The sequence below is a fragment of the Haemaphysalis longicornis genome, unplaced genomic scaffold (assembly GCF_048455015.1).
Source record: "Haemaphysalis longicornis isolate Haplotype H1 unplaced genomic scaffold, Haemaphysalis longicornis Haplotype H1 scaffold_6, whole genome shotgun sequence".
Classification (NCBI taxonomy): Eukaryota; Metazoa; Arthropoda; class Arachnida; order Ixodida; family Ixodidae; genus Haemaphysalis; species Haemaphysalis longicornis.
In genome coordinates this window covers 5,730,857-5,875,035 of record NW_027526407.1, presented here as the reverse complement: position 1 = coordinate 5,875,035, position 144,179 = coordinate 5,730,857, and the positions used below count along the sequence as shown (strand labels likewise).

The 144,179-nt window shown below is 44.5% G+C and overlaps 2 protein-coding genes across 5 annotated transcripts in view; both read right to left on the bottom strand.

Moving 5' to 3' along the window:
- Positions 1 to 50,394, bottom strand: part of LOC144142215 (arylsulfatase B-like) — a 52,672-nt gene extending 2,278 nt beyond the window's left edge. Inside the window, exons 1-9 of one of the 2 annotated variants that reach the window (XM_077673573.1) lie at positions 50,222 to 50,394; positions 35,929 to 36,033; positions 34,626 to 34,785; positions 22,829 to 22,941; positions 9,275 to 9,385; positions 6,926 to 7,051; positions 6,504 to 6,627; positions 2,075 to 2,368; positions 565 to 835 (exon numbers count right to left, since the gene is read on the bottom strand). In XM_077673573.1, coding sequence (XP_077529699.1) covers positions 565 to 835; positions 2,075 to 2,368; positions 6,504 to 6,627; positions 6,926 to 7,051; positions 9,275 to 9,385; positions 22,829 to 22,941; positions 34,626 to 34,785; positions 35,929 to 36,033 — 1,304 coding nt within the window. In that variant the 5' untranslated portion in view covers positions 50,222 to 50,394. Of the gene's footprint in view, positions 1 to 564; positions 836 to 2,074; positions 2,369 to 6,503; positions 6,628 to 6,925; positions 7,052 to 9,274; positions 9,386 to 22,828; positions 22,942 to 34,625; positions 34,786 to 35,928; positions 36,034 to 42,998; positions 43,078 to 50,221 lie in introns of those variants that run through there. The other variant, XM_077673574.1, reaches the window with a different exon arrangement.
- A 19,718-nt stretch (positions 50,395 to 70,112) lies between these two features.
- Positions 70,113 to 117,963, bottom strand: LOC144141370 (arylsulfatase B-like). Of its 3 annotated transcripts, none has more exons than XM_077672959.1 (11): positions 117,857 to 117,963; positions 97,457 to 97,561; positions 93,099 to 93,258; positions 92,219 to 92,331; positions 89,176 to 89,286; positions 84,975 to 85,100; positions 84,315 to 84,438; positions 82,972 to 83,265; positions 81,391 to 81,661; positions 80,684 to 80,861; positions 70,113 to 70,314 (listed from the first exon to the last, which is right to left on the bottom strand). In XM_077672959.1, the coding sequence occupies exons 2-11, from the start codon at positions 97,559 to 97,561 to the stop codon at positions 70,189 to 70,191; spliced, it is 1,608 nt and encodes a 535-aa protein (XP_077529085.1). In that variant the 5' UTR covers positions 117,857 to 117,963; the 3' UTR covers positions 70,113 to 70,188. The 3 variants fall into 3 exon arrangements, with proteins under 3 accessions (XP_077529085.1, XP_077529086.1, XP_077529084.1); XM_077672960.1 differs by lacking the exon at positions 117,857 to 117,963 and adding an exon at positions 106,349 to 106,587; XM_077672958.1 differs by lacking the exon at positions 117,857 to 117,963 and adding an exon at positions 106,375 to 106,587.
- Positions 117,964 to 144,179: the final 26,216 nt, after the last annotated feature.

The window sequence follows — 144,179 nt, the reverse complement described above, 5'->3', positions numbered from 1 at the left end:
CGCTATGTTGTCTCTTTTTTTTCGAGTTTCGTCCCTGTTGTGCGAGCTCTTCCACCTCCAAGATGAACAGCTACCAACTAGCCAAATTGTCCATTGTACTGCAGCACAGTAAACTTGTTCCCTAAACAAACTATTCTCGCAACTGCAACAAAGCCCTCCCATAATAAAACAATGTTGATATTATCACGGCCGACAACGGTTTTGGGTATTTTATATATAAAGTGTCTAAAAAATAAAATGCCTGAGGTAAAATCCTGGCTGCGGAAAGATCTATAACAGAGAATACAAAAGTAAAAAAAATTGTGGTCCTGATATAAAAAGGTGACGCCTTCCCGCACCTTCTATAATGGTCTAAGATTTCTTCGAATGTAAAGATCTTAAACGGGTTTCTCTCATATACAGTGCAAACCACCGTAGGGCGTTGAAAAAAATTTTGGAACCTACCCTCACAGCTCCAAACCATGGCCTTAAAGACTTTTAGTGCTTTTTAATTGAAATACAACATCTTAAACACGTAAAATACTTGGGCACAAGGACGTTATTAGAGGCCCCTTTTTCACATACCTCAGTACCCGCGTCACATTTGACTTGGCCATGAGGTGGTCAAGAGCATATTGGGACCGCGAGCCCCCCGGCGTCTGATAGCGATCGTCGTACTCGCCAGCATAGTGAACACCAAGCACCAGTTTGTAGTTGTGGTGGCGGAGAGCAGCAATCTCATCTTGTGGCTCGATGTTGTAGAGAAACTCCACACGAGGAGACGGCAAATTCAGCGATAGCTCACGCCACATATCTTTACCATCCATCTGGTCCTTGAGGCGCTTTGAATCTCCGCCTGTAGACAATAGAAGCTAGTTTTTACAGCGAAGACAAACATTTTGTAGGGATAGACTGCGAAAGCTTGATTGCGTAGCCAGCTTAACTCAAGGCAGGCTACATGAATCTTTCTCTCTGGTTTTTGCAAAGCTGCTGTAGATTGTTTTTGGAGGTAGGGAAGTGAGGAAAGAGAAAAAAAATTCTTTACTTGACAGGTTTAGTCCGATCACATCAGACGGTTCATTTTGTGTTTCAAATTCTTAAAAAGCAGAATTCTGGTAATGGACTCAGTTTTTTCATTCAAACTAGTTGAGATTGACCAAACTTCCCAAACGGTTCCTGAACAATTATTGGTGTATTGGTGAACAAATATGATTATCCAACTTTGATGTGTTTGCCGCCGAATTATATGTTAGGTACATTCTAATACTGTGTGTCGTTATAGTGTGGGCAAACGTTTTTTCAGCTGAAGTAGCTTCGTTTCAGACAGTACTTTTGCCATAAGTAGTAATGGTTTTCTACCCCTTACTTTTTTTCAGTGGTTTTAGGTTTTCAGCAACGGGAGCTGTGGTCACACACGTACGACATTTAGCAATGCGGTGTTAAGAGCGGGGGGTGTATGATCTACACTGAGGGTCTTCACTCTTTATATGGCGCACATTTTGGCAGAGCTCAAGAACTATCTTAATGAGGAGCAGAAGGCCATTCACGTAGTTAGTTACATACAGGCCCATTTTTTTTCATGGTACAAAGTTGCACACATATACCCAGAGCACCACTACCCGGAAAGTTCGTATTTGAACGTCGTAAAAAGAGTGACTTTTGAAAGACATTTTAGATTTTACATTCTTGATTAAAGAAGTCAAGCTCTCTGTTGTGCTTGCACTTTTTATGAAGTGAAAAGAGATATTCGTCCAGTGAAAGGTTTCCAAAAAATACACATTTCGAACAGTACAATGCGGATGCATCTCGGTATCAATCATAAGCAAGTGCTAAGAAGTTTTTCGATGAAGTTCAGTAAAGCTTGATGTCGGGCTAGTTGGTGTAGCATTCTTTAGAAGGTAAGTTTCGCTTGCTATGAACACTGAGACGCACACGGGAAAAACGTAGACTTTCACGAAAAAGCGGCGCGTTTCGTGAAAGTCTACATGTTTTTTCCATGTCCGCCTCAGTGTTCATAAGAAGCGCAACTTACCCTCAAAAGAATTTCCGATGAACCTTCGGTGTAAAAAGTTGGCGCCAGCGACAAACTGCTTACCAGCTGCGTGATAAAGTGTGGGTAGCCAGTCAACAATGTGCATCATCTGCTGAGACACCCTTCGCGTCCTCTTGAGCAAGGGCGACCACAAGAAAGCTGGCACTCGACAGGCACCTTCCCAGACGCTGCCTTTAAAGCCACGAAGGGGCCAATTAAAGCCGCGGTTGGAGTGTGGACCAAAAGGCTGGCCCCCGTTGTCGGACAGAAATACTACAATCGAGTTTTCCAGCATTCTCTCCGCATTGAGGGCTTCCACTACAAGGCCTACGGACTGGTCGAGCGCGTCCATCATGCCTGTATAGGTAACGGTAAAAGTTAGACGAGTAGTAAAACGTTTCGTCACACAAAAGAGCTAGACCCTTCAGACACGATAAAAGTCATGTTTTAAAAACGCATTACCAATATTGCTTGGGGTAGGAACAAAGAATCAAAGAATGGCGGCTGTAGATTCCGCTGATTCTCAATTTATGTCCTTACGTGTACAATATCTGTTTCTAACAATCCATGTACCCATTAGGTGACACAAAAATGCATTCTTACAACCTTTTGAAGTTCACATGGACATCAGTTCATTTTGTATATCTAACTTACTACTACCTTCTTAAGTAAAAATGTAGCAATATCATTCACCACGCAGCCAGTAAGAAACTGCAAGTAAGACGTCTGTCTGTGTTCGAATCTCTAGTGAAACCCGGCGGCGAGGATGACCATTCCTTGCGAATAATTTATTCATAGTTCGAGGCACGCTTGAACGTGAACGTCTGTTTGCCTTAGCTGTTGACCTCCAAGAAGTATATTTTAAAGACCAGTGTCGTCATCAGCCTGCTGCAAACAAACATTTCTTTACCGATTCACTAAGCCAATGCGGACGGCACAAGAAGTGCTAGAGAACCAACTTGAGGCGATAACAATATTTCTCTTTTTTAGACACAGTCCTCGTTTCTAAACCGCAATTTGCCTAATTGGAATGATGGCTTTTTTTCACAAGGCTCATTCATTCCCCTGTAGAGTAGTTGGTCATCCAAAAAGCTCTGATAAGATTGCTGAACACACGGGGCGTGCGCAAAAGCTGGTTCCGATTGTGTAAAAACGGCTATTGGAAAATTGTGATAAAGGAACGGCACTGGGATCGACAACACATGCATCGAATTTGACGAAGCAGTACACTAGAATACCTTTATCTTAACAACCACGTGCCAGTTTACCTTTATATCGTTCGTACATGCGTTTGCAAAAAAAGCATCTCATTGGTTCATCGTTCGTTTGTGAATGGGGTCTCTGAAATTTTGTGCGAAATCGGACTCACTTTAGGGGAAGGTTTGACGCAATTTAGGAGAACTTTTTATGGTAGAAAACTTTTTATGCCAAATCATTTAGGAAGGGTTGATACTTTTTCGGTGTATAGGTTGCTTTAAATACTTGAGCGGTTGTATCCAGCAAACGTATGTAAAGCCCGTGGTTGCCAAAGGAACAGCCCGAAAGTGTAACGCGTGCGATATGCTAATAAAATGATTCCTATTATTGAGCAATACTTGACCATGGCAATACTACATAAGGGATAACGGCAATACTGGATAACGGCAATACTATACAAGAGCAAACGCTTTGGAACTTAAGGAGCTGGCGATGAGTATACATTACCCAATTCTGTGACTATCGTACCATTTCTTATACTGGGAGTATTTTTGTTTCACGCATCGGAAACTTGTAAGAGTGAAATGTTTTTCGGGGGCCACACAGGCCAATTCGTAAAATTTATTCTTAGCCGTTTTTTATCGGGTCGCCGTATGTGGTGGATGTCATATTATTTGGTTAACGCCTAAATCACTGCGCAAATCTGAAGTGACCTTTGCACAGTTGAATTCAAATATCAAATTACTGCAGCCGAAATATTCGCCACCCTAAAGTATGCATGCTAGGGTCCTAATAATATATACCTTAAATTACAGTGTGTGAGGATTCCAAGGAGATTTTGTAGGTTAACATTCCATACATTTGTTTACTATAAAGTTCAATGTTTTGCCCAGCCTCTTTAGTAAATAATTTTCCTAATAGCGGCGATAGAAATAATTTTATGTGATATATAAAATAGCAAGAAATAGTGTCCTCCCTCCGGTTTTTATACCCTTATTGTTATATCTGTTTTACATGGAAGGACTCGAAAAAACTTGCCCTTGTAAATTAAGATTCTTTTCTGTATGCAAAACTACGTTACAGCACTTATTAGCTTAATCGCCTATGCCTATATATTGCTTCTTCGTTCAAAATAAGAACGCTAATATACAAACAATATATTTTCTCCGCAACAAACCTGCTAAGTATTTGTCTACTCTGAAGCTATGATACTGCTCCTGCCATTTTCCTAGGCGACTGTGGTATTTTACGCACTGCTCAAAATTTTCTTATTGCCTGTGAAGAAAAGATGCTTCAGGGCGGATAAAATTATTTTTTAAATTTAAGCCTGCGTATGTCCTTTGAAGGCGAAACCCTAGCAATACTGAAGGGAAATGTCTTCTCTCATAGCCTGAATTTTCACCTTATCGTTGTCGTTTTGTTTTTAAAAGAAACAACTTAGACAGGCTTCCTTGCGCCTACATAGTGCGTTGGTTTTGTTGCATTCGCTTGGTTTGTTGGCTAGAAATATTTAAAAACGTACTGTAAAAACGCGGCACTTTGTCTCTAGAAATAGTTTTCTTTCCGGCTAGAGCACCTGTCCTACTTACGTCTTGACGCAACACCTGTCACGCGGCCCGCACTATTCGAACCTAATTTTTAATATTGCCATTTGGCGGGGCAGGGCGTAGGGTAACTGAAACCCGAGTCTCATACTCTTATGAACTGAATGGATTGTTTACCTGTATTCTATGACTTAACTTTTTTTGAAGACCAACTACATCAAGCTTTTGTTTGCACATCAGTCACATCAATTTCACATCATTTTTCACATCAATTTCACAACACATTTTCCCATCAGTCGGTCCCTAGAGCGACAGAAGCGAGTGAAAGACTCCATGGCTGAGGTGGCACTGACGAAGCTAAGATGGCGACATTGCTACTAAAACGTGGATTCGAAGAAGCGCCTGCCACTTGCGTCTTCGAGTCAGCTGTCCAAGCACATCTCGCCTCATTTTGTGACTACGAAGTCTATAAAGTTTGCGGCTAGCGGAGGCCAAAAGAAACACAAATTAAAAATAGCGCAGTTCGAATGCTGCTTGTGTGGTAAAAAGTATAAACATGCATACAATGATGTTACTCTAGCAAGATTGTCTCTACAACCACAGCTTGCAAGCGAAGCACGGGTGGCACAGTGCCCGACGCGCATGCAAAAAAATGTCCTCTTGTGGGCTTTAAACGCCATGGGAAGGCGTGCGCAAGGGTTCGAGCTCTACATTGCTCCGGCATGGCGAAAGATTGACTGAAACGTTGGAATATTTTTTTACAGTTTAAACTTCCATAGGGATATATCGCTTGGAATTTTAACCTCGGAATCAAAAAAGCGCAACAAGTATTTGTAAACAATGCTAAGTTTTCGGATGTTCATCAAACTCTTTACTATCCTATGTGAAGTTTACTCCGTACTGGTAACCTCCTCCGCACGGCGTAAAAGGTCTAGACTTTCCCTTTCAAGAACGACTTTACCATTTATTCCTGCCGAGCAAGTCGTTTCTGTTTGTTTAAATGCTCAGTAAAGTCCTAGTTTTTTTCATGCGCCGCTGGTTGACATGCTCAAAAATCATTACCTTCACTGAGTGAATCTTTGTGCAAGATTACAAAAAATCAAAATTCTGTGCCCACACGTGTAATCTACATATCAGTTAGTGCTCCGAGAGCTTTAGGTAATAGATCTTGAAGCTATTATTTTGTTTAGCCGGTTGGCTCGCGTTGTTTTTAGGGAAAAAAAAGTTACAAATGAGGTCTTTTTTAATGCGGCACAGTTCGCGTAATTGTTCTGATTTTTATCATTCCTCTTAACTGGCTAGCGATTGCACCTCCAAATAAAGGCATATTATTTATGTGTACATAAGCATCATCGCCTCTGTTTATATTTAAACCGCCTTACTGTGGACAATACTGAACAGGTGAGAAATTATGCAAGGGCACGGGCTCTTTGCAATAACTTTTGCGGTATATTCTGGGTTTAAATATGCAGTTTAACACAACTAACCGGTATTCTTCAAATGTAAACGACGGTAGGCGGTAACGCAGCATTCGAAACTTCAAAAGGACGGTTTTATATTGAATTGCTACTCTGCCTTCTTTTTTGTTACTCGTTCTAACCATTCTTAAAATAAAGGGCAAAAAACATCTCCGAGCACTCATATTATTTGACACCATTACGTGTTCATTGTTTTCAAAATGTTTGAGAGAATTTATGCCCGGAAGGTTATTCCGTACGGCTTATCCTGTGCTCAGAGGTTTTAGGCTTTACCTGCGTATATTGTACGGTTCCTTTCTGTGATGTAAGAAAACTTTGCAATGTTCTCAGCAGGAGCGTCGAGGGGAATGTCGCATCCTGAGTGGGGCGCATGCTGACTGAAGAAAAGGAACAAGGGCTGCAAGGCAAAAACTATCAGTCAACCACCAAAAGTAGCACATGATAGATATCAAACGTGTGGCAAGAAACAACACTAGAAGGAAGTAATTTGTACTGCGAATTGACTTACCTATTACAAAGCTTTTATGCAACGATCAACGACTGCGTTATAAAGTTCTGCCGAGGTTCATTGTTAGGAATATGGCATATTCACTACGCGCTGAATTGGAAACATTATTTGTTTTATAGAGCCCTCTCCCCATATACAGCTCTCATCTTTATTGTTCGTAGTAGTAAAAAAAGAAGAGGGGACTCACCTTTGTTTTGTTACGTGTTTTGATCACATTCAGTGCTCGCTCAGTTAGTAGTGTTGTAGAATAACGTCCGCTTTCGTTCCGAAGGGGCTCTGTGTCGACCCACAAGTCAAGTCCTGTTTTATTGTACTGGCGAGCCAAAGGCGCCATGAAACAAAAAAATTATTAAGAAGATGATAATTGGTATTACGTGGGTTTTCATAGGCTTAAACTCTACTCTTGTAATACGCATCGAGTCCCAATATCGTCACTACATTTCGTCCAGAAAAGGTTTCTTTAACCCACATATTTCCTCCCACTAGACGGAACACGTTGCTGAAACCTCCCATCACGCTTGTTGAGCTTTTTCTTGTGGTGAACGATCATCGCCAACCACTGTATCGCTTTTCAAGATGCAAATAGAAAAATAAAAACCTGGTGGTCTTTTTATCGAAGAATTTTATAGCCATCTGGCTGCGTGCTTGCTTTGCCATTTCCAAGACGTAAAACAAATATTTTCAGCGTTATTTCGAGTAAAGTACCTCAACATAAACGAATATTGACCGGCCTCCCAGGCGGACCATAGTTAAAAGCTGTAAAAACCTGGATAATAAGAATATTACCGCTGTCATAACCCGACGTTATACTTCTTATCAGGTATGCGTGCTTGGTAGCACAGTTTTATTTTTTTTTGCATTAACATCATGTCTTTCATCGAAAACTTTGTCGCTAACTAGCAAAAACGTTACCGAAAGGGCTCTTAGAAAGTTATGTGCCATTGCTGTTTTGAGGTTTCAAAACAATTTTACTGTGCTTGTTTTCTCGGTTAGATTCGCACAGAAAATTGTTTTTAAAGTCGAAAGCCTTTTGAAGCACTCTTTTGGGAAGAAGTATTATCTGATAAAAATATAAAACATGTATTTTTATATTGATTAGGAGAGTGCTTTTTATTAGGTTTCGTAAAAAACATTGCTAGGGGTAAAACAAACATTTTGATATAGCACAAAACAGAAAGAATAAACAACTCAAAATCTATTCGCATACGCGTGCAAATTAATTTAAACCAAGATGATTTTGAATATATTCTGCGTCTGTATATTCACGTGGCCTAATACTTAATAAAGCAATCGTGTTTGAAATGTTCATGGCAATTGTCAAAATACGAGAACGTCACCTTGCTACGTAACCTGAACTCTGACTGAAGTAAATGTTTCAATTTGAACTCATCATCTACTCTTGAACTCGTCTAGAGTTCGTGAAAATAATGAATTGCCAGGGCATCTCAACGATATATATTTAGGTAGAACCTCGTGAACACTCGTACTCTCATATTACAATAACACAAGTTTTCAAGGAAAAGTATTGCTGGTCATCGTCATCGTCGTCGTCGTCGTAAGCCTATCCAGGTCCTATGCAGTATCAACGTCTCTCTCATGAACCTGCAACTGCTCCGGTCCAGGGCTGCCCGAGACAACAGTTTATCGCCGACTGTCTTTAGTTCACCCCCTAGAAGTTCATCTTGTTTTCTTTATTGGCACGATGAAATCTTACCCTCTTGTTTGCTTTCTGAACTAGGTAGCATGTTTTCTCTTCCCGAGTGCTATTCCTAACAGTATTCGTTCGATGGCCCGTTGAGTCGCCCTTAATTTTCTTTCTCGTTGTTTAGTATCGTGCCAAGTTTGAGCTCCGTTTCCCATTCCCGGCCGCACACACTGGTTGCCGATTTTTTTCTTGTAGTGGCGCAGGCACTGCTCATTATTTGGGAGTTCTTTACGAGTGCCCCCCAATCCATACCTATTCTGCGCCGGATTTTTCTCTCGTGGTTTCGTTAGGCACTATCCATCTGTTCGAGGTAGTTATATCTTTGTACTTCTTCGATCATTTCTTTTCGTAAGCTTAAGAGGAGGTTTTAGCATGCTTAAACCTGGAACTTTAATTTATTCATATTTATTTTTATCCCATGGACGTGTTTACTGATTGTAGTTACTTAAGCACTATTTTCATGTTTTCTGCACTCCCTCTCTGATTAGATTACTGACCATCATTTATAAGTATAGAGGATAAAATTCGTGCACGTTTTGTTCTCTTGCGGTAATTAGGACGTATATATAAAATTCTGCTGCTTCCACAAATCGTGAAAAACGATCCCTGAGTCTGCTGTGGCTGACAGAAACATTTCTCCTTTTTAAATTCACATTGATTCAGTAGCACAACAAGCATACACGTAGAAATATACATGATGAGGGGAGTTTTATTTTTACCTTTATTTCAAGGTATTTACGAATTCTTTCACAAGTTGGTGTCCGTACCACAATAATAATATTCGAGTCAATACCACGAAAAGACATCGTAAATAATTCCGAAGTATTTTACCATTGTAGCAGTGTAAGAGCGGTGGTCCACCTCCGCACCGTAAAAGCCATAGAAAGTATCAAATCCACGGTGCACTGGTGTATACTGAACCGCAAAATTTCCAAGGTGCCACTGAAAATACAACGACCGAAACGTTTTTGCCAGTGCACAAGGAACTCCTAAGCAAGTAAGATCTTTGATTCAGATGGCTTGAAATACTTTGTTGTAGGTGCCCTGCATAGAGTACAGTTTTGTTTACTGCAAAAAAAATGCGCCTGCTAATAAACTGCTTCAACATTTAGGATTCTGTAGTATACTTGGAATACGTTTTATTTGACATTTTTTGTGGTAATTATATAAGAACATTACCGGCATGGTAACGTGCCGGCACCACTACATTACTGATCATTAAAAAGTAAAGCTGATCAGTAATCCTGGCGCGGGACGCGCAGATTTTAAAGGGACCCTGCAACACTCTTTGAGCAGTGCAAGTAAACCTGCGCGACGTTTAGATTACACTGCCAGGAATACCTGAGCCAAATATTACACGTGCACGTGAAGCGGTGAGCGCGCAAATCGATGTGAAAGACGCGGAAAAACCAACCGCTCTCTCTTCAGTTGTCCTTATTGTGCATGGCCTAAGGGACGTCACATAGGCCATGGCTGCCCGATCGGCTGTCACTGGTCAACTTCGCGGCTAGATTCTCCCATTACCGTCGTCGTCATCGCTGTGTACGAACCTCTTCTATGCCTGAACCTGTAGGCACAGTTTAGTCGTTTCTTTTGTGTTTTGAGTGCGCACGGACTTTGAGTGATGAGCTCAATACTTCCTTTTCAACGGGACCACTCGACTACAAACGTTTATTGCTTCAAAAACGCCCTACCAGCCCGAGCGCGCACTTGCGAGCAGGCACCGATGCCTGCTTTTTTGTGGCACCAGACCGGAAATAGGCCCCTCCGCGTTGCGGAGACAAGGAGAAAACTACCCGGCATGTGATATATCGAAGGCCGCCGAAGAGAACGCCGCGAGCCGCCCCCCTCTCTGGGAGAGAGCGCGCAGCTTTCGTCGCGTTCCGCGGTCGAGTTGAGAGGGAACGATTATGCGCGATTTCTCATCGCGCGTAGTTTCGTTAATTGTGAACGGATTTTCATATTTCTTGCGGGAGGAGATTTCTAGGAGAATAGACTTTATCCCAAAATACATTACTAGTAGTCGATGGCAAGTGTTGCAGGGTCCCTTTAAGCGAGCTTTTTAAAACCCCGTGGACGTCATTTATGCCCTCAGTGGTGTATCAGTAACAAAGAGTTTGTGGTCACTGGCTACATTTTGGTGGGTCTGTGACAATGCCGCCTTACTCGTGCTTCCAGATGAATGGGCTTGAACGAGCTAAGCAGTTTGAAGAGAAAACACTGATTCCAATGCCGTTGTATTACAAATGTGTTTTGATGTACCCGTCATTTTGAAGCCAGAAAAACGCAGCTATTTACAAGTCCTAAAATATTTCTCTATAGCGTACAGAAACCCGAAGACACATCACCATTTTTGGTTCTACTTCATCTTGCCAAAGACAGCACAAAATCCACCGTATCCCCACGAAGCTCTGTTTTTTTCCACCGTTTGCCTCCTTTATATGGCAAATTGATGATGTAACAAATATGTGAACCACGTCGTTAATACGTTTGCGTTGCCCCACAGAGCCACATCGATATCAAGTGCACTTTCCTTGGTCGAGGCACTCTACTTATCTGTTTGCAAAACATTCACCAATTGCACAGCAAACACAGCATCGTCCTTCACTTCTTACCTTCACAGACTGCTCGCACAAAATCACAAAAACGCTCCTGCAAATGCATTGTATTTGATGAGGCAACATAGCCCTGAATATAATCCCTATGGTCATTATATTATGTCTCCTTGTACACTGTTACATCTTACGATTGTGTTTCGAAAATATATAGACCAACCCTGGGGCGGTTTTGTCGGCATAGTGCCACGATTACATCTGAAGCTGAATTTGTGATTGATTTGTCCTCTTCTTGTACGTGTCTTATTGGCGGTCACGTCAAGTCTGTATTTCGCATCGGAACTGCAGAGCGATTACTTGATATCTATCTTCTTCCTCAACTTACATACAACCCGTTTCTCTTTGAGAGCATTTTCGTATTGATGACCAACTTCTGTTTTGTCACTCACTCGCCTATCATCGAGGCCCCGCTCAATCCTAGGTTTTATCAGTGAAGCTTCTTGTTTGGTTGGTTTGTGTTGAACATTGTGTTATTGTTGAGCGTTTTGTGTTGCCCTAGCTAGCCGGTAACTTTTAGACCAGGCTGGCTCTACGTGAAGGCACTCGCCCGTCGCTGCTGTGGCAACAAAAGGGCACGTAGGCGTCGTGACAGGAAGGATGGGATGGCTTAGCGGTCTGCACCCTCCCGCTGATGTTATCGCACCGTCGATGTCCGTTGAGCGTCACCCTTGGTTTCCCTCTCCGGACCTTTGTTGTCCCCTTGCGTCGTTCTTGCCTTCATCTCTTTTCCGTCTGCCGGTAGTCTTAAGCTCATTGCTTTATTTTCTTAGACGTCATTGAGGCATTGCCTGATTGGGCGCTGTGACTTCATTGACACGCGCTCGTCTTCATATGGTGGTGTTGCCCATTTTTATTTGTGGGACGCCCATTCGGGCGTTTTGAGGCACAAAGTCACATTCGAACATGAAATCTTCTTGTTAAGTTGTCTCTTTGTGGCACAATCTTCGGCGATTGACCTTGGCTTGTGACATCTGCTTGCTTGTGTGAAGACTGGTACGGTCAGTGTGCATTTGTTTCTATGCATAGTATTTCAGGCTCCGTGTGCGCTTCTGTAGCTGCATTATACCCACTTTTATAACTACCGCCCTTCACTGCCCAACTGCAAAGTACTGAGTTACGTCACTGTAGGGTGCCTAAAAGTTTATTACCCTTTTCAAAACCGTTCCTCAGTCTTTTGATGTCAGTTTATGGAACGAAGAGCTTCAGTAGGCCACATTTAGAAGGAACAGAATAAGCACTTCTTGTGACTCTTTGGTTGTGCAAAGTGGAGTTCGTGGTACCTGCAAATGCTTTTCGGACACTTGTTTCGGTCGAAAGAGAGGTTTGAGAGCTTCAATTACCTGGGCCAGTAATCACCGCGCTTCCTCCTCTAAATTCGAGTGTTACAAAAAGGCAACCCAAAAGAGTTTGCAAATACTTGTAAGGACTATCTGTATCTGGCTTAGCGGAGGCTAGCCAGTCACAAGCTTCTATTAACTTGACATGTTTATTGTAGCTTACACTGCTAGCGTTTGCACAAGGAAAAAACACATGATGCGTGAAGATCTTATTTACCTTTTCTGAAGAAGATGACGACGTTGTTCGAAGTAGCAATGCTTCGCAAAATTGTTATGCGGAAATGATTTTTTGTCAGAGCGCGCAAATGATTACCTGTTGAGTACGAAGTTTTTAACCATGATCACACTACTTGCACAGGCGCTCCTGACAGAGCAAACATCTCAATATATTTTGTCGTGCCTTGCGGATAGCCTTCAACAATGGGAACAGTGAACTACCTGGTTATGGTTAAGATAACAATGACTGTTGTACCATGTGAGGACTGTGCTTGCTACGGACACAAGCTAGGCGTATAGCAATGTTGGTCACGCTGCCATCTTAGAGCTCTAGAGTTGTCTCCGCCTCCCAGACGAAGTCTGAGTCTTTGTCCAGCACTTCCTACAACACCGCTATTTTGCCGTATGCCTCAACAAAGGAAGTTTTGGCCCTTTAAACCAGTGCGCGGCATGCCACAATGGTCTGTTCTGTGTCCGCTACTTTTTAACATCGTCTTGTTGCCACTAGATCTGTACCTGGCCACTATTTAAGACATATTTCCTCATGTACGGAGATGGCATTATTATATGGACAGTCCATCCAGACCTGCCAAGACAAGCCGAGGGCATCCACCTAGCGTTAACACACTGCAATAAGTGGTCTGAGTATGTGTGCCTCACCCTCTCCCAAGAGAAGGCTGCTGCGCTTCCAGTCACCAACACTTGGGGCCGTCGCTGCCTTGCAGTATCACCGATCGTACTGCAGCTGAGTGGTACCGCCATTCCCATTGTCGGACACCTTCGGGTTCTGGGCTTAGAGATATCGGTCTCACGGTGGGCAGCGCACTTGCTGCGATTTGCTCGAATGAAAGCCGGAAAACTACTGCACCTCGTTTGCCGCATCTCTCAGAATTCTGGTGGGGCCTGCTTGGCGATTGCCCGACCCCTAGTACGATCCGTACTACAGCAAAGGTTCGTGTACCAGGAACATTTTCATCACATGACGCAAGTGTACTGGGATCGGCTTGAGGATGTAATAGGGGCGCCACGCGCATTATCACTGGCCTTCCCACTTAACGGTAATTCCGTAGCGGTAAGCAGAAGCTCAAATAAACATGCTCGGTGAAATCATTCATAACCGTCGTCCAACCTGCGTGCTAAAACGTCGACTATTTCCAGAGGCGGCACCTTTCGCCGCGCGAATGGTCCAGCCGCCCAAGATAAAGCCAGCCTTTCCGGCCGCTAGGCCGCCTTGGTTCTACCATCAGGTTACGGACAACAAGCCTCTAACAAGGTTCTATGTCCGTACCTCTGGCTTACATCAGCCTCCGGACACCGTCATTCGTGTTCCTGAGAGGGTACCTGCGACGCAACGGGTTGTCTCGGCTTTTGTGGACGGCGGGCCACACGACAGCATCGTAACCACGGCCTCGACCTGCCCGTCCTGCACTGCCTTGAAACAAAGCTGCGCGTACGAGCCCCTCCGTGCTTTACCTAGCCTGCTAGCAGAACTTACTGCCATTCGTGGTGGTCTACATGCACTTGCATCGACAGTGACTACGGCGGTGATGCTGGAAATTTTACAGACTCAACGGCAGCGATTCGCGATTTACGACGCATTGCCCGGTGTACTAGCCTGGCTTCATGCATTCAGGTGATTATGGACACATACCCATGCCCTGTCCATGTGTTGTGGATTCACCGGGACATGCTTCCTGCCCCCACTGCGGCAGATCGCGCCTGCCAGCGAAGAGACCTCCCACAGCCACTACCACTTTTTCGAGTATCTACCATAGAAGAACCGTAGGTAGAAAAAGGCAACCTCCGCCGCGCCACGCGTGCTTTTCTTCCACCGCGTGGAACGTACCTCCCCAGTAGGCTCCCAGAGGTCTTGCTGGGAAGGCTTCGAGATGGGGTGCCGTATTCTACAGCAGTTACGCACACTTGGCCTTCCCGATATCACGCCCCGCTTGCGGACACCTGCCTCGTCTGTGACTCTTGCGCCTGATGCTGACGTTAAACACCTGCTGTGGACTTCCTCGTGTCTCAGAAATGCCCGAATTCAACACCTCAGAGACCCCAGACTTTAAGCGTTGGATATGGGGACCCCAGTACTGGTCTCTTTTTGGATTTTTAAGGGAAACTGTTGCCAAGTTGGGCCTTTAAATCTTCCAGATATGCCGTAGGGCAAGCTCTTGCAATTCAAAAAAAATTACTTGTATTGTGTGTATGCGTGTTTTCGTTGGAAACCAAAGTATTTGAATTACCCACTGTCTTCATTTTGTGTTCAACGTTTTGATCGCCACCATCTGAAAATGCGCGACGTGACATCAATACAGGTAGGAATAGCTGGAGTGGAATTGCAAGTAAATTGCAGAATCTCATCCTGTTTGTAATTTCGGAGATTTTTACGCAGGTATAGGTTGTATTCACAGCCGTGGCACGCATGCGGGCAACCTTGGGTGCCCGCCACCAAGCGTCTGTAATTTTTGGGTGAAGCCGCCAAATCTTGTTTGCCTGGTTACGCCGCGCTCCACGACTTTGCAGTACTTTTCACAACAGCCGCCTGATACCGCACAGCACATGACAACAGCACCACTGTTTTGACGTTGCAAGTGTGCCCCACAAAACGCGAAGTAATATTTGGATGCGAATTACTGTTCCCTACAGCATCCTAGCATCTGCATATCGGAGGAAAAGTGAAATTGCCGCATGACTAGGTCTAGCGAAAAAATGTTTAGGAACCTACGTATGCCGTAAACAGCGCCGGGATGAACCCAGTCCCGCGCTCAGGCTACTGAATACCGACTGCCCCTTCAAAGTCTGTCACCTGTTCAGGAGCAGCAACAGAAACATTGTTGCCAACAATTTGCCGGGCGTAATCCAAACAAAACTTATTTGTTCAAAGGCAACCCACGACTCTCCATCACCTGTGCCGACTGGAGAGTAAATGGATGCTACGTTTCGGGAGACGGCCTCTCATACAGTAGCTGCTACGCAAACGATTGATCAAAATCTTATCAAAACAGCGCCAATTCTAGTGTTGTCAAGCAAAAAAATGCTTGCTAAACGCTTCAGTGAATACCAACTATATAATTTTATAGCCAGTCGCGTGTCCAAAGTTTAAAATTTCCTCTGCGCGGGTTACATTTCACACCGCTTTTTTCCATAAATATTTCCCCGGAGTATACCGTTTATTTATGTATATATACTCCAAAAAATTTTGCAAGTTGTGTAGCGAGTTCTAACAAAAACAGTTTGCGCATCCAATCTATCCCGTTCGATTTGTGCAAGGATAGAATGTAACACCCATATATGACACATTAAACCAACATTATGCCGCTTTTTGCTAGTAGGAACATATTACCGTGAACCATGTATAAGTATATTGTTTGTTTTTGCTGCCCGACCATGCCCGGCTGTGTTATCTGCGCCCCATGCGAAGCGAGTGTTCTATTCTTTATTTTTATGCTGCACGGGCTCTAACATTCAGATAAGCAGACTGTCTCGCCATAGCTTCACTAACCCAGAATGATCGTCTTTGATCTACAATTCTGGATGTAAATCGACGGTTCCAGAAACACTCGCGGCAAGAGATAAAAGACTGCAGAGCAGACGCCACGGCATTCGAATCGCCCACACCAGTTTACGCACGTCACTTTGTTGATTGCTGTATCGCCGCCTTGTATTCTTTTAGTGGCTAGGGGAGCACAAGTTCGCTCCAATAAACTTGTTTTTCTTGCAGAGAACTGTGTCGTCTTTGGCAACGTCACATCTGGTGAGGTGCAGGGTACACGCACCATCAACCCTCTTCAAGTCGTCAAGCAAGCCCAACTCGTGCCAGCCGCCGAGAGCAAGTCCCATAGCCGTAGTCTGGACTACTGCCAGATAAATTGAAGGCGGAAGACGTCACGGGCGTTGCCTTGAACAACGCATCCACGATGACCACGAGCCATCCTGTAGTTCTGCAGCAACCCCGGGAACCACCATCATTCCATGGATCACCCACGGAAGATCGTGAGGACACTTTGGAGAAAGTGGAGCGTGTTCGGATCTTTAGCAGGTGGCATGACGCATGACGAAGAAACGTGTCGGCATGTCTTCTTCTATTTGGAGGATGCAGCTTGAACTTGGTTTGAGAACAGTGAAAGCTCTTTGGCTGACTAGACTCTCTTCAAGAGCGAGTTTCTTAAAACGTTCGCCACCGTAGTGCAAAAGGAACGAGCCGCCCTTTTGCTAGCAACGTGCCCGCAACACCCCAACGAAGAGGTAGTGATCTTTGTTGAGATGAAGAGGGCATTTAGACTTGCGGATCCGGAGATGAAAGAAGAAAAGAAACTAAGGTGTCTTATGCGAGGGGTAAAGCAGGAGCTTTTTGCTTGCCTTGTCCGCAACTCTGCTAAGAAGGTGACCGAATTCGCGTCTGAGGTGGCCGTGATGGAGAAGACGCTGGAAGTTCGAACAAGGCAGTACGATCACCGGGCCAATGCGCTGGTTTCAGAGACGATCGGTGTAGCCGAGACGATCGGCTACAAGCTCCGACACACTGCGCGAGACCATCCGAGCAGTGGCCAGGGAGGAGCTTTGGAAGCGTTTTCCGACCCCGCCGCAACCTCAAGTGGCTTCCCTGACTAACGTCATCCGCGAAGAGGTTCAATACGCATTGGGCACTTCTATGCCACCCGAGGCACCCCACAAGCCACAAGCGATGACCTACTCCACGGCTGTTCGTCGCCAACGCCCTGCTCAAGCACGTCTACAAAAAGCTCCGCCGTACCCCCGTCCACTCTCGTCGCCGTCCCCACTGTCACCGCCATCCACCGTACCACCGTCCACAGCCCAAAACCAGATATCGAGAAAGACCGACGTTTGGCGAACCGCCGATAATCGTCCACTGGGCTACCACTGCGGAGAGGACGATCACATCTACAGTCATTGCCCATACAAGAGACTCGGACTGCGTGGTTTCTCCGTCGACGCACCTTGCCTTCTACCTGAGCAAGGACCACGTGAGATAAACGACTACCTATGGCAAACCAGCCGTGGCACAGCCCGTTCCAACTGTTCGTGGTCGCCCTACCAATACCAATCGCCCAGCCGCAGTATCAATGCTGATTTCTCACGTGAAAGGTCCCCCATCCTACGCAGGGAAACTAAAAGCATCAACTTCGGGAGGTAAAGTTGCACAACGGTGGAAAAATGAAAACCCTCCAACGACGCAGCTACTCGCGGAAGACAGTGATTCACGACATGCCCCCAGGCCGATGACCCGACGTAACCCTGACGAGACTCCCAAACACGACGAAAGCCACACGGTGCGAAGCCTATCAGACATGACCGAATCTGCCGCTGAGAAGACCACGATAACGACGACGCACAGTGCGTGACCGTCAGCAAGTACAAGCCGAGATGCGACGCCCCGACGCACACGGAACTCGAGGAAGGCGGCATCTCACGTCAAGGTGTCCATCGACGGCTTTGATGTAGTCGCCCTCATAGACACGGGAGCCGACTACTCAGTAATGAGTGGACCATTTGCGTCTACGTCGAGGAACGTTATGACCAGATGGGACAGTCCACACATTCGCACAGCAGGAGGCCACCTCGTGACTCCAAGTGGAACGTGCACATCGCGTGTCACCATAGACGGCACAACGTACCCTACGACGTTCGTCATTTTGCTTTACTGCTCCGGCGATGTCATCCTTAAATGGTCTTTTTGACGAACAACGGTGCAATACTGATCTACATTCCAAGTTTATAACTTTATCCTCCGATCACTCCTTGATGCCGGAACCGAACCTAGGGACCCAAGTTTCGTCCCTAATTTCAGCGAGGAATACCAGCATTTAAACAGGGGCTCTGCTATTGCGTTCCTCGAAGAAACGCAAGAAACAAGTGAAGTGATCGCGGTCGCCGACTTCGAACGCTTACCCGAAGATACCTTCAAGCTTCCGAATCCCTTCGGCGTGAATCCGGCGTTGCCGCAAGAAGAACGGAAGAAATTATTGGATTTACTGTGTCGCTACAGCGAGTGTTTTTTGTCAAACTCAAAATTACGTCAGACATCTCTGGCGAAGCACCGGATAATAACCAAAGATGGAGCCCGACCTACCCGACAGTCACCGTACCGCGTCTCTTCACAAGAGCGTGAAGCAATCTGGACTGAAGTCGACAACATGCTCACCGACGACATTATACAGCCATCAAACAGTCCGTGGGATGCGCCGGTCGTACTCGTGAAGAAAAAAGATGGCACTTTAAGGTTCTGCGTTGACTAGCGGTGACTGAACAAAATCACAAAAAGGACATGTACCCCCTGCCACAAATCGACGACGCCCACGACCACCTTTACCATGCGAAGCACTTCTCATCGATGGATCTGAATACCGGCTAATGGCAAATTGAAGTGGACGAGAGAGACCGAGAGAACAGTGCATTTATAACACCGGACTTACTATACGAGTTCAAGATGATGCCGTTTGTGCTGTGCACGGCACCAGCAACGTGTCAAAGAGTCATGGATATTGTGTAAGGTGGCCTGAAGTGTACACCTGTCTTGTATACCTCGACGACGTCGTGGTATTTGCCCGAAATTTCAACGAACACCTCGCAAGATCGGAGTCTCTAGTCGAGGCTATTCGCATATCGGGGTTAACGCTGATGCCAGAAAAGTGCCGCTTCGCTTAAGAGGAGCTCAAGTTTTTGGGACACGTCGTCGACGCCGCAGGAGTCCTGCCTGACACGGCGAAAACATCAGCCCTAGCGAACTATCCAGACCGAAAGACAAAAAGGCCGTGCGAAGATTTCTCGGACTATGCGCTTACTACCGGCGCTTGGTCGCAAACTTCGCACACATTGCAGAGCCCCTCATGCACCTGACAAAATATAGCACCCCTTTCGCATATGAAAACACCAAAGAAAAACCATTCTCCGAGCTGGAACAACGCCTGCAAAACCCGCTCGTGCTCCCTCATTTCGACGAAAACGCCTTAACGGAAATGCACACAGACGCCAGTGATGTAGGCGTGGGTGCCGTCCTCTTCCAAAAGAAAAGCGGCGGGGAGAAAGTAATCGACTATGCCATCCGTGGACTGTCGATGGAGGAGAAAAAATACTCAGCCTCTGACAAAAAGTGCTTCGCTCTTATATGAAGGATTTCAAAATTTCGCACATACGTGTATGGTAGACGATTCAAAGTTGTTACAGAACACCACGCGCTGTGTTGGCTCACAAATTTGAAGGACACCTCTGGCCGTCTTGGGCGGCGGAGCTTGCGCCTGCAAGAGTTCGACGTTGCAATCGTCTACAAATCCGGCAGGAAACAATCCCACGCCGACTTCCTGTAACGTGCCCCCGTCGACCCACCACCAAAATACTCCGATGAAGACAGGGAGTTCTTCTGAGTCGCGACTGAGAGCGACCTAGCCGCCCAGCAGCATGCCGACCCCGACTTGTGCGTCATGATTGACTACCTCGAAGGACGCAATGTCCCCGTGCCTAGATCGTTCAAGCGGAACTTACCAGCATTCAGCCACAAAAACTCCTTCCTCGTGAAGAATGTAGGCCCCGGAACGAGAACGATTGATCTACTTGTCGTCCCCGCAGACCTCAATGACGAAATTCTGGAAGAGTGCCACGACGACCCGGCTTTTAGACATTTCGGCACAGCTCGCACTATAGCAAAAATCAAGGCGAAGTACTTCTGGCCCCGCCTTACATCCGGCGTCACTGACTACGTTCGGAGTTGCCGTGACTGCCAGCGACGAAATTAGCCGCCGACAGGACCCGCCGGACTTCTGCAACCGATTGCCGTCCGGTCGAGGCTCTTTCAATAGATTCGAATGGACCTTCTAAGCCCGTTCCCTACGTCACGATCACAGAACAAGTAGATTGTTGTAGCGACAGACTACTCGACAGACTACTTGACGCGATACGAAGAGACCGCCGCTCTTCCCAGGGGGACTGCCCAACAAGTCGCCAAGTTCTTCATAAACGAAGTTGTGCTGTGACATGGAGCCCCCGAAGTCCTTATCACGGACCACGGAACGGCCTTCACTGCGGAGCTTATGCAAAGAATCTTACGCTACAGCAACACAGATCACCGAGAAACGACGGCGTAGCACCCCCAGACGGACGAACAGAATGTCTGAACATGACGATCGCGGATATGCTGTCAATGTACGTCTATGTTCAACATAAAACTTGGGACGTAAAGCTCCCGTATGTCACCTTTGCGCACAACACGACTATCCACGAAACTACGCAGATGACGCCGTTCGAGCTTGTCTACGCAAGACTGCCGACTACGATGCTTGACGCCATGCTTCCACATGTAGAAGACTACAACCTCAACCCCGACGTCCAAGGATACCTTCAGCGGGCGCAGGAGTCCCGCCAGCTCGCTCGAGTTCGTACAACGGACCAGCAGCTGGTGGGTGCCAGGCGCTACAACCTCCGATGCCGAGACGCCGAGTACCCCCCAGGGGATCGTGTTTGGGTTCGGACTCCCATCCGACGACACGGACTAAGTGCGAAGCTTCTGCGACGGTATTTTGGACCTTACAAAATTCTATGACGTGCGGGCCAACTTACCTACGAGGTGATCCCCGATGGTGATTCCGGAACATCACGACGACGCACGCGGCCTGAAGTCGTCCACGTGGTTCTCTTCAAGCCTTACTATGCAAGATGACGGACTTTTTTGTTGTTGTTTAGAATCTTATTTTGCATCGGGTCGATGCAAACATCATGACGATGCACGCGACCTGAAGTCGTCCACGTGGTTCTCTTCAAACCTTACTATGCAAGATGACGGACCTTTTTGTTGTTGTTTAGAATCTTATTTGGCATTGGGTCGATGCACTCTTAGAGGGCGGGGTAATGCCGCGAACCCTTTATAAGTTTATTGTTTGTTTTTGCTACCCGGCCATGCCCGGATGTGTTATCTGCGTCCCAAGCGAAGCGCGTCTTCCATTCTTTATATTTACGTCGCACGGGCTATCACATTCAGATAAGCAGACTGTCTCGCCCTAACATCACTAACCCACAATGATTTTCTTTGATCTACAATGTTTTGAATGTAAATCGACAGTTCCAGAAACACTCGCGCCAAGAGAAGGGCCTGCAGAGCGGACGTCATGGCATTCGAATCGCCGACACCAATTTACGCATGTCACGTTTTTGATTGCTGTATCGCCGCCTTGTATTCTTTGAGTTGTTAGGGGAGCACAAGTTCGCTCCAATAAACTTGTTTTTCTTGAAGACAACTGCGTCGTCTTTGGCACCGTGGCAACGCTTGTGCCGACAAAAGTGTACAAGAATGAGACGTTTCGGGAGAAGGCCTCTCATACAATAGCTGGTACGCGCGCGAACGTTTGATCAAAATCTTAACAGAACACTGCCAATTCTAGTGTTGTCAAGCAACAAAAATGGTCGCTAGACGTTTTAGTTAATAATAACTATATAATTTTAATGCCAGTCGCGCGTCCGAATTTTAAAATTTCCGCTGCGCTGTTTACATTTCACACCACTTTTTTCTCGTAAATATTTACCGAGGGTATACCGTTTAGATATGTACATATGCTCCAAAAAATTTGTAAGTTGTGTCGCAATTTCTAACAAAAGCGTTTTGCGCATCCAATCTATTTCGTTCGATTTGTGCCAGGATAGAATTTCAAACCCATAAATGACTAGTTAGACAAACATTATGCCGCTTTTTGCTAGTTCGGAACATATAAAATAAACATTTTCTGCCTTGCCAAGTGCTTTTACCAAATTTACAACACCGTAGAATTAGCGTTGATGGTCCCTTTTAAATTGAAAGTTTCCTAGTGATAAAAATTAGAACACTTTTTATGGTTCAGGGGCACCGGAAGGCGTAAGTACTAGCTATACCAAGAACATTTCACAAAAATTTGTCTTTGCGAATGCCTGCACCACGAATTTTTCCTGTAAATACCAAGTTTTTTTGGTGTCAAGTTAAATGTTCCCGGGGTGTAAGTACCCACATCAGGAGGGTCGTTTGCATGTTCAGTTGTCACCTCTTACAGTGACTGTGTTTGTTCTGTAACTCTCTCACAAAGGGCAGCAAATTTGATCATGGGTGCAACAAAAGCATCTGTGTAGTGTTCCAACACACAGCACCAGGAGTGGTACCACAACGGATATATATACCACATAAAACCAAGAACGTATACCTCGGGAAGTAGTATAAATATAAGTAAATATCTTCTCACCTTGCCGACCAAGTGCGTTTCATATCCAAGCTCTCTAAGGTATTCTGGCATGAGCTTCACTTCCAACGGCAAGCCCCAGGGCTCGGCCGGAAGAAGAACTGATTGCTGCATACCTATATATTGACAAAAGTGAAGCAGATTTAGACGCGATCTGAGTAACGACATTAAGTGGCGTAGTTGTGCGTTACACCCGCGTTGTATTTTTTGGCATCTTTTGTGTGTAATTCTGTGAAATAAGAATATAGGTGCCGTCTTATTACAGCGGAGGGGTTTCTGCTGGCCGTAATGTGTGTGGTGTGCGGCGCCGTCACAACATGGCGGGTTATAACTACTCCCGCCATTTTCCGCGCTCGTGAGCACGAGCATCACAAGGAGAGCCCGGTGTCTACCAGGGGTACGTGTGGCTTTTGCAAAAATACCAATAAAACAGTTCACGTGCTTCCACGCCTAAAAAGAGAAACACATGAACGTTTGCGTCACATGCGCCGAGTTCGCCAATCCCGGTGCCGACGGTTGTAGCGCGTGCGGAAGCATTTCATTTTGGGAGAAAGCTGAAAGTCTGCGCAGGAAAGAATCCGGTACAGCCAGTCATGCATGAGGAAGAAGACGACATCAATGCTTATGAATATGACTACTACTACCACGGTAAAAATTTCAAAAGAAGGAACTGTGTTTTACCGGTCAATGTGCATACGAGTTATGATGTCAGAAGTCGTTATTTCTGAGGTTATACGCGTAGAAGCAGTTGCCGGGAGGAAAAATAGAAGGGGGCGGTGAAACACCAGGGTGGCCGTTTCGTTAAAGTTATGGCTAACTGCTGGATATTTAGGCAATACAAAGCGCGTACTACACGCCAAAAATAGGTAGGCAAAATAACGCTTCAGGTTCAGGTAGGCTTCAGGTAGGTCAAATAACGCCTGTCTTTCCGACAAGAAAGCAAAATTGTTAATGTTTGGGATGGCACAAAGCCACCAACGTTTGAAAAAAGCTGTTCAATTGTCCGATGAAACTGCTAAACAAATGGCGACTCATTGGCTATATTCGACAAGCGCAGAGATCGGACTTATGTTCAATGGGCCGTGTTGCTTGCACGACCGTCGCTTAAAGTGAAACAGTCAAAATCTAGAATACTTGAGAGCTGTAAATAGTGCTTTAAAAAGCTATACTCAGGTACAAGTTAAAAAATGCATTAGCTCATTCAGTCTATCTCTCCACCGAAGTGACGACTTCGGTTGTCAGGCCAAGAGCTCATTTTGGGAGGAGATGGCGCGGAATTCATGAAATCGCCTAGCCATCTTGTGTAGTTGGTTTGTCATCGCTGCAGTAATTTACAAGTTCGTTATACCTGCAAATTCACTGAAACTACTCTCGTCGTGTTTTAAATACTGGCCGTAAGGCTTGCTTTGTGCTACCCGAAGGAATGGCTGCCTAAGATGATGGGGAGCAGCCACAACTTCCATCATCGTGATTGAGCTGTGCCCGAGTATAGTTGATGTTGATATCTGCCGGACTAAATTTGTTGCGAAGCAACCCATACAGACACAAAAAATCAATTTAACAGAGATTACAATTTATCAAGAATTTATAACGATCTGATACAGGGACTGTAACGTAAAACTCAAGCATATATTTATATACTCTAAGAAATGACGGAGTGTTTGGCACACTGTCTAGGAGTAAAACCTTTTGTCCCCTATCTCAATCCCTTTGGAAGCATTGGGCTAATCTCCCGGAAAGTGTCGCGTCGCCACCAAAACGAGAGGCGGTAGACTCCTCGTTGGAGTTACTTGCTCCTTTCGATGCAGAGTACCTGAACCCTGTATGAGAACTACGATACCATCTCCAAACCAGCGTTCGGTCATTCTGTGTAAGAGTAAATAGCTCAATAGGGGTCGGCATTACCGGATACTGAAGAAGGGTACTACTACTCTTCCTTGAAAAGCGACCCGTTGCACCCAAAGCGCGTTCTGCTATTCTCCGTGAGGCAGCGTGTTTGCGCTCCGCCTACTACCACACCCCCTTCCCCACGACGATACCGTACAGTTATAAGCAAGCAGCAAAGGACAAGTAGTTTCAAAACATAGAAAAAAATAATTAAACGAACTCAGACCTCCTTTCCAAGAACACATCACTTAACAAACGGTTCGTTCTGCACATTCGCACAAAAAGGAATTCATTTGTAATTATAAAATCACAGCTGGTAACATGTTTCCTACTTGTTCCACACAAAAGAACAAGCTCTTATTTAGGACACATTTCGAGAAAAATTCCCAAAAAGAAATTCAGCAAGCCAACTGAAAACACTGAAACTACAAACAATAAATTAAGACAATAAGACTGACATTACGTCCAGCAAATAAAAAGGCACAGGCATTAGCACGAAAAGCCGCAGTAGAAATGCGGTCGTGGGACAATAGTAAAAGTTCTCGATTAAAAGAAAATGGCCTTCTGTACATTACTGAGTGCTTCACAAGGACTAAAAAGCTAGCTCTTATTTAGGACACATTAAGAAAATTTGAAATAAATATGGGAGAGCAAAAACTGGAACTAGGAAAAATTGAGCTTGTAATACTAGATGACTGCTGAACTCTTCAAATACTCCCCCGATTTCTTAGAGTGATTGTACTGAAAACGTAACCCAACACCAAAGACATCCCAACCCTGCTAGGTACTCTTCCACACACTTGAACGTTTTTCAAAAAGTATATGAATTGCCGCTAGATGGCCGCGTCATGCATACACGCTTCCCGTCGGCTCCCGGATCGATTGTTATTTTGACCGGTAATTTTCACTTATCGAGTCAAAATCACTACGTCACGCGGATTGCCTGGAAACCACCCACAACAGGATCCGTACTTCCACTCGTCAGCAATCCCCATTTCAAAATCGGACCACGCCCCTCACTTCGTTAGGCCTTTCAGGCCTAGCTCGCAAACCCCCGCTGCGTCACGCTCTTGGCACGCACTCGGCTGCCAGCAGCTGCGCCGGACCCACATCTATCGCAACGCATTCAGCCTCCTTCAAGCACTAAGGCACCTGCATTTGATCGACTGAATGAACAGTCGTCACCACGCGACGACCCCTGTAAACAAGTACTGCACACAAGACAAGCCCTCAAGAACCGAAACCCTCTGAGTACGCCTCAAGTAAACCCTGAACGCAGCGTTCACCCTGCCACTTCCCGTGCAACTCCTGCTCGCCGACTGCCTGCCACAGACTACAAGACTATTAGGCTAGTGCCTTCTGACCGGTGCTTGGTCCACTAACCAAATGACCAACAACCTGCAAGTCGACAGCAACATACCAGCCGCACAGTTCTACTCCTAAGTCACGGTCGAACCCCAAGCCCAACACAGCTTCATTGCGGTAAGCACTCCCAATGAAGCCGTCGTTGACGCCCTCCGTTTCTTTACCGCTATCCAACTCGGATCTACTACGTACCAAGTTACGGCCTACATGAATCCCCTCCGGGTATATCTGAGGCGTCATTGAGGGTATCACCCAAGGCACAACCCCGCATTAACTGCGCATGACCATTCATACCACCAGACCACCCATCTTGGGCATCAGAATGCTCGGGAACTCACAAGCAGCACTTATTACTTTCGACAGACCCCACGTTCTATTCTATGTGAGAGCGTGCAATTTTTCTAAGATGCTGTCGCCTTGCCGCAATACGTATCAGCGCTGTGCTCAGTGCGGCGAACTGTGTCACTGGTGAAGACATCTGCCACGATCCCTACAGGAACATTTGCGCGCAGTGCCACACCCGCAACCCCAGTCCCACCCACGACTGTGTGCCCTGCTGCAAACTCGGTCACTTACTCACACTACCACCAGCAGGGAATGGAAACGCAAGATGACGCCATCACCACCCCTGCTTTCCGAAACGTTATCAGCCATCCCCTATCAACGCCTCTTTTGTTAACACAAGCTGACTGCCGAAGACTATCACCCGCTGACTCAACAAAGGTGAGCTGGTCAACAATTGTCTTTCCTCCACCCACTGCTGCCCCGCCACAACATACCCCTCCAAGTACCCTCGACACAACCAAAACCACCTCCCCAGAACCTGAAACAGTAACCCTCCTCTGAGAAGGAAATGCACGCCTCAAAAATCAGCTGTCTCAACAAACAGACCAGAATAATGCATTGCAAGCCCAAATCAATTAACTAAAACAACTCATGAAGGCGAACACTACCTCCAGTTCAATGAAGAAAGCACCACCCTCTACTCCTGCCTCCTCCCATGGTGATATTATCCATGAGGACCCGATGCCTACAGATATCCCCCTCACCTTACCGTGAGTGCACAAATTGATAAACTTCGCCACATGTGGCATCAAGGCCTATCTGTCAGGCGCTGTCAAAACCATCAACTCCTGTATAGGCCGAATAGAACACCACTTCCAAAACTGCGAAGACCGATTAGACCAAATAGAACAGCCCCAGGGCAAAAACCACAACAAGTTCAATCAAGATCCTCAGCCTCATTACCCTGAACAAATGAAGCCCCCCGATTGCGACGATGAGGTCTCCTCCTTTTATTTCCCGCCAGACCAGAAGACCACCGTACCTCCGAACACACTGCTTGTATGGCAATGAAATTGTCGCTTGTATACCAATAAACGTGACCAACTTCTTCCGCTCGCCCAACAGAGCAGACCGGACATCATTGCATTACAAGAAACCGGCGCTCCCTATGTTCAGCTCCGCGACTACGCGGCTTATACGTCAAACCCGCACTCCCACACTACAATCCTCGTTCGTATGGTCGTTACTGCGCAAATAAGAACCCTAGCAAGCCCAGTAGACCACACGTTTACAGAAATTCACCCTGCCAACAAATCCCAACCAGGCGTGTTCGTGTATAACATTTACAGTCCTCCTGAGCATCTTCTTACCGGAATTCGTGACCTACTAAAAAGGCCACACGACCAGTGCGAAACCCTGCCCGCTGATTGTCCTCGGTAATTTTAACGCCCCCCACATGGTCTGGGGCTACGTACGAAATACCATCGAAGGCACTAAACTGCAAGAGGCCATCCAGCGATTTATTTGTATGCTTCAAAACAACCCTCAAGCGAAAGCTCGAATAGGGGATAACGTTTCCCGAGACACCACCGCTAACCTCACGTTTACCAAGAATATCAAGAATGCCCATTGGGAATGTACGACACACACTCTGGGCAGTGACCATTACCTCCTTGCGCTGACGATCACTCATCAGAAATGCGCACAACTCCGCTTTGGCACTGCCCGATTAACTAACTGGAAAAAGTTCCGCATTCATCAATAAGATGAACCAGTCACAGACATAGGACAATGAAGCCAAGACCTAATTACCAGACATGGCAAGTACACCACGGAAATCCCCCTTGCCCCTGACTACCCTGCAATAGATACTCATTTGCAACATCTGTGGGATGCCCGTAGAGGACTACTAAAAGGCTGGAAAAAACACAGCACTAATCGAAAACTCAAACAACGCATCGAACACATAACAAAGGAAGCAGCCAAGTACACCGCACACCTAAGCAGACTGAACTAGAATCAGTTTTGTGACAACTGCAAGGTACACTTCGGATTAGCAAAACATGGCATTTTCTGCGCACGCTTATCGGTACACGAGAAACAAAAACAACTGCAACTCATCAACTTCGTCGCCTCATCCGTAACTATCTGGGCTCGCAACAAAATATACTTGAAGACCTCTCGCAATGCTATGCAAGATTCTCACTCTTTTCCCCCCCCTTCCTGTGTACACAAGAAAACCTAACCCCGAATCGGACTCCCCCTTCCAGCTATCCGAACTCCTAGCCGTCCTTCACAAACTCACGCGCAATAAAACACGTTGCAAAGACAAGATACCAAATAAACTCCTCAGAGAACTAGACCGTAATGGCCTTGATTACCTTCTGGACTATCTCAATGAACAATGGGCAGAAGGCACTATCCCGCCACAATAGAAACATGCCGACATCCATCTTATACTCAAGCCTAACAAATCCCTCAAGTTGTACAATCTTCGTCCCATTTTCCTGACCTCCTGCCTGGGAAAACTCTCTGAACACCTCTTCCACTACCGCATTTCTGGATACCTAGAAGAATATCACCACTTTCCTGACACCATTTTTGGCTTCGGTTCCCACTTCACAACGCAAGACATACTCTTAAACAAAAAAAAACCCCTCAATCACCTTTCTTCTAACAATCGCTATACGATCCTCACAATTAATTTTAAAGGCGCATATGACAATGTGTCTCATGAACCCACACTCGCTGGACTAAATTTTACAAACTGCAGACAACATACATATAACTATGTCAAAGCATTCCTGACAACTCGTACAGCCACAGGGGGGTTAAGCTACCTACGCACTGCCCCTTTTACTACGCGACCACAAGGAACGCACCAAGGATCGGTAATTTCCCCTCTTCTGTTTTACCTTAAAATGAAAGATCTACCTCCGCTGCTGCAAGCCCTTTCCGCACCTCAAACACAGCATCTATGCTGATGATGTGAGACTGTGGTCCTCCACTGGCTCTATTGGAGAACAACAAGACACCTTACAGCACGCTGTCCACATCATTCGAGACTACATGCAACGAAGAGGTCTTACAGGCGCATCCGAAAAATCATCAATTGTGACTATGTGAAGAGGATACAAGTCCTCTTCCCATAGTTACCCTGAACGGGCTAGCAATCTCCCATGCTTCTCAACTTCGCATATTAAGTCTCAATATCCCACAAGACGGTTCCGGGTCAGAAACAATCCAACCATTACAGCGCACAGTAAACCAGCTAACACAACTTCTACATGGTGTAGCACGGCGACAACACGGCCTTAAAGAACATGACACGACGAGACTCATCGAAGCACTGCCAACCAGTCCCATCATGTATGGGGCACCATACCTACTCCTCAAAACTGCAGAATTCAAAAAGCTCGATATTCTAATCCGCGAAACCTACAAGACAGCACTTTGCCTTCCGTTTACTGCAGCAACCAAAAACTTACTCCAACTGGGTCTCAACAATACATGGCAAGAACTTATCGAAGCCCACAAAGCTACGCAACTACGTCGCCTCAACCTTATAGCCACTGGCCGGAGCCAATCACCACGCTCGGCTATTCAGCTCAACCCTGCCATGACCAAAAGGAACGAATCCCTCTTCCAATCCGCCAGCAATTGCGCATCGCCCCCATACCACGCAATATGCATCCTGAGTACCACACCGCCTGCCGTCAAGACAGAGCTCTCCCCCATTCGACTGCATATGCCCAACAAACCACCACTCGGTACGCATATGCTGCGGCATACAGTCCACAAGCTTTTGTTGCCAGCGTCACCAATCACCAGGGACAAGAACTCAACGCTGTTGCGGTTCGCTTCTCACAACCCACCTCAACGGAAGAAGTCGCAATGTCCCTTGCGTTACAAACCACAGAAGAGTATATGAGGATCCTAACAGATTCCCTATCAGCCTGCCGCAACTACCTCACCGGCCGTATCACTCATCAGGGCCTCCGAATTTTACTTCAGAACCTACATCTGCCCCTCGCACATATCGTATGGACTCCAGGTCACATGGGATTAGAAGGCAATAAAGCGACTCATGCAGCGGCCCACGAACATGTACTCCGGGCCGTTGCCGACTGCCCTAATAACTACTAACCTTCGCCCCGCCACAAACCATGTCCACGCCTCTCCTCACATACGCCGATATCCTCACCCACTCTAAACTACGACAACAACAATACCCCCTTCCTCACCATACTTTCTCCAGGATAGACGCAGTTACACTAGGCAAGCTGCAAACATTTTCCCCCACAATACAGTCTACAACGCCGTGTACTCTACCCAATATCCATCCACATGTCAGTTTAGCCCAAACATGGGAACACTCTACCACATTACCGTAGAATACTCAAACACCCTTTCGCAACCGCCACTCACCAACATTACCAAACAGCACTGAGGGAAGTTGGTGGCCAGGTCCTACCCCTCTACCCAGTGCATGCTGGAAGAGAGGGTCACGCGAGCGGGTAGCCTCCAAGGCACTCTGGACTGAGGACACCTCTCACCGGGCGGGCGCCCTAACTTCGCGCTTGCTGTCTTGAATAAAGTTCAATCAATCAATCAATCAATCAATCAATCAATCAATCAATCAATCAATCAATCAATCAATCAATCAATCAATCAATCAATCAATCAATCAATCAATCAATCAATCAATCAATCAATCAATCAATCAATCAATCAATCAATCGATCAATCAATCGATCGATCAATCAATCAATCAATCAATCTCAATCAATCAATCAATCAAAAAGAATATAAATCGAACAGATTGTTCATTGCAAAGGGTGCTTTAGAGCCGATCCCAAATGTGAATTTTAAGACATAAGGAAATGCAGCTGCCCAGTGATGTTTCACAATGGGCCGTTTAGTATGGGAGTGATCTGTGAACAAAATTGCGTTCGATGTTCAACGGTTGCGTTGAAAGTAGAGTTGGATATGATAATGATTTAACCAGGACGCCATTGATCATGTTTGAATAAAACTTTGTAGAGCATACAGAACGCTTTTTAAGACTTCCCGCGGAAAATGGAAAAAAATAGCAACCAATTACAGTCTCCAGATTTTTCTATTCACAATTGTGCCTCCTGTGCCTGAGAATATGCGTCGCATTCCGCTGGGGACAATTGTTGTATTGTGAGAGTGGGTTGAACTAAAGAACTCTACGTAAAACCCTAAACATTTCTCAACAGTGAATGCTGCCCGGTAATGAAATAACGACCTCAAACAAAAGCCCAAAGCCCAATGCGAAGCGAAATATTGTTCATACATGCGCCAATGTCGAAAAGAAGCATAGAAAATATGGATTCTTAGGAATTTACGCACAAACACCAAGATATACATTTATAAGAACCATTAAAACACCATAAAATTTCTTTATACCCTGAAATATATCTTGATATATAAAAAGTGCGCAGTAGGAGCCCAAGGATGAGAGAAGGTATTTGTCGAACATCGGGTAGCCTCTAATCACCATACAGGACAGCGCCCGTTCATTTTTTAGTTTTTCAGTTCATTTTTCAGTTTTTCAGTTTGGATAGTTCAAAAAGGGTGCTGGTTTTTGTCTTTGAACACAAAAGGCGGGCTTAAGTCGTGGACGTTCCCAAGGAAATATTTAGAGACATGCTGTACATCTCCAAAGGCACATTGTAGGGCTTTTCTTCGTGACTTTTTTAGTTCGAACTTTCTATAATTTGAACTTTGAATTAACAAGCTTTTACTGTAATTACACGTTTGAAAAAATGGGACACTTGCTAGTATAAGCTGCAGCTATTTTATGAGCACGTTATGGCAGACATTGCCTAATAAACTTTCGTACAGAGAATATTCAATCTACTACTTTTTGCTCACACTTTATGGCCCCACCAATCAGCGCAAGCATCATCTCACCTACCCTTCTGGGCGGCATGCGTTGACGGCAAGGAGCTGTTTTGCTAGCACCCTTTAGAGCATTGTTCAGAACAAAGGCTGGGACGCTATGCATATACGCCTTAATATAAAATACGCCCTAAACAGAACAACACCAGGGCCCACGCAACCTATCATTTACATTTGATATTAAATGCACGAAGTACGGAGGGAATCTCAAAAACTTATTTAAACTGATGTTTGCGAATGGCTCCTTAGCACAAAAACTTCAATGTCCACAAGCAAAACTGTGTGGCGGTTTCACTAGGTGATCGAAAATCCAATTTTTTAGACAAAATGGTGTGACATCGGTTAGTCATTAGTTTGAAACTTGTTTCCTGAGGGAATCTCTGCACAAGTATATCTAATATTCCGAATTATCAGATAAATTACGAATAAAATTACAAGGCACTAAACTCGTGATTTCACTTACGTAGGGTGGGAATAGACTTTCGCCCGGGAGTTTGTTCTTTTCGATTCACCGGAGGCTGGCGCGATGGACAATACAGAAATAAAATCGCTTTTTTTACTGTATACGGCAAGTCATCAAATTAACAGAGGAATGCTCTAATCAGAATTTCGACTTATCCTTTTCGACACGCATTTAGACTGCGCCCCCTCATTTGGCCTGAACTTCGACTACCCAAGTTCTTTAGTATTTGTTTTGCGTGAGCTATCAGATTACTGAAAATAACGTACGGCACTTTTGAAAGTTTTTACGGTGGCTTTTGAAAATTTTGTTCGATGCCTGAAACTCTTTCCGTCTTTTTGGTAAAGTGAGCACGGTAATACGCCCAATATAGGTTAAATAAAAGAATGTTTTGGTCGTTCGTCAGAATGCATACGGTGTGGTCATACGAACTTAATTGGTAGTTATTACTTATGTAGTTATTTTTTAAAATTTCCCACCTGTTTTGTTCCGCTGTGACTGAATATTTGATGTGTTTTACTGTGATACCTGCAAGGTTTTAAAATTTTCGATTTTCAGGACCGGTGAGCCCACGTCAAAATATGTGCCTTACATTATATACCTAAAACGGTACGCAGAGATTATGACGCCTGCAGCTAACTGTTCCAACATGGTTATTCACAAACCTATGCAACTTACTTACTATCGAGCTAACGCCTTAAATTTTCTCTTTGCAGTTAGTGACTCCAGCAATAATAAACCATCTCGCATCAGCACCTAAAACTGGGCCAGCCAGTGATGTTTCGGTGTTGCTAATTTTATGAGCCACTTGTCAGAGTCGCTTTGGGTAGGTCATCTTTGAAAAAATCTTCCAGTGATAGAAGCAAACGTAGCTTGTGTAAAGTACTTTCTCTGAATAGCATTGACTTATGGCCTCATCAAAAACGCATGGAAGCTTAGGTAGAATGAATCCATGAGTTCGTTTTCATTTATTGTGAGGTTTACGCCTGCAACATTGAAGAGTTTATTGGTATTCTAGAACTTATCCTCATGAAAACTGAAAATAACTCCTCGATATGGAGTGCTTGTAGGAGACCGCATTTTCTTACACAAAGGTGGACAGGGTTTTGTGCGGAAGGGGGGGGGGGGGTGAATTATCCTGAGTTACCTTGTAACGAACTCTCGAAAGTCCTGTACAAGCATATTTGAGCAGTGCCATTAAAAGTGCCTATTAATAGCCGGTCTGGACGTCGAGTAGTAAGCATGAGAAGGGCAGTGACAGTGTGTGCCTTTTGTAGAATTTCTTCGAGTGCGGTAAGAGTTCGTGGACGTTTATTGATGAACTTTTGTTCTGAATATCAGAGCGCTGCACACTGAGTTGATGTACAGTAAGGTTTAGTTGGAGTACGGTCACTAGAATATCTTTTTTTGCACCGTTATATATCAAGCACACGATATGAAATTTAGGGGGCTGCATCTCTAACGTCGTATTTCTCAAGGAAACACTCTAGATGTAGTTTATTGGCGCCAGACATCCAAGATGAACTTTGGCAGGATATATTGGGTTTTTAAAGTAGGAGGAATCTTCACATAGCAGAGACAGTTCATCTACAGCCTTTACTGCATGATAGAGATTTAGATGTAGGTAACCTGTGACTCTTCAGTTTAGGTTGTGTAACTTGCACGGGAATGAAAAACCTCGCCACTTAAGTTAGCGCCTAATTTGTATTTCCTCGACTTAGGCGTAACACTTGCAAATATTCTTTCTTCCGATCCCGGATACTGTTTTTCTAGTTAACCATGACTTTTAAGAGTTAAACTCTCTCTGAGCAAAGATAAATGTAAAATTGTAGTGGTATAAACTAATTATAATTTTTCTGAATTACCAACACGCACCGGTATGAATAGGGTACAGGCCCGTTAAAAGCGCCGCCCGGGAAGGCGTGCATGCAGGCAGGGTATAGTGGTTGTTCAGGATAATGCCGTCTGCCGCGAGGCTGTCGATGTTCGGAGTGGGTATTTGGGCCGACCCGTGAAAGCTCACATCGTCCCAACCCTGCAAGACAACGCCAATTCTTGAAAAAACGTTGTAAACAGCAAACCTAGCGCTGTGTTTCAATGCGTTGACTCGATTTTCAAGGGTTTTGAAAGCAACCACATAAAGAAGTGGAAGTATTTCGAGCCTTCCGCACTCGCATGAACTATCGTAAACAATAATGAGCAACCATAAATCACATATATAAACTGAACAAAGGTAAAATACTCAAACAATGAAATTTACGTGCCTGATATTTCAGACTTGAAAGCCCAAATTGTTTGAGTGTAGGTTGTAGAGCTTCTCGTTGTATATATACTTCGAAAAATATTTACGGAGATAAAAATTGTTGGCGCTTACAACCTAAATTGTTGGGGTATAACCAACTAAACAAGGATTCATGTTTCCGTGTTTCCTGGTAAAGAAGGTTTTGTTTGCAGCTGGAGCTTTTTCAGGCCCCACCCACCGCCCATACATTCGACAGAGGCAAGAATATAATTTGTGCCGTAGAAACTGTGAAATACGGTAGAGCTGTTTTGTTAGCAATATCGATCCTCAAAGCAGGCTATGAAATTTTTTAAGAGTTCGGTTCCTTCGGAAAGCGATTTCTACTCACCCTCTTTAGCAGAATACTTCGAACCACTGAGGCGAGAAATAAACAGTGAATGACGTATACACAATTTTGCAAATTCCTTCTCACGCAAACTCCAGGCAAGCTGCTGAGTGCCAAATGCCGGTAATGGTAACCGACCGCCATGGTCTCTGTATATCTCCAAATCTGATTTTGCAAATCTCACCCGTTCACATTCCCGCACGGCTTAATTGAGGCGGGAAAACCTGCTCGGTTTTAAATTTTCTGTGGCCAATCAAATCCAGTGCCGTTCTACTGCTTCAAATTCACAAATAGCAGAGCTCCTCGTGGGGTATTGGTTGGCCACACTCAACTGGGCCTCCTTTTGATACAGGTATAAAGATTTTAAAATTAGTACATTGTATGACACAAACAAGGAGAAAACTGTTAGGCCTTTAGTTTATGTGGAATTATTCTTACCATTTATTGCAATATATTTCAATTAGGTACCGCTAAATACATTTCAATTTTTGAAAAATACTACTCTAAACAGCATTTTTTAGCATTGGAACAAAAGGGCGAAAGAAACATACCATATCGTCGGCCAGGATGAAAATTATATTAGGTGGCAGAGTTTTGGCTCTTGAGTGTGGCATGTACGATGCCAAAAACATAAGTAATGTACATGCAGGGGACATCTGTTGGAATAAAAATACAATACACCAAAACAATTACAAAAACTAGAACATTCCAGCCGAACGCATGAATGAAGAATAATTGCATAAGCAACACTGTTGAGATGAACGTCAGCCAACATGTTTTACTATACTCGCAGAAATTAGTAGAAAGAAGTCAAATGGCGAAAAATTGTTGATTGACAAGAAAAAGGCTTTGCGCGAACTTGCGGCGCATCTCCCAGAGTTTTAAAATTTGCACGAATAAGAAAAACAGGGTTGTAATTTCAGTAACGTTAAATCCAAGTGATCATCGGTGAACAGCTGTATGGTTGGTAATGCGTTAGGTAGAATTCTATGTAAGTAAATATAGAATAAAGTTCTTGGGAGCCCCACAAATGAATGCAGATGGATTACAAGAACAACTTTTTAAAATAACTATCTGAGAAATAAAAATTCACAACTTTTTATTGCTGTCTCATAGAAAATAAAGTGTAACTCCAGTGCGAAACTTCAGGCATTAAAACCACACGTTTGAAACGCCAAAATAAGCATAAAAAATATCTTAGGAATTTTCGTCGTAAATATAGGCGCCCTAACTGTTTACATAAATGCGATAACATTCGAACGACAACGCCTGAGTCCTGCATCTGTCACATGAAAACCAAAAATTATTGTTTATGATTGCACCAAGTGCCAACAGTGTTAACTAGCCATTCAACGGTTTCATTACACGGCTGGAGAAATGGCGATTCATTGTCCTAAGTCAAAAAATGCACTGCTCACGTTCATGTTCAGTGTCCGCTGTCGCTTGATGGAGCGTCCGATATCGAGACAGGCAGAAAAAAATGCCTAATATCTTGGAATGGTGATGTAAAAAAGCGCTACCTCATTGTTGCCTGACGCAATTTATTGGCGACAAAAAAGCAGAAAAATACTACACGCAAGATGGGCAACTAGTTTTCAAGAAAGTTACATGCTCTTACACGAGTACTGTTAGGTACAACTGATGCAATTTTGTATGCCCAATGTTGTTACCAGAACCTCTTGTTGGGCGAGTTGGTGCATCTTTGGTGAAAAAACGCGGGCATAGCCGGAAAAAATATAGCCAAAACAGTTTGTACGCTTCTGTGATTATTCCGGTATATGCTGTCTTTTTCCCTAAATGCCCGTGTTTACTCACCAATTGTGTGAGAATTGTTCAAGGAAGACGTATCAACACTGAAAAATATACCGCCACATGCTTGAAGAATAATTTTAGGTGTGGAGTACTATTCGACCGCACAATGTCCGTCTGCGTGCAAGCGCGTATCATTTACAATCGCAAAAAATTTCACAGTCGCCGGCAGAATTCGAGCCCCTGTCTGGTAGACCAGGCAGTGTTAGTGTCAGTCATCTTAACTATTGGGCTACGACAGTGAGTTATTACCTAAGAGTCTAATGGCTCACTCCCTCGCCTGTAACGGTGCAGAGTACCTTAGAACCCCCCAACGTACATCCACAACCATATGTGCGCATACCACCATCAACCGAAACTCAAGCGAAAATCAAGCGAAATTCGATTAGAGCCGGGAGTTGCAGTTTTATTTAAGGAATAATTAAGGTGCAACTCAGGGCTCAAATCGAATAACATCGGGGCGCAAATCGGTTGTCGCTCGGGGCACAACATGGAAGTCATTTCGAGTCCCTGTACTCCCCACCCTCGCCATTAATCACGGAGTGAGATGCTGCATTTGCTTTATTGGTCTTCAGCGGTAAACGGCATTTGTTATAGAAAACCTTCTTTTGAGGATGTCGGCATTGCAATTTTTTAGGCGTAAGGCGTTGCAACTACGCAGTGACGTTTGTCTGATGGCTCTCCAATATACGAGCAATCGGCCAGTGATGGCGCTTTCGATGGTCTGCCGTTTACTTTGAAAAAGCGAGTTAAATTATGGAAAGAAAGATGCGACTTTCAATGTTTGAAGAAATTTGGAGAGCACAGAGAACACAGTCCGAGAATCGCGTGATAATTGGGGACAGACAGACAGACAGAACAACTTTATTTGGCCATAGCTGAGGCGATTAGGCCGGCAACGCCTTTTCCGTCGTCCGTCGGGCAGCAGGGCCTCTTTTGGGCAGGGGTCCGGTGCCGTCGGCCAAGCGGGCCAGGTCTTCTTGAATTTGTGAGTTGCGGTCACGCAGGGCGGCTTCCCAGCGTGACTCGGTGGTGATGGAAATGAAAATTGGATGGGATCGGTGCCGGGATAATGGGATGCTATCACAGGCCCATATGATATGGGATAACGATGCGTGAGGGACCGAACAATATGGACATGCGTCTACGTAGGTGTCGGCAAATACCGCAGACATGATGGCAGTGGTGGGGAAGGAGCGGATCTGGAGCTGCCGATAGATGACCGCCAAGGATCGGGATAGAAATGGGTGAGGAGGAGGAAAAATGGCCCGCTACAAGCGGTAATGGGCAAAACAAGCAAACTACCATCATGTCTACATTGTTGGATTAAAAATTATGCCTCTCGTTATTGAGATTCAACGTCATGCTGAACTGCGTTTGCTAGTGGTTCTTTTTCCGGATGGTTGAAGTAGAGAATAAAGTTTTAACACCAAGGTGTTCTTCGCAGTCGTTTTTGCACGATCACATCAATATTGATCTCACCCTGCATTCGAAAGAAAAACCGGTAGCCAAATTGTGTTTACATCAGCGCCAATCTTCAAAGTAAGCTTTTCCAGACATTCGTACGCACTTATAAGCACGAAATTCGGCTTAAAAGCACTATACAAACACCACCTAATCTCTTTTTCACATCCAATTTATGCTCATATAGTAAAGTGGGGCGATAGGAGTGCAAGAAACTTTACTGTCATTAACGTAATTTACGGTCACCACTAATAAAAAATTCTGTATAATTACACGAATATGTTCTTATCGGTTAAAAAGAATAGAAAGCGAATAAGCGACTGGTTTATTTTACAAATATTAAAAGTTAATGAGTTCTGTTGAGTGAGCGCTCAGATAACAATTAAAAAGAAATTGAAAAAACAAAGGTAGGGTTTATAAATATGAAGAGCAGGTGACAGGTTCTCAAGTTACGTATCACACAAAAACTAATGTTTGAAATTGTGCGGCAGAGCAGGTAAAGGCACTTAGCTTCAGCTTACGGCAAACAGAAAACTTGCTGTTGGTGCAAGTGAGTGGGTGGGAACATATGTATCAAGTTTTACTTTTCAAAATGTTTACAAGAGCAACTACTTTAGATCCCCGCAAACCGTTAGTGTTTACCAGACAACGTCGGCAATAGAAGCATTTCAAATGGGATTTTGCTTTATATACAATGCGTTTTTTTTTATTTTTGTAAACTCAGGCTATCACCGCCAAAGTAAACGGCTTGCTTTTTACGATGCATTGAACATCAAAGATGACAATTTATATTCCCGTACCACCAAATTTTAAATTTGCAATGTATCGATAGTTGCAATATTGTTGCCTTACGTAATACTGTCGAAAAAAAAGTTGTGCAAATGAATGGGCGGATATCAATTTGCAGGGGACCTGCAAGTGACAGTCAGATGGCAGTCACCTGCAAATTGATTTGGAGGTGACAGCAGGAGAATCGAATGGCCGGCATTTGAAGCTGTATAGAAGGGTGTTGGCGAATTTTGGAAATACAGATAGAGTCGCTCTCTTCTCCTCGTAGTCTCTTGCGCCGTACAACTATGATAGAACTTATGACATGACACTGCTTCTTGTTTCTTCGCCACTCGGGCGAGCACCTTCACATTTAATCGCGAGTGTACTATCTGAAAGTAGTTCCTGCCAGTCGGCATCAAACCATTGAAATACAAGCTGCGTTTTTGGCTATAAAACTGCCACATTTATCGAGAAGTATTTAAACGCAGTAAGGGACGCGAAAAAAGTTACACTTTTGTGTTTTTTAAGCGCAATCGCGTGACACCGAAGGGTTGTTTTCGCTCATTTTCGATTTTATTGGTATACCAGCCGTTCACACAGAAGTTGCACTTTAACATTGCGACCGTCACCCTTTGTGAAGCAGTAAATTGATGTGAATTTGTGAAAAGTTGTTTTGATAAACTCTTTGAAATTATAAAAGTGTGGTTCAAAACATTCGCGATGCAACAATAATTTCAGGGTTTTATGATAGAACACTACAAGTGGTTGCAGCGCATTGGCCAAACACATTCTGCAGTGTTTTATTCAGAAAAAATTGTATGACTCTTTCGCAAATGACAATCTTTTTCTCACTGGTATTAACTGGGCCACATCTATCAGGTCATCTTGAGCAAACTATCAAGACAGTGCAAAAAAAACTCTACTTGTTGCACAACAGCTTTTCACATGCTTTAATAGCGAAGAGGAGCGTGCCTGTTAGTCCCAGAATTTTGTTTTTGAGCGAATTGAAAGCTGTAATCTCAAAACATAAGTGCCGCCTTTTAAAGAGGCCATGGCTCCTTGTTTTCGTTTAACTCTGTTGTAACTTTTGGAAAATGGTGGTCCAGGAGTATGGAACTCGTCAAAACGTGTACATACCCGACAGCCCACCTGCTGTGGGGTATGTACCCTCTGTGCCTCGGTTAAAATGAAGTGTTTTTTATTTTTTTGAACTGAAATATTTGTTAAAATAAAAACTCACGCTTCAATGTCGAGACAAGGCTGCAGGGCAAAATACCGGTTTTGACAGCAAAAAAATAAATGTAGCAAGAAGGTCACATTTCGCAGTCTCTTTTGCTTGAAAACAACATTGTAGATATTTCCCTAGGATGGTCGTTAAATCTTTTCAAAATTGAGCCTTTCGAACAGCAGCTGCTATCGAGCCAGTATTAGTAGTGCTATAGAGCAATTATTATTATAAACAATATAGCGTCAAATAAGGAACCTGAACAGCATGAAGTTTAACAAATCAAGCCAATAGAGGAGCAATCAAAAGTTTAAAAGCAAAAACGCAGCAGGCATCCGTCTATCGAAGATAGGGTGAATAATCCCGCGTTAAACAAAGTGCGTATACACTGTAGGGGCCTTCACAACTGACCAGAAGCTTGCTTAATAAACCTTGTGTGTGAGGGCGCCACCAGAGTCATACCAGAAATGCAGGTAAATAAACGAGCGACATCGTGTTCGTGGCAAGAGTTTTGCTGAATACTCTTGAGCTGTCGCACAACGGACAGGCTCACAGCATTTTTCAGAATCCGCTCTAAAAGCCGGAACTTTTCGGCACTCAAAAAACTCGTTGCTTCGGCCAAATTACAATTACTTGAATGTGTGCTTGTGTTTTTGAGCCCAGGAAGCAACTACTAGAAATAATAACCCGTAGGGTATGTTGTTCAGTATTGCGGGCATAGGGGACATAGTACGATAATTGTCGTAGTCGTGGGGATAAAGGGACTATTGCAAGGCCCCAATACTCCGATTGCACAATAGAAAACGGTTTCGTAGGGTGTTAGACAAGAAAGAACTACGAGTGTGGGGGCCACATATATAGCAGCATAATTTCAGGAACGCAGCAACAATGCTCAAAAGCCATCCGCGACCCTTATCACTGAGCAGCACTGACGTTACTGCACTTCGCTTATGACAATCACGAAATATCATAGCAGCGACTTTGCTACTTTAGTAAGCGAAAGTTTGGTGCGCCCGGACTAGGGTGTTGGGTGAACTATGGCGAAAACATAACATACGTTGGTGAGACCGTGCATTGTGCAGGTTCATTATGATACACGGTGCCACGTCGAGACCCCGCACACTGATGGAGATTGCCAGCGCTGGCCTGTTGCTCATGGCTAGGTTCAAATTTAAAACAAGTAGCATTAGCTCCTCCAGTAGCAGCTTAAACAAATTATTGAGCACTTCAAACGTACGTAATATATCCCAATATTGTTGTGTACCTCTTAGGTACGCAAAAAAGAAAACTATGTTACGTTTCGGGGAATAATTTTATTTCAACTGGAAAACTATTGCAATATTTTACGCGATTTACGTAAATTAAAGAAACTATGCAGCACGCTTTGCACACTCATGCTACATGTAGTACATCTTAAAATATTTAGAACCGGGATAACTTTATCGTTAGTTATGCCGGGAAGCTGTGGTAAACACTGCTAAGGTTGCGTGATAAAATATTTGAAGGCCCAGAAAACTACTGTCAAGACATTTTACCCGCTTTATTGCTGCACACCTTCGGGACAAAAGCGAAAACGAAACAATGATTGCTTAGAAAGCAGTACGAAACAACGTAAACATACATCGTCGTCCGGTCGTTAGCCCATTAACAAACGTTTGATGCCCAATGAGAAATAAACACAAACCTGCGAAAAATGTTGTAAGGGAACGTGCATTTGCACAAAAATCAAAATTTTAATAAAAAACTGGAGATGCATACAAGTTACGAAGAATATGAAGACGAAAGCCTTTCAGAACTTCTGTTGATCAAGATATGAAGTCCATGTTGGACTTTACGGCCAGTGCATTAACTTCATGTCGAATAATAAGGCCAGTGCATTCAACAGTTCACGAGCCCTGTATAGAGCACCATCAAATTCTTGTTTCGCAAGCAGAACATCGCCAGGGCGCTATCTGTGTATCCCGTCCGAAACTCCATATCTTAAGGCCGGCCGTATTCTAGGTAGCGGCCTACAATCTTCTTCTGCTACGGATTGTTTTGAAGCCTACGCTATCCCGAATCCCGGCAATTTCGGTGCTAGAGGTTTTAAGAAACTTACAATACGTTCTATGTATGCAGACCGACGGCTTTCGCCTCAGGGCCATTGTGATACGATGTTTCCCGGCCTCGTAAAAATACAGCGATCGGTTTTCTTTGCTTTGAGGGAAGATGATTGTATCCATCAACTTGCGTTATTTAATGAAATCTTCACGAAAAATAAAATTTGCCCTAACCTGAATACAAATTTTGAATGTACATGATGAGGTTACAAAACAAAGTCGACGGTATTATAAAAGGAAGAACTAGCTTTACTTGGTACAGCGCCCAGACGTTGCTCCAGAGCCTGCCTAGCGCGGATGTAAGAGGAAGTACGAACGTATGTGCGAGGCACCACATTTTGTTACTTTGAATGCATACACAGCTGCTGTTGTTCAACATAAAAGCTTGACATTTGGAACGGATTTGGCCCTGCCTGCTGATGCGGGCTTATTTGTAACACCTAAATTCGGCATGCGCTGGGGCACGACAGGCATCAGGAATGCGTACGTCGCATGCGCCGGCTGTGCGCGGTATGTATATGTATTGACTCGAATATCTGTTTCAATTTTTGTTTCCGGTGCGAATGAATTTCAAGAACACAGCGGATAGCGGCGGCCTCCGGCTGAAATAAAACAAAGAGACTGTAAAAAATGGGGAAAGTGAAGGTTTTCAATTGCGAGGTTTGCAGAAAGGCCACACTGCCGGCCGAAGGTCTGAGCCTGAGGATCAACCCTTCTAAACATTTGCTTTCTATGCAAGTCGAGCAAGTAAACACTTTGCCGATTCCACAATTACGAAATATAAAATCTTGGTATATACCGATCACAAACCTTCCAGGTTAATAAATTGACACCATAAGCAATCATGAATCCAATGTCTTTTTAAAAAAACAATATACCGCCGTTTTTGAACAGGTTTTAGTGTATTCACACCATCCATTTCTCTGAAAGCATTTTGCAATTTTGCAAGAAAACTTCTTCGCCTCAATGCGTGTCTCTCTCTCGCCATGTTTCAAAACGTTGATAATGCGCATTAAGGCCACATTGCCCATTGCAGGAACTTCCAGAGCAGGGAATACGGCGGGTTGGAACGATAAGCTAATATGGGATCATTATGTCGGTTTTCTGCTTGAGTGAATCGCCGAGATTCTTCAAAACGAAGGTAACGCACTCCAAGGGGTTTCAAAATATGATAGTCGTTGTAATAAGACGAACAAAAATAGGTGGACATTTTGGCATACGGTAATATACCTGCCAGCCAAAGTTGGAGCCTCTTGGAGACGTCACCCCTTGAACGTGTTCATGGCGGTGCGAATGCCTTAAACAAATTGGTGTATGCCATGCACGAGCAGCGGGTACGAATCAGCGGGTTTGTTTCCAGAACCACGCCGAAAACGCATGTTTGGTTGTTATGAAGCCGCAATCAAATTTAAGAGCGCCGATGAGGACAAATCACCTCAGGATATTCAAGCCCTTAAGTGAGGTGAGTGCTCCGAATACATATTCTACACGCAGTACGCAGAGACACGCTTTTTTCCGACCAGCGCATGAGATACTCGACAAGGTTCGAGTCAGGAAAAATAATTTTGAACAGATCCACGGAATCGTGGAATCGTGCTTGACAATTGTCCAATTGTGGTTAGAAAACAGTTCTCAGACAGAAAGCAGCCATGTTCACAAGGAACCGTCAAGGGGTTCACAGTAAAGGCGTCGTTCTGCTCACAGCGTGAGTTACAAATTATGTGTATAGAAATGCGGGTAAGTTGCAGCGCTAACCTTTCGGGAGAAAATGCCACAATGAAGCTTTACATTTTTGCAAGTATTCGTATATTGTAGTAAAGTAGCGCCTGACTGCTCAATGGTATTGCAACCAGTTTATTTATCATATCGTCGTTTGCTTCCGCTTAAGTCTCTGAAGTGGCGCTTCCAAAACTGGTTTCCTGAACAGGATTGAAAGGGGTAAATAGAGTGGCGCCGTTTGTAGACGCATTAAGATGACAATCTGTCGTGACGTTGGGGGGTCGAGGTGTACAGGTCCACTAAACAGAAGTTCCCAGGAAGGCCAGCTTGCTGCGATACAATGAAGGAACGCTCCTCGTAAACTGACGGTAGGGCATTGAGCTCATGAAAGATGTACATCCGTAATGAGTTCCGAAATTGGGCCAACAATGAGTTCCGAAATTGGGCCAACACACGTGATTTGCTCTGGTCTTGAAGGAGTACATCTTCTGTAAAAAACCTGGCTAAAGTGCTCAGTGAAGCCACATGAAATATTGCAAAGTTTTTTATGTTTTTATTCAACTGCGCCTTGCCAACTCAGGTGATTATTTTTCAAGATGTGTAGGTCACGATTCCACATGAACACTAAAGGCAATAATGTGCACATAGCGAACAAACGCGTTTGCTATGCGACGTACAATGTGCCAGGGCCGTTGAATGCGCCAATGGGCAAATGGTATATTTATATATCCTAGGCATAATAGCCACTTCTCAGAGATAACCTTCGCAACAGGTTTGACCGAATACGTTAAGTAACTGTTGTAACAAATAGGTACTGGGCACACAACGTTCGCTCCACAACAGTAACAAGTTACGATAAGCTCTGCATGACTTTTCTGTAATGTGTGTCGACGAGCATACTGGGCACACAAAATTTTATTTAGCTGTCATTCGCCAGAGTGTACTCAGAGGTCAGCAATTGCGTGTACATGGTGCATGCTCTTTAGACAAGCGGCATTTAAGGAGAACATCCAGTGCAGTAGGGGCCATGGTAGTGCGTACGATACCTTCAAATAGACCCGGTGGCCATAAAACTGCAAGAAGAGAGTATTGTTAATCTTAAGATTAATAACGAAAACACAGAATGAGTCAAAATTACGGTTCAAAATTACGCTCAGAAAATAATAACCTGTCGATTTTTAGCACAAGTTTCGGCAAAACAAAAGTAATACTGATGAGTTACGCCAGGGTTCATTCACGGGCCGTTCCTCTTTATTTTCGCAATGAACTGTGTAGATCGCAAGCATTCAACAATTTACCACTTCCAGATTTGCTTTCTATGGCTATCATATAATTTCATAAACTCAAGGCAAGGAAAATCCTTTCGGGAAACGTATGTAGCAGAGCTCCAAGGTGCTGTAAGTTTCGTCAAAAACACTCTTTTTCCAGTTTAGTAAAATTCATTCTGGTAGAGTCGCAGTGCTTTGATTACAGGAACCGCCCAAATCAGGACAAGGGTTCTTATATACATATATGATATACCCAGCTTAAACGCCGCAGCCACTAGAATTCACACCTAAATACCCCCTATTTACTCCGTCACCTGCCCTGTAAGAAGCATGGCCGAGTGAGCCAGCTAGCCAACACTAAGCTTAGCCGTGCAACTGTGCATTCACGCTTCGGCTCTGGTTTCTCGATGTGTTATTTGCGCCCATCGCAACTCAAGCCTCTTCGCATGAAAAACATACTCCTCGTTCACACTCTGAGTGGCCTCTCTTCTCCCGACAATACCCTTCGTAATGTTATGACGTTCACTGTTCTAGAAGCGTTCCTTAAAGACAAAAATTTACACTTTGGACATCACATGCAAGAATCTCTTCAGATACAGGGTTCACTCTCACGGGACACCACGACTAGCCAATTTGACCCTGCTGGCACTTTTATTGACCAGCCCGCAGAGCAGCAGCTCTCGATTACTGCACCCGCAGCCGTCCAATTTCTGGACGTTCAGTAGCGGCTCCTGTTCACTAGTAGTTCGCATTATCTAGGGAAAAAAGGATTGTTAGGCAACCATGTTCACGTATGCGGGTCTCAACGGTGCCAAATAAGCTAAAACAAGTACCTCTTCGCGCATCCGATAATGGAATGAATTACGATATCATAAAAATACCTTTAAAAACCCGGGTAGGCACAACATTTAATCATACTAAATGCTATCTTGAGCACCGCAATCATCATAACACCATCACGCACAAGAATGTGGGCTTCATAACTGACTCCTTGGCTGCCCTCCATGAATTGAGCCATGCCTTCTGGCCAAATCATGTGCCCGCGAACATCGTGGTAGTGTCCGGGATGCTAAAACAGGAAGCTTCGCATTATGCGTAGTCTAGAAATGTGAGCACTCCACGGGAGCGCCAAGATATCGCAAGGCACAGTAGGTGGTTTGGGAAAGACTCGCCAAACCTCCCACGGTCCCCGTGCTCAACCACACTTGCAGCGCAACTACGAAAGTTCCAGAACCAAAAGCCCCACCACCTGAGGGATTTTATTCTGTGCTGAACACTTAATGCTTTAAACGAGCTAACGCTAGGGGAAATCATGGGTAAAAATTTTTATGCCCACACATCCATGACCTGTATATCGTGCATAGACAGCCCCTGATTTCTCTGTTCACTAGTGCTGTCCCTAATTCAATACACACTGCGAGCCGAACTTCTTTTATGTTTTGTAGAACTGGGATAATTTGAGTGCTACTACTAACTGCCTGCCCAGCTGCGGTGGCCGCAGACCCCCTGCAGCTTCTGCAAAGCTATTTTATCCTTCTTGTCCAAATCGTTGAATCCGCGTTACCAAGGTTGTATACAAGCCTATGGTACGGTCTGCACCAACTCCCCTCTTGACTGCTGTCTGAATGATGCCACATGAATCGGTCGGTGTATTCTAAGTGATTTTCAGATTCTCATTGCGATAATATCCGAGCATGTCATCGCTCAGCAAACTTTAATGCTACCAAAGCTTTTCAGTTTCACGGTAAATTCCTGAAGTGTTCTCTTTTATTATGCGCCTCAGTGCCTCCAGAGGGACCTCTCACCGCCTTTCCAATAGTACCTTCTTTTTGCTATAATATTTTCAAGTGAACTGCTAGTATTTATGGTATGAGTGCTATTTTAAGGAGTCCATGTTTGGAATTACTCACGCTTGTACTTTTTCTAATGGGCACTGAAACTCTTCAAGTTATTGTGAAGAGCCGGTCACTGACACTAGCACTGGCGGTGGAAGACGGTTAAACTCAATCAAGACGAGCACTCAGCGTAAAGCAGTTGCAGAAGTTCCGAAAGAGAAGTAAAAAGTGAGGTAGGCGACGCGAAAAATAAGAAACATGGAAAACATTAAGAAAAATATACCGACAAATTTACATAACTCAAAATTAGGAGAGCTGAATTCTATATGTTTCACAAGAGGCAGTTTGTGCATTAAAAAGTGCCTCTCCAAAGTTATGTCCACCTTTTACGGCGCCTACCTGCAAAGCCTGTGGTGGACTAAACAATCAATGCCATTCCCCGTGCGACTGCACCGCAGACACATACTAACATCTGGGAGCAGCTATCGGGTGACCAAGGGGAGTCGGTCAGAGTCCTGACCACCTAACTGGCCCTGGCGGTTGCATCGGCCGTCTGGGAGTCCTTAAACCCCTATAAGCGATACGGAAGGGCGAAATACGTTTTCCTTCCTTCCTTCTTTCTTCACGGAGAGATGCTCCGAATCGTCCACCTATTGGTCGCGTGACAGTCTGCGCAAGCGTTGTAGTGGTATAGTGCATGAGTTAAAACAACCATTCGTTTTCTACATGTCTACATACCCGTTGTTACATTGCCAGACCCCTGGACTTTGCTGCATCACGGGTACAATTTGCTGTGCAGGACAAATGTATAGTAAAGAATATCAGTTAAAGGCTACAAGGCGGGTGCCTGGGACCCTAGGTTAAGGGCACTACGGATGAAGCCGCAGGTACACGGGAGTATAGCACGAGTTCGGCGAACTGTCAGGAAGATCGAACAACTGGGAACACTTCCCCAGTTGTTGCCCGGCTGATTAAAAGCAAACCCCTCTCGCTACCCCCGCAGCCCGCAGTTCCGTATTGGTACCCACAACTAATTCGCTGACCGTGATAGTATGTGGTGCAGGTGACACCACACACTAGCACGTCTACCTTTGTTCAAACGTGTTCTGGCGTACAGGCAGAAATTGCAGAGCCCTATCTGCAGCTTCTCGCTGGTAAGGTTAAATTTTAAACTCCCATTGTGAGTGTGTGATTGTTCTTGTCTGATTTGTTCACTTAGGCGCTGCGTGGCACGGGCCAATACACGATGGTTTTATTTGGCAGTCGGAATCTTCACAGAACTGCCCATTTTGCTGCTACGTTGATCATCGTATCCTCAATAAAGCACGCACTATGTTTGTATTTTCGTGCATCTTTTTGCAAAATGAAACTCTTTAAACTCGCTGCTCCTTTACATAAAGCTGCACCTGCTCGCATCGACAGAGTTCGTGTTTTAGAGACCCGACAACTTTCACTGAGCCCAGTTCTAGCGGAATTACATGGTGAAGATCTGGAGAAACAGCGGTATATAAAAGCTGATGGTTTTCTTTTCAATGGCAGCTTTACAGTTGGTATAAAGAGTATAAAGTTCGTACGCTTCCCCGCAAGTACCAGAAAACCGTAGGTATTTTTGTGGCAGACAAGCATGAACACCTCGGAGCTGTTAAAACAGATGACGCAGTAGTCCCAATACAGGCTAGGTTATTAAGAGGGGCCCTTTTTGAAAGCATAGATTCACTAGAAATGAAATGATGCAGATATTGATATTTCAAGCTCCTTCGTTCACAATTTTTTTTTCTCGGCTCCTATATTGCAAATTCTTCTATATTGTCACGAAGCCAAAACGACGCAGTTGACTTCAAGGAAAACGTGTTTACTGGAGCGAGCTTGTGCTCCCATAACAAGTGAAAGACTACACAGGCGGCGAAGCAGCAGTCAACAAAGTGACGTGTGCAGGCAAGCTCCGGCGATTCGAATGCCACGGCCTCTGCTCTGCAGGCTTTTATCTTTCGGCACGAGTGTTTCGGGAACCGTCGAATTACATGCAGACCATTTTAAATCAAAGAAGTTTATTCTGGGGTAGTGACGTTAAGGTGAAAAAACAGTCGGCTTGTCTGAATGAGATAGCCTGTGTGGCATACAAATAAATGATAGAAGATGCGCTTCACTTGGGGCACAGATAACAGAGCCGAGCGTGGCCGGGCACTAAAGAAAGAAATAATAAACAAACCCATACATGGTTCGCGGCAATATTACTTTCCAGAAGAAATGGTCGTAACGTCGTTTGTGGCTTTTTGTTGTTAAGAGTTAAAAAAGTCCAGCTTTGAGCTTAGAGTGTGAAAAACTCATCTTATGATGTAATGTGAAAATGTGTAAACACACAAGAACAGCACAAAAGACAGCTTCATTTTTCTAAATTATATTAAATTAAGACACTCAAATAAAAACTAACAACTGATTGCTGCCGCACATAGGAACATCTGCGACCATATAAAGCACAAAAATAAAATATCGTCGTATTTTTGCAATGTCGGCGTTTTTACTAGGTATACGGGCCGGCTCCTCATTTTGTGGAATTTACGTTATAACTCTGGGTTTTTCCAGGAGCCCGCTTATGTCCAGACCGAAGATGGATAACTTGCATGTGTTTTCTTGGACTATCCAGAACGACTTACCTCCGTGTAGAGGACAAAGGCGCGAGGAAAGAAAGGATGGCTGTGGACGCGTTTAACCCTCCGGCGTACGGCTGAATAAGAATAACGTGGGGGGTACAACGTTGAGGAGGCCAGGGGTAAACCACGATGGGAGGAAGAGAATGAAACAGCGGGCGGCACCGCTGAACCGGAGACCGTGCACGAAAGAGAGAAGGGATGTCGACCCTGTATGTTGGGACATTTCCTGTGCTCCAGTGTCGCAGGTGCCGCTACAGCTGCGGATGCGGCGGACGCAAGGGAAATGCATTAACCCCAGTGGCGCTTGGGTCGACCCGGTATGCTGGCATTCAAATCAAATCAAACCAAATCAGTATATTTCAACAAAAAGAGCTGAGGACAGTGAACAAAAAGCCTCAGAAGGGCTTGACACGATCCACGGCCCCTAGGGTAGCTAGGATACCCTAGATGGATACTCGAGGATACTCTCAGGTACTATGATACCCTCGATGGATGGCGTATAATAAATAGGGACGCACTAGTTATACTGCGGCTGGAAACCAGGCACAACTTGATGCACGTGATGCTGGCTAAAATTAACTCCTTTTATGACCTCTTCTGCAAGCATTGACTTGCGCTAACAGCTTTGTAATGCATTTGTTTTCGCAGGGGCTGGTATAAGGAGGCAATTTTTTTTGCGTGCGTGTTTGGCACCATTGTGACGCTGCATAAAACAATAGATTATTAGGTTTTTTTTTTGTTTAGCTTCACTCTCGATTTTCTCCCAGGTTATTATAATATGTTCGTATGAAAACGGCGCTTGAGGCTACTAAGGACACACTTGAAAGGAATACAAACGGACGACGTGGACAGCACGAGCGCTCGTGCTGTCCACGTCGTCCGTTTGTATTCCTTTCAAGTGTGTCCTTACTAACCTCAAGCGCAATTTTCAAACATGCAGAACCAACTAGCCCAATTCCTCACCTTACTGACGTTTATTATTAATACACATGGGTTTAGAAAAGAATACCTTTTGAATCTTCTCAAACATAAATTGGACACACCAGAGTAACCGTGTTAGGTTCAACAAAAATTAAGCAGGTTAGCTTTATCTGAAACCACCTTCGAAGAAACGTGACCCATTCGCTACACGGAACCATTTTGTCAAGGGTTTTATCCTTACGAAGCGTACCAGGTACGTACCACATGTGGCAGCAAAATTGTTATTGTTCATTTTGCACCCTAATAACCAGTAATGTAAGCGAAAAGGTATACCTTTATTGGGGAACATTATATTGTAATCCATTCTTGAGACATTTTTTGAGAGATTCTTTCTTTAACAAATAATGAAAGTTCCAACAACCATTTTTGACAGAAACAATAATACATTGCTTCTTGGTAAGAACAGTAGGGTTCCACATTGATGTGTAAGCTTGAATAGTCGGAGAAATATTGGTTTTATCGAAAGCATACCGGTTTGGTTACCAACTCTGATTGGAAGGTGCAATAGGAAGACAAGGTACATTGGAAGAAGATGAAGTCCTCTTTGTATTGCCAAATAAGCAACGTTGAAGGTCTTGATCAATAGATCTCAAGCTGCCCTTTTCGAACCATTAAAATAGAAATATTCCGTCTACGTGCACAGCTTCAAAAAACACGGCTGATCCTCAGGGCGTTATCCATTATTGATCACAAGACATGTTGACAGTTTTCAGGCGCCGCTTGTGGGGGCTGACTTGCGCCATTTTGAGGGCGCACGCCAAAATGCATTGAGTAAAAAAAACTCCATTCACATGCCCCGACGACGACGACGATTATGAATATGATGATGATAATGATGGTGATGATGATGATGATGTGGGTGGTGGTGGTGGTAGTGGTGGTGATCTAGAAGATTTTACACGTACACACTTGTGCGGAATGGCTAGACATAAAGCGTAAACTGAGCCTGTGTTGGAGCTTGGGTGCATATCGGGTTAGGCGTTCGCTGCTACCGCAGGCTCGCACGACCACCTGTAGTGCTATATTACGACAAATGGGAGCCAATAAGCGTCGTCGCTCGCATCACGCAACATCGCAGGTGCGGTCACCCGCTCTGATCACTCTGTTCACCTTCCAATGCGTAATTCTTAGGCCGCGCTGTTCGCTAAGCAGGAGAGCGGGCGGCCATTGAAGATGGTAAACGTTCCCGATAGTTGCAGAATAATGGTCTACCATAACGTATACCAAAACAGTTGCGTTCGGCTAAAGCTCCATTAAATTAAGGGTATCCTTCGGTCGACCGATGGTTTCGCCTTTTATTTTTGTCATTTCCCTTTGATTTTGGCAGAGGTTTTTCTTTTGTTTTAATTTCGCGGTCATTTCGTTGCTGTTTTACCCCTTTTTCTCTTTCACAGACATCCAGATTCCAGGGGGAAGTAGTTTTAATTTATTTATAAGGTGGCACTCTGAGCCACGCCTTCAGAGGCAGGCCAACCAGGTCCAGGTAGAATGCACTTTGGAGTTGTTACAGTCCGAGATGGTCAAACAAACCTTTTCCTCGCAATGACCTAGGCACTTGTGAACTTCTGTGTACTAGCTAAAGAACTTGCAGAGTTTTCAAGAGTAGAGGTTTCTTTGTTTGGCTGTTGGTTTCCTGTAAAAAGTACTGAATTTTTCCTGAGACCAGTTGGTCAACAGAAAAGCTCTGATAAGATCTCGTGACAGAGCATGGGTGTGTGAAACCATGCTTAAATTGCGCCAAACGGTTTCTTGAAATTCGCAACAAAAGAAAGGTTCTAGATAAGACAATACATGAATAGATCATGAATAGAGATCTTAATATTTTACATTTTTTTGTAAACCACGCTATGGTACACATTTAGATCGTTCGCAGATGCCTTCTCTTGGTGCACAAAGAATTATCACATGGGTATGCCTATTGCATGCATTTTTGGTGTTTAAGGTATTGACGATCGAAAGAACACGTTTTGAGGAAATGATTGACGCACAATTGGCCGTGGTATCGACGCATTTATGACGCAGTTTTGTTGTAATGGAGCTTTCGCGATTCCCTGAAATTTGTTTCGGAAGTGATGGTAAAGTTTTTTGCAACACGTTCGCAGTAGGTTATCCAGTTCAAACTCTCATACCGTTTTACTGCAAATGGTTACCATGACTAAACCGCAAGCCACCTGCGAGCATTCAGATCGCGGACATGCTTCGTGATATTGAGAACGTGCATTACGAAGAGAATGTCAGGGTGGATAAAAATATTCCGGGCCATCTTCACTGACATGAAACCTGAGGAGGGCGTAAGCATGCATTGTACAGTGTATTCTTCGCAGCTTGGTGTTTTTGCGAACGGAAATTAAATCGTTTGGGGGGAGGAGTATAGGTATACCGCTTTGCTGTAAAAGTCTCTTTTTGAAGCACGAAGCTCTACAGCGCGAGGCGTAAACGATTGCTCCGGTGTTTTTTATTACGCGTCACATTCTAGCGCAAGGCGTAAACGAGTTTCGCGGTGTTTTCGTACGGTGACTACATGATACGAACGACCATTACGACGATGAGGGCGAGGACAACGACAGGAGACGCCAACAGCCCCAGCCCCTAATGGGCTTCGCCCTAAAACACCCTGACGTACAGAAAGAGCTTGAGAAAGGGGGTAGACCATGACTCGGTCTTCGTTGTTGTTTGGGTTTTACACGCTGCAAATGAGCTGAAGTGGACAGGCGCAAGCCTTTGCCAGTGCAAAAACGCACCTGGACTGAAAACGTGCAGCTTATGTACGCTCACAGTAGGCGTAGAACAATTTCGCCGGATTTAAAAAGTAAACGTTCTTGTGCTGAGACCGCACATGAGGCTTTCAATTTCGGTCGTCTATAATGATAAAAACATTAAACCGCCTACGAAGCAATTAATGGTATTTGGTGTGGACGTGGTAGTGAAGATCTTTCGAACGCAAGTGACTATGAAGATTGTCATAAATGTGCCCCTTCCGTGCAATTACCCCAGTAGAACAGGACGAGGCTGCTAGATAACATTCGTGCATATCGCGACTCGCGCTTTACGTGAAAGGTGTAGTTATAGTTTCTGGCGCTTTGGTGTCAGGCGGAGTGCGTATAGTCAGAAAACACGCACCATGCGAGACAAAGCTTCACTTGCAAACATTGTCCTGTAAACGAGGATGGCCTCACACACGTTAATTGTCGTGAAATAGTATAGAAAATCTTGGCTTTTTTTGCACCCGCCATGAAAACACGTACACCTGCCATGAAAACGCGAAAACGCTAAACTTTCTCCCTCAATTTTTAACTCCCAAGTTGTGCCCATTTCCGGAAGCAAAATACTAATTTTCTTTCGCAACGGGAAACAAGAGTGAGCACTAGGGGTTGTATATTGGTACAGAGCGGCTTCACATTGGCCAATATTACCAGAAGCAATGGCACCCTTCTATGTTTCCTCGTATAACATGTGAGAATGTGATCACTTTTGTGTGGCAGAGTACACACCATATAGTATTCTGATCGCTTTGTAGGGCTTTGCCCCCCCTCTGCGTAGTGAAATAACGCATCGTGTTTTACCATTACGTCGTTATACCGGCAGTGTAAACCTAACGATAAGAGGTGATCTTCTTTGCTGCAATCTTTGAACGATATAAAGAACAGGTCAAATTTCATGACTAGGAAAGGATACACTTCTTAGGATTTTTCTCACGTTGCTCTACGCGACACAAATGAGTAGATGTGGATCTGAAAAAAATCCGTTAAATGGCACTGGATATGAGTAAAAAACGCTAGCGCAAAAAACCATGCCCAGGTGTCTTAACAGCTAAAACACATAACGTTCTAGAGATCAATGCGCAAAAAAAAAATACCGCGCTATCTTCACTAATGTGAAACCTGAGCTGGGGCGAAGCATGCAATGCATAGGTGTATTTTCAGCACCTTGGCGTTTTGCCAAAAGACCTAAAACCATTCAGGCGAAGGGATATACAGCTTTGATGTAAACGTCTCGTCGTTGAAGCAGGAAGATCTGTAGAGCGAGGCCTAAACGAGTGTCCCTTAGTTTTTCAAGGCGATAGTCTTTCTTTGGCTATTTAACGCAGACATTTTGGTCTGTCTGTCTACCTGTCCGTCTGTCTGTGACTCGATTCAGCCATGCGGCCACAGCGAAACAGAAACTGCAGAATAATCTTATATACCCGCAGCCAAGTCGAAACGTCTAAGTCCGGTTTTAATATTCATGCTTGTCAACATTGTTGAAGAGCAAAACATTACAAAAAAAGGGCAAAAAGTCAACCAATGAGTGGTATTTGCAGTGTTTCTTTTTTAAATATTCACAGATGCTTGGTTTTTGGGCTAGGATATGAAATACCACATCAACTACAGAAAACTGTAACTGGCTCTTGCCCGCGCTACATGACGGAATATAGAAAAATGAAACTGGAACATCAACGAAAGGTTTAACTAGATAGGTTTGGCATTCCGCCTTGAACGCTTCTGGAGTAGGACTACGTGGATCTATATACGTTGTAGTAGGGTGCCTCGCTACACGCGCGTCTCCTTCGTACGGCAGCGCTGGCATCAAGGAGCACGAGTTGGAGCAGCGGTAAATTTAAATTGACTTGAGCAAACCTCTAGCGTGTTAACATGGGAGGAGCGAGACGGGAGAGAAAGAGCATGAGAGGTGAGAGGGAAAGAGAAGGGAGGCATTGATTTGCCAGGGGAGCGAGTCGACTATTGTCTTTCGTCGACATTTGCAGCGAAACAAGCCGATACGTGGTCATTTGTTTACTATGGGTTACGGAGCTCTCGACCGTGAGGCATAAACAATTTTCCCGGTGTTTTTGAATATGCGTTACGTTCTAGAGCGGGGAGTAAACGAGTTTGCCGGTGTTTTAGTACCGTGACTAAACAAGGCTACTACTTCGGTGACGATTACGACGACGAGAGGAGACGCCTACAGCCCCAGCAGCCAAGGGTGTTCGCTTCTAAAAACTAAAAGACCTGTTCAACTTACCTCATTACGGCGCTGTTATCATGGGAAAAAGTTGGATGTGGTAATTCACGTTTGCATGCGCCTGTGTCACGTTCGTTTGGAAGAAATATGTTTACAAAAATGATAGGTTTAAAAGCCCTTGAATTATCATATTTTTGTTTAAAAAGGCAACCACAGCTAGTGGCACTCTGCGACAATTACGATGCAAGGACCTTTTAAATCAAATACTACACCGATACATCGTGCGCGGTATATCTGATCTTTCCTGTTATATAGTCCCGGAATGTTTAATTTTATTCATTTAAATGGCAAAGGGGAAAAACGTCACCACTGGCTACAATGCGCACGTTGCGCTTTCCAGCCAGCTGTGGGATGGGGCACATGCTGCTTTCAAACGACATGCTGCCTGTATAAAATCAATGAGTTCGGTATCCCTTACATCTGGTTTTTAGGCTTCTTCTGTACGTTTATCATTACCACTTGAAAATATTCCGCATTGCATGGTCGCTAAACCAAGCCTCAAAAACTTTCCCAGGCATGGCGCTTCTCTCTACACGATAAAAAATACTTTTTATGCGGGTAATATTGTCCGAGTAAATATGGTATTATCCGAGTAAATATGGTATATGTATACCATCATAACACCAATAACCACTCCGCCCACGATTCCTGTTGGCGACAGCTGCTACACAGAAGAACGGAGCTATGGCGGCGGAAAGAGGCGCGTAGATGACAGCTGCTCTATTAGAGGTAACTGGCCGACCATGCCTCTCCAAATAGGATGTAGGTGCAGTATACTGCACCTACATCCTGCATATAATCGCCAAACATTTCACGCACAACTTGGTTGTGTAGTCTGTACTCAAAAAATGTTTGGCGAAAAATTTACCCGGCGTAATGAACCAACCCCTAAATTTACATCAAATTTTTTGAAAAAAAAAACAGAGTGATCATTAGGCGAGTAAACACGGTAGTGCGCTGTTTTTATATATATATATATATATGTATATATATATATATATATATATATATATATATATATATATATATATATATATATATATATATATATATATATATATTTCTACTCTTTTTATTGCAACAACAACAACAACATTGCAACAACATTTATACTGAAGGAGGTCCCAAAGTTACAAAACTGTCAGGGGGACCTCCTATTAATACATAAAACAAATGAAAAGTACAAATTTACAGGCAGTGGTTATAATGCATTAGTACATCAAAGTAAATTCAAGTCTGAAAGCACGACTTACACAACATGAGTGAGAATAAAAGACACGAAAAATGAAATCGACTAAATAAATGTACTGCAAAAAAAAAAGAAAATTGTGCAACGCAAATGATCATCAAAACACACTGCTATTATTTACATCATTAATATAAACAACAGCGACATAAGCAATAGGTACTTATTTCCTACACATTCAATATCTAATTCATTTAATGAAACGCTACCACTGCTCTTTGCGATTTTTTGAAATAAAAACTGCTCACAATCTAAAACCATATATATATATATATATATATATATATATATATATATATATATATATATATATATAAATATATATATATGTATATAGATATATATATATATATAAGAGAAGAAAAACTTCGAACAAGGTAAAAGCACGATTGTGGCCTACGTTTCAGCAAAGAGAACTTGCTTTCCTCAGGGCCAAGTTCTCTTTGCTGAAACGTAGGCCACAATCGTGCTTTTACCTTGTTCGAAGTTTTTCTTCTCTTATGTTTTCTTCTCTTTCTTCTTCTCTTATATGAAGCGCGGCAAGCGACCGGGCACAGAATATGCGTATTCTTGCTGCAGTTGGTGTTCGAAAGGAGACCGGTTGGAGCGCGGCTGCCGTGCATTCGTTGTTTCAACGGTGCACGAGCGTCCGGCGGTAGAATGTCCGTTTTCTTCGGGCAACCAGTGCTATGAAGGACACCTGCCGACGTACGGCCCCATTTTTCATTCGGTTAGCTGTCCTCGGCCGCATTACGGCAAGCGAATAGCCACAGAATATTTGGCAACCAGTGTTCAAGAGGACACCGGCCTACGTAAGGTATCTGGTTATACGTCACTTTTTCGGCAAACGGAATACAGCCGAACAACGGCGCGCGCCTGGGCGCCGAGAATTCATGCACAGACGTGTTTGGAAGGAGGCCGACCGGTTTTTTCCTGGGGGGAGATAAAGCCGTTAGGGAGCCAAACGACGGGGACGCGTTTTTTATCCGCTCCGTGTTTCTAGGTTTTAAATGAACGAACATCGTTTGTCAGACAGTAATGAGTGTTCTCGGTGAACGGGCAAGGTGCAAGGACTCACTGGACATTAGCAGGGAACCTTTTAGGCCATCGAAATGTCATTTATTGCCACAAGAAGACTGTGCCACACCGACGGGTGAGCTAAGCCTCGCCAGTCATCGCCGCTACCACGCCTCTGCCGCCGGCTTCGTCGACGCATCAGCTCGAGGCTATTCGCCCCCTCAAGAAATGGAGAGCATTGGAGACATCGACCCGGCGGAGATGTCCGATCCGAGATGGAGATGGTTCACCAAAACAACTGGCCTTCAAGGGCGTCGAGCAAGCGACCACCACGCAGGAGCTAAACCGCCACCATGTCAAGGACTCCCCACCAAAGAAAGGCAAGTGCGAGCAAAAGCGCAAGTATTCTGCTTACAATTTAACTGCGACAAGCTATGTTGCACTATGTTGTTGGTAATAAACCTAGAAGAGACTCAATCGTGCATTGGTAGGATCAACTTCATGCCCTGCACTATGTTACTTCATGGGATTTTACGACTGCCTATTTAGAAAAAAATATATATTTTAAATTTGCGATAACAACAGAGCCTTGTCACTGACGAAGCCTAGCTATTCATTTCGTTCCCATGTTTGAAGGTGAGCTTAGCTACTCTTGGGATATGACTCATATGGTAAAACATAATCGCCAGCATCCTAGCAAACACGGGTTTTGTCAGAATTTTCTTGCTCAACGCAGATTGTTGAGTTCACCCACGGTTTGGCTCTTGCAATAGATAAGTTTAAAGTGGTTGACTATATATTCTTGGATTGCGAAAAAGCAAATGATGGTGTTTCATATCACCTTCTATCGTAGTACATTTTATCCTATGAACTGAATGAATCGTTTTTTGCATTTTTATTACTATTGGCCCTATAGCTTTGTTCAAAAGTACTGTGTAGTGTACCGGACTATAGCGAATGAACGTGATTCCGTATACCTGCAGCTTTATTAGAATATAATAACATCCTGGTGTGCTGATTCAGAAAAGTTTTTGAATGTTAAACAGTGTCTTAACGGCATCTTTACAAGAAAACATTCATTCCAATTGAATACGTATACCATACATTATGCTGCTGTGACAACGGCCAAGGAATATAAATACCTATGAGTTTATTTAGGGAGTGGTTAGAGGTTAAATAGGCAGGTTCACACCATGAAAGTTACGGCTGCATATGTTTTGGTCTTTCTGAGACTAATTTTCAGTGAACCTCCATCTAACTGAAAAGAACAACCGTATTTCTTTCATGTGCACTCAATCTTGAAGTACGCATGTGTTTTTGTGGATCCCTACACCAAAGAGCTGGTTGATACGCTCGAAAACATACAGAAAATGTCAGTGCGATTCGTATTAGGTAATTGGCACGCTCAACTTAGCATGAGAGAAAGTAAAAGTAAACTGAAATGGCAGGACGTGAAAGATCACGGACGAAACCACAGGTTGAACTTTTTTCGTGATATCTATCATTCGAAAACTGGAGTAGAAGGAGAAAAGTATGTCCAAGCGCCATTCTACATATCGCAAAGTGGGACCGCTAGCTTAAAGAAAATCATTAACTTTCCTTTAAAGGTGACGCCTTGCGCGAATAATATTATTTTACATCAATACTGCAGTGTAAATATCTTCCACGTATGATTGCATTGACTCTTTATATTGACGAACAAATAAATAAATAAACTTCCAGAAGCGCAAGTTTGCCTCCGACGGGTTGAGAACCCTGCGCATTCAACCTTGACCAATAAAATATTTATTACCCTATTCGTTGCAGTATGCAAGGTTTCCTATATGCATGCTACCATTGCTATGTTATTGGTTTGAAACAAATTATGTAACTCTTATTCTTATTATGTAACTCTAAGTTCTTTTGGACTATTAAGTGGTGTGGACGTATGCTCATGAAAACGACAATAAAATAGAATGAAAATGAAAGTACCTGTTCGCTCCTTCTTAGCATCAGTCCTGCGCAAGATCATAAGAAAATATGATCGAGCAGAAAATGTCTTTGCAAGAAAAATGGGCAAAAACTGGACATACTTTTTTGTGAAGGAGTTATAATAAATGCTTGTGAGTGTTTTGTTGAGAACCAAAACGCTTCGTAAAGGCATTCACGCCGGTTTTATATAGATCAAAATTGGTCAAGCAACTGTTATAAAAATAGTTTATGTAGTCATAGCATGAAAGTGTTCCGGAATATTGCCCTAAAAGAAATTGGCTAAAAGGGCGATGATGTTGAGGTTCTTGAAGACGGCGCTCGAATTGACGATCTGGAGGCGTTGGGGTTGAATAAGTGAACTGAAGAGATTATATACAGCTATTTACAGTAGAAAAACTGGGTACATGAGTAATAGAGAAAGCAATTCGGCCCATCTCCCCGCAAGGGGGACTCGAGTAAATGCGTCGCATAGAGGGTGGGTGTATTGCATAAACGTTTAGTGTTTGGGGAGTTGGTGGTAGTGAATGCGTTGTAACAGCAGCTTCTCGACGTAGTTTGAATGATTCAAGGATATAAGGCGCGTTCGTAGCCTCCCATTCTCTGTCGGCTTTGTGGCGCACTGGGTAGAGCACCATGTACATTGCGTTCCGCCCGCTGGGTCGAGAGATCGAAACCAGACGCCAGATAGTACTTTTTTTTATAGTGTAGGGGGAGGGGTGCGGACTACGACTACGGACGTCAACGCGGGTGACATCGTGAGTTACTGAAATGCTCTGAATTTAAAAAACTCGAAACTGCAGTTAGGCGCTAGCTCGAATTGCGTACAAATCCTTGGAGCTTCTCAAACTTCGTCTTCTCAAACTTCAAACACAACCCGCTCGAGAAACGGCTGCCGGGACTCTATTCCCGCAGCAGTATCCGTCTAGTTGCCCGGTACGGAGCTGTACCCTAAACCTCCAACGCGATCCTAACCTCTAGCATAGGGGCACACAAATCCCAACCTATCTTTAAGGGTCAAGACTTCTTGCCTCTCCGGGGACTGCCCAGCTCAGCGCTCAGACAAGAACGATTTCTAACGCCCAAGTTCGCCCTTATAACGCCTCGAGATCACGCCCTCTCGGGAACGCCCCTATAGCATTTGTGCACGCGTAAAGGAGTGCCCAAATTTACGTAGACAGCTGTCACTCTGCGCGCTACAAAATATCCAATGAGGCGCCACCATCTTTGGGTCAACGGCCCGCTCGGGGACGAGCAAGCCCGCGCGACCCCGAAGGGTGGGGGCGAAGGGCGGCGACTATGCGGTGCGCTTTCCGAAGTGGGTGGTTACACCTCTCCCGCGTGCCACTCCGACGATTCTTCGAATCCGGCGGCACCGTCTGCGTTCTCAATGGGGGATTATCCCCACGATATTCTGTCGGCCAGACAGTCCGTCTCCCGGGCGTGCCGTGACAAATTGGCGTCGACTGCTCTGCAGTGTTGGCAGTGCTACGCTGCCAGACAGAGTGGCGAGTTCTCACACGCAGCCCGGGCGCCTGGAGGCTGACCTCACGAGTGGGTCTTACAACTCTGTCGACACCGATCCCGTTGGCCGGACGATCCGGAGCCCATACGTACCGTGACGAATTCGCGACGGCTGCCGCGTAGAGTCCACAGTGTTGAGCCACCAGACAGAGTGGCGGGTTCTCACACGCAGCCTGCGCGCCTGGCCACTTACCTCATAGGTGAACCTTAACGTTCCTATAGTAGAACCTCCTCCCCCAGCCAATAATTCTATAAAAAAAACGAGCTCCCTCGTTACCTGCTCCAGCAACGGTATTGGCATTTCCAACTGACTAACGGCCGACAAAAAAGGTATCCTAAAACGACGTCTAACTGTCTCTCGAACAAACAACCGTGTGAATGAATACGAGTTACATAAAGATCTCACTGACTTTTCTCGGAGAATGATTCTACGTGATTTTTTTTTCGAAAAAACAGGACCAACCTGACAATAACGAGCGCACTCTTCACCCTCCTAGCACTTCAACTCCAGATGTAAATCAATCTCAATAAGTAAATCTGTACACAAACTCAGTATCAAGAGAAATATTGACAACAACTAAGAAATCAAACAAATGCAAGAAACTCACTCCGTCGGAAGAACTTACCCTAAATAGCCTATCATCCAGAGCTGATGTAGTCCAAAGCCAGCCGACGAAGGTGGTAGCGTAGTTGTTTTACTATGGGAAAATACCAAAATGAAGCTTATAGGCAGGTCAACAGCCCTTGCCACTACAAGCCCAAGATAACGATCCGAGCCAGGAGTACAGCGTAACAATCCTTTAGAGCCTCACAAATCGGCGATCTAAAGAATTATTATCGACCACTGACTTAAATTTCATGCAACCGAATAATTGCTAGGGAGGACGTTTTTACCTCCTCACAAAAGTCCACAAAGTCCCCGTACAAATATTTTTTACTGCCGACTTTAAAGCAGACCCATAGTTTCGAAAAACAATACCCCAACTGAAGCATTATCTCGGTTTCTGAATAATTACCTATCCGAAATTCAATCGTTCAATCGTTCAGGACACCTTCAATCGTTCAGGACACCTTCAGGACAGGATACCTTCAATCGTTCAGGACACCCCCAATTATTGTGCATATTACAAGGTGGGCGCCTACACAGTGGAACTCTCCTTGTTACTCTTGACGTTGCCGCATTGTATACAAACATCCCTTTCGTCGATGGAGTCGAGGCTATTTCAAAACTTTATCAGAGAACCCGCACCAACATGCGCCAGACGTGTACATCAAACAATTCAAACTTGTTTTACCATCATACTTGTTTTACATTAAACTTGTTTTACCAAAGTAAAACAAGTTTTACTTTGGTAAAACTTGTTTTAACTGTCCAATATTTTGACTTTCACTCCTCTTACTTTTTGCAAATTTTTTGAACCAGCACGGGTATTCCATTCGCGCCGACCTATGCTAATAATTTTATGGGGCAACTTGAAACCACCCTATTAGGCTGTTTTCCGCATAAACCTGAGGTTTACCTCCGCTACATGACGACATCTTCATTATTTAGGAATATGGTCGCGTGACTCTAGAAACGTTCATATCTCGTCTCAATTCTTCGCATCCAACTAATAAATTCTCCTGCCAGCCTTCTAAAAAGAGGTAGACTTCCTGTATACTACCCCCATTCTAAACAACGGTAAAATTTAAACCACGCTTTTTAGAAGCGCAACAGACAGGGAGCAATATCTAGATGTTGAAAGCCATCACCTGAGACACTGCAGACAAGGGATCTTTGAAGGACAAGCCACAAGACTTAGAAGAGTATGCAGTGATGACAGGGCCTACGTAAAGCATCTAAGCCAACTCAAGTCCACCCTTATGAACAGCAACTACCCGAAACGCTCGCTCGATCGGGCGTACCAACGTGCATCTAATCTCAAAAGAGATGACGTGCTCAACAAACAGCGACAAAACGAAAGCGGCAGGCCGCCTGCCCGCATAACTAAATTTTAAAACGCCCTCCCAAACGTAAACAATTTCCTGCTGAAATACTACCCCATTTTAACCAGCAACGACCCACTTATAAAGTCGTCCGGGAAGCACCGAGGCTTACCCACTGTAGAAATAGGAATCTCAAAGATATTTCACCATCATCATCATCATCATCGTCATCATATTCAGCCTATCTACGCCCGCTGCAGGGCAAAGGCCTCTCCCATTATTCTCCAATTACCTCGGTCCTGTGCCAACTGTGACCAGTTTATCCCAGCAAACTTCTTAATCCGATCTGCCCATCTAACGTTCTGCCGCCCCCTGCAACGCTTGCCTTCTCTAGGGATCCACTCTGTTACCCTTAATGGCCAGCGGTTATGTTGTTTTCGCATTACATGCCCTGCCCACGCCCATTTCTTCTTCTTAATCTCTACTAATATGTCCTTAACACGTGTTTCTTCCCTGACCCACTCCGCTCTCTTCTTGTCTCTTAATGTTACACCTATCATTTTACGCCCCATTGCCCGCTGAGTCGTTCTCAATTTAAGTTGAACCCTCTTAGTGAGCCTCCACGTTTCTGCCCCGTAAGTGAGTACCGGTAAGATGCAGCTGTCATACACTTTCTTCTTCAGCGACAATGGTAGGCTGCTATTCCTTTTCTGAGAATGCCTGCCATATGTACCCCACCCCATTGTGATCCTTCTAATTATCTCTGCCTCATGGTTGGGATGTGGGGTCACAACTTGGCCTAAGTAGATATATTCGCTTACCACTTTAACTGCCTCGCCACCTATCTCAAACCGCTGTGCTGTCCCGAGGTTATTGATCGTTACTTTAGTTTTCTGCATATTAATTTTCAGGCCCAGGGCTCTACTCTGTTCGTCCAGTGCGGAAAGCATGCTTTGCAATTCGTCCCACAAGTTACTTAGCAAGGCAATGTCATCAGCAAATCTGAGGTTACTGAGGTATTCTTCATTAACCCTTACTCCCACCTGTTCCCAATCCAACATTCTGAATACTTCTTGTAAACATACTGTGAATATCATTGGAGAGATTCAGTCTCCTTGTCTGACACCCTTTCTTATGGGTATTTTATTGATCACCTTAAGGAGGAGGATGATGGTAGCTGTGGACCCATTGTAGATATCCTCTAGTATTCTTAACTAATGCTCATCTACCCCCTGGTTCCGTAATACCTGAATGACTGCTAGGGTTTTGACCCAGTCAAATGCTTTCTCATAATCTATAAAGGCTATATGTAGGGGTTCAGTATACTCAGCGCACTTTTCTATGACCTGATTGATCGTGTGAATATGGTCCATTGTTGTATAATCTTTACGGAACCCTGCTTGTTCTTTAGGTTGACTGAAATCTAAGGTTGCTGAAATTCTGTTAGCGATTACCTTGGTAAGTACCTTGTAGACTACTGACAGTAAGCTAATCGGCCAGTAATTTTTCAAGTGCTTCATGTCACCTATCTTATGGATTAGGATGATGTTCGCGTTCTTCCAAGATTCCGGTACTATTGGGGTCATTAGGCATTGCGTATACAGGTTTGCCAGTTTTTCAAGTACTATTTCTCCGCCATCCTTCAAGAGGTCTGCTATTATCTGATCCTCACCAGGTGCTTTGCCCCCTTTCATTTCTTTGAAGGCCTTCCTTGCTTCTTCGGTCGTTACTGGTGGGATGTCTATCTCCTCTGAAATACTTTCTCATTCGGCATTATCCTGGATGTCCCCGCTACTGTTCATATCTCTATAAAACTCATCGGCCACTGTGACTATTCCATCCCGATTTGTGATGACAAACGTGCTTATCTTTAGGTGCATACATCTGATTTTCCTCCAAGCCAAGACCCCTCTTCACAGCTTACAGACAACCTCCGTTCTTTACAGCGTATTCGATCCTCTCCATATAATACCCCCGTATGTCAGCTGTCTTACGCTTATTGATTAGCTTCGAAAGCTCCGCTAGTTCTATTCTGTCAGCTGCGGTGGAGATTGTCATGGTTTGCCGTTTCCTAATTAGATCTTTCGTCTCCTGTGAAAGTTTGCCAGTATCCTGTCTAGCCATAGTTCCCCCGACTTCTACTGCACACTCCGTGATAATACGTGTAAGGTTTTCGCTGACTTCCTGTGTCGTAAGCTCGGCTTCCTCGTTAAGAGCTGAATATCGGTTCTGCAGCAGTATCCTGAATTCTTCTACATTATGTCTTACTGTTAGCTCATTTATCGGCTTCTTTTGTACTAGCTTGTTGTGGTACCTCCTCAAATCTAGCCTAATTCGAGATCTTACCATACGGTGGTCACTACACCTTACCCTTCCGAGTACTTCCACATCCCGCATGACGCAAGGGTTATCGCAAATTATGAAGTCTATTTTATTTTTATGCTCCCCATTTGGGCTCCTCCAGGTCCACTTCCGACTCTCCCGTTTACAGAAGAAGGTATTCATTATGCGTTGGTTATTCCGTTCTGCAAACTCAACTAGTAGGTCCCCCCTGCTATTTCTACAGCACAGACCATATTTGCCAACTGCGCTGAGATGCAGCGATGGCGTAGAGGCACAGCATCCGCCTCGCGTGCAGAAGGACCATGGTTCGAATCCCGGTGCCGGACAATTCCCTCTGGATTAAAAAAAATCTATCGCGTATTGATGGAATTGCACAAAGGGGCTTGGGGTGCGGCCTGACCCCGGCGACCATTGCCGGCAATGCGCTCCCTCATGAGAGCAGGATTGGCCATCCTGGTGTAGTAATGGCCACAACCTCCCATGAATACGCCAATTAACCCACGGCCCTCTGTCCCCAGCGGCTGCGAAGCAACTGACCACGGCGGTGGTCAGACCTGTGACGCAGCAGAGGGTGCTAAGAAAGATACATCAGTGCATGCTAAAACAGGGCCTTCAAAGCAACCATTCAGAGCCAGCTGCTCCCGTCCCAGACGCAAGACTTGCAGGCACCTGCAGACAGACTGCATTGCAAAAAGCACAGCCACTAACAATGTTCACAAGATGAATTCAAGTTTTACGTGCACTTCATCCAACATTGCGTATACGGTGGAATGCTCCATGTGCCACAAAGAGTATACAGGCGAAACGAGACAACCTACGAGCCTAGGTCGTAATGGTCACCGGGCAGATGCTATTAGCAAATCCTCCATAGCAGCAGTGCAGCATTTCATCTAACCAGGCTACAATTTTGATGACATTAGGTTGTACATACTTCAGTCAAACTAAGTTTATTAGGTACAGAAAATACCGAGAATCCTAATTCACAAATTCTACTCCATGGAACCTGCTGGAAATACTACGTCTAGGGGCAACCTTGAGTCCTTGTGGTATTCACAGGGAATACAGGATTAGGCATTGTCTTGCTTGTACCAGAGTCCTTCAATGCCTTTCTGCTCATGAAACTCCGCCGTCACGCTAAGGGGAGCTCCGTTCGCTGCCGCGCCCCGGCGCTGGTGTTGATCGTAGGGCAGCCGGGGCGTTGTCAGAGCTCGTTTGGCAGGGAACGGACCACAGAGTAAAATAAAACAGACGCTCGCCGCCTTAGCAGCAGAGCGCTTTCGCTTTACGTGTCGTGAGCCGCTCAATGGGACTTATCATTTTGTGAGTGGCGAAAAAATTTGCTGGAACGGGCCTGCTCCTACTGCGCTCCTGCCTGCCGGTCTGGCTTCAGAGAAGCGGCGGCCGCCCGATTCCCTTCCATCTGCGGTGGCACCCCTTGCCGTTTCCTTCTTCCCCGTACTAAACATGGCCCAGAGTTTCATGACCAGAGAAGCATTGAAAGACTCTGCTTGTATCGTATCCAAAGATTATGACCCCTTCCTCCTATCCTGATGTGGTCACCGAATTCCTTTTGTGTTCATCCCTTAGCTTCCAGTTTAGTACGCGCAGGCATTTCTCCTACTTTTTCTGCGGAATTCCGTTTTATTTTTATTTATTCGGTCTTTTTTGCAACGCTTTCTCTTGTGCACTGCACGTCCCACACTTTATTAGTTCGGTTTTGAGTATCAAAAAAGGCCTATTCCAGGAATGTTAGTATTGGCGACACGTGCCATTTCAGTTGTGGGGTTATTGTTGTTTCTTTTGTGTGTTTGTGTCTGTGGTTTTTCCTGTCGTATTTTCTTTTTTTCAGGGACCCGGACCTAGACAATTTCCATCAACCTTTTTCAGATGGTTGGACCCTTGATGCACGTACGGCACAGCCCCAAATACCGCCTGGAAATAGTCGGTGAGAAGTATGGTGTGCAGGTGGTGTTCTCGGCACCTGAGAGGCTCTCACAGATGGGCGTAAGGTGAATATTCCTTGCAAAAAAGCCCAGCTGTGTCACAAAGCCCCCATATGGGATTGTGAATTGTGCGACGGGAGTGATCTACAGGATCCTCCTTTCGTCCAAAAAGTGTCACATTGGACGAACAGGCACGTGCCCTAATGTAAGGGTCAGAGAGGACCAAGCGGCTCTGAACGAGCAGATGAAGATTGGCTACCTGGCCGATTTTTTCCGCCGGTGCACAGGTTGCACTCCAGATTTCTCGGTGACACGCCTTTTGTACATGTCTTCCCCGCACACAGACCGAGAAATGCTTGAGAAATTCATTATAGGCAGAGAAGGAGAAACGTTTATCAGTACACCGTCCTTTGCGGTCTCACGAAAGGAAATCCTTTTGTTTGATAGTGGGAGCAGGTTGTGAACAGGCGTTGCGTGATCGCCGTGTACAAGTGTACATTTTATTGAGGCCGTGTGGTATGGATCGGCACTTTGGTGTCCTTTCGATATGAGCAAGTGTGACCCGTTTGATACTGTTTTGTCTGTTTCGCTGCGTTTTAATATTCACCCTTCCCACGTTCTATGTACAATTAGACGTTTTTTGTGCTTCTGTAGCATAAACTCAGTGGACGTTCTAGCGTGTGTTTCGACTCCTCTTTAGCTTTGTCCCCGTGGTAATGTTCGCTGGTACAACGAATTCCTTAGTAACTAACTCACCCAACAGAGCGCTTTAGTTGTCCTGTGGCCCCTTCAGAGACTTTCGTTGGGGTCAGCTTGAGCTTTACGCCCTCAAAAATGTTGAGCTGTTGCCTACACGTCACGTCACCCGCTGGATGTTGCCGGTGCTGTTTGCTTGCAGATTTGGTTTCCTGAACCTTCACACACTTCAAAGTGTTTTTCCGCTCACCCACATTATCAGCAGTGTACTGGTAAAGTGGCACACCTTTCCGTACTGCCAAGGGTAGACACAGGAACTGGGAGTCGCCGCGCTATTGACTGTTTGAAATACTCGAGGTTGAGGAGGCGCTTCGCCGGAACAAACGCCGGTGCCAACGTAAACAACGGCTTTTCTGATCAATTATCCCTTTACTGTTTTTGATTTTGAAATTACCGGCTATGCAATCGCTGTGTGGTCAATCGACGTATCATAAAATCTGATTATGTAAACAGAAAATATAATCTAATAGGTCATCTGGCGTCCACACGACTGAATTGGTAAGTAGGTTGTTTAATTTGTGTTTCTCTGGAGTTTTAAATTTAGAAGGGTTTGGGTAACCCCGTTTGGAAAGTGACAAGGTTGAAGGTGCAAACTACCGGCGGCTAAAATGCTGCCGTATACACCGCTGTATGCATTCCCTCGTCTTTTAATGTCACGTTGGCTACACTACTTTGTTGTGATCCCACCGTGGTACGTGGGACGGCTGGGTAGGATGGTTTCTGAACATTCGCATGTGGGAGAAATATATATTTCCTCCAAGTGCGGCGTATAGAAACTCTCCCGTATCGCCAGTAGTGCGAATGTGCGCCAGATCAAAACCCCAAAGGCTGTTGTCAGGCATAAATCCAGCGAAAATAAAAAAACTATGAGATGTAGAACAGACTTTACACTGCGTATGTCGTACTTTACTCCCAGTGTCGCATGCCGAAGTGTCTCTGCTGTGTCTCTCAACATTGTGATGGTAAATCTACGACGTCCTTCAGGGCTTTTGCATCACTGTCGTACATGCTACGGGACGCTACAGCTATTTTTTGTGCTTTTTTAACCCTATATATTCTAATAAACTTTAACTTGCCATAATACGCCTTCATTGTCACTACCTATGTTTTGGCTTTCTAGGAGCTAACCAATATAAATCAACCCCTCAGTCTTTGCCTTGTTCTTCAAAACTGAGAAAAGAGACAGTGGTCTGCATCGACAACTTTATTATAATGATAATCAAAGTACACAAAAATTCCAAATTATGCCTAGAAACTCTACGGTACTACCTCCATGTTCCCCAGGTTCCATTTAGGACTTCGGGAAAGCCTTTTGGATCAACTGGCCGGTTTCTTGAAGGGATAGCCGACGAAAAATACCGTGCGAGCCTCTTTCGAAGCGCACGCACCACCTGTTAACAAATGACCACAGATAAGTTGCTGATAACGATGTACGTATGGGCCCCTTGTTGCCACAGAAAAACGGGGCTGAAGGGCGAGTAAAATGGCAATAATGCAGCTTTTTTTAACAGTTCCCACCCACGTACTGCACGGGAAAATGAACAAACCGCTGAATAATAATTTCAACGTAGTTGAAACGCAATGCTTCTATGCGATGTATTTTTCTCTTGTTTAAATACCCCCTATTGTATTGTATACCGGTGGCATGTCAAAATTAGGTGTTTAGGGTTGATAGCTTTATGACCCCGACACGTTCAAAGAAGTCATATGTCCAAATAAAACCAGCGAACCAGATTGAACGCTTCTGGGCACTGTTTTAAGGAGACTAAGAAAAATAATTGGTCAAGGTTCTCTATATATCGTTTTCTTTGTGGTGACTCGTGAAGAGCTCCTTGCGGGTTCTTAACAAAAAAGGCATAAAGTACAGAACGCGGAATTTTCGCCTTTAGGCGATAATAAAGAAGACTTTCCCGGCCCCTTTGGCGTAACATAAAAATTCTCATTGTTATGAGAAAAGCTTTTCTTCTGCACACAGATTGTCAGGTGTGATAGCTCGTAATCTTCCCGGGATTTGTAGTTGGCGCCCCCAGATTGCACTGCGGGATTCATCAATCACGACAAGCTTTATCTAGCGAAAAACGACGACGCCGCCGCCTACGCCGGCACGTTTTTTTCGCACACGATCCCTTAGCACAACGCTTAAAAACATCGAACCGACAAATTAACCCCACCAACACTGTCTTTTTCCAAACGCAAGTTCTCGCAGTTTTAATTCTGCATTTTGTACTATCGGCGTTGTGATTTAGGATTTACACACCTAAATTGCGTTGATCTATGTGACGTCACCCCCGGCGTGTAGATATAGTGCTTATAACCCGTTTGCGACATACATTTTGCGTGTTAACCAAACACAGCCTGTGCGGCCAGAAGCTACGACCTTCAATGTGACGAAAACATAGTCGTATTGTGTGCATACCGTTTTAAGTAACAAGGAGAAAACTTACACGATGTGGTAAAATTCGGTTTTTAACAGCGTTTTCAAATCTTCATCACCACATCCCTCTTTACCCAATTTCAAGGGCCTTTATTCGTTTGTCTCCAGTGCCTTCGCGTTAGTTTTGCCGAAGTTCACACTGTTTTTTTTTCATTGTCAATTTTCGTACAAATGCTGCTGCAATGTTCCTTTCCTGCTTCTATTCCCCTTCAGCGGCCCGTATATTACCATGTTTCTTTATTGGTGCTCAAAACATTATGCAAAGTCAGCCGAGCCGATTTGTACTGTCTAGTATAGGTGCACCAGCCAGGTTTTTGTCATCATAATTTGCCTCCGTCACCCATGCGCTTGTTTCCTGTCAAGTCATTTTTAACCCAATAAAAGTTCAAAGTTAACAACCGCGCTACGAGACCAAATGAAAGGCTCAGCGTCCCGAATACGATGATAGCGCAATCGGATTGATATGAGGAGAAGATTTTAGAGTGGCGCCCCTAGTGGCGCCAACCAGAAACTGAATAGAGGGGAAACAAAGCAGACGTCACAGGGTTTTTCACATGGCCGAAGACGTACCGTATATTTCTGGAGAACGATATTTACCTATTTATACAATTCTAGGAAGCACTTTTGAGTATATTGCCGCGAACGATACATTGGGTTTGTTTATTTGTGTTTTGCTTTTACCGCCCGGCTGCGCCGGTCTGTGTTATCTCTGCGCCAAGGGAAGCGCCTGTTCCATTCTTTCTTTCTGTGCCGCATGTGTTATCTGTTGTGATAGGGAGAGCATTCCGATCTAACGTGAACAGCCCAGAATAATCTTCTTGGATCTACTATGTTCTCGATGCGAATCGACGTTTCGAGAACCACGCGCGCCAAAAGATAAAAAGCCTGCAGTGCGGACGCCGGGGCATTCGATTCGACGACACTCGCCTGTGCAAGTCACTTTGTTGACCGCTGCTTCGCCGCCTCTGTATTCTTTTGGGTTGTTAGGGGAGCACAAGTTCGCTCCAATAAACGTGTTTCTCATTCAACACCACTGCATCGTCCTTGTCTTCGTGACATCTGGTGGAGGTGCTGGGTATGAAGGGTGCGTACCCAGCACCTCCACCAGATGTCACGAAGACAAGGACGATGCAGTGGTGTTGAATGAGAAACACGTTTAAGACGACGACCTCAACACCGATGTCCACGGATATCTTCAACGTGCGGAGGAGGCCCGCCAGCTCGCTCGAGTTCGTATAACGGACCAGCAGCTGGTGGATGCGGGCCGCTACAACCTCCGACGCCGAGACGCCGAGTATCAACCAGGGGATCGTGTGTGGGTTTGGACTCCCATCCGACGACGCGGACTCAGTGAGAAGCTCCTGCGAAGGTATTTCGGACCCTACCAGATTCTACGACGTGTTGGACAACTTACCTACGAAGTGATCCCCGATGGTGACTCCGGCACATCACGACGACGCACGCGGCCTGAAGTCGTCCACGTGGTTCGCTTAAAACCTTTGTACGGACGATGACGAACTTTTATTTTCATTTGTTCGGACTGTCGCTTATGTTAGCATCGGGTCGATGCACTCTTAGAGGGGGGGGTAATGCCGCGAACCATACATTGGGTTTGTTTATTTGTGTTTTGCTTTTACCGCCCGGCTGCGCCGGTCTGTGTTATCTCTGCGCCAAGGGAAGCGCCTGTTCCATTCTTTCTTTCTGTGCCGCATGTGTTATCTGTTGTGATAGGGAGAGCATTCCGATCTAACGTGAACAGCCCAGAATAATCTTCTTGGATCTACTATGTTCTCGATGCGAATCGACGTTTCGAGAACCACGCGCGCCAAAAGATAAAAAGCCTGCAGTGCGGACGCCGGGGCATTCGATTCGACGACACTCGCCTGTGCAAGTCACTTTGTTGACCGCTGCTTCGCCGCCTCTGTATTCTTTTGAGTTGTTAGGGGAGCACAAGTTCGCTCCAATAAACGTGTTTCTCATTCAACACCACTGCATCGTCCTTGTCTTCGTGACAATATGTTGATCTGAAAGAATTACTCCAACTGTACACATTTCCCGAGAATATCTTGCTCGCTGTTTTACAGCGTTTTGTCCGAACTAAAACCCCACTTACCTAACATTCAGCCGTCCCTCTACGAGAACTGCCGGACTCAGTCATTCTTACCATGGCTATGAGAATACGTACAACTGTTGCACGAGAACAGTTACTAAAAGAAGAAACAGAGCAGCGAAATCTCCAACGTTTTTAGTTCTCGGCGTTCTAATCAAATTGCAGTTTGGTAAGAAACTGCATTCGCGTCTGTGTACTGGTCCCCCGACAGGTGCAAAGAAGTTTCTCCCCCAATGAACATAGTCCCACACAGTAGACGCTGAAGGCGGCAGAGTTATTATACCTTCACAGGATTTCGCACACTATACACGTGCAAATACGCGCGACACTGACCTGGTTATATACGCATAAAAAGCTCCGCATTTCGTTAATCGCGCGCGGATGTAAGAGCCGCCGAACTGCAATAACGGCTTCCCGCGCTTTTTTCGCATGCTGTCGTTCAAGAGAGGGGAACAAAAACAGCAGTGACCTCCCGCATTTTTTTGTGTTTGTATTGATTGCGACCACCCAATAAGCGCAGGATGCTGGGGAAAAAATAGAGGGTGGTGGTGAAGGCGGCGGCCAGAATCCCCCTCCGTATCCTTCCCTGCCTCAACGTCAACTTGTCTTTCTTTGTAGGCATTTATTTGTAGACAGCCCCGGGTCGCGTGATTGTTTAGACCAATGAATCTTGCTGTTGCGGCGACAGCTTCTGTTTCAAGTTTACTGATTTTCTCGACGTGCTAAGGCTGCGCTGGAAATGTACGCGTATCGCTCGTTGATTTAGCTCGTCTGTGTCGTCGTGCAGTGTGTCCCATAGAGTTATGAAACTCTATGGTATGTACATGTCGTGGTTTGCCTTCAATTACCTGTGCTTATTTCATCAATGTCTGCGTGTCAGCTCGCCTGTCTTATGTGCGCTGCCGGCTCTCCGTACGACGACGTTTAATGATCATTGGATACCGACTCACACAACAGAGTGCGTGGTACGTGTACCGCTGCCTGTTTTGTGCGTAATAGGGGTCGTCCGATCAAGGAGCGTGTTTTGCGTTGCTACCTGTAAGTACCACGGTCCTGACTGTTGCGCAACAGGTGCAAAATTGAAAAGAAATCGTTCTATGGTATTGCACTATATGGTCGTTATTTTTTTTTTGTTCGCTGAGCCGTATCCTGGCATTTCTTCATCAGCGCTTTCATCTTGGAAACATCAGCTTGTTTAGGTTACCTGCGGTGTGAGCGTCGCAGGTGACCGGCGCTGATGTTACTTGTACGCGTTTTTAAAAAATGAACGCGTTTTTAGACCACTCTCGCGGGCGTTCTTTTGAAGTAAAGGTTCCTAGCAAAAAAAAATATTCTTAGAGCAGCTTTTGGCATGTTCAAGTTTCATTTCGGCGTAGCGTGGACTGTGGGGTATCAATCGTCTTCGCAAGTGGGGCCTTATAATTTGCCGCTGTAACTCGCGACTCAATTCGTAGGTATGAAACTTACTACGCACTAACAGCGTTCATCAAGAGTGACCTAGAGCCAAACTTCCTTGGTGCCACGTAAGGCGGAACGTTCAATGGGAATTCTCGAAAAACGTGCAACTTTCGGCAGCTTGTCGTGTTCACCACGGGTAAATTGTCCGACACAACAGCTGTTCTTTTAAAAAAGCCACTGTCTTCTCATCGCCGCGAATGATTGCAAAGCCTTTTGCGTCGGCTTTTTGTGTCTGTGGCAATTTATGTGCTGGTATTATCATTTCCGTCTGAGATGTGCCTGAAACACTCTGCGCTGAAGTATAGTACAGACCGAGTCCAACGTACCTTCAAAATGTTAGCTTTGATATCCAGAGCTTGCGTTAGGTTTCCACCTGCGGAAAGCAATGCAGGCTAATGCCTGATGTGTATTTCGTAGATTTCTACTGCCCCACGGCGCATAATTTTTTTTTGTACATTGAAGGAATCTTGTTTGACCGAACAGTGCCCTGTAGAAACCCATCAATTTTTGTCGTTTGTTTCCCCTCTATATAAATTTGACCGTGGCGCCCCCTAATTTAAGCGGCACCACCTATAGGACGATCTCATGGCCAATAGGACCGCGGCCGGCACACAAACCCTCGACGTGATGTTGATGATGGTTGGTGTTTCATGGCGCAAGGCCAGCGAAGGCAAAGAGCGCCAAAGAAGAAGTTATATGATGAAGCGAAGTGATTACCACAAAAAGATAGGTATAAAAACATATAAATCGGACATAGTAAAATCAATTAAAGGTAATTCTGATGGCTGGTGTATAGGGCCAGATTTGATTATGCGTGATATGAGATAAGGTTTAAAAACTTAACATCTGACAAATAATCAAACACACGTTTCATAGAAACACTGGCATCGTCACCTAGAAATAGCGATGGATGTAGTGGGATATGTTGTCTGTAGAGTTCTCTGAAGTGTTTGTGTCGTGTTGTGTGAAGTGCCTTGCATGTTATTAGTATGTGGACCACGGATAGGCCCTCCCCGCACCTGCTACACAGGGGTCTCGGAGATCCCGTGAGCAGGTGGGAATGTGTTGCATGCGTGTGGCCTATCCGTAATCGAGCCAGGGTAACTTCGTTGTGTCTGTTGTGAGTATCAGTGGTGTATGCTCCCAAAAGTGGCTTTATAATGTGTAGTTTGTTGTCAGTCTGTTGATTCCAGTGCGCTTGCCATGTTCTGCGAAGGTGTTGTCTGATGTGTGGTTTCACGTCGGTGTAGGGTAATGTGGTTATGTCTACTGCATTCGAGAGTGTAGCAGCAGCAGCCATTCGATCCGCTGCTTCGTTCCCGGCTATACCACAGTGGCCAGGGACCCAGCAAAGAACAAGTTCAAATTTGCGTACATACACAGACATAACACCCTTGACTATTAAATTTATAACGTGATTTTTTGAAGAATTTGTTGACGACAACGCCCGCACAACACTGAGAGAATCTGTATATATAATGGATTGTGGGATGTGGCTTTGAAGGATATGATTAACAACCAGAAGTACACCATAAGCCTCTGCCGTAAAGATACTTGTATTACTGTTAAGAGTTCTAGTGACACTAAGCCCGGGCCCATGCGCCGCGCAGGACACCGAGGTGGAAGTTTTAGAGGCGTCCGTATAAAATTCAAAATAATGATACTTCTCCTGCAAATACAAGAGGTGCTGCAGAATTGCACATGTGGGAGCTCGGTTTTTATCTACATGTGTAAATGATGTGCCGCATGAGACAGGGCGGAGATGCCATGGTGCTATGAAATCTGTTACAGAACTTTGGATGGTATCTAAAAAGGAGACAGCAAGCTCTGACGCTTCCTCTCTAACTCTGTAAGAGAAGGGCGCAGAGAACCAACCCCTCGACGTATCGCAATTAGCAGGAATGAGTACGGAACATTTAACGAACATCATTTGTATCGATAATCGGGGCTCCACACTATAAGGGGGAGATGTGAGGGAGCAAGAATTGTTTTGTGTAACGTGGCGCCGAACAAATATACAGGGCCGAACAAACAGGCATGCGCGCACGGCCAAAAAACTGAGACTACTTTTCCGCGACCGCTCGTAATATCGATTAAGTTGTACTTGTCTAGCAGTTGACATATACAGGGTCGCGTAGATGTTTATAGGATAGTAAGGGAAGGGGGGAGAGTTTAATTGAATGCACGACGCACTCTAAAACAGTACCTGCGCCGTACCGGCTAACACTTCGACGGCTGTTTCTTAAGTATATAAATGTTTACAACAGGTCAGAATAACGCTATGGAATACTGCAACTGCCTATCTACGCACGTGAAGGTGTTACCACTAAACGACGAAGCTGGACATTGGCGAGAACGAGCGGCCAATTAGGCAATATACTATCTAACATTGGTTCGGAACGCATGTACCTGCTCACCATTACAAATTTTTAGGCGATGCTTTAGTTGTTCGCCTACATATTGTGAGGAGACGACGAGAAAGAGAGCAGTGGCACGTAGCTCTCTGGTGACAGGCTCCGAAGACGACAAGCTCTTTGAGGCATACAGCCTGCTCCGGACCCCACCACTTTCTGATCGCTCGTCATTTACTAATTAGAAAGCTCCTCATCTGCTATGTTTTGTCTCATATCTGTACTACAGCCACGTAAAATATTTAACTCCCATATGTACCATATGTCGTCTCCCGAAAAGCGCTGTGACAGCGTCGTTCCTTTTTGCGTGATCTCTGGGCGAGGTGTGGAAGCGTATAATTCTCTCCCCATTCTTTCCATGCGAACTGAAATTCGAAGCAGCGCAAACAGACGGGACAAGAAACGACGACACATGGCGCTGACTTGCAACTTGTTGGTTTATTCCGCCGCTTGCGAAATATACACAAGGAAGAAAGGCAGGCAGGAACCATGATAAATCAGAAGTGCGTCCAACAATATACACAAAACACAAGATCCGTACACAGGCATTGACCAAAAAGTTTGCAATTCTGATACAGCGCAGCGATATAAGACATGGCCAGAGGCACGAGGCAAGGAAATGCAATCCTGGACAATGCAGTTGATTTTTTATGTATCCAGATAGCGGATTTCCTTACCTAGTAATTCATCAGACGGCTTAAAAACAGAATCGGCTTACTAAATTATATCGGTCAACCCGGGCTTACTAATGCCCGGGGTCACCTATACGGGTCACAACAGCACTGTTTAAACGATCTTCTCCGCGAGCATGCAAACACAGTAAAAACAGGTACTGGCAGCAACCTTGCCAGACATTGTGAAAACCTCGGGTGCTCACCCAGATTCCACGATTAAGAGTGTTGCACGAACGTATAAGGGTCAGCGCAAGCGTTAAATCTTTGAAGTTTAATTCATTCACAAGACAGACGGCGATTGTGTTAGTAAGCCGTCTGTTAAATTACTATGTTGGGTTAGGCGTTCTGCTGCTAAGCCCGAGAGGTTGCGGGTTTGACTCCCGGCCACGGCGGCCGCTTTTCTGACGGAGGCGAAAAGCAGAAACGCCCGTGTGTACGACATTTAGACGCACGTAAAGAGATAAGATCAATCAATCAATTACCAAGTAAGGAAATCGGCTATATCGATTCATAAAAATCAAGCTTCATTGTCCAGAATTGCCTTTCGCTGCCTCGTACATCTGGCCACGTCACATATCGCTGCGCTGTTTCAGCATTGCTATCTTTTTGGTCAAAGCACGTGCACTGATCTTGTGTTTTGTCGGATCATTGTCGGATGCACTTGCTTATTTAACATGTTTCCTTCTCGCCTCCCTTCCTTCGGTATATTTGGCAAGCCTCGGAATAAAGAAACCCGTTGCTAGTCAGCGCCGTCTGTCATGGTTTCATGTCTCGTCTTCTTGTGCTGTTTTGAATTTCAGTTAGCATGTACGAACAAGCACAAACCCCCGCTGTAAAACGCACTTCTTTCCGTGAGTTTTTCCGTTGGTGATGAAACTCAGGATTCATGAGCAAAATAATCAAGAAATGGTCCAAACGGAACGCAGAAAGCAAGACGGCTGCATCCCAATGTGATTCTGCGGCGGAGAATATCAATATTGCAGACGACGCGCGCCACCGGATGTTCTTGCAGACGTAACCACGAAGAGAGGCATCGTCGACTGCCCCGCTCGCGCGGTGCGAAGAGGTGATTGAAAGGAGAGAAAACCACGGCGGGTGAAAAATGCAATGTTTCGATTTGCAATAACTCCACTTATACTCGTCACTTTAACAAAATTCTCAAGGAGCTGATTACTAGGGCATTGATTGGCCTGAAACTATGATCACCCATGCGTCGGAAAGACCTCTTTCAGGGCTCCTCTAAGCATTTTATAGTACGGTTTTTTAACAATGAATTCGATTTTCTTTAGTTTTGTACATTCTGAGCCTTTCAACCCATTTTCTCTCTCACCGCTTGCGGAAGAGTGTATTGAACGTGGTAAGGTTAGCTGCCTCGAAAAATCCAGACACATGTACGCTTATTCAAGGTACCAACCGCAATGTCTCATACCGCTGGTTTGCCTGTCGTACTCTCGCCCAATTTGGCGCAATAAATCGTATCAACCTGGCATACTCACCTTATCCCTTATTTATTAGAGAAGAGACATCTACGCTGTCAAGCCCTCCTCCTTGTGGTTAGCTTTTAAATGCTTACAATACAAGATATGATAAGCTTTCAAAGTATTAACCTTTTAAATGTTCCACAGGTAAATCAGATTGGCAGAGACTGTGTCGTTTATTCCGAGGCGTTCACTTCGTTACAATTCCTGCTATCTTTTTCGATAAACGTAATTACAGCCCTGGTTGTGTTTTGTGAAAGTCCCCGGTAGCCCACAGAATGCTAGCTCACAGAATCCCTTGAAGCCTCTACCTGTTTATATTTGCATAGCTGTATATTTTTCTAGTAGGTGCTAGAAATCTCCTGCAATAGCAGAGGAGTGTAGGTCTCGCTACAATTATTGTGAGTTGAACATTCGTTGGTTTAAATTTTACAGGGTGCCTGTTGTGCGCCGATATTTTTGCAGCCTCTTCAGGATCACTGTTTTGACAAATGTCATAGTGATGCGAAATACAGTAGCTGGAAACTACCATTTAATAATTCGTTTGGTGGTTAAGTTGGAAGCTTTGGCTGAACAGGCTATTTCCCACCAAGTTGGCGCGGTCCAGTTTTTAGGAAGGAGTGATCTATCTAGTACGTACACTCACTCTGGTATTTAGAAATATATTTTATTATGGACCACGTGTTCATCAACAGCTGTGAATGCTCTATTAGCTACCAACAGCGTCGCATTTCAAATATATACAAGAAAGATTGGCAAACCGAAAGCTTTTTCGTGCGGCAAAGATTATTGAAATTATTTTTAAATGCTGTGGCTACAATGGGTACATTTTCAACTTTCAGGGCGTGTGGTAAAATTCAGCAATCCGTGGAGCTGTGAACTAGTTTCTCTAGTCTACTTCGTAGCAAGTTTAGATAGACGCGAAATGCCGAACACCTGACAATAACAATGTAATGTTTCGGGGAGTACCCACTTATTGTATCGCTTAACGGTTTCTCTGTGAGTTTCGTTATAAGGAAACGTCGTTGTACTTTCACACGTGCTTTTTAACTATTTGTTAGGTAATGAATCTAAGACATTCTTTTTAAATCTGCGGCTTTCTTTTTCTGCTGGTAGAACTGTTCACGTCATCGGTATATTTCTGCATGCAAGCGAAAAATTGGATACAAAATTGTTTATTTCGAAGCGTTTTTACCTGTTCTTTTGTCGACGCTAGGTTATTCAGCTCGCATGGATCCTTGGCCAGGTCGAATAAGTACGGTGGTTTTCCAAAGACGAAATTGGACTCCTCCGGGCCATACCGTCCGCAGTTTACCGTTGCCTGCTGTCGCCAATGTGGCCGATATTTGATAGTGGAAACGTTGTAGAGCGCACTGTAAGAAATTGATACACCAATGTTTTCAACTGCCACCTTGGCATTCTACTTCGACAGCATGTTGAAATTTTTGATAAATTATCAAAAAAGTGCTCGCGCAAAGACACACATGAACGATCACTACTACAGGGATGTCCGTCTGGCAGCGAGAATACAGTCTGCAAATGGAAAGGTCTCAGCCACTTGTGAAGAGCTTATGAAGGTATAGCGTAAGAGATTAATAATTGCTATCTCAGTGTTTCGACTCCCAGACTTTACATTCCGTAGAACTCCACAATCCGGCCATTTTTTATTGTTTGCGTAAAAACCACGTAGGTAACGTAATAAAAGTTTCCATTTTTAACTATCTTTTTGCCATCATGTTTTTCTTGCAAACTCATTGGCCTACCAGGAAAATGCACACTACTACCAACACAAAATAATGTGGCTGTTTTAAAAAAAATTGCACTGCTCATATTTGATATATTGAAAGGATATTGAATGTTTTGTATATAAAGTCATTCGTGGTCATCGCCTTCCATACGTACCTTAGCACTTGTGCCACTTTTGATTTGGACATCAGATCATCCAGGTCAGAGCGAGGGCGTGAGCCACCAGTGGTTTGATACCGTCCATCAAACACTCCGCCGCGGTGCACCCCAAGCACCAGCTTATAGCTCTTGTATCGAAGAGCAGCAATTTTCTGAACTGGCTCAATGTTGTACAATATCTCAGTACGAGGCGACGCCAAATTGAGCGATAAATGACGCCACATATTCTTCCCGTCTATGTTCCTTCCAAGGCGTTTCACGTCTCCACCTAGAAGAAATAACAACCTTGTTTCAAAGAGCAAACCAAGCTGCAACAATAACCTAAAAACAACTATCCCCACAAGCTTTTTAACTTCCGCCTCACGGCCACGCCACATAAATTATCCCCATTTATAATATAAAAAATTTCTAGGCAGTGCATTCGGGGCATAAATAAACTAAAAAAACTCTCGGTCACTGTTTCTCTGGGTGCCTTACGTATAGCGTTATTTCATCTAAACCTAACTGGATTCTGTAGTAACTACAGCCATTAGAACAAGGTAGGTCCACTTTCATTTCACAGTGTTTTATTCAAGATACCAGAACGCTAAGAATTTTGGTAAACACTTTTTGACATAGGAAGCATCCCTATTGTTTAAAACGGTACAAGCTAAGGGTTTGAAAAGAGGTGTTTCGGTTCTTGAAAGCGAAAAAGGACCTTTAGCGAGATGTTTAAACTGCCGTGGTGGGGCCTCATTTTAAGGCAGGACAGCAATTACGCGAACATGCAATTTTTAAGGATCGTACTTGGCATAACCTACAAAGAGGGGCTTCAGCAGGTAGTGTATTATTGCCGGCGTAACTTATAAACGGGCAGGTGACGTTTGCATTGATTCCATTTAGGATTACAAGAAAAAAAAAGTCGGCCCCACAACCACTGGAATTCTTTCTTTATTGTTCACTCTTCCCTGACCCTTCAGGTGTTCTTTTCATATCTTTGTAAAAATAATGGACGTCGTATATGAAGAGCATACACAAGAGAAAGTCTTGTGTATTTATAAAATATCTTTGCCAGGTGAGGCAAAGTGTCGGCACTGTTTTGCTGTCGTCTCCTCAAACAGATATTTCCAGATTCCCAATACTGCCCTATGGCAGCTACGTGCACATTACCTATAGATTCATTTTTATCGTTGCAGTGCCCTCTATTATCTGGGGCAGTTTTTACGCATTTCGAGTTTAAAATATTGGACATACCTATCCCCCAAAAACAGTTCTACCATAGCTATAAAGATCAGAAAGGCAAGATTGATACCATTGTTACCAAGGTTTAGAATAAAAATAGGGGTATATTCGAAATTTATATGGTGGGTTATGTTTAGCCATGCTACGCAAGAAGGTTTAAAGTGGTGAAAAGATAAACTGGTGTTCCGCAGTACGGCGTAAAAAATAACGCTTCCAGTGGAAACTATCTTACGGAACTGAACCTTTTTGTGTCTGTGATGTTTCTAACATGTCATACGGAGAGTTGATGCAATGCTAGGCTTTATTTTTGTCTTAACAAGAAGAAATCAGTATTTTGTTTGAAAATAACCTCCTTACCAGCCGCGTAGTAGAGCGTAGGTAGCCAGTCGATGACGTGCATCATCTGTTGGGACACCCTCCTCTTCTTCAATAGAAACGGGGACCATAAAAACGACGACACTCGAGTGGATCCTTCCCAGAGGCCACCTTTGGCACCACGAAGCGGCCAGTTGAACCCTCGGTTGGAGTGGGCGCCAAAGGGTGGGGCGCCATTGTCCGACATGAATAGCACGACGGAGTTTTCTAGCATTCCTTCGCTGAACAGCGCTTCAACTATGGCGCCCACCGACTGGTCAAGTGTATCGACCATGCCTGCATCGTGGTGAAGGTGGAAAAAAAATGAACGTTGTCAGGTTGGACATCTGGGATGACACAATTTAAGTTACGCAATCAGAAACGACAAACGCTCCTTCAAACCAAATAAAATATACCTGTATAAAGAAAAAACTATTAAGTAGCCTTTGTGACCAGTCGCTTATTCAGCTCGTGGAGCCTAGTTTCATGCGACGAAAATACATTTACGTATATATTGTGCGGGAAGGTTCAGAAAAGTTCACATACTTTGTTACTATGCTACAATACACCTGTACTAAAGCCCTCACCTAGGTAAGTGCATTTGGTGAATCATGATTCCGTAGCTACTGGAGTGGGTATATTATCATCATCATCGACCTACCTGCACCCACTGCAGGACAAAGGCTTCTCCTATGAATCCCCGGGGTATCTATATCTGAGTTTATTGCGAAGAACTCGGTTCACGATGAAGTAGCGGGGAACTCTTTTTACGTTATAAAATTTACCTACATGAAGAACTGCAAAGCACTGCCAGCTACAGAAAAGGTTACTCGGATTCCCAATAGAAATGCCAAGCATTGCCGGCGTTTGAACACTGAGTAAACTGCTACTGATACGTTTGAGCAATGATAAAATAAAATCCAGCCAAAGTTTTTTAGACGCCTCTTATCGACCTAGTGCCCTATGAGCTGCACCTACGGCTGACACAAACATTATCCCTTGCTCTAATGCCTTCGAAAACTTTTCATTGAAGTGCTTTGGCAACAATTCGTGCGATGTGCCCATCTAACCAAAAAAAATTAACTTCGTCTTAACGAATGCATACTCTTACCTCGACTTTTGATCATATGCTGCTCACGGAAACCACGCCTTTGTTTCCAGTTTTGACTTTGCTCGCTACCTCTTTTGGGCTTCCTGTTATTACGTTTTTTATTCCCCCAAAAAAGCACACATTCAGAGAAAACTCAGTGCTGTTGGCTATCCCATGCTAGAGATGTACGCCTCGCGCATATTTCGCAGTGGCCATAAATTTTCAGCATTCAACGCTACGGTGCCATTTCATTTACCTGCATATATGGTACGATTCTTTTCCTCGATGTAGGGAAACTTTCCAACGTTCTCAGATGGGGCGTCGAGCGCAATATCGGAGCCACAGTGGGGTGCTTGACCTCCGAAGTAAAGAAACAACGGCTGGAAGGGAAAAATCAATGGGCGGGATTTAAAATGTGAAAATAGTGTCAGTCACACTTTGCGGAACATGAAGACGTGAACAAATTTAATGTTTCAAAAGCCGCAGTAAATGTACAGTCGGTAAAACGCTCGTCTATAACGCTTGTCTATAACAGCGATTTCAAATTCAACCAGCTACATCCGGAAACTTCCGAAGCATACTCGTTCCAAACATGTCGGAGGCAAAAGCGAAGGGCTAAGACCTCAGTATTCCGCAGTAGTTTTATTCAAATCCCGCTCAGGCGGGGCAGGATAGGGCTGAGAGTACGAAAACTGTGATATAGACAAGCCTTTTACCGGCTGTACACCAAGCCAAGCAATGCCAAATTATTGCTTTATTAAAAAGGTACAACCAAGCCGCCTTAGATTGGTAGCAAAACAGTACTTCTGTGTCAAACTGTCAACACATTTTTACAAAAAGCTGGAAATGTCGCTCAACATCAACGTTCATGTTTTGTTTTCAGCCTGTGGAATTAAGGGCTCACAAAAGTAATTACCTTTGTTTTGTTGTGAGATTTTATAATTTCGGTCGCTCTCCGAGTGAGTAATGTCGCAGAATAGATCCCGCTCTCGTTGCGAATGGGTTCAAGTCCATCCCAAAAGTCAATTCCAGTTTCGTTATACTGCAGAATAAAGAACATATATTAGAAATTTTTAATCACGGAAACGTCATCATGCACATTGATACTTGAAGGGGAAGGTTCAAGTACTACACTTGTTCTTTATATTCAGACCGAATGGCTGCTCGTTTTTTGTTTGCACAATTTTTGTTCTTATTTGGCTAGTCCACTATAACCCTGGGAGTTTTCTTTAGATATTGCAATTCGATATCAGCGTTTAATTCAATCTTTACATTTTTCGTTTTCTGTCTGCTCTGCTTTTTATTCTGTTAATTAAATTACCGTGGCAAAACACCCCAGTCGTTTTAATAGTTTTTCTCGTGAGTCAAAGTACCAGCAGCTGTTAGCTTCAAGACGTTTATACAATAAGCAGATTTTTCGGAACTTTATTTTCAATACGCCTATTTAAAATGCATGCTCAATATCTGTCCTAAAGCGTAGTGTTGAAACGCAGCTTGTGTTCTGAATCTACACGCCTAACATATGTAAAAAATGGCCGCGGGTAAAAAAGCCACTGTAAAAAATGGCCACGGGTCTGCCCCTCTCATTGCAAATGTCCACGAAAGACGATAGTCGTCAGGCGCTCCTGCCAAGTAAATGCCTCCCTTCTCTTTCCCTATTACCTCTCATGCTGTTCGTCTCCCGTCTCGTTCTTCCAAAGTTAGGATGCTACAGATTGTTTAAATCAAGTTAAATTTACCGCGTTTCATTGCTCCAAGTCGGTGATGATGTTGGTGATGATTATAGGCCCTCCCTTTGCATCGGGACGGCGGTTATTTCCAACCAACTTGCCTGTGTTACTCTATTTACGAACCTTCCTTCCTGATTTCTTCTTCCCGTGTTCTATAACTCTCTAGGATTTTTTCCCTTCCATTCATAGTCTCTGCGGCGGTTACCTGCTTTTTGACGGTTGTGTAAACCCGATCTTCGCCTACCAAATTTCCGTACCGCTTGGTGAGCTGTCTGGTCCGCCGTCTCCAGCGCGTGTCTATGCTGCTCATATTCAGGCACCTAAATTATCTCACGGTCCATTTTTCCTTCTCCATGTCACGTACTCTCTCCTCAAACTTTATGTTGTTCGGCGCCTATCTTTCCTCAAACGATGACCAGATCTTTTCACCCTATACCGCTTTATTTGTAGTTTTGCTATGACCCCTACGGCCAACCTGCGTCCCGCCCTCTGATTTACCTCCAAGCCCGCTTGTGTCTCTGACGTCACGCATATAACCGAATTTGCGAAAGGCAGTTCTGGTACCATGACCCCCTGCAGACTTCCCTTAACACGCCGTATTTCTTGTCACCCCACAGTGCTCTATGTTTTATTATGGTCGCATTCCGTTTTGATTTTGTTTTAAGGTGGGCCTCATGCGCATGCTCATCATCTGCGCCGTCATTATGCCATACTCCCAAATATTTATACTACTTTCCCCGTGGTAGTTCTACTCGAACGAATACCGATTTGTGCTCCTCGCCGTTGTTAAAGACCATGATCCCGTATTTTTGTCTGCTAAAGGATAGCCCAAGTTAAGTTCCTTCCTCTCCACATATATCCATCAGGTCCTGCATACGTGCCCGGTCATCCGCCATCAACAATATGTCGTCTGCATACATTATTCCTTGGATTCGCTGTTCCACCACCTGTCCATTTTGAATGTATATTAAATGAAAACCCATCCTGCTTCCCTCTATTTTCCTTTCTAAAACCGCCTTGTAGATCCTGAACAGCAGTGGGGAGAGAGTACATCCTTGCTTCAAACACTTGTAGGTGTATACAGGCCTATAATAAATCATCCTCTCCAATACTATTTGCACTTGGTTCGCCCGGTATATCTCCCTGAGAAAGGTAATGAATTCAGCATCCATTTCCTCGTTTTCCATGATACTCCATAGCCGCTCTATTTCTACATTTTCATAAGCCGTTGTAATCTCTAGAAAAGCCAACCACAAAGGTCGGTTTTGCATCTTCGCCACCTCTATGCATTGGCTTACAACAAATAGGTTTTCATCTACCCTCCTGTCCTTCTTGACACCCATTTTCAAGTTCCCGTGCCACTGTATTCTTTTCCACTGGCTGCTCAACCTCAAATTTCACTGCCTGCTTTGCAAACCTATATAGAATGGACTTGACGGTGACTGGCCTATACGAGCTCGGTTTACCCTTTCCTTGTTTGCCTTTATAGATCAAGCTTATCCTGCTATAATGAGACCTGTCCGGTGTTACCTTCTTTTCTGTCGCTATGCTGATTGCTTGTAGCCGCCTTCTCTTGCTCATTGGTCCTAACTGGTTTATCAACTCCATCGGTATCCCATCCGCGCCTACTGCGGTATTGCATCGGGAGGTGCAACGATTCCCGCACTGCCGTACGGCGGATACGCACGTAAATCTAGGCACCATATCACAACGTTTATAGAAGCAGGTTGCCCTACTCAAAGAGCGTTTCCAGCGGAACGTGGAACCTATCCAGTAGAACCTTTTGTTACTGTTGCCGTTTGATTTCTTGAGATGCCGCCAGGAGCGCGGGAAACAGCCGGCGATAGTTTTCTGCAGTTGATATTCTCTTTCATTTTCTATCGGAGAAACCAAGCATACACAATTTTTAATAAAGAAACAAAAATATCACTTATGTATTCGTTTTATGCCTTATATGTATATAATGTACTGTTCTTGTTCAACACTGTTGAGAAGTATGAACATTACAACCAGACGCGCAGATTTCGCTGTGTGTATAACAAACTTTTGCGAAGATTCTGTTTCACTTTGGCCGGGTGGCTGGATCGAGACACCGAGAGACAGAAAGACACACATACACACCGAATTTTCTGCGTGAAAGTAGCCCAAGAAAGACTATAGCCTTTAAAAAAGTAGTAAGTTTGCTTTATGTATTTTGCAGGCCTTTTGCTTTATGGTGGGGAACCTCCGCCCTAGAGACGTTTTATTTTATTTAGGTTTTAGCTCATACTTTTGGTTTCCTCGTGTGGTGAATTCTGTGGTTTTAGTTTGGTTAGGGTGGATACTTGGGCTGCAATGCCAGTACAAGACCAAAATATTAACAATATTTTTACACTTAGTTTTTATATAACACTAAAGCAGAGTCGTTACACGAATACAGGCTAGAAGCTATCGTTATAGTTGGCAACCATGTTAGCACACAGCTGTTGAGAAATTTGAGGACATTTAGGTAATCATGTGGAAAGTTCGAAAGCCTTGCTTGGACGGCCGGCATTTGGATTCCAACAGAAGCACCTTGTTATAAAATTGAACAAACCATTACCAGAAAAAATAGTTTGAGCACTGAAGGGCGCTTAAAAGAAAAGTTTACACTAGTAACAAAGCGTGCAATCCCCTCTGCACAAGAAAAAAATTTAAAACGCGAAACGGAAGGTGTCCGAAGGTTGTTGTAATTTCCCGGCTTTACGAAAAAAAGTGTCAAAACTCTTTTGTTCAGCAGACCTTAGTTGAACAATCGGCAAAATGTCCTTACTGCATATTCATTCGACATAAAATTAGAATTTGTCCCCAGGTTTTTCTTACCCACCAATAAACAGTTTGCAATCACAACCTTTAGTGTTTTGTTATGTGGGTTGCCCTGGATTTTGAGATAGGCTTAGTAATAATTAAAAGCCAAATCACATTGTTTTCCGTTTGGCTGTTCGCTGGTAGAATAGCAGCTCCAAAATTGCAGCTTTAGTAAGACGACGACGCAAGAACCTGCATCACTGCATCATCAGTCCCACATTAGAGAAAAGGAGCCCTAACTTTTTTTAGCTAAAGTGATTTCGCACAATTTTACATATATATTCCGCGTGATGTTCTTCAACAAATATTTCTAGGAAGTTAGACTGTGAGTCCTTGTTTAGATTTTGTGGCTCGAGTTTGTTTATTTGTGGCTCTTTTTGCAACCAGATGTAATGTACCCATTCTAGCACATTACGCCCTAGCAGTAATGACGGTATAGGTTCTGTCGGCTGGATTATTTTCACATTTCACAACCTTGGTGAAATTCACCCCAAATATGTCTACACGTTCATTCACAAATCCTGGCACGATATCTTCAAATATCCTTTCAAAAATACATACCATTGTGGCAGTGTGCGTGCGGTAGTCCACTTCCCCGCCGTAAAAACCATAGAAGCTGTCGAATCCTCGAAATATTGGTGTATATTCCTTCGCGTAATGTCCGAGGTGCCACTGCAATAAATAACTAGTTATCTGTCTATTCCCGCAACAAGTTTACGCAAACACTAATCTTTATCACACAACACCGTCACGGGTATTTGCTGTGCAATTTTGTCATGCTTTTTAGTGTAAAGTGTTCGTTGAAGTAAATTAGGTCACCGGAAATGCACCGCAAATGTATTCAAGTAAACTTTATCTGTATACTTTCGCTAGTTCACTTACGTTCCAGCACACGTCATCATTGCCGTACTCAGAATACCTGAGACGGGCGAGGACAAATAACCGAGAAAATGTTTGCCAGACTTGCACTTTGGTGTTCACATTTGATTATAGAGACAGGGGACGAAAATCTTCATTGAGAGAAATGATTATCTCACGGGAGGGGTGTACATTTTCCTGAGCGTTTTCTCTCACACATGGCGTAAGGAAAGGAATTGCAGGCTTCCTCAAAGCGAACATATCGTTACGCTGTATCTTCCTTTCTTCGGATCCGGCCTGAACACTGCTGAAAAATGTCTGAGCTGGTTTGCCTATTATCCACGAGCTGCATTTATTTCGTGGGGTGTTAGCATAGCGGTAAAGCTAAATATTTGGAGGGGCGTTTGAAATTCTTGTTTACGTTGTAAATTGCCTTCGTGACATGACATGAAAGCGATGTATTCGCAGTTCTGAAAATGTTATCTTGTGTGAGACACTGGCGGCTATCTCAAAAATTGTTACACACATTTACCCTGTGTCTTTGCCATAAAAATTGCGTCCAAGGATTGCTTCGGTTTATGACTCAAATTTTGTATTGTGTTAGCTCTCGTAAAAACAGGCGAGACGGTGTTGTTAGTGTTCTCAAGAGTGAGCTTCTTTGCATGACTTACTATGTACCTTGAGATTTTCGCAGACATGATTCACAGAACACTAGCAAAGATCGTTTTCCTGTTTGCCATCATGTCATGGACACGATAATAAGGGTTAACCTGGGTGGAGCTTCGGTCGTTAAGCCCCAAAATTATTCAATATAATGTTTGAACCACCTTCCAGAACACTATTCACAAACTCACAAAAAGAATAGTACCTACTTCAAAGTTCTAAATGCATGATTGATTAGAAATCGACGTTGCTGAAGTTCGGTATCAAACTCAATTTATCGTATCAGTACGGGACTTCTTGTATGAATCTGGACCACGAATTAGTAATAAATGCGGTGAGCTGTGGCAATACACCAGAGGTTTTATTAACATAGACACGCCATGTACCGCGGAGAGAACTTCCCAGATTGCGAGGCTGTTTGTATTGCACAAAAACGCGCCACCTACTGGCTTCGGGCGAAAATGAAGAGGTGTGTACTGTTTGCTGTGGTGTGCGGGGGCTTCTTGCCGTTGGCAATCATCTTGACGCGGGGAAGCACGCGCAAGCAAAACAGCAGTTAATTCCAGCCATTCCGTGCTAATGTCTGCATCCGCTCAAGCACGACGTGCAATTTTATATTTAAGGCATCACTAATACTAACAAGAAAAAACACCTCAACCATCTACAATTCATCCTGACATCCGATGATATCGCAATTAGATGATAGCTAACAACACATTGTCTGAAGCTAAACTGTAACAGAAATTTATAATAAACCACTGTTACCCAGCGATGGAAATCATTTTTGTGGCAAAATATGGCACCATTCCTATATTCTGAAAAACAATTTTTGCCTCGCTGCCTCCAACGGTGCAGGATATGTAGACAGGAAATGCCTTTGGCAGACTTTGAATATATTGGTACACAGGGGACTCCTTTGCTGCACTGTTATAGTGCATTGAAATATTGAAAGCAGCACTGTAACCTCTTGTATAAAATAAAACCTTGTTGATACGTTTAAAAAAGTGCAAGGGAGAAACGTCGTGTCCGGGGACACCTATTATGCGGTGAGACACGTACTATGGGGAATTCTTAGTGTTCGCCGTTGACAGCTTGGTAAACATGATATCGTGTGAACAGGGAACGTATTAGGGGTGGTACTTTATACAAAAGAGAACAATGACACCCGAAACGTTATTCTTTCAAGCAGCTGTGATCTGCCTTATTGAAATCGCCAGTTGACAGAAAACGCTTTTTAAATATGTCAATTTCGAAGAGCTTTGTCTGCCACTTATTTACCCCGTGTCACTTTGCCGAAGAGAAAATAGAAAGCCCAAAGAATCAGTTTCGATACCTTTTACTGTATTATAAATATTCCCGTCACATCTCCACTAACGTGAAACCTGGGGAGGGGCAAACCATTCAGTGTAGAAGTCTATTCTTGGCGCCATGGCTTTTTCGACAACGGAGATGAAACTGTTAGTGTTGGAGGGATACAGGTTTGCTGTAAAACTCTCGTGCCTTTGAAGTATGAAGCGCACCAGCTCGAGGCGTAAACGAATGTCCCGGTGTTTTAAGTACGTGTTAGGCTCTACCGCTAAACATAAACGCTTTTCTCAGCGTTGCAGTACCGTCACTACTTCAGACGACAATTACGACGAGAATAGGAGACGCCAGCAGCCGCAGCCCACAAGTGGCTTCCCCCCTAAAAAGCCTATCGCACTGTTCCTCCATGATTTGGATTCACATGGTTAAGCTTCACCAAAGTGTACACTTCGCACCAAGCAGGGTTGTCCATACCCTAACGCCACAGTGATGTCTGATGTGACGTAGTCTTTTGGCCAAAAGACTCAATGCAAATTCGCCTGTGATATGATTGAGCCATTTTCTCCGACGCCAAGGACGCCAACGACCATTGTGACTACCATCGCGGAATTTTAAAAGTGACACCGTAGCGAAAAGCGCATGCAGAGTGATCAGAAAAATACAAATCAATACGGCACACGAATAGAGCAACCACACGAAAATAAAATACATACACAACCGAATACTGTTTCAATGTTTTTAAAAACACTTCAGATGCCGCAAAGCATCATTTTCTCACCTTGCCGACCAAGTGTGTTTTGTAACCTATGTCCTTAAATATATCTGGCATAATCTTTACCTCCCGTGGTAATCCCCACGGTTCCGCTGGAAGGATAACTGATTGCTGCATTCCTGTGGAGGAAAACGACATTGAGTAGTGATATTAGCAGAAAAAGGCAGCCTATAAGTTCGCGCTTTACGGAGCTTTTCTACACAAGGGAATCTAGAAAACAGAACAGGTAGATAGGAAGCTCAGAACAGACAGCTTCAGTTGCTTAAAAGAACTCGCTCGCCTTCCCGCTAGTAATTGAGCGGTGACAAGAGAGCGCCAACAGGTGGCAAGCTGCGGCACGCATTTTTGGTTGCAACGAAACCATGGGTTTTAGCGATCATGTTTTATTTTTATGAGCCGTGCGTCATGGCATTTTTTTGCGACAAGAGAAACGTCTAGGAGAATTTAAATCATACCGCAATAAAAAACGTGACAGGTGTTTGTGTTTCCACACGCAAGCAATCTGATATGTCTGTCAGGGCACCAAATTTCCTTTATTCAATATTTACTACATAAACAGAGCTCTTAGGTTTTTTTGGCATGCAACCCCAAGCTTAACAACTTGCGACTTTCTAAAGTATGCTCCATTCTGTGACTAGTTTTCTCATAGGTACACAACTGTTCAAAAAACGTAGAACAAATATTGCTTATTTGTGTTGAGTTGCTGTGCTTCTTCGACTAATTTTTTTTCAGTACTATGTTTGACGAGCATGCATGAGCAATGTATTATGCCGCGTATAGAAAAAACTGCCTCCTGTTCAGCAGACATCTGGTATGCATTTTGCCTGCTCTAAAATCGCGAAGTGAACTGTATTTCTAAAACAGAAACACGTTGTTATGTACCTACCAGTGTGGATTGGATACAGGCCCGTTAATAATGCCGCGCGTGAAGGCGTGCATGCTGGCAGGGCATAGTGGTTGTTCAGAATAATTCCGTCCGCAGCGAGGGCATCGATGTTTGAAGTGGGTATTTGGGCCGAGCCATGAAAACTGACGTCATCCCAACCCTGCACGTTAAAAGCAAAGGGTAAAGTAGAATCGGTTGAATAAAAAACTTCCGTGAATTTTCCCGCAATAACTTCAATGTCAAAAGCATGCGAAAAAATGCCCTATACCATCTCAGAAGAATATTTTCGTATATGTGTACGTCCAGCTGTTGTCGTTATATTTAGTTTGCGGCACAAATTTAGAGTTGATAAATTATTGTTCGTTCAAGACAATAAAAATAAAGGTTTTTAATGTTTTATAGGGTTTTACCCTATTCATTAGAACACGTGGTCATCTTTATTGTCCACTGAAATTTTAAAATACGGGTGCTTTGGCCCTTTTCCTACAACGGAAATGCGTCTGCCTGGGCCGGGATTCAACCCTCGTTCTGGGCCTAGCAGCAAGCTCTCTAGCCACTCAGCCATCCTGGCGGGTTTGTAAATAAGTTTAAAAGAACAAAATGGTAGGGGTGATTTCTGGTGTCGTAGAGTGAGTTTTGGCTTCTTCATTTTAAACTTGTAGACGGTATGTACGAAAAATATTGACCCCAGCTCTACACCTTAAATATTTGGATTTCATATATGAAAAAACTACGATGTATTTATTCTGCATAAAGAGCTCAACTTGGAGTTTTTCTTCTGGGCCCTTGTATTTTCCTAATTGTTCAGTAAAGTCTTGTGATCCGTGCTGAACTAATAAGAAGGTATTGTCTTATTAAGTCCTAATAAGGCCTGTTAAGGCGTAATGGGAGCGTGATTAGTGCGATATTCGTAGAGTATTTGTTATGCTAAGCCAATATTAGGCTATCAAATGTTATGCTGCTTAAAAAAATTCAGTGCAGGTGTCAAAAATGTGGAATGCGGAGAGAATACGTCTCTGCCTGAAGTACTAGGTTTTAAAATATATGATGTAAACGCAATTGAAGCGAATTGGAAAACAGGTTGTCTAGCAACTGCTCGAGAAATCATTATTGGCAAGGCAAACTGCGGTATTCGTTAAAGACATTGTAGCAATATAGAGAGATTCTTTGTTAGTGAATCCAAGCGAGCAAAACTTTTGTACTAACTGACCGAGAGACAAAAAGGTGAACGGAGCGCTGAGGTCATTTCCCTTTCGTGTCCATCGGTCAGTTTACATTACCTCATTAATCCAGCCTTACAACTGTTTGTACAGTGTTCACAAGTTATCCAAAGCACAATACATTTTTCAAAAGTCCGCACCTTTGCTTTTTTGAAACTCCGCGTTACCGTAACAATAAAACAGTCATAAAAACCTTTACTTAACTTTCTACAAATTATGGCTATGAAGTTCAGTTCATGATAGTGCAAACACGAAAATTTGCACAATGTTTTTTGTTTTCTTCTCGACTGTCACAAGCTTTCAGAAAAGTAGGCTACCTTCGTCACTCAAAAAAAAAAAATCTACAACCAGTGCATACTGCCAGTTAGAACATAAGTAGCTGAAACTTGGCGCCATACTAAAAAACTAGAAAGAAAACTTTGTTCCCCTCAATGTGCTCTGGAACAATAAAATTAGAGTAACACTCAGGGACAGGATACGAGCTACCTGTATTAGAGCACAAACCACACTAAAAGATATCATAGCTGAAATAAAGAAAAACAAATGGACTTCGGCTGGCCATGTAGTGAGGCTGATCGACAACTGGGGGACAATTAAAGTAACAAATTGGATACGAAGAGATACGAAGGGATACGAAGAACGGGAAGGCCAGTAATTTGTTAAATGGACGAAAAAAAATTAAATTGGTTGTAATTTCTGGATTCGAGCATCGCATGACAAGAGCAGTTGGAGGCCAGTGGGGGAGGCCTTCGAGCTGCAGTAGACCTGACTAGGATAATGACGAGAACGATGATGATAATAATAATGGTGATGATGAGCATTTTGCTGTACGATTCTCAGCCACGCTAACACCATACCATCTGTATTTTGGTACGTTTGTGAGCAATTTTTCGTGGTGGTCACATTTATAACGTGCTATGAACCAACTGGTTGACATGTCAATTGGTCATGCGGAAATAGCAACAGCTTCAGACAGAAACGATTATTAAAACTTCCATTGAAGAAGCCAAAAACCCAGGGATACTTATGTATACAGGCAGGTACGCCACACTACCACCATTCCTGTTTAAAGCTATCTTCCTGGATAGCCATGGAGAAAAGACAAGCCCAAAACAACAGCTTATAAAAACGGTAGCCCAAACTGCGTTTTTGTGGTACAGAACGATACGTTTATCTCAACGTTCATGGCGGGGGCATCCGTCTTTAATTTCTCGCGTTTAACGCTTTCTTATAGTACGTTAGGTCCACATGTTTCCTCAAAATAATTTTCTCAGGCCCTAGTATTTCACTTGAAAAGACCAAAACGAACTCTTGCAGACATCAGTTTTTACCCGAAACCTTCGGTTAAAATTACACGATTTTTTTTACTTTTTCTCTTTACTTGCAAACCGTCTTCTTGGCTTTTGCTTACAACGTTTTACAGCCTTCGATGCTGCAGCTACTTCACTAAAATAAACACGGAGTTGTATTACGACTTAAGCCTTATTTTCGATTGCAATCATTATGCGATACTGGGACCAAATTTGATTGATTGATTGTAGGGTTTAACGCGCTGACGCAACGCAGGCGATGAGGCGCGCCGTAGTGGAGGGCTCCGGATTAATTTTGACCAGCTGGGGATCTTTATCGTGTGCCGAAATGTCGTACACACGGGTGTTTTTGCTTTTCGCCTCCATCAGAAAAGCGGCCGCCACGGCCGGGAATCGAACCCGCGACTTAGTGCTCAGCAGCGCAACGCCTTAGCCACTGAGCCACCGCGGCGGGTCACTGGGACGAAATTTACACTAGGATACTGTTTGGCGCACCATTCAACATAACTCAGTGCTTGCATAAATATGGTAAGTGCTTTTAAAAGGCACTGTGTTAAAATACAGTTTGGAGGATGAGAAACATTGTTCTATTTTTTTTCCACCGCTGTGGTATTTCTTCACAAACTGTATTTGTGAGCTTGTTGCGAACAAGCTTCGGTCACTAGGTTTATTGTCATCTCCTTGACAAATGTAAATTATGGCTGTTTGGTTTTTGCGGCGCCTCTTCGTTAACTACAACGTCTTGGACGTCCTGATCCCTAATATTTTCGCCTGAAAGAAGGGGAGTTTCACTATGACCGGCGTCCAATCCTTTTTTGAAAAAGTTGTTTTTTTACTATAAGCAACTAGCCGCTTATAGAGTGGGTTCGAAAACATATTGCTGGTCAGACCCGTAATTTGACTATATCTCACTACTTTTTCTAAGCTTTTTGGAACGTGTTCTATAGATTTGCCATTACTCCGGCTTCTAAGAGTTCCGATGTGTGCTTTACTCTCACTTGCTAGTGCTGCCGTAAGTGCTGCACTATAGACAAACATTTTTATTTGTATTATGCAGCTATTTTACTCCGTACTCGCTGGAAGCAGGGACTGCTGACTAGTGTAGGCTATTGCCAAACCTCCTCTATGACCGCGAGTCTGTCTATAACACCGCCGTAAGAATTGAAAATGATCGTGCTAGGATAACTAAATTTCCCTTTCATCTTGGTTCTTCTGGCTTTTACAATCGTCAAGTAACAAAATTTTCCAGCAGTGATATATGTCTAGAGCTCTATTTTCGTGTAAAGCATCATTATAGTAGCTGATCCGTACAACATTTGTATATTCTGCATTGTTTCTTAAGTTTATTTTGTTATCGGCGCAAGACCATTTGAACTGCGGAGCTGTGGTAGGTGTGACCTTCCCTTATTTCTGCTGAAGATCGGATGTCACGCAGGTGTGGAAGGAAATACCCAGACCCGCCGTTAGCCTCTCAGAAACTAGTTCCCGGACTCAACAAAGTGCGCAAAGGTCTCTCAGAAGCGGGTTCCGCTCCCTCCCACCGAAGGAGGGAGAATCTTGTTCCTGACATTTAGCTGCAGATTATTTTGCGGGAACCGTAGAGTTTGCGAGGCAACAGAACTGCCGCTCTAGGCCTAACGGCAGTTTACTATCGAGCCGACATCACAGAGTCACAACATTTCTGTTTCTTACGGGGTACAAAATAACGACAAGAAGTGAACACGGGTATTACTTAAGCATTTCTAGCCTCCTCACCAATGCGGCAAATATTCATTTGCTTTTGTGCCACCACCCGTATGAGTAGAAACTGCTACTCAGTAATACATACCAAGTCGTCGGCCATGATGATAATTATATTTGGCGGCAGCTTCTTGGCCAACGCAAGTACCACAGACGCCGCCAAAAACAGCAACATTGAAGATATTTGGGACATCTGCATAAGACGGGTAGAAAAGAAAGTAGTAATTTGCAGTACACATAAAAAACCTTTTTCTCTAGCCTATAGAAAAGCGCGTACATTATACACAAAAACCGAACTATAGGTGTGAAAAAAACATATAACGTTTCTTCCATAATTTTATTGAACTCTTAAGAAAAACCACGGTGTTTTGGAGCATAGCCGCGTCCGTCTCATAGTTCCCACCAGCCTTGATACTTTGCAACAACGACTCGGCTACCCCTGTCCGGACCACCTGATGTCCTCATTAGGGTATTAGCATATGTCAACAGATTTGCACACAACATGGAAATGTATCACAGAGCCACACGTAGCAAAGTAGAATACAGGTAGGATGTTCCGGTTGTCTTTCTGCCCAATGAAAATTCTGTAGCTTTTACTCCAGAAACACGAAAGATTTAACACAAAAGACGGCTTGCCAAAAGAACAGAACTACAACGTATGTGGCTTTCGGCGCCTAATACCGCTATCATGTGGGACGGTTTAGGTCGGCCAGACCGGTCGCTGTATAATTGATCACCTGTCGGAAAACCAGCCGTCTATGAAAAACAAAGCAAGTTATGATATTCGACACTATTGTTTTGCCTGTAAAGACGAGCCATGCCAGCCGCTGTTTTGTGAAACTAAGCCGGTATGAAGAGGCGAGAAACAAGTTACCCTCTAGCTGATAGAGGCCTCTTTTATTCGTAAAATCGGTGAAAAATGCGTTAGTGTGCCTTCTGTTACTTTGTATGGAAATGAGTGCGAAGATAAAAGAGGTGGAAGCGCTGATAAGACTGACTGCATATTGCATCATTTGCGTCACAAGAAAGCTGTATACGTTCGTGTTTGCTTTCACAAAAAATTTGTGCTTAGTGTGCGGGCACCCTCTCTCTTTGCATAGCGTCCGCAAATACCCTTGCTGCATTGGATTGTCGCCGAGTGCAAAAAACGATAACAAAGTTACCTTGTAACAACCACCCAACTTTCCTTTTTCTGTCCGCTTCATTCAGAAAGGCAATGGCAATGTAATATATTGATTGCCAAGACTAACAGATTTGCTGAGATTAATTGATTTTTTGATTAATTGTAGGGTTGAACATGCCGACGCAACGCAGGCGATGAGGAGCGCTGTAGTGGAGGGCTCCAGATTAATTTCGACCACCTCGGGATCTTCACGTGCGCCGATATCTCGTACTCACGGGAGTTTTTGCTTTTCGCCTCTATTAGACGAGCGGTCGACGCGGCCGGGATAACAGGTTTGCTCAGCACTGGCTGCTACTCCAAAATGTGAATACAGGGCTCTTGAGTAATTATAATGTCTTTGCGGATATAAAATCTGGAGAGCCATATCAAACACCAATTACTTTTTGTTGTGTCTATCTTATCTGCACAGCAGTCAGGCATGCCGGGAACAATTTATTCATACGAGTTCTATCTGCAATAGTTCTAGTTCAAAGTACGAGTTTTAGTTCTATTTAAAACGCGTTTCTGCAATAGCTCAAATTTATGTCTGACTGTGGAGCTGCATCCGTACTCCTGGGCATTATCCTTTTCATTACTGAGAGTGCAAGGCTGCAGCGGCCACAGTTACCGATAAATTACCAATGTATATGCAGAAGGTTGTTTTAAATACCGGCATTCCTAACACCCCATAAGTACATTAAGTCCGAGGGCACGAATATTGTAACGTGGCGGCAGGACAGATGGCACAATCTATGGCGAAAAATGATGAACGATCTATTTACAGTGTTTACAATGCTGCCATTACATTGCGCGTTCTAGGACCCAGCAACTTTTTTGTCATCTTCGTCAACCCCTGCCTGAGCGCAGCTACTACGGGACATTACCCGCGTGTTTTTACGTAGGCAATGTATTTACGCACCTTTACAAACATCTTTTCAGACTTAACCAATTGTAACAACGTTTATGCATCCCAAAAAGCTCCTGCGCAACGCGAAATGGGTATAGTATATTTATATATAACCTTCATGATACCGCAGTTTATCGACATACCTAAGCAGATAAAGAAAGTTGACACTGACACATGCAACAGTTGCAAGTTGGGCGAGTTGAAAGGTGTTCAAAACTAACCACAGCCCGAAAGACCAGACACACAGTTGAGCCCCGACAGGACCAGAGCTAACTCTCATCTCACTTTATTGAAAACCCGCTGCACATTTATACCGAAGGCACACAATGCCGCACGTTTCAAAGTTGCACACAAAAAGCAAAAAAAGAGAAAAAGGTAAAAGAAGAAAAGGAAAACAAATTATATGTGGTTATTCATGAACTGTACCTCTTTATCAGTAAGCGCCACTCCATTGTGGTTTGCGCACCTTTCGCGCCCCTTACTAATATGATAGGCTTCAACTATCTCCCAGTGTAACTGCTTCGGATGCTTTGTAAGAGTATCAGTTTCCTCAAACGCCGGGTGGCAGCCGCGCTTGTTAAAGCGTGATAGCAAATGCGGTGGCGGAGAATTTGTCGAAGGAAAGCGCATGCTCTCGCAATCTAACATTTGCATACCGGCCAGTGAGCCCTATTATGCATGACGCACCACACGACAGAGGAGCTCGGTACACGACGCCGGTTGCGCAGTCCATGCATCGGTGCTCATGCTCCGTATCACACCCAGATTTGGCTACCATTTCTGTCAACGTAGGCTTTCTTTGTATGGGTTTACGCGTTCCATCCAGTTTATGGAGAGCGGGACAACCGCGACACCATACCGACTAGCAACATTCTTCAAACGTGGGATCTGCGATGCACCTATTGAATCACGGCCGGTGTATTTCCTTCCGTTTTTTTTCTTTCCTTATCGGGATTACCGCAAAACGTGTCATGCCTGGTCCATTTTTAAAGCAAAGCTTTATACCTCTACCCCCCAAGGGTTCTTTCGTGACCGTTGGTGTCACCAGAAAACTCCAGCGAAGAAATAAAAGAATTTCTTGCACCGCCAGGAATCGAACCTGGAACTAACAGAGCAACAAAGCAAGAGCCCGTTGTCTTACCGATTAAGCTACGAGCCCACGCGAAGTCGGGGAAGACAAGTGGTGCACTCACCAAGCACATCTAGGGGTATAACCCCTGCATTCTTGCTAAATGCCACGCGAAAGTGATTAAAGGAAGCTCACACCAACCCTTGGCATCTCACTTCAGGAACGCCAATGGGCCTGTGGCTTCCAGTGTTCACGTAAAAATCTTAGCTCCTTGTCGTCCCCCCTCACGCCAATCGATATCTCAATGAACACATTCAAATACTCCTTAATGGCCAGGCCGTCACTCAAAGCCCCAGCATGAAGATCCTGGGCCTCCATCTTTAGGCCAACACCAAGAGTGACGTATCCTTGCAGCGCCTCAAACACACCATCAATAAATCATACACATGATCAGGCGAGTTGCCACCAAGAAGCGAAGCCTCAAGGAATCCCATACCGTTCGATTAGTTCAAGCTTTTATCCTTTCGAGAAGCACTTACGTTAACCCCGTGTCTTCTTCTTGGCAAGGAGGACGTTAACATGCCTTATATAATGATTAGAAAGGTGGTTGAGCAGGCCATGGGTCTTCCAATAAGTGCGTCCACAGAGACCCTGCTTAGCACGGGGCTCTACAACACGGTGGAAGAGCTGATAGAGGACCATCTTTCTATCCTGAAGCTCCGAATGAGCAGAACTGCGGCGGGTCGCCTTATCTTTCACGAGGTCCGCTGGGCAGCACATAATGTCACTCCACTTGATGTACTCCTGGACTTTTTGGCGACAAGAAACAAAGATGCTCCCTTTGCTTAGAAATATGAACCCCTCAGACTACACGGGTCGCCAACAAGCACGGGCTCAAGCGCTCAACACCACCCTCGGTGGGGATTATGCCGTTAGCTACACAGACACACCCCAACATCGAGGGCAGCAGTACGCCATCATCGTGGCTACTTTCAGAACCAACCTCCTTGCTTGTGCCTCACTGAAGACCGAAGACATGACGGCAGCAGAAGAGGCAGCCATCGCCTTGGCTCTCACTCAACCATGGGTTCGTAAGGTAGTCACCACTTCCCAACAAGCCTACAGGAATTACCTGTTGAGTTTGGTGTCCCGATCCGTACTGCGTGTGCTAAAAAAACCACTCCCCAAATAGTTCCATTCAGCTCATCTGAATGCCCACTCATGCTTCCATGGAAGGCAACGAATACGTCCACGAAGCCGTACTTTTAGCCCTCCCCCCCCCCCCTGCTATGAAGGTGCATGATGACGGTCAAACCGCTTGTCTCAATCAGGGACGTAACCCAGCATTATCGCCTTCTGAGACAGACCCTGCCTTCGCCTTACCCTGACCTTTCCGTTGAACAACAACCTAACCTACGGCTCATACAATCCGGCTCATTCCCACACCCGACGCGTCTTCACTTAATGCACCCGAATCGCTACGACGCTGAATGTAAACTTTGCTCAGAAGTAGGAACACTCTGCCACATAATCGGGGTGTGCAACTTTAGCCCTGAGCACCCTCCTCTCTTTCCGTCAACTACCGAACAAGAACCATGGGAGATGCTGCTGTCCGGCCCCTCTCTGCCTACCCAACTTCAGCTGGTACAGAGAGCACATGTGGCGCGGACTGAATATGGGCTACAGTGAAGGAGGAACCACTCCCCTGGACCACACTTTGGGCCATTCAGGAATCTGAATAGAAGTATTTCCTCCTTCTGCCTCTCCTACTCCTCCTCCTGATCCTGCTCCGTCTCTGCCACTGATCTCGTCGCCTCTGTTCGCGACGGCAGAGACGGAAAAGTGAGATCGTCTAATACCGGGTTTGGGCTTTAATTTCGTGAAAGCCGTTTCCACTCATGTGGTATACCAATACAACTCAACCAACCAATGTTCATGCTTCATGCAATAATTTAACGTTACCAATAATATGTGCTTGAAAGAGTAGAGGGTAAGGGTATGCAAATTCAATTTCACTTCTCTCTGGTTTAAAAATTTGTAGAGTGAAGTGAGTGAATTATGTGACGTCGCATTAGTAAGCATTGTGGGTGCCGCTCACAGCTTTGCTTTCCAAACACATTCACAGAGTGGATTGGCGTTAATTTTTTTTTGCCACAGCTCAAGAGGGCCGCTTTAGGTTAACCTGCCGCCTGTAGCCTCATTAACTGACCTTCGAAGCTCTCATCACAGTATGGTGACAAGAGTGGGTTAAAGCTGTGTGAAACACAGAAAAAATACACTATTCTTCAGTACTTCGAATTTCCTGATCAACAACTTAGGAAGGGTTCCTCAGAGCGAAGAAAGTACCACCAGCAGACACGGCCTTCCTCAACTGTGAACGGAGGTCCAAGAACGGCAGACCCTGTTTTTTTTTTGGAAGCTCGGCAGCAAACTTGAAACCGAATCTACTTTCACAGAACACTGCCAGACTATAAATGGGCATTCGTGGTAATTATTCAGAGTTCACACAGGCAAAGTAATCATCAACATATCTAAAAATGTTACTCGCCAGACCACACCGGTGTTTCTAAAGCAGAGTAAATCCCGCTAAGAAAGATATGGTTTAATACGGATGCAACACAGGACCCAATACAAACCCCGCATCTTTGCACGAACAACAACCCTCCGCATTCTATAAAGGTATATTGCTGGTAAAATATAAGAAGTTCTGAAAAAGACTCTACAGAAAGGCCACAGCTGGTAATGAAGGTCTAATCTTTATTTCCTTCAACAATGCGCATCTTGACGCTTTTGATAAGCTCTTCTTGTGTCAGGAAATAAAAAAAAGGTCTTCTACATCAACACTTAGCGCTTGGCACTTCGTTGGATTGTCTAGCTTCAACAATTTCACAATTCTGCCTGAATTGGGCGCCAAAAGAGGTCAATAGATTAGGCTAGACAGGTTCCGCTGTAGGAACCCCGACAGAACTCGCTCCCAAGAGCCTCGTTCAGAATGCAATGGCTATGAATTCAAGGTATAGTATAGGAGTTCTTGCTGAGAAGAAAACTTCGAGGCGCCCTTTCCTAGCGTACTTAACTCTAGGTACCAACAAGTCCCAAACTAAGATCGTTTAGTAGGACCCACGCCCTGTTTTTCACCTTTGACGGTGGCAGATAAATAATTGGTGGTAGCCAGCAAATTTGAATGACGATTCAAGTTTTCGGGGTTTTTTATTTTTTGTGTGCAAGTCATGACAAAGATGGTGTTTGCCTTCGGAACAAATATGTGTGCGGGTTTAAAATAAATTCTGTGTCATTCTTTATTCTTCTAATTGAGTTTTGGGTTCGTGCTGGTTGGCTATACATCGTTTGAAGAAAGAGAGCTAGGACGCAGACGAGGAACGGAAAAAGACAGTACAAGCGCTGACTAGCAACTTGACGTACTTCATTGCGTTCTGCAATATATTCGAAAACATTCTTCAGTCTGTCTCGTCTTTTGCGCTATGATCAGTTTAACATTATATTACATCTCGAGCGCAGATCCCCGCGTGTCACATACTGGCCTTAAACGAACATGCATAGTATCGTTAGACCTCCGTTCAGCGCCCAAAAACATTTGTACCCACCAACGTACAAGTGGTTTCTCACTCAAACGAATAGCCGTGGAACTTGAAAAATGGAAGCATGAGGAACCGGAGAACATGACTTTACAGTGCGGAAGGCTAATCAGCCAACAACAGCTTAGTAAATTTGGTGTACACCGTGTTCGAACAAAAACCTGTGCTGAAAGTTGGGCAACATCACCTACTCGCCCTCGTACTAACCGGGGTGAGCATTCGGTAGGTCTTCGAGTGTGCCTGGCGCCGCAGCATCTTCGACTGTGCCCTGCTGATTGACCTTGAGTTTTTCAGCCAAATTACCCGATGTCTAAGTACTTTGCCGTGAGTGTAAACGACGAAAGCTGTGCAGCACACCACTGCAGCGATTGCGCCCATTCTATGTCGAGATCTGAACGTGTACTTACACTTTGCAGTCGCGATAAATTTGAAGGTTGACGATTGCGTAAGCAACGACCGCCAGCCCTTTCAGGCTGCAAAGCTGCCTGTTTCTGCATAAGAACGGTAAAGTTACGTCGCTTCCTTTTTCTGATAACTTTTTCACAGACACAAGCGTCTTCTATGATTATACTGCTATCTTTTTTTTTTCAGTTTCCGTTTCATAGTAATATTTTTCGGCAATCATTTCATTATATTGTGGCAATCAGTGCCACTTCGGTCGAAAACCTGATAAACCTTTTATTACTTGTTCAACTTCGCTCTAGTAGTTCGCGGTATTTCAGCTAGCACGGAAATTTCTGAATTCAATGCGTCCATTCCGACAGTACCGCAACAACAAGGCACGTGCGATGTAAGGGTTACGTGTTTGGGGACGAGTAAAAAGCAACTAACCGGCTCGACTTGCTAGATCGCAAAGAACGCTGCTCAAAGAGTAATTACAGCAGAGGGGGAGCCCTTTTGACGCTTTCCTCGGCAAAGAAAGTAAAAACAAAATGTCGATGCTCTCGTTTCGATTGCCACTTCAAAGAACACATTCAAAATGATCACTACAGTTTATGGTCGCATCAAGTATCCTCCTTCTATATAGCACCGAGACTTCGTGATCAGCGGTTTTATCGTTAGCTAAGCTACCTCGATTTCACACCCGAACCCTTTTCAACAACAATGTGGTGGCCTACGACGAGCAAAATTCCCTTGAAACAGTTTTGCAGCTCTTCGATCCTTAAAGGAGCCATGAAGACAAAATACAAGTTGTGTTTATTAGAAAGACTGCTTAGTCCCAATAACAATTATACCAATATCATCGCAATCTTCGAACAAATAACGGAGATATTAAAGAAAACGTGTGAAGCAGTCGCGACCCCCTAGCCAATTTCCCGCAACTTTTCTATGACGTCACGGAACCTTGTTTTTGCGATTGGCGGCCGCCTAACTGACCTGTCGCGACGAGACATGACTCGACGTCTGCAATGGGGCCTCTAGTTCCATTTGACCGCATCACTTCAATGCTAACGTGCAGTTACCGCACTGAAAATTATGTTTTGTTGTTGGCCCGTATGATGTCATTCTTGCTCATAACACGTCACTGTGGCGCAAAATTTGAAAGTTTTTAAATACTTCTTGCTTTTTTTTCGTTAAAAAACATCTTTTGTGACTGTAATGGAGCTGAGTGAGATACTGAATCCTAGTTCTTTCAAATTAAACGAAGTTGTATCTTCTCTTCATGGCTCCTTTAAACACGGAGTATCGAGGCAAAATAATGAAACGATATACGTGAGTAAGAACATACAGGCTTTGCCCAAGTAACAATGAGCAAGGTTGTTTGGGTTTACAAAACAAAAAATGCACATCTGCTACCAAGATAGCGGTGGGTATTTTGTGTTACTTTCACATACACTACTGAAGCTACGTGAGACACTTTACCGACACACAGGTGTATTGCAGTAAACCGCTTCTGTTTCTGTGCGCTCTGTAGTTTGCCCCAAAGCCCTAAAATGCTATTGTTTTAAACAAGGCGAACTAAAAAAAGAGCTCGAATAGGTCAGTCAAAGGCCCAGTGCGTGCTCTAACCAATTTTTTCATCCGGCCGTGGATCGCGCTTTAAAATTTTTGCAAATAAATTGCACTGACTGTAGTTTGTGCATTAAACGTTAGATCTAGTAAAAGCTTTTCCTAAAACATGAAATAGGTTATGCGTGGATAGGTTACAAGACGTCATTCTTTCCGAGCTGAGAAAATTTACGAAGCTACACTTTTGACTCAGGCGATATAAATAAAAACATCTTCTTTTAACGAACATACGATACCTGATTTAAGTAGGCGCTTGCGTTACCTCTTCAAGCAGGCCTTGAAGTGAGTCGCATGGACACCAATGGAACTAACACTGTTGTCTTCTTACTGAAGGCGACGCGAGACGACACACTCAACCGATCATGCCATAAGAACGTACAGTCGGGGACTTAATTTTCCAGACCACGCGAGCGCGTGGCAAAAGCCACCGATGCGCGCTCTGGAGGCCCGGCGCCTGTTGTCGAGACCGCCGCGGCGCGCATGCGCGTCCTGTTTTACTTGCAGGCACGCCGAGTTTCTCGCTTCCTGCAGCTGTGCAGAAACGGTCACTCAAGCACCGCATAGCGACGCCTTTGTAGCATTCCTTTCTTCCCGATGGCACATTTGGGGCCTAACGTGACGATTGCGATGGCTTTGGCGCAAGGGCGGCTCGCGTGCTGATAAACACTTGCGCGTCATGTTTTATTTGTTTGTTTTGTGCTTTATCGTTTATGGACGATGAGACTAGCGGCTTGCGAACGGCGTCCACGAATGAAGCTCGTACGAAGCACAGTCTCACGGTACCGCGCTACCCACGACGAAATGCCAGCTATATGAATAGTGAACCTTTATTCACCTTGTTTATTGTGTTATTTGGCCACTGAACATATATTCCAGCTCGCTCTCCACTGCCCGTAAAGTAGGCGATTTGCAAGTTTGATAAAAGAAATTATTTCGATGTTTTTGCTGCCTACTTCATTACTTAAAAATGATAGATATACGTACTCACATAAATTGTCTGTTCGCTCTGCCCGTCGCATCTGTAAAAATGGCACCTCGGGCTCCCATTGAATGCCGTAATAAAATTATTCGCTACTTTTGAGAAGCTGCTTTTCAAAGGGACATTTGCCTGCTTACTAATAGGCCAAGAGATGCTGTTAGCCGAGGAATTCATTCCTACGGGGATGAATTGTTTCAAGGCAAGAGTAATTCTTCAAGGTCGGCTTGCGTTGATTGATTATGAGGTTTTAACGCTCCGATGCTACAAAGCCGATAAGGCGCATTGTAGTTTAAAGCTGCGTAATAATTTTGATTTCCTGGAATGTGTAGCATGCGCCGAAATCCCGAACACACTTGAGCATTTTCTCTTTTCGCCTCCATCAGAAAAGGGCCACCTTGCAGATCAAGGTCAGCAAGAAAACAGGAGGACAAGCTGATTGTTTTTCAGTGGTTAAACACCCGTTCATTAGTGACAAAACATTCGAAAGGCCCTAAGAGGCAATTAATATTACGGCTAAACGTAGCGAATAAGGTTGCGGCCTTCTTCGACGGGAACCCGATGTGCCGTTTTGAATAATGCCGACGCGCCGAACGAACAGACAATACATATGGGTATGTCTTACAATCATTTTTAAGTAAAGAAGTGGACATTAAAATAAAACACAGGATTTCTTTTATCAAACTTGCAAATCGCCTACTTTATGGGCAGCGGAGATCGAACTGGAATATATGTTCAGTGGCCAAATTACACAATAAACAAGGAGAATAAAGGTTCGCTGTTCATATAGCTGGCATTTCGTCGTCGGTAGCGCGGTACCGTGAGGCTATGCTTCGTACAAGCTTCATTCGGGGACACCGTTCGCAAGCCGCTAGTCTCATCGTCCATAAACGATAAAGCACAAAACAAACAAATAAAACATCACGCGCAAGTGTTTATGAGCACACGAGCCGCCCTTGCGCCAAAGCCATCGCAATCGTCACGTTAGCCCCCAAATGTGCCATCAGGAAGAAAGGAATGCTACAAAGGCGTCGCTATGCGGTGCTTGAGTGACCGCTGCCGCACCCCTGCAAGAAGCGACAAAATCGGCGTGCCTGCGAGTAAAACAGGACGCGCATGCGCGCCGCGGCGGTCTCGACAACAGGCTCCGGGCCTCCAGAGCGCGCATCGGTGGCTTTTGCCACGCGCTCGCGTGGTCTGCAAAATTAAGTCCCCGACTGTACAGTGCGCGTCAGGCTTGTCTAGGGCAAGCGAGCGCGAGGCTTCGGAGCGTGCTGGCGACATCTGCTGATAGCTGCTGGGTTACAGATAGCTTGCCTTTGCGAATGCGCGGATCTGAGATAGGGTTAGGCCAGTCATTTTTTAGCATGTGCCGATCCAATTTGCAGACGCCACCACCCTCGAGGGGCTCTTGTCTTTCACAGTGGCAGCTGGGAGCGTTGACAGGCCAGATAGACTCGTCGTTCGGCGCGGTGCAATAACCCAGCAGGCGGTTACGCAATACTACAAAACGACCACCGCTAATCTTCTAAATATCGCGTTTAGCAAGCGAAAAGCACACAACAAGAACGCAGTGCAGCGCTTTCCCTCAAAACTTTTGAGCGATTAAGTAACGGCTGCACTGATAATGCATCGCTTCAAATTACACGCTTACCCCGTGTCACCGCATACAATTGGCACTGCAGAAAAAAGCGCCCAATGTGGGGCCTGGCGTCTCTAAGTTTGAGGGGCTCATCCTATAAGACGACCGACCCGAGCCTGTCCGAGATCCACGCACGGGCAATCGCAAGCTATTTCCAAACCAGCCGATGTTCCCAGCGTGCTCGGAAGCCGCATGCTCGCTTGTCCTAGGCAAGCCTGACGCGCCCTGTACAGGGGGGACTAAAAGAAATACGAACAAAGGATCGCGCAGCCTCCGACGCATGCTGCATTGTCTGGCTGCTAAGTTAGTGAACTACGCGCATGCGCACTTTTTGGATAGCGTTTGAGAGTGCGATATACTGTTATGGAAAATGCTTGATAGAGAAGCGACGCATAGTTTTATTTTAAAGCGCCTTTTCACGCTATGTTGCCCCTGAGCAGGGTGATCGTTCAACGGCATCATGCTATCTACAATCAGTGTGCTGGGCGATTGGATCCCGAATGTAGCAGATAACAGGGCCTCCCATCATGTTCAGTGGCGACCGAGCGCAAAAAATGCCTCAAAATAACCGACCATTGTCGATTCTCGATCACGCATTTCCTGCAACTATAGAGCACATTATCAAACGCTATCGAAAAAGAGTGCACGCGCGCCGTTTACAGACTTTCTAGCCAGACGGTGCACCATGCGCCAGAAGCTGAGCTCTTCATTGTTCGTATTTCTTTTATTACCCGTGTGTTAAGGTGCAAACTTTCCGGTCCTAACAAAACGAAATCAACGGGAGATGGCGTAGGGGTCGTTTATTAACCTCGGTCTATTGGATTTCAAGACATACATCGATCCAAAAGAAAGAGACCACCGACATGCGCTCAGACACCATGCCAATGATCGTTACCCATCAATAGCAGCCAAATCCCCCCTTGATAAATAAAATATGTAGTACTTACGACTGCTTCACATCGAGGAAAACGAACTTTACAATGGGCGGGTAGTTTTACGCCACTGGCTGAGCCGCCACAAGAATATCGTTAGTTCACCAAAACAAAACAAAAAAACTTCCAAATTTGATTTAAATCCCTTTACTTTTCCTCTAAACAGCCTAATTTTCACTGCGCATCACAGTGTAAAAAACTTCCACCATCTTCCCACGTGGGAACCCTGAGGGGATGCAAAGCCGTGGAGTAGTAGCGTGTTGATTAGTTGTTAGAGTAAAGGCGTGTGTAGTAGCGTATTTAATGTCTCCTTTATTTATCGAGTAGTGGGGAACGTTTTGCTGCTTCTAGACCTCGAAGCGAGAAATCCGCTGTTCGACGCTGGCGTTTCGAGGCGTTGTCACGTTGCCGAACTCCATCTGCATCAGCTACTCGCCGCTGGCGTTTCAAAGCGGCTTCTCGTTCTCGAAGCGAGGAATTCGCTGCTCGACGTTGCCGTTTACGTTCGGCGTCGCGAGCTCTCCTCGATGCCGGCTTGTCTTCGGAGGCACGAGACGAGCCGAGCGGCCAGGAGGAGCGGCGAGGAGGAGAGCGGCGTTATGAGAGCAGGTTAGGGCTCCTGGAGCGACAGTGTTGCCGGTGTCTTCCTGAGCCGGCATGGGACGAGCCGAGCGGCGAGGCGGAGAGCGGCGTTATCACAGCTGGCGTGGAGAGGGACACGAGGAGGAGAGGTGTGGACGCTGGGCGACGGAGGGTCGATTAGGAGATGCTTTGCATCTAAAACTTACATAAGAATTCCATCGCCCAAACAAAATAACATATCCCTGAATAATTTTTTATCGGTAGTATTACTACCATACGCAGCGTTCTACTGAAGTGAGGAATAGTTTATGTCCTTGTCGCTTCATGCAATTGAAACTATTTGCGGTAACAGAAATGTGGATGCCTGATGACGTGACTGGGGCAGACGTTGCGGTGACACTACCCACCTCGTACCAAAAAAATTGCAAAGGCACTAATAGGGGTGGCGCACTCGTCGCCATGGGCCGAGAATTGACATCGCTCTTTAGTTTAGCATCTTGTGTAGACATATTACGGCGGCTTTGTGGGCTTATGGAAACATTTCTTGTCGCCAGCTACAGAGCAGCGTGCCCTACCCCACGTTTTCAATAAAAATGATAGCTAATACGCATAACACATCCCTCCCTAATGCCCAAATGTCACTGTGTACCAAATTATTTTTTAGTATTACCTAATGAACCGTAACAACCTCACCTGGAAGTCAAACGGAATCAAAATAATAAATGAGCTTTTGAAAACTTCGCACCGATTGTAAAAACCGTTCTCTTTGCGTTATCGTCGATCACATTTACACAAAAAAGTAGGCCACCGAAAAATATTCCTGGAGGATTTTTTCAATAAATAGACGCAAAACGCAAACAAAACATTCGCTTATACGATAAAGCAATTACTTCAACAATCAAGAGATTAACAATTGACCTTTTAAATTTAAGCCTGATTACGGGCCCAACAATTGAAGCCGATTTCACAGCACCTTCAGAAAAGTATATTCCCAAGACTATATAATGCATTGCGCTTGAGATAATCTGGCTTGATAAAACAATATAACCACTGACCAGCAAGGAAAGTGTCTTGTTCTCACTACCAAATGATACAGACATTTTTGAAAGCTCATGTTTTCTGAACACTATAACCTCTCTGTGTACACAAGGCATCTTTTAAAGCAAAGCTTTTTACCTCTACACCCCAGGGGTCTTTCGCGACCGTTTGTGTCACCAGAAAACTAAAGCGAACAAATAATAGAATTTACTGGCACCGCCGGGAATCGAACCTGGAACTACTAGACTAACAAAGGCAGAGCCCGTTGTCTTACCAATTTAGCTACGAGCCCACGCGAAGACAGGGAAGACAGGTGGTGCACTCACCAAGCTCATCTATGGGTGTATCCCCTGCGTTCTCGCTGAATGTCACGTGAAAGCGTCACGCGACCACTCACGCCCGTCTAGTGGCCCTGTGGTCACCTTGATCATGTGCTAAGAGGTACAAAAATAAAGGAAGCTGACACCAATGCATGGCATCTCACTTCTAGTACGCAAATATGCTAAAGCCTGTGGCCTCCAGTGTTCACGTAAGAAATCACAGCCCCTTGTCGTCCGCCCTCACGCCAAATCAAGGAATACATTCAAATACTCCTTGATGGCCAGGCCATCACTCCAAGCCCAAGCATCAGGAGCCTGGGCCTACATCTCGTGGCTAACACCAAGAGTGACGTCTCCTTGCAGCACCTCTGAAACAGCTATAATCAAATCATACACATGATCAGGGGAGTTGCCACCAAGAAACGAAGCCTAAAGGAATCGGGTACCTCTCGATTTATTCAAGCTTTTGTCCTCTAGAAAGTCATTTACGTCAACCTCATGTCTTCTTCTCGACAAGGAAGACATAGAGATGCTTTATATAATGAATATAAAGGCGGTCGAGCAGGCCATTGGTCTTCTCATGAGTGCATTCACACGGAGCCTGCTTAGCACGGGGCTCCACAACACCTTGGAAGAGCTGATAGAAGGCCATCTTTCAAACAGAAAGTCCGACTCAGAACTGCGGTGGGTAACCACATGCTTCACCAGATTGGCTGGGCAGCCCAGAATGTCACTCCGCTTGACGTACTCCCAGAATCTTGGCGACTAAAACTAAAGATGCTCCCTTTGCTTAGAAATATGAACCCCTCACATGACGAGGGTCACCGAAAAGCACGGGCTCAAGCGCTAAACACCACCCTCGGTGGGGATCATGCAGTTATCTACACAGACGCTCCCCATATCGAGGGCAGCAATACGCCATCATCCTGAGTACCTCCAGAATCAACCTCCCTGCGTGTACCTCGCTGAGGACCCAAGAAATGATGGCAGCAAAGAGGCAGCCTTCACTTTGGCTCTCACTCAACCAGGGGCTCGGAGGGTAGTCACCGATTTCCAGCAAGCCTACTGGAATTACCAGTGAGGTTGGGTGTCCTGACCTGCACTGCGCGTGCTAAAAAAACACCAACCAAACGGTTTCATTAAGCTCATCTGGACACCCCCTCACGCTTTAATGGAGGGCAACAAATACTGCCACCCAAAAAGCCTGCGCTTTCACCTCCCATGGTATGGAGCTGCACGATGACAGTCACCCGCTTGTCACGTTCACGGAGATAACCCAGCATTATCGCCTTCTGAGACAGACTGTACCTTCGCCTTACCCTGACCTTTCCAGAGAACAACAAACTATCCTACGACCATGCAATATGCGCTCCTTCCCACAGCCTACGCGTCTTCACTTAATGCATCCGAATCGCTACGACGCTGAATGTAAATTTTGCTCAGAAGTAGGAGACTCCGCCCCGTAATCGGGGTGTGCCACTTTAGCCGTCACCACCCTCCTCTCTTTCCGTCTACTACCCAACAAGAGAAATGGGAGATGCTGCGGTCCAGGCCCTCTCTACCTACCTAGCTTCAGCGGGTGGACGGAACACAGGTCGCGCGGACTGCATATGGGCCCCACAGAAGAAGGAATGACTCCCCAGGGCTGCACTCTGGGCGTTCAGAAATCTGAACAGAAGTATTTCTTCCTACTCCAGCTCCTTCTCTGCCGCAAATCTCGTCGCCTCCGTTCGCGGCGCAGAGTCGGAGAAGTCAGATCGTTTAACACCGGGTTAGAGCTACTTTAATTTTACTTTAATTTTATGAAAAAAGATTCCACTCTTGTGCTACACCAATACAACTCAACCAAACACCGTTCATGCATCATGCATTGATTTAACATTCCCAAGAAGATCTCTTTGAAGTAATAAATGGTGTGGTTAAGTGCATTTCACTTCTATCTGGTTTTACTATTTGTAGAGCGATGTGAGTGAATTAAACTGACGTCGCTTGACTAATCGTTATGGCTGCCGTTTACAGCTTTGTTTCCAACCGGATTCACGGGTTGGATTGGCGCGATTTTTTTTTGTTATGCCTGGAGTGTCGGCTAAGAAGAGGGTCAGGGCCTTGTCACAGTAGAAAGCTTCTGAATGAGCGAGGATAATTTGCAAGCGCGGAACGACCCGGTCGGTGCAACAACGCTGTTCCTGCACGTACAACCCAACCCCTTCCGCCTGCAATCAGCCGGCTGTATTCAATGCTGGGTAATTACAACAATTCCGCGTGCGACTTTGTTCGGAATTACAACAATTCCGCGTGCCGCGTGCGACCACGGCAATGAAGATTGCCTGCTGATTACCAGCACAAAGGAATTGTTTCGAGCTCTTGGGAACATCCTAGCAGATGACGCTTGCACTGGCGGCATCTGTCAGCGTATGCAAAGCATCATCTCTGGTCTTTCCGCATTCTTGAGTGGTAAAAGGCTTTTGTAAATCAGCCGTAAATCAGCCGTGGTAAATCAGCCTTTGGATGCTCCCGTGGTGTTATAAAATATTTATCTTACCATCCTCGTTTTCTTTACTCCACCGCTCTCCCTAATCTAATGCAAGAATGCAGTGTTGGTACCATGTAGAAAATGAAGAAAGAGAAACATCAACACGAACACTATACGGGGAAAAGAAACACTCCGTAGCCGAAAATAACTCTCTTGCCAGAATTCCAAGCGTCACGTACGCTTTTTGGCACAAAGCTACGGCCAATACTTGGTAACAACGCAAAAGAAATTTTTGCGTGTTGTCAAAACAAATCTGGTGCGCACAATCATCCGTCATAACAACTGCAGTAGAACATTCCGAGTTCCCAGGTGTGTTTTAATGACGCGTTAGTGTGACTATTTATGTAAAAGACCTAGATGCTGTGGTAATCCGGCAATAGTGGCGGTGGACAATCCCGCGCGATGGACCGGCAATAGTGGCGGGGGACAATCCCACGGGATGGACATGTGCCGGCTGAGGATCAGGAGGTGGCGCGAGAGGAGCGAGGATAGGACATGGTGGACTCGGCTGGGCGACGTGTGTGCAGCCGGATCGGCTGAGCGGTGTACCCTGGCGTAGCGGGACTCCAAGTAAAGGTGTGATCGAGGGGGCTCAGTGTCCTTTCTGGGGAACCGCGGCCGGGTGCAAGAACCCCGGTACCACATTTGGCGCCCTGAACGTGGGGCCGGCCGTGGTTCCTGGGAAGGGCATTGTGGTCTTCTTCCCGCCCAGAATGCAGTGGCACAGGACATGGTGAGTGGGCGTTTTCGAACGGAGGAAGCAGCGAGGCCGGCTCGGAGCGGTCGCTGCTTTGGGTCGTGCGTGATTTCGGTGGACTGCGTCGTCGCTGTGCCGGCCAGCGCCCAGTGATGATGACTCTTCAGGACTGCAGCGATGACACGGCAAACGTGACCGACAGCTCGCTGAGAATGCGGTCAGACACGATCGACCTGGCGGACCAGTCTCTGGTGGTGGACATCTCGGATGCCCTCAGCGAGAGGGACAAGGTCAAGTTCACTGTCCACACCAAGACGACGCTGTCGGACTTCCAGAAGCCGGAGTTCTCTGTGCTTCGGCAGCACGAGGAGTTCGTCTGGCTCCATGACGCCGTGGAGGAGAGCGAGGACTACGCCGGGATGATCATTCCCCCGGCCCCTCCGCGGCCGGACTTCGACGCCTCGCGGGAGAAGCTCCAGAAGCTCGGCGAGGGCGAGGGCTCCATGACCAAGGAGGAGTTCGCCAAGATGAAGCAGGAGCTCGAGGCGGACAGCTGCTGACGACTGCGCCGGGCACCACCCCCGCGGAGCAAGGCCCGCGGACAGGACCTTGCCACGTTTGGACCTTCTGCAAGGACCCCCGGGTCTTAGGAGGCCACCTGTGGCACCGGTCTACTGCCATCCGGGCTGAGCCGTGGGAGTCCCTCGAGAGTGCCGACGACTGCAGCCGAGGGCAGCCAGCGTCGGCCTTTTCTTCGGAGGGGGGGAGAGTGTGGTAATCCGGCAATAGTGGCGGTGGACAATCCCGCGCGATGGACCGCCAATAGTGGCGGGGGACAATCCCACGGGATGGACATGTGCCGGCTGAGGATGAGGAGGTGGCGCGAGAGGAGCGAGGATAGGACATGGCGGACTCGGCTGGGCGACGTGTGTGCAGCCGGATCGGCTGAGCGGTGTACCCTGGCGTAGCGGGACTCCAAGTAAAGGTGTGATCGAGGGGGCTCAGTGTCCTTTCTGGGGAACCGCGGCCGGGTGCAAGAACCCCGGTACCACAATGCCTTCATTTGCTCCGAGTACATTGGAAGCGTATATCATGCTCTTGTAGTGTTTTCCACAAACAGCTTTCTTCTCGTTATTGCAGAAGAATATTTTTATAAGGTGTCGCTGGTTAATTAACTCGGAAGGGATACACATATTCCCAGTACGGTGGCACCATATCTACATCTCATCTTTTTGCAGTCACCTAGCAGAATAAACTTTCCAAATGACTTGGAAATGGTCAAGGTCCTTAAATCGCATGAAGCAGGTTATATAATATCGACACTCTAATAAATTGCCGTTTCATCAACAAGCCTACTCTGCAGACTGAAAGAGAATATTCAATATGTGCTTAGCCTAACGGTTCTTGATATTAGTATATTCTCTCCCATCAGCATGGCTTCCGTTAAGAAATGTTTTAGCGTAGCACATTTCGCCATGTTTCTCGCTTCATTAGCATGAATCGTCACTGAAACTTCCATTCTGACGCTATTTTTAGACTACGTAAAAGCGTTTAATAAATTTACAAAGGTAAAATATTTAAAAAGTTATTCTTTCCAAACCTCGACCCTAATGTATCAACATAAAATATATTTTGCAAATCGGTTTAATTTCTGCTCGTAAATTACAAGTTTTCCGGAAGTACTCAAGTTATGTTAGAATCACCTCAAGGGTCTTATCTCGGCTAGAGATGTGAGTAGAAAAAAACATGAAAGTTTTCTGAAAACACAAGTTTGTTTTCTTTTTTCATCCAGGATAACAATAACATCCAGACGAAAATACCTAACAATACATAATATTTTCAGACGAAACGAGAAACATTACTACAAACAGTAAAATTCAGAAAAAAGCATTCTTATCGAGAACAAAAAACAATAAAATAATTTTTTTTGTGAGTGTTTTAATGTTTTTCTCCCGCTCACATCTCTAGCCACAATTAGACTCTTGCGGTACATCTGACGTTACTTAAGCACGCCCAGAGGAGTCGCAATTTACGTGCACGATTCAAACTGATTTCCAAAATATATTTTATGTTGATACGTTATGTTCCAGATTTAGCTGGAATATTTTTTTCATTATTTTTTGGAACTGTGGTATGCTGGATGTTACCCTGTATAAAAACAAACGGAGCTTTCTCACTAAAAACATGGACCTTCAATATCATCCCCGGTGGTAAACAGGGGATTGGGGTGAAAATGTTGGTTCTAAAGTGATGTTTACTAGCCTAAACATCGCTTGTGTTCGGTGGTATTAAGGGAACGTATGTCAGACATGAAAACGCTACGATCTGTAATTAGAAGGGCAGCCCTGTTTTTTGTAATCAAAATATTATCACATACAGTTGGAAAGCAGAGGAATTAAAACTGAGAGGGTTGTGCAGAAGTAAAGAAAAAGGGTAATATTTGCTTTTGAAAATAACGTTCACCGCTTCCTCTGAAAAAAGGTATATCTTCAACGCGTTCTGCGTTGACAATAACGAAAAACCTCCGATCGCCTACGAAAACGCTTGCCTTTGAAAATACCCAGCAACCAACTTGGTGAGCTGGAACTCAAATACATGCATATCTAAAATGCGTACCCCAGTCAACACGTGGCGATATATTTGCCTAGTGTTTTAGCTCTACAAAAGACGGCGGAGATTAACTGCCGACCTTTAAAATTAGCGATTTCTGCACAAATCCTTAATGAAATCCTAATATAAATCAAGAGACACAGACAATTAGGTATCCCGACTTGGTCTGTTACTTTGCCTTGCTCTTGAAGGAGCAGGAAAGAAATACATTTTTTTCTGAGACTTGCTCTTAGGAAAATCGCGAGGCTCCTCAGGCCATTTAAAAGAAACATATTTCGGCTGGTAAAATACAAAAAAAACTGCCATTACCACATTCGGTGTTTTGGTTATCATTCTAGGAATTTCCGGTATCAGAAAGGATAATATTGATTTACAATCCGCAAAAAGCCAATAAAAAAGAGTCATAATACGCACTTTTCTTCACCAGATTGCTTCTCCGCCATATGTGGACAAAATCAGCCCGATATCCCCCATATATAGGAAGCAGAGACATATAGAGCAATAGGTTTGCTTTTCACGGTCATGTGCTTGCGTTTTGAAATGTAGTTCTGTAAGGCGGTACCGCTCGCAGCGCTGTAAGCACGGTGCAAGGGCAACGGAATGGAACCGGAGATTGCCGCGGATGCTCGGTAGAATGTCACTTGCAATTCACGTTCGCAACCGACGGTCGCCGTTCTCCCGTCAAGCTTCTGCGCTGGGGTGACGATTGCCACGTCTGCGTATCCTACTGCTGCTTTTGGACGCATGAGTTCCGTCCCAGTGGCGTCAATGTGGTAGAGTAGGTGTGCGAAATGGGTTGCTCCTGCTCAGGTAAGAAATAGTTTTTTTATTTGTTGAGTGAAAGAAAATATTGTTTCTTCTCCCGGAACTAATGCGCTTACCTCACCAATTGAAGATATTCCAATCGATATGGCGATGACCGCAGCGATAATTTTCTTTCATGTTCGGGCGGGATAAGGCGGGTGTCCAACAGAGACATAACTCATCAGTTTCGTCTAGAGCGGGTACGATTCCTCCCAGCTGATCGTATCCCCAGTGAAGTCGATCCGTGGCTTGACCAAGTTTGCAAATGAACTCGTACGCCAACCCGGGTTAGTGCAGTCGCTATTCCGCAGGGCAATATTCTCACAATGGTTACTCGTGTAAGGACAGCGAAGACCAGTACACATGCTGCGGGCTTTTCCACAAATGAAAACTTGGGGTCACAACTTCCCTTGTGTGGACGAATGGGCGACAATATAGCTCAGTTTCAGTCCAGCGGTTGAACTCTTGCCGATTCAGCTGTCCGATGACGGTGTTATAGATCAAGGGATAGTTGCCCATGTCAAGGAATACTGACTTTCACGCAATATATGCATTTTTTTGTCTCTGTCTTGAATATTTGTAAACAGTAGCATCAAGAAAATAGGCGGACATATTTACATAAATGTTGGTAGGGTAAATTCAGCTAACCCAAAAAAAGAATTTGTGGACAAATATATACATCGTTGTTAAATGTGAGATTTTGGCTTCGGCTGTTGCCTCCTCTGCGTACTTCCTACCACTGGTTAATTTTGTGTACTGGGGGATGTATTTTAAGATTGCGCTAATTTCCCGATTGGGATTTTTGAAAATAAAAATGCCTCTCGACGTGCGGTTGAATACAAATTACTTAATTGAGCTGCGTTGTTTTAATTTATAGGGCAAAACAGGACAAACTTTCTTGCTGCATTGAAAATAATGCTGAGCTGGCCAGAGCTCTTCCTTCCTCACACAGTTAAGGAATAACCTTTTTTTCATTTCTTTGACATGAAATAATTACTCAGAAAAGCCTCGGCAAGTTGGTTACTGATGGTGCCGTACAAGAGAGCTAAGGGCAAACACAAAATAAAGAGCAGACAACGAAGCCCCTCTTTTTTTTGTCTTTGTCTGCCGTTGTGCAAATCATGGAATTAACTGTATTTATTACCGAATGTAACAAGCAAAAAAGGTCTACACGCCCCATCTGACACTGTTATTCTTTAAGTAACGTTGCACGTGGCTCCCATAACCACATAACTGCCACTGTTTTGTTATTTCAATATCGAAGTCGAAGACACACTAAACGTAGAAGACAAAACTGCACTCAAAAATCAATTTCTATATGCCGTGCGGAATTAAGCTCCGCGGCCGGCCGTAGCTCCTCGCCGTTGCAATTTATGATTTTCAAACTTGTGGTTTTGCGCTACATTTCAGTTATTTTTTTTTGTAGCATTGAACTTGTACTGGCGGTTTTTTAAAGCTTTATATACAATTATAATTCACGGAATGTCACCCGCAGAGAGTGCGGAATACCAGAGCAGTACAGATGAACAACGACAAAATTCATGCGTTAGAAAAAGCAGACCAATCTTTAAACACCTATCTACCCGTATTTATATGGTTTAAGGTAGGACTCTTTATCCGTGTTACCTTTTGTCAATTTCACAATCAAAACCAAGGCAGGGCATTGACAATAAAATTAAGCAGACGATGTACCAGGCTCAAGATGCAGGGTTTGAACGTTTTGTTGACTGTACTGCTCTGGGCATAGCATTGAACTTATCCGGGGTCTTTTTTGGATTAACATTCCTTTTCTCCACTGTTACTGCCCTCACCACTCCACTGCCTACTTACAGCACTCACAGGAGTGTATCTAGGTAATGCAACGCCGCTTTTACAATTGGGATAGTGACGGCCATTCACATCCCGTCCCGTTCTTTTGTCTTGAGTTTGGTATAAATCTGAGCTGACTTTTTTGCGAACTCTAAGAATCAATCAGCACAGATTTAGCCTTTCTTACGCATTTTTTTGTCCCTGCCGTTGCAAACTGAGGCGACGTTTGCGGGGACTGTCCAAGGTTGATACAAGGGCAGACACCGATTAGTCGTTAGGCGCCATTTTTTGTGTTTTGGTGTTGGGGTGTTTCACACGTTGCACCCTCAATCTGGCGTGTCTCCAGGTACACAAAACACGCGGCTGTCGTTCACCGCCGCGTTCAGGACGGCAGTTGCTATATGTGCCGAAGAAACAGTTGCGCGGCAGGCGGCAAGTGCGACGCTAGATAGCAGGTGGTGCGTGAGCGGCGGCGGCAGGGAGTAAGCATTTACAACTGTGGCGACGAAAGAAGATGCCTACGCGGGACAACAGGACGTGGGAAAAGAGCCTCCCTGGAAGGAGCGCGTGGCTGGGTGCTCTGTACAAGGGCCCCTTTCCCTACCGATTTTGCAGTGCGGTCTTTTCGCGATGTTCCAAATTTCGCTTAGCGAATATTGGTGGTGGCAACGCAGTAGCGATGACGACAGTCGCCCAAGCAAGGGCGAAGACACAAGTGAGGACAAGCAGTGTAGCCAATGGGCAATATATTTTCTCTTTAGAACGTCAATGACATCCACCTTTACGTATTTGTTTTTTTTCAGCATTCAAATTTAAAGATTGTGGCTTACATTCGAGTAGACCTAATTCTAGTCGAGTCAAGTGGAAATACGAAACCTAATATTTTGTACCTAAATAAAAAATACCCTACAAATATTACTCAAATTTGAAACAATATTTTCAAACAAATGAGAGAGGCTGCTCCGAATTTTGTTTTGTGCAATCATGGTGCTTCTACCAGAAGGAACTGCAATACTATGGGAAGGTTGCGATAAATAGTAGCTGCACAGGAAATTTACAACAGTATTGGCCAGTGAAGAAAAGCCAATCTATACGGGAATTCCATAAACCCGGCTGATACTACGAATAACTAGCGGCGATCTGTCACATATTTTAAAGGTATCCAGTTGGCTTGAGATGGAAGAAAACTCGGACAAGAGAAGTTCCAGCGTTATCTACAGACTTTTTGCGGGGCGCGCTAGGTGGTGTTCACTGCTATTGCTTTATAATTCTAGCGATCAACGCATTCATTTGAAGAAGAAACAGTAAAGCCCTGGATGCGGCTGCATATTTGAGGCAGCGGCAACTAATCAGTAGCACTCAACTAATCACTATCAAAACCAGTGCACTTTATATTTTTCCCGTTTAATTACAGCGGTATTTTTGTACTTTTGATTGGTAATCTTATTACGAGCATCTTGCGCGTTCGTAATTATGCTGTACGTGCCCCAACCCACGCTTGGAAACGAACAAAATGGACAACTGAGCAAATACTGTCGGGAGTGCCGAAATTACGATATTTCCTTCTTTTGCCGTGTAAACAAAGCTTCCACCTTTCCACTGTCATACGAAAAGACTTTACTAGAGAAATATTTTGTCACTCCAATTGACAAGAAAAGGTTTATCAAGGGTTATAGAAGCTACACCCTGCACATATATATGTCTTATTTGTACGCATCATCTGTAATACAGTTCAAGATTGAAAATATTGAAATTTAAAAAGTAAAGACGTAAAAAGTAAAAGTTGAGATTGGCCTGTCACCTCTGTCTTACCGCCGCCGCATTGCTACACTTTGCTTATTCCACGAACTTTTGCACGGTCCACTTGCAGTCGAACCCTACATCTCCCCCCATTATACAGATCATGTCGCATTGGCCATATTTTTTGTGTTGCCCGTCAACGTTCCCGCACCGCTACATTTCCTAGACGGGAATGACCTCCCCCACTACACTGCAGCAATCACCTGTCCATCAACATTTTTGCAGAGCGTCACAAGCCATTTTTCAAGCTTATACATGGCTTTTTTGTATGATTTTTTGTAACCCAACCCCTTATGTATGGCCCTCCGAGGACCTTTGAGGTAATAAACGAAATGAAATGAAATCTAATATATAAATCACCGTAGGCCATAAGAAGTCATGCTAAACATTCACGCGGACAGGTGCGGATTATAGGTTAATGAGAGACGCCTTCGTCTTGGAGTGAACAAAAATGTCTGCTAAAGATAAGGATGAGGAAATTGTGCGACAGTGAGTAGGGGGGTTAATTTGTAATAATTTGTGCAGGTGTGTTTAAAAATTTTTAGAATTTTATTCGCATCTTTTGCTCCAACATTTTCCTAGTATTGTTCGCAGATTTTCGGTCTAGTCGCTCAGCCGAATAGCATCAATTTGGGTTTGAGTTCATTGCCTTACTCCCGCTCATCCTTCTACCCCTTTAATGGCCTTTGAAACTTTAACGTTCGGAGGTAATGTTATCTTTGCCATATCCTCTCCTTAATTGATTCCTGCCAGAGAAGCTTGAAAGTGAATTACGCACGTCCAAAAAGGTTCCAAAGGTACCACAATAGAGTTTTAGCATGAATCGCAAGAGTTTTGGCTGGTAATATATAAATGCTTTGCTAAAAGACGTTAACCATGCCATAGAAATCTGCCTGCCGAGACCACTGTGTACGCTTCAGGTATTCGCAAGATCCAAACAAAGTAATCCCAACTGACATTTCATTCTTTCTGTATGAATTTAAACAATGTGTAAGCTTTGGTTTGATATTCTCTATCATTTGTATTGTTGTATTGTTTTATTTGTTTATTTATTTGTGTTTAGCAAGTACTTCTTTTTTGTAGTCAATACATTGAACCCGCAGCCCTTATAAAGCAACCAGACTGATCCAGTCAACCCCTTCTTCAGGCTATTGAGTCATAAAAGGTCATGCCTTATAACTTATATACTCTCTCTCATGTCTAAGTTAAAAGCAGCTTCGAGCTCTTTTCCACTCGAAATACTTTTGAGGAGTTCCGCGGCGACTACATTTATTCGTCGGTCCGAAATGGCAAGCCCGAAACGGAGATATGGAAACACCATAAATTTATTTGAAAGAAATGTTAGCATGACCCCTACGCACTTCAAATAACTTGTTTATTGCAGATTGGTCAAACAGTTTCGTAAGTGGGAACTTTCTTCTTGGGGACGATCTTATGCACAATTTGCATTGGGAAGATTTCTCTTCTCCTCTGGCCTTTATCGCGGTGTGGTGGAGTGTAGAGGTGCAAACACTTGAGAAGAAGTGCGTTTAACGGTTAACCAAGAAGCAAAGAGGCGAGGACGGCCGCGGGCTGCAAGAAGGAAACATGGCGTGGTACAAATCAAATTCAGTTACAGTTTATCTATATAAATAAATATATATATATATATATATATATATATATATATATATATATATATATATATATATATATATATATATATATATATATATATATATATATATATATATATAACTATAAATGCCCACCCGCCGGGTATTTTTTATCAGCTGTCTTTTGAAATTCTTTATCATGACCTACCACATTCTCCCCATTGTTTTCCGAGGTGTTATTGACTGCCAACCCTCATTTTTGTCTTATTTTTCTTATTTTCAGCGAGCCCCTCATTTCCAATTCTTATTTACCACATGCATAGCGAGGGCCTCTGTTCTCGCAGTCTTGGTGCCATAGAAAACTTAAGAGGTCTCAACGCTGGTCGACCACACTTGACATGTCGTAGACACTCGAGTCACCGCCCGGGGATTAAAAAGAAGGTCCCATTCAACCCCGAGTAGTCCGAGTGGCGCTGGCTACAACCCCCAAGCTCAGGAAACAAAAATTCCTTAACAAAAATACCCCAGAAAGTGGAGGGGATAATCGCCCCGCCGGTAGCGTAGTGTTTGTCGCACCAAACCGGTATTCCGGAGGTAGTTGGTGCGGATACCACCTGGCGGGCATTTTTTCTCCACTTTCTTTCTTTCCAAATTTTTTATCGGTTGCAATGATATACCACATCCTCCCTTTTGCTGTGAGAGGTTTTCTTGACTGCAAACTTTTATTTCTGTCATATATATATATATAAATATATATATATATATATATATATATATATATATATATATAATAAATTAGGGTCACCACGAAAAACATAACAATATTTAATATGACGTTTCGGCTTGGAACCAGCCTTTTTCAAGTGAAGTACATAGGTCGAATACAGGGTATATGTAGGCTCGGAGGGAGCGCTGTGAGCACGTGGACGCATTTCAAAAGTGTACAAGAAGGAAGTACAGCAAGAAACAAGTGGAAAGAAACGTACTGCACGACTGGGCGCGCAGGTAATCCACCTCAATAAACAACGCGGCGAAAACCAAAAGCGAGGCACTTAGGAAGCGTGTTTCCTTCAGCCACCGGCCACCCACGCACAGCAATATTAAGAAAAGTAAACAAATAATGAAGGGGTACTGGGCATCTCACTCCAAAGGAGCTGAAACAACCTGCCGCATAAGGCGGAAACGTAGAATCGACAATTAGTCATCCAGACACTAGGGACCGAAAAATGACAGAAGGCGACGTTGAAGTTCAAGAATGCAGGCGGGAGGATTAGCTTGGGGGCCGCGTTCTCAAAGGAAAACGCCGCCGCTTCCCCAGGAGACCAGATAATAGCCACAAATGGCTTATTCGCGTCCCGCGTCCCGGGCACAAGGCGGACAATGACGACCCCTCGATGGGCGCCGACGCCGACAGAGGTGTGCGTGAGCCACCCAAGAAGAGCGCAGGTTGTGCGAGGATTTTGAGAAATTACAAACAAGGCAGGAAATAAACAAATAAACAGCACACAGAAAAAAGCAGTTGAACGAGCCCCCGGCTCATGATATGAAATGGGTAGATACAACAAATTGTTAGCTTACATTTGATATTTTTTTAAGTAACAAGGGTTTGCACATTATGAAAAAAGTAAAATAAAGATGTGGCGTACGTACAAGAACAAATCTCCAGTGACATAAGACAAAAAAACACTTCGTAGCTGGTCATCAATGGCAGTGTAAATTCGCACACAGCATTCTTTAAACAAACTGACAACATAAAGAATACAAAGAATACACGTGTACAAATCGTAGAACATGGGGAACCATAGCAGTGAACAAACATAGCTTACAAAGTGACATTTCATGCAAAAGAGCAATGAAGCATATGGAGAAAAAAAGTTATTCACAACACTAGACCGAATAGTGCTTGGAAAGTGTAATGATGGGATACAGCAAGATTTCGTGCAGGAGAAGCATTAAAGCATACGGAAAAGTAACCTGCTGACAATGATGAACCATCCAACGGTTGAGAAGTGGTAACGTGCGATACGTGCCGCTACAAGGTCTAGGTATGAAGGCACGAAAGCCTATATATATATATATATATATATATATATATAGGCTTTCGTGCCTTCATACCTAGACCATATATATATATATATATATATATATATATATATATATATATATATATATATATATATATATATATATATATATATATATATTGTAAAGAAGACAGCAGACATGCCGGTAGACTGTTGAGGTTTTTCGGAGGAGCGAAGCCGATGGGAACGCAGGTCTGGGCGTTGCAATCACCAAGATCGTTTCTGACGCATGCACCTCCTGGGGTTCATTGTCTTCCCTGAGACCTCTTTGGCGCATATCCTTATGTCTGGATTGGACATATTCCTATACGGTCTATGCTGGTGAGGCACCTACCCTGATGTCTTGATGGCCTGTTGCGTCGGTTGCGTCTGTTCATTACCCTCGCTATAATCGCCCCCGGCGTGAAAGGATCCAGACTTGCGACTTAGGGTGATGTCGACACCAGAGGGTCGTAGTAACCCTTGAGCCTATCAAAGTGGACTGTTTCACGGCCAGGCTGGCTAAGATCCCAGGACGGAGTAACGGGTTCAACAAGGTAGTTGACTGGCGAAGTGCGTGTGATGACCTTGTATGCACCATGATAGTTGGCCGCCATTGGCAAATATCGCATAGAACGTGCATTCGCTCCTTAAACAATCAAAAGTTAGAAATTTTCAATCTAGCCCTTTGTAGTTATTATCTTATCTCAAATAAAGGTTTTGGTGATAAGGACTGCCACATACAAACTTACGGGCAAAGATTCAATATCTGGGCAATATTACTCCTGCCTTGCTGAGCCAGCACTTTTCTAAACATATTGATGACAGTAAATAAATTTTCGTAAAACCAGAATAAGGTAACAGTTTGATATCAGTATTTTCACCTTAGAGCTGCGATGTGTGAACTTTTGTACTTCTGATTGGCACTTCATTTGAAATCAAGATCGTTTAGTTCTGGCTCCGTGATGAGGTGGCACAGTAGCAAAAGACGAAGCAGCGCAAGTTATGCAACATGACTTAAAGCATAAAAACGGGTCCTGGTGCTTACTTGCAAAAACATCAGGATAGTGTATTGGAAGATTTCAAGAACAATTCCTAGTAGGTATTTTTCTGTGAGACCCCCCTCACACACCGAGAACTTTACCGAGGCGATTTGTATTGCTTTACATAAATGTTTGCGCTTGCTCTAAGTTCTGTTGGCAATTCAGCGAAATTCGGGGCCGATGCTCTGTCCTTCTTTTGTCTTCTTTCATTGAAAACGCAAGTGACACAGAAGTAAGCTTCCACAAATGGTTATAATACCGCCAAACACACCCTGGGAACTTAAAAAGCACACGGCGCTTCAGTGATTCCTCTATCAAGGCCAGTAATACCGACGGTATGCCCCACTTTGCATGGACTAAAATAAATGCAGTCAGCCTCAGAAGAACACCCTTCATCCCATTTCTAGTCGCTGATATAGATCTTATTTCTCGCATATAGACTTCCACGAGATTACTATGAGCACCGGCTGCTGTTTCGCTCTTTTACGGTTATAAATAAGCCATTAGGAACTTTGTAACTACAAATGCGGACTGGTGAAATATACGCAAAGTGGCCGTGGCTATAACAGCATGAACCTACAAGTCAGAATACCAATACAAGTTATCTCATTTCTCGCATATGGACTTCCACGAGATTACTATGAGCACCGGCTGCTGTTTTGCTCTTTTATGGTTAAAAATAAGCCATTAAGAACTTTGTAACTACAAACGCGGACTGGTAAAATATACGCAAAGTGGCTGTGGCTATAACAGCATAAACCTACAAGTCAGAATACCAATACAAGTTCCACAAAATCAGAAATTTAACTTGAAAGGAAAGTTAGTTTCGAAGCGCCATCATCGAATTGCTAAGACCAAAATCGCGTTGAAGCCTTTGCGGATAGTTTTTATCCTGTAAAACTTCCAACGGAGTATGTTTGATATCTCAAGTCCTTAAAAATCTCTGGCACTATCTTTCCTTCAGGCGATAAGCCCCAGGGCTCTGCTGCTAAAATTATCCATTGTTGCATTGCTGTAAAGAGGAGTTAAACAAAAATCGCCTTTGGTAGTAAGTTTACCCTCATGTTATATTGAGAGAGAATTGCTCCAGCAATTGCACATCGTGTTGAAGGCCTACTAATACGAGCACAAAACAGAGCAGGTAAGTTTACAATGAACCAGCAATTGTCACATGTTTTCAGGTATGAGCATTCTAGGAGCGCCCCGTAATTGCTTTAAATTATTTTGGAGTATGTGTATGTCCATCAAAATAAAAAAAAATTAAGGGAGAAGCTGCTTGCTCAGAAAATACTGCTCAAATGTACTTTGCCGCCTTTTCGCGATCCTTACAGAAACATTTCTTTCCTCGTTGTCATACCGCTTTATCAAACTAAGCTAAGGCCTAGCGTGCTCACTTCACCATGCGAGATTTCCGCAGTTGCGTTGTTGGCCTCAAATTACGCCTGCTATGTAATCATATGTAAAAGAAAAATCACTTCCCTTAGATACAGCTGCTGACAACCCCTCTTCACAACAGGGTCGGTGAAGTTATGTTCAAGAAGACATGCACTGCTTCCGGAATAACGAACAACATAGTAAAGCGAAAGTACAGTAGCTATGAAGAACAAAAATAAAAGGGACAACCTATAAAAATCATGAGGTGGGTATGCGTTTGATATGTGCGCATCCCTACTGTTATATGGCCGCCCACACTCCCTTAAGGAATTTAAAAATAGGTAGATGAAGGTGGGTTCTGCAAATGTGCACATAGGCATCGCTTTGAAGATTCCACCTACGATAGCCGCTGGAGTTGAAAGTATTATTTGCCCTTTGAAACCTTGCTATGCAGACAATTTCTAAGAATTTTATTATTTTTATCCTTTGATAATTTTGCAACACAACGCATGAAAACAATATCTGGTTCAATTAATGTCGGTTGCATAATATTACGCTTTTGCGCCATCTTTTAATTTGAACCAAAGTAGGGCGCTGGATTTTTTTATTTAAGAATGCAAGGCGTTCGAATAAAAATAAAAACAACTCAGACTAGATATATTATTTATGCCTTTTTTGAAAATGTGTTTTAGATGCTTTTGCCGCCATTTAGTTTCAGAAGCATATTCATGAACAACAATGCTTTACGAAAGACAAGCGACCGCTCTTCGAAAGACATGCTTCATTTCAATCCCAAGTCTCACAGTAGCGCTGCTCATTTAGTAGGAAGAAACAAAGAAACAGTGAGAACGCACCTGTGTGTTTAGGGTATACGCCTCGAGCGCGGCCTGTAGGGGCGCCACTGAAATCCCCCTAGCGGCCCGTTTCGAAAGCAGGCGCGGGAGTCCGCACCCCGCTCCCCAGTGCCGCCGCTGCTTTTGCGGCACGTTCACGACTGAGATTTACCGTTTGTGGGCGTTTGAAATTCGTGTTTGTGTGGAGCAGTCACTCTGTTCGCAAATGGAGTGTGTTTACGAGAGTGTAAATGTTTCCGACGAGATCTTAGTGTGGTATTTTCGGTCTGTATAAGCGCCAAGTGTGTGTCACAGGCCAGCGTCGCGGAACCGGCGTATGATGGAGCCGACTGTAGTTACACTGACCTGAATTTAGTAGCCGTGTCTCCGTAACCACCGGTTCCTCAGATGTTCATGCTACGGCTATACACTACGATTTAAATCGGTTTTGTGCGCTCACATAATCAGCGGAGCACTCATACCTGACAGCACACCAGTTACGTTTGCCAATATTATACCTCAGATATTGATCACCACCATTTACAAGCCAGTCTGTGTTAAATTCGGGAATATTCGACAAAAGTACCATGGACAATGCATAATTATACTCGGGGATCAGCACACGACAGAGTCGTCTTGTCGTGAGGTGCGCGCCCGCAGACCTTCATCTGCTACATATATCCTCTGCGAGCAGCGCGGAGAAGGGCTTACAATATAATCCGCGTCCGCGACTAAATGCTTCTTCGAAATATCGTCATATGGCACAGGGAGCCTCCAGAATAAACCAGAAACTGAAATCAGGGGGGCTTATCACATACCACACTCTTCCAACGACACATTTCATCGCTTATTGAACAGCCTACCCTGTATACTTCCAAAAATTCGTCCGCCGTACGATCAGCTCTTCGTTGAAGTAGAAAACAAAAGGAAAGTGAACGCGAGATTTATGTGTGGGATTACTAAAACGTTCATTGCTTGATTGCGCTCCGCATTTGTACACGGTGTCCCTCTCCCCGCCCCCCCCCCCCCCCCCCCTCCCACCGATTTCTCGCGAAATAGCATTTCGCGTATAGTTGGTCTAGTGAAACCTACCTGGCTTAAGTTTAGACGAACGTCTTTAGCATTCCAGAAGCTGCACTGTTTTTTTTTTTCGTTTCCGTTAGAGCTATTATGTTTCTAAATTCCGCATTGGCACAGCATTTATTTTTCTGTAGTTTCATTTCCTTGGTTCTTGCTGTATGGCGTGTGTGGGCACATATTTAACGACGCACAGGCTTGGAATATACTTTACATTTTCGCATGGTTTATATTCTTATAAAAGGCATAAGTTATTGTCCGGGGTTGGGTAATCACATCCCCGAAACATATCTTTCTGCGGCGTATATATGCGAAACGAAGCCGCATTCGTTGTCCACGCTGCAAAATAAAGCCAACCTCTCATTGTGCCAGTATCAGGTCTAAACGAGGCGTCAGTAGAATCCATTTGTGCCTGATGTTTTGGAGGTGACATGGGTGATATGTTGCTGCCGTCGCCGACGCCCGGAAGAGCGGCGACGAAGCGCGCAGAACCGCGTCCCCGGATAGCTCTTGCAGGCGATCGCGTACTCTGCGAAGACGCAGCTGCTTTTTAAGTGACCTAAACGTACTCTTTGCCTATAGTCGTCACCATAACAAGTTTTTTTAGGGCGCGGAAAGGCGAAAAGAAGCGAAATAGAACCAAAACACCGCACGAGCCCCTATCAGTCACGCAACGCAAATCCCGTCAACGCCGCGGAGAAGCGGCGGCAGGCGGCGCAGCGATCGCGAAGCTCGAGGCGTATAGACCCGTCAATAAAGCAGCGCGAGATGGCGTACACGTAGGCAGGGCGTAGTGGTTGTTCATGGTGATACTATCAACGCTCAGGGTGTCAATATTGGAAGTAGGTATATGGAGCGATCCATAGAAGCTCATGTCGTGACATCCCTGTAGAGAATACACCAGCAGTTCAGTTTGAGAGCTTTGCGGCCCTACGTTTCCTTAGTGCACTCCTAGCCCTTCAGCACGCAATTTTTTTCGAGCAAATAGCTTTTTACGGCGATGCAGTATATATCTAACCCCCTTCCCCCTGTCTTGACGTTCATTCCCGTAAAACTGATTTTGTCCGCGCCGCTGCAGCGCTCCTTCTTGGCACCACAAACGATAAACTGAGCTTGTTGTGGAAGTATTAGCAATATTCAGACAAAATTATCTCATATACGTCATGTTAAAATAAAGGTGGTGTGTGTAAGTATCTGTAGAAAATAGCCACACTATCAAACTTGGACTTCGATGCTGGGGTAACTGCGAAGTCAACATGTTGAGTACTGCAACACCTTCTGCTTTCTAGCATTACTCTGTAGCAGAAAACAATCAACGCTGAATTCTTTTGAAACAGGTACCTTTGAAGAAATGTTACCCAGAAAACTGGATGTTGTCGTGTTCTCCAATCGCCGGAAGAATATTGGCAAATGTACTGAATATAACGCACCAAGGCCCAAATGGCTAGCTGAGTCTAGAGTCAACTTGTTCAAAGGAATTCATCTTTAATTAACTTTGAACTATACTCGCATCTTCATATCAGACCAGATATTGATTGTTCTTTTCAGTTTGACAAAAATACAGCGCGTGTACACCACAATTACACATTTGTCATGCTTTGCCTCCTGAGGTGCAAAGCCCGTAACCTCATAACCGCAGCTCGGAATTCGAGCATGAGCTTGTTTTACACACCATCGGCGTCAAACGAAAGAATACTAAACGCTTGTCCTCCCTATAGGAAGTAAGGCCCAACATCAAACTAAGACGTCTAACTTTGTCAACAAAAAATTGTAACATCAATTATTTGGCTCAATGTATTTCATTGGGCCCGGACACGTGCTCGCCACATAAGCAGTGAAGATACTTTAGGTTAAATTAAGGCCACCAGCTACACTTGTGACCCTTGTTCTCTTTCTCTCGCGAAGAACTGCATACCCACTGGGTTGCTCCCGCCAAACTAGTCTACATAGCGACGTTCTATATGCAGGAATTAGGGCTGCTCTCACGCGCTATGTTGTCAAAAATGTTCGGTAAACTATCATCTAAATTACAGATTCAGTCTGTTACTTACAGATAAAGGCATTAGGTAAAAACCATCTAATCCGCAGAACTACAAATTTCACGTGGTTAATATCAATCCAAGAAAGTTGTTCGGACATATCATATCACGCAAATGCATTAAGGCTAAACATACTAGTATGTCAGCGAGAAGGGTTTCGGTCTTGCACGTAATTTTGCTTCTTGGCTTGCAGAATCTCCTAATCAAGAAAGTTACAAAATGTATAGAGTGCCTGTGCGTAGCCAGCCTTCACCAGAAATCTGTGAGTACAATTTTCGATGAGCTGTGGGGGAAAAATGGTTTAGTTTACAGAAAATATCTAGTCCGACGCTAAAAGTTCGTATTGATGAGCAACTTTACTAAAGTGAGGACGACTGTATCAAAAAGTTTGCGTTGCTGTACGTACTGTCAAATAACTGTTCAAAAATAACCGCAAAGCCTTTTACGCGGCACTTGTGCTTGGATTTTTATCTGTGTGGTTTATGAATTTCCGCTAAGCTTACCAGCTCCAGGTACAAAACGAGGTCGCCCCACCATTGTGGCCCTAAAGGCGAACGAGAGTGGCATAACGGTGGTAAGGGAGACTACTGGTGTTGTAACGAAAGCCAAGAAAGCAAGCAGAGTACCGGAGGCGGAATGAAGACAAGTCAACGGGCGGCGGCAGCGAAGGCGCCTCCCACGAGACGCCTCACACAACTGCGGTCTTATCTTGCTGCTTCGACAAGCGACGCTGAAGCGGACACTTGTATTCGTGAATAAAACACACATTATGTAATCCGCAATACAACAAGGGGCACAAACAATAATGACACACTTGTTTCAAAGTTGACACCTAAAGCTTCCGTCTTCACTAGGTATGAAGGAGTGTCTATGAAACTTACAATTGTTTTGTGCTGTGTATAGATCTCAATACAGTTTTTTGTAACAACTTTGTACAGTTATAAAATGTATACACTCACCCAAAAAAACATGTCTCAACACAATCGTGGCTCCAAAATATTTAGTTGTAGAAAAAAAAAGAATTTGAAACGTTCAATTTGAATATAATTTATACGTTAGGGTACAGTGATAGAAGGAGTAAATAAGGTTGTGAGCAGCGTAAATAAATGAGTGGCCCGCAGTCGATGCCCCATTAATAGAATGTGCTACTTCTTAAGGCACCACCTTATTATTAAAATATAACGAATGAACTAAGTACACAAACCTCCGTTTTTCACATAACTCACGTTGAAGATCACATTCGTAGTTTTTTTTTTATGCAAAACCAAATAATGTACGAGCCTTTTTACATGCCAGTGCTCTGCGTTGTCGTGATCTCTTTTTTACGTTTCCGTGTGAATGTTCTGCCACCGGTTAGATACATTGTATTTTTGGGCCCACGTTTTTTATTCGCTTAGAGAAATATTTAAAATTCGTCAGCGATATTGATTTATTGCTTTTTTATTTTCGTCTTGTTCGCACGTGTACAATCACTTCGCCTTGTCCTACGTTTCCACATTATTCTAACCTCGCAACTACGCAAAAGGGGTTGTTCCCGAACGCTACTAGATGACGGCAAAAGTTCGCGGGTACAGGTGATATTAGGTGATATTAGGCACACCGGTGATATTAGGCACACCGACCCTAACCGGTTATACTTCAACTATTATTCTATATTATCGGAACAAAGAGGCGCTTTTGTTACTTCACATGTATTTTGTCTCTTCAGTTTAATAAGCGCTACATTGCTCAGCTATTTAGAATGCTAGTTGAGTATGACAGTATGTAAAGCTGGTAAGCCCGCTCAAAAATCGAGCGGATTTTTTCCATACCTGCGGAGTTATGTAAACTGTGTTGAAAAATTGTCAAACACAAATGTTGATGAGTGTCTGTTTACAAACGCCTATGAATGTAAGGAATTTTTGAACCCTAACATCCGTGTATTGTCTTGTTTTAGAACGTTTACCGAACCCTGGTGTGGACGGGTATCACCGAAGGCAACAAGCGAACCTGGTTCTCAAAGGGACATATTTTTATTTTTAGAATCTACGCATGTTTGAAAATTTATCGGTGAACAAATGAGTATGCTTAACTAAAGCTTCAGTGTGAGGAATAAAAAAATCTCGAGAGTTCTCTTTATCTTGCGAAGAGTACTTGCGGACATTAACTCGCATATTTTGAAATACTTATTACAAGTGTCAACAAGCAAATATTGTTGTTTACTATTTTCGCTTAGCTACAATCGGCTCCAAAAACATCGAAAGAGAAAAAAAAAACAGTTGTAGTTCGCATGTTCCCTACAGCCAGCTTCTTCATCGTACAAAACACATATTTCGTTTCTGTTAAGGAGAAAAATAGAGCACGCACCATATCATCCGCCAAAATTATGATTGTGTTCGGAGGAATCTTCTCCGCAAGTGAATGGCCCAAACAGGAAAGCAAACAGCAGGGCTTGTCCACATGGGGCCGAAATCTTCATGAATAGAACGGGGACAAAAAATGTCAGCAAAAGCGATAAAACAATTGAGTTTAACGAGGAGGAATTCTCACTTATGCTAGAAACGTAAATGATGAGAGATAAGTTCCACCGAACCAAAATGTCAATATTCGTACAAAGGTGTAGAGCACTACACGGCCCCGATTTTAACCCCCGGGGCGGGCCCGAGCCGCTTTATGAAACCGAGAAGACCCCGGTCCCTCACACTTTACCCCGGGCCCGGTTTCAATCCACGAGTATGAACGGGCAGTTGAAAGTTTTACCGGCAAATGTTGCTCAGCAGTGGCGCTTCGCTAGCAAGCGAGTTTGATTCGCGGCTACGGCACCCGCCATTAGATGGGTGCAATATCTATGACACGTGTACGTAGCCGTAAGTGGTGAGGTCCAGGTTGTCTTTATTATTCTTTTCCTTATTGAGGCATTCCTGGTAATCGTATCTTTGTTATGTTATACGCCAAATAATGAAAAACTGGTTTAATACATGAGATGAGAGTAAATGTACAGTTTAGTGAGTATCAGGAGTAGCAAAACACGGTTTTACAACTATGCGCACAATTAGCATCCAGAAATGCGCATAAATAGCTCTGAATATACCTTGCAATTATTTTTTTCTACACTTCATGTCGGAATTACTACCACCCGGAACCATGAATTCAAAACGGAGTCCAGCCAGGTCCCGCGGCAAGACCTAGCCCAGCCCATGCCCGCAGATAATTAACTTCTGGCAGCCCGCCCCGACCCATGGGCTGGGCCTGGCCCGGGCTTTTCGGTCAGCCCGGGAGAGTGAAGTGCTCTAGAAAGCTTTCGCACTTAGCGTCATCGATGAGAAATATAAGTGGTAGCATAAAAGTAAATACCAGTTAAAATTGGCCATAGTTCAAGATGCTTTCCTAGAAAATGCGCATAGTGCTTTAAAAAGTAGTATGTAACCTTCCGCAATCGGGAAACCCCCTTATGGCATATGCAGATTTTTTAAAATTTGTGTTTCGAAGCAGTTCCACAGATCCATAACTCCGCAATTACAAACGGGTTTTAAAGCAGCATACAACGGATGTTATTGTAGAATGAATAAAATATTCACGTTACACAAGAAGAAGCTCATTAGGTACCTAATAAGACATTGTATACGGGAAATCCATTGGCAAATAACGACGAGTATGCTTTCCCAATCTGTTTCTAGGGTAAACTGACCCGTATTTTATAAGATATTCCCATCATGACGACTGGGTTTCTGTTTATTTCGATGATGCAGATATCAAAAGCGGTCGCACTGAACGTGATTTAGGATTTTATTAAAACCCAGGTTATACTCCTCGTACGCGTGTGCGTGGTAACAAGTTGAAGCGAAAAGTTGCAGTAAGGTGGCGCTTAGCCGTGGGTACCTGCTATTATCTCAGCAACGTTAGACGCACCCACGCGTCACACATACCCGCTGTGTGCATTGGAGAGGGTGTTTAGGCATGGTGCATGCCACAGACTTAGCAAAGAATGAGTTATTTTTTGAAACGAGTACATTGAGTGATTCGGCCACATAAAATTTATTTTCCCACTCGGAATCCTTTGTCGTGTGGGGGCATTCTGCTAAAATAATAAACTGAACATTGTTGCACGTACTCTTCTGTACCAGAGGCGCTTTATAAGAAGGAATGCACTGATTTTGTAGCATACTTTGGTCTTTGCGCAGTCAACCTGTGCATTAATTTGTCGGGCTGCTGATAGAACCAGTAGCGCAACCTGCGCGCCCTCAGTGATCCCTAGTCTAAACACAAAGAATTTGCAAGCGAAAACGCTGACATTTGACGTTAACCGCTTTCTCTTTATACTTGTGAATATTTCTTGCAGCAAACGTATTGCCAAGCAAAAGCACATAACGGAGTCAAAAATGTTTTTTTATTTGAATTGACGACTTCGTGTAGGGCAAACCCAAACTCTGATAAGTTATTTGAGTCCGTTTAAAACAGAATAGAAAAGGAATGCGTAGAAAATGCAAAACGACGTAACAACGCTAAATGCCAGTCATTTGTCAGTTGGTAGTATGTAGCATCACCAGTAATTGTAGTCAATATTTCAAGTGTAATTTCTTCACGCGTGGTCAGCTCAGTAGCTGGGAAGTTTAAAAATACCAGAATTCAAAAGCGGCTTCCCAAAGACTGGTCAGCTGTAAAACCTCCGCAATTAATCAACATGTTATATAGAAAGCTTCCGGCATCGTTTATTATACAGAGTATCACCTCTGAAATCTCTTTCCGTTGTTTCTAGAAGAATTTATTCTATGCTTTACCTTTTTGACTACATTAGGCAAGCTTACTTCGAAAGAGATCTTTAGATTTTGTTGCACCTGAAACCACGGAACTTGTGGAGGCTATGAAACTAGCGTAGGTTAAGCACAGGGATTCTCTTGAATACCGTCAGAATAACGTTTCCACAGCAACGGTTTTCGCAAACCTTTAGTAGTAAACGCCAGGTATTGAGATTGGTGCACAAAGGGTTCGAATTTAGTGCCAAGGGACTGCAAAGGGAATGTACGGCCTTGTTTTAGGAAGGCTAAACTATGCTGACACGGAAAGCATCTGGTCAAGTTGACGGTGCCACATGTTGCCTATAAGAATATTGACCTTTCCGACTGTGAGGAGGAAATTGACGAACCGCATTGGTCATGGAACCCCACTGCTCCGTGAGTGGCCTGAATTAAAGAAAAAAACCTCATTCCAATACGACCACCGGGGCCCAATGTTTCACGGATGCTCGCAAGGATTTCCCCAGCCACGGGTCAGTTGACGTTGCGTGTGAGGAAGTTCAAAATACCCATTAGGTTTTTTTGGACATTGTTTCTAATTGGATATGATGTTGTTAAAATATTTCTGGCGCGAAATTGTTCGAAATTGTTCAGGCAATAAAACTATCGAGATGTATAAATTAATTTTGCTCACATAATCGATGTATAAAGTAATATATAGAACATTTTACAGATGGTTTTGCATTCCAAGAAAAAAACGTTTCACCCTCATGAGAAAAACATGTATCTTCATAGAATCTGTGAAAGTTACAATGTCGCCGCCAATTTATCGAGATTTTCTCTTAAAACTTGCGCTGACGCCACAGTGGTATAGGTTAGAAGCGCCGTCCTGTAGTAATCTTGTAAAAGCAATACGCGCAGTGTTTGTTTTGTGTGGGGGTGAGAGGAGGAAACAGCTTCATCTGATATTATTTGCCTATTGGCAAAGGTTTGCTGACTCCGGGATTACATAGATAATTAAAAGAATACCACGAATGCACCATCAATTTTTCTAACCAGAGACGAAGCCGCTGGTAAAACCCAGATGACGAGCGACGTCTGCGGTTTACTCGTACATAATTGGAACACAATTACTGGTAGACACATAAACAAAGTTTTGTTTCCCGCTCTTCGAAAATTAGAGCTATGGAGTACCGCCTGAACAGGAAGAAACGATCATCACGGGTACCTGAGAGACTAAACGTTAACGTGCATCCGTACAAGGTGGTGTCATTGGACGCCACCCCACCGCCTTATTAAGATACAGATCTGACCACAATGGTGTAGTTGCCGGAACCCTTCCCCTATGATTGAACATAAATACTCTCGGCACTCAGCACCTGCACCTGTGAGCACCTGAGAATTGCGGTGGTCAGGCTAGTGATACAGCGGAGAGTGCTAAGGATTTCTGGGTCCGGACGGGCTGCTCCCTGCACACAAGCGTGGCAAATTTCTATGCGAAAAACTCTGTCCATTGAGCGAAGATTGGCTCTTGTGCTAAGATTACTCTAGGACATTTCCCGACATATCATAGAGTTCATCATCATCATCACCAGCTTAGTCACGCCCACTGCAGGGCAAAGGCCTCTCCCATAGATTGTCAATTACCCCGGTCCTGTTATAACTGCGACCAATTTGTCCCCGCAAACTTGTTGATCTCATCTGCCTATCTATCTTTCTGCCCTCCCCCCCCCCTTCAAAGCATGCCTTCTTTAGGGATTCAGCGGGTTACCCTTAAAGGGGCACTGACACGAAAAGTTTGCATCTTGTTTTTTTTTTTTTTTTGTTGCGATAAGTAGCTAGTGACCTACTTATCACCTGTAGAAACCTCATTTGCTTCAGCGTACAACCGTTGTTTAATTAAAGGCATTTTAAATGCAGCCAGTCGCAGTTTCGGTTTCAGCGGGTGCCGCGAAACGATGGATTTTGTGTGAACAAAGCTGACCACGTGACCGTCGGAGGGATATAACAGAGCAAAGCTGCCGTAGCCCTGTCGAATCCTTGTCGCCGGCAGTTTCTGCCAGTGCCCCCAAGTACTGATCTCGTGAGCCGCTTAATTAAAAAGCGATCGTGGACGTGACGCAGGCGCTGCGAGCGCAAATGCTGCCGCGGCTAGAGAAGGACGCGCGCTGGGAGCAGTCGGGTGGTCGGCCTACAGGTCCGCCTACAGATGTGTTCGGCTTAGCACTGCGGCGGATATTCGATTGCCGCTCTCGTAAGCGGTGCAGATGCAATTTTTAATGCAACCTGCCATCGCATCATTAATTCCTTTCTCATATAAACTGCCGTGGTTGGGACTTGGGTGCAATTTCGTGCAGCTGTAACAAGCTATCACTACCGGCGCCGGCCTGGGCCACTTCGCGGCCGCGGAAGCCGCTTGCACAGCGACCGTGCGGCTCGCTCAGTGGGCTTTTCGTGTCTCCGGCGCCTTTTCGCGTCCAATGTAAATCAAAAGTAATTGAAACAGAGTGCCTGGAATCTCTGTAGAACTTTGGTCGCGGCAAGCTGCCCGGTGAGCTGAAAAATTCACGGCGCCTCCGCCGCCAATGATCGGGTCGTTCGTTCTCGAGAGCAGAAGCTCTGCCCTCCGACCCTCCGATTGGAGCGGCGAGCCGGGCGAGCCGGCGAAAAGCGCCGGCACCCGCCGTGGTGGCTCAGTGGCTAAGGCGTTGCGCCGCTGAGCACGAGTCGCGGGTTCGATTCCCGGCCGCGGCGGCCGCTTTTCTGATGGAGGCGAAAAGCAAAAACACCCGTGTGTACGAGATTTCGGCGCACGTTAAAGATCCCCAGGTGGTCAAAATTAATCCGGAGCCCTCCACTACGGCGCGCCTCATCGCCTGCGTTGCGTCGGCGCGTTAAACCCTACAATCAATCAAAAGCGCCGGCAGTGCGGAAGCGGCAAACACAAACTCGTGACGTGTGTGGATGTTGTTTATTTACAAAATACCCACGGGATGTCGATGGCGTGTGGCCCTCTGCTGGCTGCTCGGTTGCGTTTCTCACACTTTAAAATTGATTTTAAATATGTTCTGGGCTGTATTCGCCGCTGATATTTTGCAGAGGATGTATATGTGTCCACACCAATCTATTTCCGAAGTTATCTTGCCTTCAAAATTTTGTGTCAGTACCCGTTTAATGAACAACGGTTATCTTGCCTTTGCATTACATGCCCTGCATTACATTACATGCCATTACATGCTCTTAATTTTCAATTTTTTATATGTCCTTACACGCGTTAATTTCCTGACCCACTCCGCTCTCTTCTTGTCCACAGAGTTAGGCGGGATTAAAGCAACAGGAGAACAATATTGCTGAAAAGCGAGCATAATGTGTGCTCATTACCCCTTCTCTCCCCCCCCCCCCCAAAAAAAACAGCACTCTGTATAATCCTTCATCTTCGATAGATAAAAGAGAACGTAGTGCATTTCAAACGTATGAACAAAAGATTTGGAGTGGGGATGAAGTTAGGCGGCGACCCAGGCCACGTTCGCCTTTCGTCTTAGCCTACCCTTGGTTATTGCCAAGAAATAAAAAAAAATAAAAATCAAATAAATAAAAAAAACACTTCACGCCTATGGACCAAAATCTAGATCCTGGGGTGGGGCCGTAAAATATTTCTTGGAGAGCATCGAGTGAGGAATGATTACGGAAACAGCTGGAAATTGCAATGGGAGATTCGAAGCTACGAAACGCATTATGCGGCAAAAGAAGTAATATAACATAAAAATGAAATGAAAGAACCATAAAAAATTTTAAGATTGTACTGTGCAAATTTGTATAGTGGTTTGCACAGCACTGCTTCATCTACCGTGTTAGTAATGGCTTGTTTTGCATGGGCTGTTGCTTATGCTTTCCCAATAGACATGAATGCTTTTGTGCAGCATTGAAAACTGCCGCTACTAAGCGCAAACTCCAGTAAGAGATTTCTCGTTTCATACCTCTCTGGACGCCTTCGTTTCGGCCGCCAACAACGCAATTTTCCTTGCATGGCTTCGGGGTCATCAGAGACGCTTGTCGACTTCGTACGGTCGCACATTACCCCCCCGCTCCTCCCCCTCCCCCGGCTCTCGAACACGGCGATTCAAATAATGTTTCCCTTCCCATTCACGATGTTTCCGCTGCCAAGCCCTCCCCCAAAGCAGCCACCTACGCCATGAGCAAACGAGCACGTCTCAGCAGCGCCGATGCCGACAAGGAAGAGCAAGCAATGAAAAGCGCCTGAACTCTGTGCAATGCATTTGGACTTTTCTATGTGCCTCTCCAGATCTGTTTTGAGTAGCTCCTGGAAAGTCTATAACTGTCCCGCATAAGGCAAATGAAATATATGCAAATGGGCAAATGAAATATTGCGCTGCTTTCGGGCAATTCTTAGCAGCCCAAAAAAAAATGACCTGTTTTTCGCGGGCCGACATGGAGGCACCGCACTATGCGGATCACCTCTAGTTCGAAGCTCCGTTTGTGCACCACTGCGCAGGGCCGTTTCGGAGCCGCTTAACAGTCTTATTTTCGCGTGTGCCGTGGCCTTTCTTTCTTCTATGGCCCTGGTTGGGCCTCGCCGACCTTGCGCGGCCTACCCCAGCTCGCCCGCGCGCCGAGAACGTCGGCTAACAAACGTAAACAGGCAGAACGGACCGGGGTGGGGTCACCAGAACGAATGCAAAAAAGTGGCTAGATTTTGCCGAGTTTTCGTGAGCCGGGAATACGGAGGCGGTTGAGACAACACAGCTCCTGGATGAATGGTCTGTGTGCTCCTTATAGGAACCGGTGTACCGCTAGCGGTGAGCGAAAGCAATTGCACCTTCTAGCATTGTGTCGGCGGTAGAGACAGCTGAATACGCATGCCTGTGAATGCACGTTAATGTTTTCCATTTTGGTTGAATCCCTTCGTTCCTCTTGAATGTGGCCCCCGGTGGCGCCTGGCGGACGGTTCTTGGTAGCGGCGGCCGGCTGCCTGAGGCATGTGCCGAAGGTGTGTAATGGCTGCCTTCAGCTGCGACGTAATATAATATTCGACGACTTTTAGTAGTTGTTTATTTACTGTAAAGGAAGTGGCATTTGAGCACGACGACTATAAAGAATATTCCATCAAACATTATTCCCGGTAGTTGTGGGCTGAACAGGCAGTTGATGAAAACAATCGCTTTAGGTGATTCGCCTCACACAAAAAAAAAACAATATCCAAAATATACAAAAAATGCGCTCTGCAACTATACGTCAATCGAATCGCACTGGTATGTTTCTAAATTTCTGATAATGTTGTCCGTTGGACACAGATAGCTATGCAAATTATACATGTACCACGTCGTTATGGCCATATTTTGGTGCTGTAGTGTAACCCGCGCACCCGTGTAATCAACACTGCTTTGCTGTGCCACTTGGTGTCACGTGGGAGAGAAACCAAGCGCTGCCGGAAACTTTAGCTAAAATCAAGAACATTTAGTGTTAAATTCGAGATCATGCGATTGTTGCAAGCGATTATTGTGAAGTTTACGCATCTTAGTAACTCCTCTAGAGCCATTTGTTTTAAACAAAGCTTTCTAGCTCTACCAGCCAACGGTTCTTTCATGGCGGGTGGGACAACTAACTACCAACACGGCGGAAGTGGCAGCGGTGTGGGAGTGGAAGGCCGAGTGTTTCACTTACGGAGCCCCCTGTAGGTGTCGCGGCGAATTTATCCAGCGTTCGTAGCGCGCCAGAGCTGCTCATCTCGGCGGTCGTGACGCAAGAGCATTGTGTCGGCTTTGTCGTCTGCTTTAGCGACGGTTGTTTCGGGCTTGTTTTGGCGCAGCTTCGCTTCCATTGTGTACGTTCTTTCCACGGCTTAACTTGTTCGACAGCTCCTCCTGGGTAACCGGGACCCGACAGAATTATATGGTCTTAAAGCAAATATACCTTAAGTATTGTTTTGCAGGGCGAGAAAACGAAGTATAGTGACCCCAAATAGACATCTGGCCAGGGGAGAAACGCTAGAGAAATGCACTGCGGGCTGCCAATAAAACTCCGTTTTCTAAATTGGTGAATACCAATTCGGTTTTGTTTTAAGAGGTAGTACAAAACGCAAAACGAGCAACTGGTCCTGAAAAATAGCAATTATAGAAGTAATCTCAGATTTCTCGTAATTCTCCAAGTTACTAAACTAACTTGTTTAAATCGGTATAAATGGGAATCACTAAGCTCTCATGCCGAAATGTTTCGGTGTCTGCGCTTGTGTGGCGTGGTGGTGCAGCTCCAAGCTAGCACATCAGGATGGCTATGTTCCGCTGTCTCACCCTTCGAAACACACTCATCTTCATTTTCTTTCTTCCGACGCGCGGCCGGGCTACAAACGTCACCCGCCGTACGAGCCCGGCCATGGCCGACGCGGCTCCGTTTCGGATGGCGCCTCCGGAAACCGCAGCTAATGCCTTGCGGAATCTCTGATTTCACTCTTTCTAGAGGCATGTGTGTGAATTCAAGTGACGTCATATGTGCAGTTGTTGGGGTGGGGGGGGGGGGGTCGTTCACAGCTTTGCTTTCTATCCATCATCACGGCTGGATTGCCGCCAACATTTCTTTTGATTGTCCATCTTATTTTGTATGCATTTTATCGTTTTCAAGAAACCGCATCACGACACATTCCGCGGGCATAATTTACTCATTTGAGTGAAATGGTCTTTTTTTGTTCTTTGCTGTCCGTTTTACACAATGTCTGTAATTGCTCTTTCCGCATGCTGTGGGTACCTTTCATTTGTGGGCAGTTCAGAAAAGCAGTAAATAATATGATGCTATGTTAAAAGTCTTAAGCGGAATAAAATTTTTATAGTATTTTTGATGTTAACGTCAACACACTATTAGTCTAAAAATAAATGATGTGAACAATTATTTCACATTTTATTGAATCTACAAGTGTGCTAGGTCACTACAGGGTAAACATTTAATATAAGCCAATACTGTTTTCTGCGTTGTCATTTATTATTTTAAATTGTTCTCTGTTGTGCAGAGGGGGACAGCACCATTAAACAACAGAAGGGACCAGCCCCGAATGCCGTGGACAGCTTATTCTAGCGGCATGTAAGGCAAACTCCTCTTGAAGGCAGCAGCATTACCCCTACTGCCGGCAGCACTGACGCTATTAGTCCAACGTCATCGACTGTTCGAGACGTCCATACTTCTTTCTTTGAAAGCTATTCCGAACCCATTCTTCACGCAGGGTTTTCTTGTGGTGCACACACAGATTCAAGTCGCTCTACTAATACTATCCTGGTTAACAATGTCCCGTCTAGTGACCCAATAACTATCGCCACTGCCTGCAATAAGTACTTCAAGTCAGTATTCATAAGAGACAACTTTGAAATACCCGATTTCCCACAGGAGTAGTATTACGCAATTGGCGATTTAACCGCGTCTGTCGAGGGGGTTCTAAATTTAATTTTGCACCTGGACAATAAGAAATCCTACGGTCTTGATGGAATTCACAATGCTTTTCTTGGTATAGATATTGTGTTTGGACGAGCCGGTACCTAACTGTAATTTTTAATCAATCTTTATATAGTGCGACTGCCCCGTAAGT

Bases quoted from the DNA above. Each gene is read 5' to 3' on its own strand.
- LOC144141370 (XM_077672959.1), bottom strand. From the start codon at position 97,561: ATGTCCCAAATATCTTCAATGTTGCTGTTTTTGGCGGCGTCTGTGGTA. The intron at 93,259-97,456 runs GTATGTATTACT...TTTAACGTGCAG, and splicing joins TCATCATGGCCGACGACTTG to GGTTGGGATGACGTCAGTTT. The intron at 70,315-80,683 runs GTAAAAACGCTT...ATTTGTTAACAG, and splicing joins TAGCGTCGACAAAAGAACAG to GTGGTGCGTGCGCTTCGAAA.